This window comes from Dermacentor silvarum, chromosome 4 (assembly GCF_013339745.2).
Source record: "Dermacentor silvarum isolate Dsil-2018 chromosome 4, BIME_Dsil_1.4, whole genome shotgun sequence".
NCBI classification, from domain to species: Eukaryota; Metazoa; Arthropoda; class Arachnida; order Ixodida; family Ixodidae; genus Dermacentor; species Dermacentor silvarum.
In genome coordinates, this window is record NC_051157.2 from 194,813,828 (window position 1) to 194,958,006 (window position 144,179).

General features: G+C 48.4%; 1 protein-coding gene across 1 annotated transcript; it reads right to left on the reverse strand.

Annotated features, from left to right (window-relative positions):
- Positions 1 to 3,887: 3,887 nt before the first annotated feature.
- LOC125945101 (uncharacterized) lies at positions 3,888 to 98,216 on the reverse strand. The gene is made up of 6 exons (XM_049666678.1): positions 98,136 to 98,216; positions 80,124 to 80,172; positions 47,788 to 47,891; positions 37,237 to 37,316; positions 18,832 to 19,051; positions 3,888 to 4,160 (listed from the first exon to the last, which is right to left on the reverse strand). Exons 2-6 carry the CDS (start codon positions 80,134 to 80,136, stop codon positions 3,888 to 3,890), a joined length of 690 nt encoding a protein of 229 aa, XP_049522635.1. The 5' UTR covers positions 80,137 to 80,172; positions 98,136 to 98,216.
- Between the last annotated feature and the right edge of the window lie 45,963 nt (positions 98,217 to 144,179).

Here is a 144,179-nt window from a genome sequence, read left to right on the forward strand (position 1 = left end):
TTTTTTTTATTTACAAGCAGTAGACATAGTGATAAATGGTGTCAGTGGACGCTGGCGTAATCATGACAAAACCACCGTACCGATATGGGTCAACGACGATTATAATAAAGAAGCATTTCTGCAAACCCTCACGGTCCTTTCTCATGTTTCTTCAGTTCAAACACGTTAAATTTGGGGTAGTAGAATATTCTCTTCTTGTTGCGCTACTCAGCACGAGATCGCGGGATCGAATCCCGGCAGCGGCGGCACCATTTGGATGGTGTATAAATGCAAAAACGCCCGTGTGATTGCGTTGTAGTGCACGTTAAGGAACCCCAAGTGTCAAAATTAATCCGGAGCCCTCCACTACGGCGTGCCTCATAATCAGAACTGGTTTTGGCACGTAAAACTCCAGAAAGAAGAAGGAGAATATTCTCACAGTATTACTAAACAATTGCACCAGTAACTATATCATGGTGATGCGACCTGATTCAGCAATAGAGTTAGTCAAGAACAGAACAGCAGAACGATGTAGCAACTTTGGTGATTGTAGCCGAAAACAATGTCTTCTTGCACAACTTTGTGGGCATAACTCGAAAAGTGTGTGGTCTGTGATTGGAATCGTTCTCTATTTTTACACGACAGGCTACATTAACACGTCGCGGTGTCTTTTCGCACAATTTCCATTACTCCTCTGCGTGCGTCGTGGTAAAAGGATATGAGGACCTTTAGTATTTCTGGGATTTCGTGAAGGTATATGGGAATGCTTCAAATGATAAGATACGTGTGCTGCATATTGAGCATAGAACGTTTATGTTTCGAGGTACCGGTTTGCACAAAGGAAACAAGCTTGTGCAATAACTTGGACAGCCTTAGTTTGCACCGAAGATCAGGTACGCAACAATCCTGCTTTGGTATAATTCAAATATACTAAATCAAATAGCTTCAACGGTATTCCTTTGCAAAAATACTACGTCTGGGGCTGCAGCGAACTTTCATACTTCTATGACTTTTAATTGCACACGCTGGACACTATTTTTTGTGTGGTACGTTTCAAGCTGCATAAGAGTCGCACAAACACGCCTTTCCCATGACATAGCTGAAGAGGTAAACATATTTCTTAGTAATGTCTTCATAAGTATTCGCCTTAAGAAAAAAATGAACTTTCAAAACACGTTACCTGGGTTTATTCTTTAAAATACATTACCGTATACCTAAAGTGGAAAAGAAAGTTGGAAGCACGTTCGCATGTTCACAAAACCAGCCATATATTTTTTTAGGAAGACGTTGGTACAGTAGAAAGAAACGAAACAAGAGCCGAAACTAAATGACCTGCATTTCGGAATATGCCATCTGGCGGAAAAACACCAAACTAAGCAGCGACAAAGTGATAAACAAAAACGCGGCGAGGTGGCTGAGAACCTGCGAACTCACTATAGTGGTATCAGTGATCTTGATCTGTGGTCGCTCAGAGAGCTCCGCTATCGCTTCCACGCACTTCTGTAGAGAAAAACTAGGTTTACATAAGTACCAGAATAAATTCCGCGACCTTGTTATGAAAACTGCGATTTTAGAAAGACTTTTTTGCTATTTCAAGAGCTACTGCTACAACTAGCTGAGTCATTGAAGTTGATAAGTCCCCGGAAATACGTTAATCGGTGCAATAGGTTCATCGGAAATTCCTTTTTACGGGCCAAAAAAGCGTCCATAATTTGACCTTTTCAATAGACTCCCATACTACAGTGTTCTAGTACACTGTACCCATACTTCAAACTTCGTTCGCAAGTTGGAACAGGTTTGCTGCCCTAAGTAATATTACCACTTGCATGAGATGTCGGGCTAAGCGCCTAGAGCGTATTTTCACGGGAATATTTTGAAAGATGGCTTCTATGATTAGTTATTTGGAAAAGATGACGCTCTCCCATTGAAAACGCGTATGTTTGCAGAGGCGGCCGCTAGAGGCGCTGTTCGGCGATGTTCCAATTTCCTGGTAATGCGCCTGCGAGCTGCAAACGAGGCGAGCAGACAACACGCCAGAGGCGCTCCAGCTTCCCTTTGTGCCTAGTGCCGATCCGCTAGGGGAAGGTGCGGCGCTGCGATTTCTGGAGGAGGAGGATATTTGCGGAACCAGCACTTTAAGATGGCTAGGCCTAAGCCTCGCATGAGGGGACGCCGAGGGCTTGCCTCGCTGCCGCCTCACGGGCGTGCTGGGTCGCCCAGGTTTGGTCGTCGAGGGCGGAGCTCCGCAGAGCCTCACGCAACCTCGAAAAGAGGGTCGTGGTGTGAATGAGTGTGTACTGTGCTGGGCACTCCCACAGCATATGCGGAAGCGTAGCCGGGTGAGTGCCACAGTACCGGCAGTTGGGGCAGTGGCGCACCGACGGGGGGGATTCGGGGGTTGTAACCCCCCCCCCCTGAGGCAGGCTTAACCGCCCCTTTTGTTTAACCCTTTTTCTTTCCTTACGCATTTGAGTACTGCAGCTAAGATGTAAGACGCTCAATCGTCTGCACACTTGCAAAAAGCGCATTTCTTTGACAATTTCCCGTGAAGAAACCGAAATTAGTGCTGTTTAGATGGTATTGGCAAACTGTCAACCCCCCCCCCCCTGGCAGAAATCCTGGGTGCGCTACTGAGTTGGGGGTATTGTAAACTTCAGGGAATATAAGGTGGAGGCGGGCGGGTGAAGCGTACGTATTTGTTTGTAGCAGACGCAGGGTGGTTGCCTGCGCCCGGCTGAACTTGGGGTGAGGTGGGGGGAAGGTTCGGCGACTAAGGTAAATGCCTTAACGAGATCGTTATAAGTAGTCAAATTTCTGGAAAGGTCCATTCTTATCTTTGGGGCTACTAGCTGTACTGGGTTATAGCCACATGAATGTTCGTGAAGCACTCTGCAACTTTATGCGCGAGAAAAAAAAAAGAATTGGAAGCTAAAATTGTTCTTTTTACTTCTTATGCTCACATAACCTCTAGCGCAATATTTAGAAATTTACGGTATTTAGACATTTAGGCAGCATACGCCTTCTTTGACATTTGAAAGATACCTATTTAATTTCATGCATTTTCTGTAAAAATGATACTAACACATTTACCCTAAGGCGTTGCGCTGCTGAGCACGAGGTGGCGGGATTGAGTCCCGGCTGCGGTGGCCGCATTTCGATGGAGGTGAAATATAAGAACGCCCGTGTGCTTGCGTTGTAGTGCACGTTAAAGAACCCCTGGTGGTCGACATTAACTCGGAGCCCTCCACTACGGCGTGCGTCATAATCACAAGTGGTTTTGGCACGTAACCTCACGGCATGAACCTCACGATTCATGGCCGATGTCCCAGAGTGGGTTGCGCCATTTCACTGAGAAACAAGAACAAGATGCGGGCGCACGGAAATACGAAGTTCAGAGTGAGGACGCAGGATCTACGCTCTACATCAACATCTATTTTCCCCCCATCTGTTTACACAATAACAAACCAACGGCGCCGCCTTTAGAGGATCCAAACCATATTGTTTGCAGGCCTGCAAGTGTAATTTTGTGACAATATATGCACATACATATAGAGATTTCGCCTCATCTGGGTTTGACTGCCTATTGTTCCCTGTGCGAATGCGGTCTCGTCGCCAGAAACTGACCGCGTCTTCCACCTTCACCACAACGGTCAGCTGCCCCTGTGTCGCGTTGCTCACCACTGGATGTGATGCTGCCGCATACGAACGGATGCAAACACTGTCGACCTGACTGAAACACCTCCAGCTGGAGCAAAGCGGGACGCTGCACTCTCCTTGGACGTGATCAGAGCCCTGACAGCACAGGATCTGTAGGGGCTGGCCATGCATTACAACCAGGGCGAGGTCCCCGGCGACACGAATGTGATGGGGCAGATCGTCGACTTTCAATGTACTCTTCAGTTGGAACATCAGGGCACGAGTTCCACTCGTGAGCGTTCTCGCGCCCATGCCTCATCCTCAAGTCTTATCACGTGAGTGCAGTCTCGGAACCAGTTCGGCGGAGTTACACCTGGGATTCCTTCCAGCAGCAGCTTCTCGACTGAATCGATCTTGAAGTCAGTGTTCTTCGAAGCAACATAGCGTTTGACCTGGCTGCACACGAGCTCTAGTGGATTGAGCTCGCAGTGGTAAGGAGGCAAGCGCACACCCTCATGACCGGCAGCGATGGCAAGTGTATCAATCTAGTAAGCAAGAAACGTGTGCTTATGCTGCTTAACGAGCTGCAGCAGTTCGCTCTTCAGTTGGTCATCCGAAAAAGGGATACTTTTCGATTTCAACCAGCACTGGATGTCGGCTTTTCTTGATGATGAACTTGGCACCTTTTCAACTTGAGCACTGTGATACGACGCATTATCCATCACAATCACACTGCGTGGCTTGATGTTCGGTAGCAACTGTTCAACAAACCATTTTTGAAAAGGCGCAGCATCCATTTCTGTATGGTAATTACCAGCGCCCTTCTTGGCACGAAACACTAGGGCGGGTGCATCAACAAAGCCTTCCGCACTGCCAGCATGCAAAACAATTAGGCGTCCTCCTTTAACGCTGGGTGCACGGAGGCCTGTTGAGAGGCCTTGACGAAATGCGTCTTGCCGGGACATAACTTTGGTGTCTGTCCATACGGTCTCCTTAGTGTGGCCAGCGTTTAGCCAGGTCTCATCATTGTAATATATGGTCATGTAAAAGAAAAGAAATCAGTCGTATAGTTAAGAGCTTACCTTTACTGGCAACAGCCCATTAATAAACCAGCGGCCTTGATTCAAGGTTATGCCTCTGTTACAGCGCGAAGAATCCATTGATAAAACCCATGTGAATACATATAACGCTGATGAGCAGGCAAAACTTCCCCTGAGAAAGACTGAAGCGAATGTTTAGAAAACAAGTTTCAGGCTGCTCACAAAAGCTAATGAAACCACATCCCCAATTATGCGCACAGCATATTCGCTGAATAAAGTTAGCTCTTCTATTCATCAAGTCATTTAGATTCCTTGCTCCTACGCGGAAAAAAAGGCAGTAAATCTTCCCAAACAATGCGACGGGAAATTCTGCAATAGCGAAACGCTCAGTTACATCTTCGGCACAGATCATCATATCCTCGGGTGATACTATTTTCCACCGTACAAGTGCAAACATGAACTGCTACCTTATTTTACTGGGGAATTTCGCTGCGACTTAAGTTAGGATTATGTAAGGCTTTCGATCACTCCATCAATACTTCTTTTTGGGCGAGTTGGTACATCTTGAGACTTTGGGTAACAGCGCAAACAGACGACCACAAAAAGGGAGACACGGACACACAGGCGCTGACTAACAACTGGTTTTATTGTGAAGGATAGCACACCTTATATATGCCAGAGTGAAGCAAGGGAAAGGGGAAAACATAACAAGGGTAACATCGTGCCAACAACGCAAGCGCAAAAACGCCAACCAAGCGCAACAAGACGCAAACAATTGTTTTTCTTTCTAATCTGAACCCCCGATAGCCGCATCCAGAAGATAAAATTCAGCGTCAAAGAGAGCAAGGGAAGGGGTGCTGAAGCACTTGCTACCGAACTTCCTGATGTGGTAGGCTTCCAAACTGATGCGCGCTGTCTTGTCACTGCTCTTTCCTAGAATCGTCGTCTCCTTTAACCGGGCCACACAATCAGTGCACTTGCTAACGTGCGCAACTATATGTGCGTATTTGTCATCTCGTTTTTTCAGTTTTAGAGCGTGTTCCCCTAAACGGTCATTGACACAGCGACCAGTTTCGCCGACGTAAAACATCCCACAAGACATGGGAATGCAATACACCACTCCAGTGGAACATTTGACGAACGGCGGTTGGTGGTTCTTCTGGCATCCACGTTTACTGGTGTTGCAGATACGTGGGCACAACTTTCCCAGCTTGTTAGGGGCAGAAAAACATATTGGCACGCCGTGCCTACTTGCCACCTTCTTCAGATTGTGGGAGAGTTTATGGATGTAGGGGACCACCTCAGGTCTATGTGCCTTCCGGTGATCCTCCGCCGTTGTACTTCCCGTTCCACGCTTGAATTTTTGAAGGAGGGTTTCAGAAACAGCAGTCAAGACCGAGACGGGAAACCCTGCAGCCAAAAGACGGCTTACCTGATTGTTAAAGCTGAGCGTCATCTGATGTGGGCACGATTTCTGGAGAGCCGATTCCATACACATCACCGCTATTCCTCTCTTAATTGTCTTGGAATGTGCCGAGTCATAGGGCAGTAGCTCCTTCTTAGCCCGTGGGTAGTATCCCCAGCAAACGTGTCCATCACAGAACGTGATTTTAAGGTCTAAAAACTGTAAAATTGAAGAGTCCGGAAGTTCATGGGTGAAACGCAACCCACGTCCATGTTTGCTAAAAAAAGATAAAACTTCACCTACAGTAGAGGAGTAGGTGGAAGCAGGCTGCTTTTTTAAAAGCACTAAAAAATCGTCAACATACCTAAAAGTTTTTAAAACCAGCCCCCCATTAAACACCTGTTCTAGTGTGTCGTCCACCATGGCCAGAAAAATGTCACAAAGAATAGGGGCTACGCAAGACCCTATGCAGATGCCATCACGCTGCAAAAAAGGCTGATCGTCAAATACAATAAAAGTAGAATTCAAGTAAAACTGCAATAAAGACAGAAAATTATCAACGGACACGCCGGCGGTGTTCTGGAAGGATACTTCGCCGTTAGCTTCAATGCACTCTTTGACACACGCTAACAGTTGATTCTGCGGGACAGAATAAAACAAGTCCTGCACGTCAACAGAAAAACCAAAACCAACATGATCATTTCCCTCTAGAAACTGTGCTACTGCGGCTGAATTTTTGACCAGAAATGGGTCGTTCACAACAAGCGTCTTGAGTTTCTTTAACAAAAACTGGCTGACACACTTCTGCCACGATCCCTCTTCACTAACAATAGTCCTAAACGGAACTTCGGGCTTATGTGTCTTGGTTGTGAAAAAAACCCTCAAGCTGTTTCCCCTACTGTTGGAAATGTCCCTGGCAAGCCTGCCGAGATCTAACTGCTTACAAAACTGGACAAACTTCGTTTTAACGCGCACTTCACATTTCTTCACGGGGACAAAGTTATTAACCGCCGCCAACGCTTTTTCATTGTAAAGTCCCTTGGGTAAAACGGCGAACCCCCCCTCTTTATCAGCTTGCGTAAGCATCAGGTTGTTGCGCTTGAAAAAAGATACCACGTCGTTCAACAAAATACTATGCTGCGAGTCCGTGGTTTTAGGAGCAAACTTTCGCAGGCAGTCAACACCTTCAAGAAGGCAGCGGTCCCGATTATCATCTGTAGCCTTATCGGCCACTTTTCGATTCATAGCAATGAGATCATGCGCGGGAACACCAGGTTGAACGCCGAATTTAGGTCCTTTCTGCAGAAGACGCATAATCTTCTCTGGTATGTGGACGTCCCCCATGACACTGACATTGCTTCCATGTTGCGCTAATTTCTTGTCTTCGGTACACCGGAGCAAGTCATTCAAGATGCACTTCCACCTACACTCCGTGAGCTGTGCCGCTAGGCGCTTCAAAGATGCGAGCTTCTTAAGCGCGAGCCACTCAGGATGGTCCTTCAAACACAGAAGACGCAACCAGTCCTGAAAAAGTCGGACTTGACGCCAAAGTTCTGAGCGGCTTAATTTGCAAAGTCTTTTCACATGCCCCCACGATGGTTTTACGGGCCCGAAGAGGGCACTTACTTCATTAGGGACGAGTCCTTTCCGGATGCAAAAGGCGAAGCGTCTTGCCTGGCATGTTGCGTGGACGATGTGGCTCAGTAGAAGGTCGACGGTGGAAGAGGTAGGTGAAACACAGAAAGAAGGGCCCACTGTATAAGAAATGTACTTCATCAATACTTCTTTTTGGGCGAGTTGGTACATCTTGAGACTGTACCAACTCGCCCAAAAAGAAGTATTGATGAAGTACATTTCTTATACAGTGGGCCCTTCTTTCTGTGTTTCACCTACCTCTTCCACCGTCGACCTTCTACTGAGCCACATCGTCCACGCAACATGCCAGGCAAGACGCTTCGCCTTTTGCATCCGGAAAGGACTCGTCCCTAATGAAGTAAGTGCCCTCTTCGGGCCCGTAAAACCATCGTGGGGGCATGTGAAAAGACTTTGCAAATTAAGCCGCTCAGAACTTTGGCGTCAAGTCCGACTTTTTCAGGACTGGTTGCGTCTTCTGTGTTTGAAGGACCATCCTGAGTGGCTCGCGCTTAAGAAGCTCGCATCTTTGAAGCGCCTAGCGGCACAGCTCACGGAGTGCAGGTGGAAGTGCATCTTGAATGACTTGCTCCGGTGTACCGAAGACAAGAAATTAGCGCAACATGGAAGCAATGTCAGTGTCATGGGGGACGTCCACATACCAGAGAAGATTATGCGTCTTCTGCAGAAAGGACCTAAATTCGGCGTTCAACCTGGTGTTCCCGCGCATGATCTCATTGCTATGAATCGAAAAGTGGCCGATAAGGCTACAGATGATAATCGGGACCGCTGCCTTCTTGAAGGTGTTGACTGCCTGCGAAAGTTTGCTCCTACCCGCCGGGGTAGCTCAGTCAGCTAAGGCGTTGCGCTGCTGAGCTCGAGATCGCGGGATCGAATCCCGGCCGCGGCGGCCGCATTTCGATGGAGGCGAAATGCAAAAACGCCCGTGTGCTTGCGTTGTAGTGCACGTTAAAGAACCCCAGGTGGTCAAAATTAATCCGGAGCCCTCCACTACGGCGTGCCTCATAATCAGAACTGGTTTTGGCACGTAAAACCCCAGAAAGAAGAAGAAAGAAGAACGAAAGTTTGCTCCTAAAACCACGGACTCGCAGCATAGTATTTTGTTGAACGACGTGGTATCTTTTTTCAAGCGCAACATCCTGATGCTTACGCAAGCTGATAAAGAGGGGGGGTTCGCCGTTTTACCCAAGGGACTTTACAATGAAAAAGCGTTGGCGGCGGTTAATAAGAACTTTGTCCCCGTGAAGAAATGTGAAGTGCGCGTTAAAACGAAGTTTGTCCAGTTTTGTAAGCAGTTAGATCTCGGCAGGCTTGCCAGGGACATTTCCAACAGTAGGGGAAACAGCTTGAGGGTTTTTTTCACAACCAAGACACATAAGCCCGAAGTTCCGTTTAGGACTATTGTTAGTGAAGAGGGATCGTGGCTGAAGTGTGTAAGCCAGTTTTTGTTAAAGAAACTCAAGACGCTTGTTGTGAACGACCCATTTCTGGTCAAAAATTCAGCCGCAGTAGCACAGTTTCTAGAGGGAAATGATCATGTTGGTTTTGGTTTTTCTGTTGACGTGCAGGACTTGTTTTATTCTGTCCCGCAGAATCAACTGTTAGCGTGTGTCAAAGAGTGCATTGAAGCTAACGGCGACGTATCCTTCCAGAACACCGCCGGCGTGTCCGTTGATAATTTTCTGTCTTTATTGCAGTTTTACTTGAATTCTACTTTTATTGTATTTGACGATCAGCCTTTTTTGCAGCGTGATGGCATCTGCATAGGGTCTTGCGTAGCCCCTATTCTTTGTGACATTTTTCTGGCCATGGTGGACGACACACTAGAACAGGTGTTTAATGGGGGGCTGGTTTTAAAAACTTTTAGGTATGTTGACGATTTTTTAGTGCTTTTAAAAAAGCAGCCTGCTTCCACCTACTCCTCTACTGTAGGTGAAGTTTTATCTTTTTTTAGCAAACATGGACGTGGGTTGCGTTTCACCCATGAACTTCCGGACTCTTCAATTTTACAGTTTTTAGACCTTAAAATCACGTTCTGTGATGGACACGTTTGCTGGGGATACTACCCACGGGCTAAGAAGGAGCTACTGCCCTATGACTCGGCACATTCCAAGACAATTAAGAGAGGAATAGCGGTGATGTGTATGGAATCGGCTCTCCAGAAATCGTGCCCACATCAGATGACGCTCAGCTTTAACAATCAGGTAAGCCGTCTTTTGGCTGCAGGGTTTCCCGTCTCGGTCTTGACTGCTGTTTCTGAAACCCTCCTTCAAAAATTCAAGCGTGGAACGGGAAGTACAACGGCGGAGGATCACCGGAAGGCACATAGACCTGAGGTGGTCCCCTACATCCATAAACTCTCCCACAATCTGAAGAAGGTGGCAAGTAGGCACGGCGTGCCAATATGTTTTTCTGCCCCTAACAAGCTGGGAAAGTTGTGCCCACGTATCTGCAACACCAGTAAACGTGGATGCCAGAAGAACCACCAACCGCCGTTCGTCAAATGTTCCACTGGAGTGGTGTATTGCATTCCCATGTCTTGTGGGATGTTTTACGTCGGCGAAACTGGTCGCTGTGTCAATGACCGTTTAGGGGAACACGCTCTAAAACTGAAAAAACGAGATGACAAATACGCACATGTAGTTGCGCACGTTAGCAAGTGCACTGATTGTGTGGCCCGGTTAAAGGAGACGACGATTCTAGGAAAGAGTAGTGACAAGACAGCGCGCATCAGTTTGGAAGCTTACCACATCAGGAAGTTCGGTAGCAAGTGCTTCAGCACCCCTTCCCTTGCTCTCTTTGACGCTGAATTTTATCTTCTGGATGCGGCTATCGGGGGTTCAGATTAGAAAGAAAAATAATTGTTTGCGTCTTGTTGCGCTTGGTTGGCGTTTTTGCGCTTGCGTTGTTGGCACGATGTTACCCTTGTTATGTTTTCCCCTTTCCCTTGCTTCACTCTGGCATATATAAGGTGTGCTATCCTTCACAATAAAACCAGTTGTTAGTCAGCGCTTGTGTGTCCGTGTCTCCCTTTTTGTGGTCGTCTGTTTGCGCTGTTACCCAAAGTCTTTCGATCACTCGCGTAAACAGCACACGTTTGGCGATCACTGATGCAAAGCGTACCTCTCGTTTTCGCTCACCGTTAGGTACACACGCATGCTCACCATTCACGTCTACACGTTTACCGACAAGCACGCGCAACGAAAGTTTGCAGAAATTAAAAGAACGCAAGAACTTACCGCTGCTGCCTCCGCATTTCTCGGATTGTTCGGAGGTACCTTCGACGCCAAGCAACGATGTCGTCTCTTTCGAGCAATGCGGAATTCCTTTTTCTCTTTCGGAAGACGAACCCCAAGTCGTTCAGCATTCGTTGCATCGTGCGAGTGCTGATCGTCAGCATTACCATGTCAGGGTCGCTGATCACATCGTTGCGTAGCTTCTCCGGCGTAGGCAGTTCATTGCGCATGAAATAGCTGTGCACTTTGCGCCGCAATGCTGCCAACGCAAACGTGTCGTAACGCAGCAGCTTCCCAGCTTCGGTCGAGAAATTCAGTTTCTTACGCTTTGGAGAGGAGAGCTTCAGCTTGATTCGAGTTACCGTCCGCATACTCACTCCGGTGAGCTCGGCGACAGTCCGGCACACAGAATTCGTCGGCAGCCCGGGCTGACGGCGCCTTACTCCAGCGTAGACATTGCAAATAACCTGCTTGGTTTTTTTTGGAGACCCACTTCTTGTCACACTTAGAGTATAGCCACCTCGGAGAACTAAAAGGAGATTTTGCGGCCACACATGGTGCCGCCGGCACCGGAGACGCCATGTTTACTGCAAAAGCAACCAGCAGGCGGTGCGGAAAACGTGGTGCCGTCCAAGAAATAAAAAAGAAAAAAATTAAGGCGCACGATAACTTTTTTTCCTTGAACAGCTTCCTAGACTTGTTCTGTATTTATGATTAAGAAAGTTTTATTTATTCAGGCCAAGTAACTCTTAGAATCAGAAAATAAAATAGGTGCTATTTCCTCGCGCGCACGCATGCACGCGGTTCGGCTCTGTAGCTTCCACAGTGCTGTCAAGGAAAGCTGTCGTCGAGTATAGTATACCGATTCTTGCCCTGCTGGACGACCGTCTATAAACGTGCACCGACGAGTGGACTTCTGTAATTTCGTCTATCGTGTTACGGAGCCCTAGCTCCAGTAGTCGTTCCGTGCTTCTGGACTGGGGAAGTTCCAGCACACGTTTGAAGCCCGTTCTAATGAGCGCTTCTAATTTGGTCTAATTTGGTCTTCTTCGCCATGCTCCAATTGAGGTAGGGGCATATATAGGTAATCTGGCTTAGGAAAAATGCCTGGAAAGCTTCGAGAAGATTGTCCTCCTTTAGCCCGCTTCCTGGGTTGGAGATGCGGGTCATCATTCTGATGATGTTTCCAGCCTGACCAGAAAGCTTATTGAGAGCCGGAACGTTGCAATCCTTGGCGTCGATGACCAGACCTAGAAGTTTGACCGGGTCTACCCTCGGCATTGGCAGCCCGTTTCTCAGACTTGGGATTCGCATAGGTCAGCTAGCACAGGAAGCTAACGAATACGCACGAAAGTTAGGCGACAGCAATTGGCGTCAGTTTAGCGACTCGCTTCGTTGCACGTTGACTACAAAGAAAACATGGCACATTTTTCAAAGTATGAGTGACCTGGGAGGAACAAAAACAGCCACGAACCGCAGACTCAAGCTTCTGGAAAATGACCTTGAAGGCAGGGAAGCCGACATGTCTTTAAAAATTAAACAGATATATGTACGCTATATCTAGGTTGATCTCAGAAGCAGCAATTGAAGTGGGAGGTAAGACACCAAGGCAACCAGTTGGTGAGCTCTCCCAAGAAACAAAGGACCTAATAAAGAAACGGTAAAACATGAAAATGTTTAACTCAAGAGATCAGATAGAATTCGCTGAACTGTCAGAACTGATCAACAAGAAGAAAGTAAGGGATATTCGAAATTATAACGTGGGAAATATTCAGGAAGCCGTAAAATATGGACGCAGCATTAAATCAGTAAGAAGAAAGCTTGGCATAGGACAACGCAAGATGTATATGGTAATATCATCAGCGATTTCGATGACATAGTAAAAGCAGCGGAAGAATTCTATACTGACCTGTACAGTGCCCAAAACAGTCAAGCTATACTTTCATTCGAAATAGTGATGAACCGGACACAGGGATTTTTTATATAACTAGCGATGAAATTAGAATGACCTTGAAAGACATGGCTAGGGGAAAAGCTGCTGGAGAAGATGGAATAACAGTAGATTTAATGAAAGATGGAGGAGATATCATGCTTGAAAAGCTTGCGGTCCTTTTTACGCAATGCCTCACAACTTCAAGTGTACCAGAGAGCTGGAAGAACGCCAACATTATTCTAATCCATACAAAGGGAGACGTTAAAGAATTGAAGAATTATAGACATATTAGCTTGCTTTCGGTATTGTATAAAATATTCACCAGGATAATTTCCAAAAGAATCAGGGCAAAACTTCACTTCAGCCAACCAAGAGAACAGGCTGGCTTCAGGAAGGGATATTCTACGATGGATCATATCCATGTCATCAATTAGGTAATCGAGAAATCTGCAAAGTACAATCAACCTCTCTATATGGCTTTCATAGATTATGAAAATCCATTTGATTCAGTAGAGATACCAGCTGTCATAGAGGCATTGCGTAATCAAGGAGTACAAGAGGCATACGTGAATATCTTAGCAAACATCTACAAGGATTCCACAGCTACCTTGGTTCTCCAAAATAAAAGTAGAAAGTTACCTATCAAGAAAGGGGTCAGGCAAGGAGACACAATCTCTCCAATGCTATTCACTGCATGCTTAGAAGTATTCAAGCTCTTAGGCTGGGCAGGCTTAGTTGTGAGGATCGACGGCGAATATCTCAGCAACCTTCGGTTTGCGGATGACATTGTCCTATTCAGCAACAATGGAGACGAATTACAGCAAATGATTGAGGATCTTATTCGAGAAAGTGTAAGAATTGGGTGGAAGATGAATATGCAGAAGACAAAGATACTGGTCAATAGCCTGGCAAGGGAACAAGAATTCAAGATCGCCGGTCAGCCTCTAGAGTCTGTAAAGGAGTACGGTTATCTAGGTCAATTACTCACAGGGGACCCTGATCACGAAAAAGAAATTTACAGAAGAATAAAATTGGGTTGGAGTGCATACGGCAGGCATTGCCAAATCCTGACTGGGAGCTTACCACTGTCGTTAAATAGAAAAGTATACAATCATTGCATTCTACCGGTGCTAACATATGGGGCAGAAACATGGAGGTTAACAAAGAAGCTCGAGAACAAGGACCGTACAAAGAGCAATGGAACGAAAATTATTAGGACTAACGTTAAGAGACAGGAAGGTAGCGGTGTGGATCAGAGAACAAACGGGGATAGCCGATAATCTAGTTGACTTTAAGTGGAAGAAATGGAGCTGGGCAGGCCATGTAATGCGTAGGATGGATAACCGGTGGACCCTTAGGGTTACAGAATGGATACCAAGAGAAGGGAAGCGCAGTCGAGGTCGGCAGAAAACCAGATGGGGTGATGAAGTTGTTAAATTTGCAGGCGCAAGTTGGAATACGTTAGCGCAAGACAGGGGTAATTGGAGCTTCATGAAGTTCGAAACAGTAACTCTAGACGGAAGAAGGCTGTCCAAGAAGTGAAGTCGCACCAGCGCCGTTTTACTCTGAGCAAGGACATTTGCTGCCAGTCTTATAATTTATCTCCGCTATACAGACTTCAGCTCTTTAGGTGCATGGACTTTAGCGGTATATTTCTTGCTAACCTTTAACCCTACGCCGCGTGCTTCCGCACTGTACTCAAACTTCTGGCAAATAAAAAGTTTATAAACCTTTGTATCAGCAGATATTCAGAAGTTATCCGGCAGAAATATTTTCACAAAAGAAGGATTTTATTTTTATGAGAGAACCGAAATCAGGAAAAACTCGTTTATTGACACAAGGACTTCGTATCGGCACAAGCGGTGAGGCACACGAGAAGAAATCGAAGCATGTCATCTCTTTGTAAATATTGATGAATGTGTTGTCTTGTCGTTTGCCTTGTTGACCCCCAGACGGTTTTTATTATGCGTGTAAAGCCGGTGTTTCTATGCTTTTATTCGTCCTGTGCTTGTTCGCACATTGTGCTGAAGACGAACTTGCACATTTATTTATTCCACCATTCATAATATAAGACCACAACAGGTTCCTTTGTGCCATACTTCAGCTGATGTAGGCCTCTTCACAGAGGTGAAGGTCTAATTGTGCGGTATGGTGTCTCACACATTTACGCGTGCTTTGAAAAAGAGGCAGGTGAAATAATTTTCCAAATAAAAATTAGAGATACGTGCAACGCTGTTTTGGAACACAGTAGATATTTTATAGATCACATTTAACGCATTTATTGTTATGTCTGGTAAAATATGGTAAAAGGAAAGTACAATATGTGCAACGTCCTTCCATATATTTTCTACCTCTTGTGAAAGGCCGTTTCATTTAGGTAAATCATAAATGTGAGGAAAGGATCCTCTTACAGGTGGAACTGAAGTAAAACGAAAATAAGTATCCTAAGCAAGATGTAATTGGTGTAGAATTCTTTGTCCATACTATTGGCTCTCGTGATCACATACTAGTGGAAACATTATAAAGTCTCTACGGAGGTAACCGAAGCAACTATTAATTGCTTTGTAACGTAGCTAAGTTTTCACCGCGCCGGTGAATGGATGGATAAGGATATGCAAATGTTCCTAGCTCTTTATGTGTTTTTCATTGTTCTTTGCGCTTTAATTTCTAATTCTTCTTGTTGCATGGAGTTGACCGTGTCAATTTCTTCTCAAATTTAAGTTCTAGAGCTGCAAAGACCTGCAACAACATTTACGATTACACTAAAACCACATGACCCCACCAACTGATACTTCTCTAATATTGCTACTACCTAAAAAAGTGACGCACTGTGTAATTGCTCAACGAGAAGTTATAAATTTATGGAAACGACACGGGACACCATAATTGCTTTTATATTGCTGAAAAGAAATAGGGTTTTGTTATGCAGCAAGAGTAATTACGTGTTTAAGGAGCTGTTTATAGAGCAACTTTTTGCTTGTCGATTAAGTGGCCCTGGGATTTTCCATCGGGAAGGGCTTGTCAGTAATATGTTTCCTGCAAAACATGAAGATATTTTAGTACGTAAGCAATTTTAGTGCTACATACTGCGATTAGCGCCGCGTGCGCTTGGTTTTATAACCTTGAAGTGCAAATACAGCAGAAGGTGAGACGCACAATGCACACAAGAATTCCTTGCACATGGATGAAGCTGCTTTGCACCGAGTGAGAAAGAGGGCAGACGAGCACGATAAATGGCGGTCGAAAACAGTTAGAACAAGACAGTGGGGAAGAGGACGTCTATAAAGAGGCCCATGTGTTAGAGGTGCACTTAAAAGGCAGTTATTTTGACATAGCTTCAATGTCGGTTAATCCGCAGTGAGCCAGCATGAGTCGTAATTACCGACCTTGTTGCACGCGGCGTCATTACGTCCCACGAGACCAACCGTACTGTTTGCATTATTGTATCATTGGTGGGCTGCACAGGATGTTCCTTGACAGCTGTGCAATTGATCTTGAGGGTGCGATGCAGGGTACGATAAAGAAACTAAAGGTGCGCGAAACAGCCTTAGCAACACAGGCCGACTTTGAGGGCCATCGTACAAGCAAAACAAGCAGATAGTACTTGACCATCAGAGAACCATTTTTCATCCACCGACTAGGCGGCAAGAATGACGGGAGAGCACTTTTCCCCTGTATTACGTTTAAGTACTCTAAAGAGCAATAAGAAAAAGCGTAATTGACTGTTCGCATGCTCCTGCAGGGTAGAAAAACCGGTCACCTTGCTAACAATCATGCTACCGAACATAATCGATGATGAGCTGAACCCGGGACGTCCCTGTTCAACGCAAATGCTGTGACGAATACCGTCGATTTGTTCCACGTCCTATTAAGTCTAGTTAAGTGTCTCAGGATTCACGTCCCTACGTTCTACGAAAGCAGACGAAGTTCAGCTCGCAACGCCAATTGTTGGCCATTGCTTGATTCAGAAGCGCCAGCGACGCCGACTTCGAGTATGCAAAGTGGCGTGCAGATTTGGAGAGCAGCAGCGTAATGTTGTCCCTGACGCAGTGGCGCATCCTGAGGGAGTCCATACGTATCCAGACGCCGTGTACGTTCGGTGTTTGAATCCTTTTACGTGCGCTAAAATAATTTATGAAAATTTCCTGCGACCTTTTTATACCCTTACAGATTATATATGTCTTTATCGCTTTTCTTTTTTTAGTTCGGAGTCTCTACTTTCTTAATGCTGGAGGTATGCTTGTATAAAGAGATAAGCTTAGGCACATAAACAATATTTCCCAGCTTATTGAGATAGCTGACGGTGTTCTCTCGCTTCATGTATGATATTAATGTTTAGCATAACGTTAACTAGCGCGAAGAAGGCGAGAAGGATCGAAAACGAAAACAGGACGAGTTTTCAATTCTTGTCCTCGTCTTCTTCGCGCTGCTTCAAGTTATGCTCAACATGAACCAACTCGTTCAAATCAAGTTGTTGCTATAACAACGTTTAATGTTTGCGCAACGTGCGGTCACAGTTATGATATGATGCCGACTATGTTTTGTCAGATTCAACGTGACAAGTGTTATCATATTTAGGTTGTGTCGCAAGGCCTGCTCGCAATAAGAGCGTGTCCATGCATCTTAAATGTTGTAGCCACATACAAAGAAAAAGAACGGTAAATGCTGCAGACGAGGAGGCCAATGGCGACTCTTGAACGAAGTCATCGTGGTATTCGCCGAGCAATCCCAGATGCTCGAGGCTGTACGCTTAATTAGGCTACGAAACAATTCTGTCTTTTATTTTTTCAGCATTGCAGTACAGGCAGTGCTCAAGTTTATTGGTTTTACGTAGGCGTTAATGCTGCAAAATTATTTCTCTCCATGTTCTGGCCATGACAGATCAGTGCAAGGAAAATGGTTGGTATGGTTGGAAACTTCAAGCGAGCAGCGTTCTGGTAGCTATCGATATATCGTTAGAGCGCTTCTTAGAAAGATAAGTAAACCGACATTGCTCGTTTATATTTTGTTTAATGTTTGTACCCAGCGCCAAAAAACGGGAGAAGGCCTCAGTGAAAGAGGTTTTTGCTTCCATGCGCCTCCTCCATGCAACATGGTCTTCCGGATGTACGTAAATATTATCGAAATCTTAAAGCAGATTTTTGGTTACTTCAGCCTGTTTATTTAACTGCGTCAATAAGCATACACAGTAAAGGTAGCCATTTTCCAGGTAGGCCACATGATAGGCCATGTCAGCCATTGGCCAATAGTAGCCGCGTATGGTAATCTGCCATATTACGAAATAAAGCGCCGAGAAGAGTGAGGAGCAGGTTTCTGTTGAAAACAAAGCGTTTGAGAAAAAGGCGACTTCGGGCTCCGCTTGCGAGCTCCACGCTCCGCGCACGGCTGCAAAATTAGGCTCAGATGTTGACAGCAGCGTGCGCTATCGCCGGTTTGTTTTTTAATCAAGCCCAAGGGGTGGTTCAGGACACCTTCAAATATTGCGTGCAAATAGTAAATGCAATCCCAATGTACCTTCAAGTTATAGAAATTGTTGAGAAATATTGTGAATGTGGCGATAGTCACAGAATTGCAAACATAAATGCCCTTCACGCTGGCTAGCTTCGATTCTACAATGGTAAACTAGATCCTGAGGGATAAGATATCAATTACACTCGTCGAAATTACATAATGAAATAAGTTATTAGGTACTTATCATATATTTGTGACTATTCGCTGCTGCCAACTGTATGGCCAAGGAACTGACATTATTATCTCAAGAGCGCTGTTTATATATGTACGGAAATATATTCATCAAATTAAAAAGTAATATAAATAAAGTTATGATTATTGTCAATTACGTATTTGTAATAACAGGCCAAAAGCACTCAAGAAATTGAAGCGAATCAAGGTACTGCTTGGTTCTTGAAGTGACTCTCAATTGATATTGATAGTATTTTGGGTACTTACAATTTGCACGCGCCTGACGTTGAAATTTGCAGTGAATCGTGGGATGTAGTAATGGCCGTGCATCAAGAGTTCCGAAAACGGGGCTGAAACCGGATCTGTGCCGTAATCCGCGAGAAACACGTACATCGTGAGGCCTTTCCGGATGCCGATCCTTACGGTTACGCCTGACGTCTGTGGCTTGCCAAGGTCACGCACTGCCCCTGGAGCGTTGATTCCAATTCTGCGGGAAAAATGAATACAACGGTAGACATTGCTTGGACAGAAATTACTCTTCCGCGCAAATATCAACAATCAAGAATCGTTTCATTTATTAAACAATGCCTCGTAGGTAGTAGATTATGGAGTGAGAGCGTACTGATATCAAAGATTGCAGCGGTACCCGCACACGAAATTTATTATATTGTTACGAACGACCTCCTTGGATCGACGGGGAAGATGATGATGGCTGGGACGTTGCGCGTCTTAAGCCATATTGGCCTTCTCAGTAAATAGTCTCTGTTCACAAATCGTGTTTCGCTTTAATCTCTTTCACGCTCCGTCACACATTGGTGGAGGTGTGGCGTATTCTCGCCAGACGACGGAGCTCCGAAGCGGTTAGCGCTGCGGTGCGGCCACCATGCAGACCAGCCGGAATCTGATTCTGCGCCACGGACCACGATTGTGTTAGCGCGCCTTCGAGACTCTGGAACGTTCAACGGGACCGATGGCACCAACGTTGAGGAGTGGCTAACGCAATACGACCGGGCGAGCGATCACAGTCACTGGGATCTGACAGTTATGCTGGACAATGTGGTTTTTAGGAGCGAAGCTCCTTATAGCGGCACCCGTTCCGTCCCCGTCGTCGTAGTAGTAGTGTGTAACCAGTCCGAGAAAAATGAAAAAAAAATGTGGTTGATCCCTCTTATATAGGAATCGGTATAGAACACGAAAGTAAAACGTGTCTTCACAGAAGTAGTGTAATGTTTATTGCACATTGATATATAATGTCTATTGGTGTTTTGTGGCTAAAGCGCCCTTAGGCGTTGATGCACCCACGCTGACGCCTGGTGGCACGTCTCCTCCATCACGACTACCAACGTCGATGACCATGAGCAACCGTCGTGCATATGGAAGCTGCACTACGCTGCACACGCTAGCACAACGCGAAAGACGAAGCACGTAACTGACACACTAATACAACGCGCAAGACAAAGCACGTAACTGAATCGTCACCGAGTCAAATCAGCGCGTACAGCGCGTCGTAATTGCAGCCTCCGCGATCAACTTCAGAAACATTTTCAGAGCTAATTGCAGAGGCCACGCTCCGCTGTGCTGAGTACGGTGAACGCCACTACCAACGCCACCTAGGTGGCGTTGGTAGTGCTTCTTGATGCCAGCGTCCCTTCGAATGCTGGCATCGAGGCGTCGTAGTGATGAGACCACCGAAGCGTTCACTGTCGGTGCGCGTTAGTGTGATAATGCAGTACTTCTCTTTTCTGCTCGTAGGCGGCGGCACCGCCCCGAGCAAGAGCGCGGGTACACGGAGGAGTGTTAGATATATAAGGCGCGTCTGTGTAGCTCTCTGCAAATGCGTTTGTGGCGCAATGGGTTAAACGCTCGGCGATCTATCGTCGCGGACCGAGAGGTCGTGGGTTCGATTTCCAAATTTTGCATGTTTGTGGAACTTTTTCTTCTGGTTTCTTTCTTTGTATTATGTTCTATGACGTATTTCCGTGACGGAAATACGTCAGTGAAGTCTTGGTGGACCCCGGAATAAAACACTTTCGTGTTAAAAAAAAATGAGGGGTCCCTGGCGCGGAATCGAACCAGGGACCCCTCGCTTCCGAGCCCGCGGCGTTAGCCCACTACGCCACGAAGCGCACATAGGCACACGCACCACGATGGCAATAAATACCCAACATTAACGAAAGGCCGCGTTTCTAGCGCGTTTCTAACGCGTTTGTGCTAGCGCGTTACGGCCCGTGTAAGAAGCTGGTGTAAGACGCTGTGGCCTCTCCGCCTTACCTTCAACGCGTTTCGAACGCGCTGCCCAAGGCGGTGGCAAGTCAAGTTCAAGTCGAGGAGCGTTTATGAATACGGGGGGTATACTCTCTCAGCAGTCATGTGATGGCGTCGGCAAACGCGGTGCACGTTCCGGCATGTGTAAATGGCTGCGTAAGACGCTGTGGCCGCTCCCCCTTACTAGAGACTACTGCACGTTTCTAACGCGTTTGTGCTAGCGTCCGCTTAAGCGGGAGATCCGATGATTCCCTCCGGAGCTTCGCCCACTCATCATCATTCACCCCGTGGATATGCTGTGAATTTTTTTATCTCATTGGAGCGGCAAAGTTGTGGTATGACAATGACGAGGCCGAACTTGGGATCTGGGATACAGTTAAGCAAAAGCTCCGTCACCTGTTCGGTAGGGCACCTCCAGTCGTAATGTCACTGCGAAGAAACAGCTTTCAACAGGAGCCCAAACGTCCACGGACTCGTACCTGTCATACACACAGGATGTGCTGGCGCTGTGCCGTGAAGCTGACAGCGAAATGCCAGAGTCTGACAAGGTTGGCCACCTGTTGAAGCGGATAGCGGACGACGCATTCAGTCTGCTGATGTGAAGAAATTGTGCTACCGTTGATGCCGTGATCGAGGAGTGCGAGCGCTTCGACCAGGCCAACAGCCGCCGTATTGAACGGCCATTCGCCCGGCTTCCCAACACCGCCGCGACGTCCTCGTGTGAGGAGCAGCCGCCATCTCACCTTTCACAGCTTTCGACTGAATTGACGAGGATTGTTCGCCGCGAAATTGTGGTAATGGCTCCAGCTAGCCTCTTCATCAACTCTAACGCCAGCGACTCGAACACACCAGTGGTTTCACTCACGAATCTCGGAACTCACTCACTCGGAACTCACGAATCTCGGGGTTCACGTGCTGACCCCGGTCACAGACGTTCTGTTTGCAAAAAACGCCCCGGTGCTTAATACGCTCGTGACTGTAACCGGCAATCGCATCTCAGTTACAGTTTTAAACTTCAGCCCCTGCCCTCAACTAATTCCGGCAGCCATGTCGCTCACCGCCATCATTGCGACCGAAGACTGAAATTTGGGTGTTGGATCCCACCAGTACCTTCAGTGCATCCTTCATTGCACCACAACCAGTTCGCCGCGTGATGCCTTTGACGGAATGATCCCCACTGACCTTTCTCCTGCTCAAGCTAGCGACCTTCGCCGCCTTCTGGAGTCATATACCATGACATTTTTTACTTCGATGATCGTTCTCTGAGCCAAACGTCTGTTGTCCAGCATCGAATCGACCCAGGAGACGCGAGCCTTATCCGCCGCCGTCCCTACCGCGTCTCCCACGCGGAACGTCGTGTGATCCAAGGCGAAGTTGACAAAATGCTCACAAAAGGCGTCATCGAACCTTGTTCCAGCCCCTGGGCGTCCCATTGTGGTGCTAGTCAAAAAGAATGACGGCACCTGGCGCTTTCGCGCTGACCACCGCCACTTGAACAACATCACGCGGACGGATGAATACCCACTGCCCCGTTTTGATGACGCCTGGGGCTGCCTCTACGGAGCCACGTACTTTTCATCCATCGACCTGTGCTCCGAATACTGGCAGATTACCGTTGATGCCATAAACCGCGACAAGACTGTGTTCGTCATACCAGATATTTAGGTATTTGACAAGAAGCACAGAAGAAACAATAGTATCGCAGTGCATCAAACAAAATAATTAGTTTACCTTTCAACATTTGTACGTTGAGAAAGAAGAGGAAAAAGAAAAGAAATACAGTTGTATTATATATGTCACAAAAAGTCAACGCCTAAAGCCACCATAAAACTATGCATAACTAAAGATAAACAATAAATAGCCTTCATGAACAAAGAAACACAATATCCCGGCCACGGCGTCCGCATTTCGATGGGGGCGAAATACGAAAACACCAGTGTACTTTGATTTAGGTGCACGATAGAGAACCCCAGGTGGTCCAAATTTCCGGAGTCCCCCACTACGGCGTGCCTCATAATCAGATCGTGGTTTTGGGATGTAAAACCCCATAATCTAATCTATCATAAAAACACAAAATGCCTCGCAAGAAAACGTTCCCGTAAGAATGTCTCACTCAGGGTACATAGTGCATGCACATAAAAAAAGCTGTATAACATACGACGTTCCATTTGTAAGAAAACACTGACAGTGACTGTGACTTCGTATTTGAGACCCCAGTAGTGTGATTGCTAATACGAAAAAAGATGCTAGCGTGTAGGAGGCGTGGTTCTCTTGATCTGTGGAGTGGGTAAAGAAACACACAGATCCAATGCACATGTTGGAATCTATGTGAAGCGAAGAGAGAGAGAGAAACGGAGTGGGAAAGACAGGAAGAAAAACCCGAAAAGATTCTGGTTTGCTACCCTCCTCTGGGGGATGGGTAATGGGAAATTGTTGTACATTCTGCCATCTACTGAAAGCGGGGAGACATAGTTCCCCGTTACTGCGCGTGGTCGGTGATCTGGCAGCGCGTGCTCTTTTTCTGCTTGAGATAGAACACGTCTGGGAGACCATTAAACGTGTTCATATGTGGCTCCTCGTCTGGCCGTCTCGCTCTTTCCTCCTGACTAAAACATGGTGTCAGAAGAATAGGTTCTACCAACAGACATCGGCTCCTAGTCCTCATCCATGCGAAGGACGATGCCAGCAAGGAAACGCCGGTGAGCTGCTCGCTATACGCACATCTCGGTACTCAAGCAACGCGACCCCTTAGCGTTCGAGGCCATGGCGTCATTCGTAATTAAACCGCCGGACGCCTTCAACTGTTCGTCGCCGAACAAGTGGCCGAAGTGGAAACAAAGATTTTAACGTTTCCGAACCTCTTCAGTGTTGTACGTTAAGCCCAAAAAGCATCAAGTTGACGCGCTACTTTACATCATGGGCGAGCAAGCCGAGGAAATCTACGCCACTTTTGCTCTCTCTGAAGCGAAGTCCAAGAATTTCGACGCAGTCGTCGATCAGTTCGACAAATACTTTATCCCGAGACACATCGTAATCTTTGAACGAGCCAGATTCAAAACCAGAGTGCAACAAGACGGTGAGTCGGCCGAAGGTTTCGTTACTGCGCTTCACACAGTTTCGATAGACTGCGAGTTCAGCGCTCTTCGAGTAGAGTTCGTGCGCGACCACCTCGTAGTTGGGATAAAAGATAAGCAGCTATCTGCCAGGCTACAGCTTGACGCAGACCTCACTCTTCAAAAGGCTCTTGAGTCCGTCCGCTAGATCGAGAGCGCCCGTTAGCAACAAGCCGGAGCTCCACAGGAAGTGCAATGTGTGAACAAAGTTGCCGTCTGCTCCCCCATCCACGTGGTGTACTTCGAAATATGACAAAAGCGGAAGATATTCACGTTGGGCAAACAAGCAATCTTCATCCTGCGGTAAAAACAGCATGCAGAAGCCATGCCGTTGGTGTGGTCAAGAGCGTCACCCTCGTACTTTGTGCCAAGCACGCTCGGAAGGCTCCAGGAATTGCCGAAAAAAAGGTAATTACGCCTCCGTATGCATGTCGCGGCGCCTCGATTGCGTCGAAACGAAACAAATCAATTTAGAAGCCGGATTCCTTTGGTGTAGTCAAGACGTCGGATGCTGGAACGTGGGAGGTAACAGTCTTGGTTCAAGGTGAGCCATTACATTTCCAAATTGACACTGGCGCCTAGGAAACAGTCCTCGCAAAACAAGTATTCCAGATGCTCATGGAAAGACCTTTACTCTCAGCTCCTCCTCGCAAGCTGCATGGTCCAGACGGAAAACTTCTAGCCGCAGAGGTGGCACAACTCGAGCTCATATACCCTGACCTTACGACTTCTCAGGATGTCTACGTCTTAGATGAGGGCCGCACTCCGTTGCTAGGTAAGCCAGCGATCAAAGAACTTCGGATGTTGACATTTGTAAACGCCATTGCTGAGAAAGTGAAACCGAAAGAAGAATTTCGAGCGTTGTTCCAGGGATTAGGCAAGCTGCACAAGGAACACCGCGTGGTGACACTGCATACGAGTGTGGCGCGTATGCGCGTCGGAATAAACAGTCGACGAGCTGCGCTCTAGGTGACGAAAGGAAAGAACCCCTGGTTTTTGTGCTGGCCGATAATATACACTCTAAGGGACGTCACTTCGCGGGCTTGGCGTCCCATTGTGTAAAGTAGCGTGCGCACCTGGGCCTCTCCTGAACGTTCATTGAGAGCTGTGGCGAAGCGGTATTCATCGAAGTGGTCGATCCACGCCGGCCACTCTGACGTTTTGTCGAAGCCCAGCGGTGGTGGCTGCTGTAGCCCCGGGATTACCGTTGCGGGCTTGTTTGCCATTTTCTGGAAATGCTGCCGCCCACGGCCTCAGCGAGATAGTTGACCACCGCCCACTTCTGACACCATGTGGTTGCACTGCATACTAGTGCGACGCTTATGCGTGTCGGAATAAACAGTCGACGAGCTGCGCTCCAGGTGACGAAAGGAAAGAACCCCTGTTTATTGTGCTGTCCGATAATATACACTTTGAGGGACGTCACGTGGTAAAGTAGCTTGGCGCACGCAGTTGTCGCCTAGCTATCTGTCGTGACGTCACACGCCGAACACAGGCAGGCGATAACAGCACACACCGAATTTAGCTGCAAGCAGTAGCGAAGCATTTCGCGCTCAGCTCTCCGAGGCGAATCCCAATTCTTTTATACGAACGCACAAGCTTGGAACTACAAAGAATGCAGAAAATCGGCGTGATATCACCTGTTGATGAACTGACTGAGTGGTGTGCACCAATGGTAGTCGTTCCAAAGCCCTCCGGAGACGTGAGAATCTGCGTGAACTTCACAGAACTGAACCGCCACGTTCTCAGAGAATGGCATCCTATCCCTTCCGTGGAGCACACTCTCGGACTTCTTCATGGAGCTAAAGTGTTCTCCAACCTGGACGCTAACGTTGGGTTTTGGAAAATTCCAACTTGTGAAGGTTCTAAAAAGCTCACCACGTTGATCTCCCCTTTTCGACGCTTCTATGCAAACCGGTTACCGTTTGGCATGGCGTCTGCTCCTGAACACTTCCAGAAACAGATGTCATGCATATTACAAGGCGTCAGTAGGCTTGTCTGTCACATGGGCGACATCCTTATCTGGGGTTCGAATGAGCATGAACACAATGAGACACTCAGAAATGTGCTGCAGCTATTCGTCAAGGCTGGAGTGACCTTGAATGAAACCAAACGCTTGTTTAATGTCCAGCGCCCGACGTTCCTTGGACACTGGCTAGACCAAGACGGAATACGACCCGAAGAAAAGAAAGTTGAAGCCATTATGAAAATGGGAGCCCAAAAAAGAGGGCCGAGCTGCAGAGAATTCTCGGAATGGCAACATACCTCGCCAGATTCGTTGCCGATCTCTTTGAAGCCCTGCAACCACTTACTCTTTTGCTGTCGAAGAAGCAAGAGTTTGTTTGGGATGCTCCACAACAGCAGGCATTTACCAGATGGAAGTCGGTTCTCTCGTTTCGCCCTGTCCTTGGAGTTTACGATCCATCAGGAGAAACGATCGTCACTAAAGATGCATCGTCCTTCGGACTTGGTGCATTAATCCGGCAGAAGCAAACGAACGGCAAGTTTTCTGTCATCGCTTATGCTTCAAGAATAATCTCTGGGACCGAGAAGTGTTACGCTCAAATCGAGAAAGAGGCTCTTGCTTTAGACTGGGCATGTGACAAGTTCAGCGATTATCTTGTCGGCAAGCTGTTCAAGCTAGAGACGGTCCATAAGCTGTTAGTTCCCATCTTCACTTCGAAGAGCCTTGACGACCTGAAACCCAGATTACAGAGGCTAAAGATGAGAATGATGGGATACCAGTACGAGATTGCATACCTTCCAGGTGAAGACCTTCTAGCCACAGACACTCTTTCCAGAGCGCCTCTCCAAAAAATAGAAGAGGCAGAGCTCAAAGAAAATGTGGAAGCTTTCGTATGCTCTTTGAAATCCTCTTTTCCCATAAAGGAGCACTGCCTTCAATGGTTAAAGGCATCCCGACAACCAGACGCCGTTTCTGCATAACTTCGCAGGTGGAGCAAGTAAAAAGTGTGGCCCTCCAGGCGAGATTTTCCAAGGGACCTAAAACCCTTCTACGACCATCGACACCAGCTCACTCTGGAGAACAATTTACTCCTCTACGCTGCTCTAGTTCTCGTCCCTGCCTCTTGCCAAAACGAAGTCTTACATGAAGGACACTTCCGTATAACAAAGACACTTGCTCGAGCCAGAGATTGTGTCTGGTGGCCCACTATAGGAGCATCGGTCCAGATATTTATGTAATCATGTTCATGTGAAGAAATAAAGCACTTGCACTTGCAATGTCACGTCCCTGGTCAAACAATGTCAGCCATGCGTCGGAACAACAAGTAACAGGAAAATGCGACTAGAAAATTCCGAATTTGCAGAAAGACCCCGCAACACATGAAGCGAGCCCTGCGGTACATCCATGGTTACTATGGCAGACCAAAAGATTTGTCCACGTTGCCGTTATTTTGCAGGTATGATCTGCTTAAAGCGAATCAGGTCTACCCTTTTCGTCTGCAGCAATATATCAAAAATAGTAAATTACACATACAAAACTATCCTATGTCTAGTGACGCATACTATTTTCGTACACAAATCTACCAGGTTCCTAAAACACGTACTAACTATGGCAAACAAAAATTAAATTTTCAGGTAATTTCAACTCTTAATAAGGTGTCAACAAATGTTAATTTTGGTGTTTCATTGAGCGTATTTAAAAAACAAACCAAAAATATTTAATTGATTCTGACTTGTGTTTTGTATAGCGCCACTTTATTGATGTCTGCTTGTTATTTGCTTCTTTGTAATAACTGTATGTTCATGTGAGATTCTGTGTTTACATTGTTACATTTTAAGTTATGCGTTATATGATGTCAAACTGCACAGGGGAGCCGAGGCCTTCGTCAGGCCTTCCAGCCTTTAGCCCCGGCTTCCTCCTTTGTAAGAAGGAAAATAAACTTCACTTCACTTCACTTCACTTCACACATTGCAATGGACTTGTTTCACTTTAAGAGCCAGTGGTGGTTGACAGCAACATATTATTATTCAAGGTAGTCTGAACTGGCCCGGTTCGAGAAGCTTACGTCCGCAGCTGTAGTATACCACTGCAAGTCATTTTTTGCACGCCACGGGATTTCTGAGGAAGTAGTTTCCCACAACGGCCCGCAGTTTTCGTCGACTGAGTTTTCACTCTTCGCTCAGGACTACGCCTTCAAGCACGTTACCTCTAGCCCTCATAATCCTCAGAGCAATGGACTTGCTGAGGCTGCGGTAAAAATTATCAAGACTTCCATGACAAAGACGAAAGACCCTTACTTGACGCTGCTAGCTTAAGGTCAACTCCTATGAAAAATTGGTATAGCCCTGCAGAACTACTGATGGCTCTTCGGATAAGAACCAAGCTTCCTCTTAGTTCCACCAAGCTGAAACCCCAACTCCCGGACCAAGAGTGCCTTCGGAAGTTCGAAGAACAGTACCGGAAACGTCAAAGGAAAGACTTCGACAGACGTCACGGAGTCGGCGACCTGTCGGAGCTATTCTGTGGAGACGACGCCTGGTTGACCGACCTCAAGCGCAAAGCGACAGTACAAGCCCCAGCCGATGAGCCTCGGTCCTACTGGGTTAACACCGACACTGGCGCTGTACACAGGAACAGGACCCAGCTAGTTCGCTATTCCTTTGCTCTGTATCAGTGTCTGTATCAGTGACGGTGTAGCAGACGCCCATTCGTGTAGCCAAATACTTGCCACATGCATACTAGGAGTGGGAGGTGCGTGAAGCCGCCTGCTGTAGCGAACTTCGTTTGCTCGTTGGAGAGATGTTGTACATGCTGCCATCTAGTGAAAGCGGGGAGACATAGTTCCCGTGACTGCGCGTGGTCGGTGATCTGGCAGCGCGTGCTCTTTTTCTGCTTGAGATAGAACACGTCTGGGAGACCATTAAACGTGTGCGTATGTGACTCCTCGTCTGGCTGTCTCGCTCTTCCCTCCTGACTACAACAGAATTGAAAGGCGGGAAGAATAGGGGAAAGAAAAAGCAGTCACTAAAATTTAAAAATAAAAAGGTAGAGGAGGTTAGAAACGTCCTTGAGAACTATGCTTTGTCAGATAGCCCACTGGAACGCAAAAACTTCAAGAGTGCCTTGACCGACTTGTGTGGCAACTGTATAGGCGGCCGGTCGTCAATAGGCGCGAGCGTGGTCACGAGTGACTGCCTGTGTGTGCTGTATCGGGGACAATGACAAAGTACGCGTTCGATAGTTTCTTCGTCGCCGCAGTGGTCGTACCCAGCACTATCCTCCCATCCGATGCGGAAAGCAAACGAATTCGTAAATGCGACGCCAAGCCACAATCGGCAAAGTACCAACAACAGCATGATTTGGGCGAGTTGGTTCATACTCAAACGTAGGTACAGCGCAACAATTTTTGGAAGGAAACAAACAGACAAGAAAGATACCTCTTTCTCCAGGCAGGAAAGAGCGTTGCTTCTTGTCTCTTTGTTTTCTTCCAAAAATTGTTGCACTGCAAAAACGTTATTTGGGTCGGGATAGTCCAGGTGCAGATCAAAGTCGAAGACAGGGTTCCAGCCGATGCAGACGTGTGTGCTGCAGACTAGGCATGTTCCTTAAGGATTGTGTTGCATCGTTTGCAAGTACTCGAAGTTTCGCTGTTGCATCTGTTATTGACAGCAGGATTGGTCCCTGCACTCCGTCTTGATGAGCCGATCGAGCAGCTTCATTTGCATGTTCGTTGCCCATTACGCCACAGTGGCTAGGGAGCCACTGAAAGGTGACGTGGTGTCGTTGCTCGACGAGGCGATGAAGGAGCTCTCGGTTTTCTAGGACTCATTGTCCGTAGGGTCCACGGCGTAAGGCGCAAGGCAAGCAATGTAGAGCTGCCTTGGAGTCACAAATTATGCGAACTGCGCTACGAAGAGTTGCAATCTCCGCGGCTGTCGATGTCGTCTGGTGCGATGTCTTGAACTTCAAGGTGGAGACTTTCGCAGGAAAAAACACTGATCTTGCAGAACTGTCCACGGTGGTTGAACCATCTATGTATAGGTGGGTATGATTACTGTATTTTTTGTACAGCAAGATCAGCGAAAGTTGCTTGAGAGCTGGTGATGAGAGTTGTGCTTTCGTCCGAATTCCTGACACTGTCAGTCGAACTTGTGGCTGTGCCAAGCACCAAGGGGGAAACAAAACCCCCGCTGCAGTTGTGTAACCTGATGGAAGGTATAGACGATAAGGCACCATCGTCTCACAAAAAGAGGCCCGTGGTCGGTCTTCTGGCAGTGAGGCTAGATAGTGGGATGAGGCGCGAACAAGGCACCTGACGTGTGCTCTGAGCGCTTCTATAAGAATGTGGATGTTGGTTGGGTGATCATGCGCAATTGCAATAGTTTCTGATGTTGATGTACATTGTGGCAACCCTAGACAGACCCTGAGCGCCTGTACCTGATCACTTTCGATTGTAGGGATGTTAGTTCTGCAGGTATTGGTAAGCACTGCCAAGCTGTACCTCAGACTAGAGCACAGCACAAGCTCAGGCTTACCCAAAAGCCCGGGCCCGGCCCGTGCCGTGGGCCGGGTCGGGCTAGGACTTTTTTCACGGGCTCTGGCCAGGCTCGAGCACGGCATGTGCTTTCTGAACCGGGCCCGGGCAGGCTAGGACTTTCGGGTGGTGTGCATGTAACGTGCAGCGAGTTATCCTTGCGCGTCTCGATTCTGAAAAAACAGTTGCCTGGCTCAGCTGGAAGCTAGCAGTGCTACTCCTGGGCCGGTATTTTGTAGCGATGCCTTTCCGCTAATAATGCCTTTACGCGCTTATCGCGCTTTGTCAGTGGTTGTAGCCACGGTCCGCTCGCGTTGCCAACGGGATCAGCCGGCCGTGAGCGGTGGATGATAAGACAAGAGTAGAATAAGTCATAAGGCATCGCTACAAAATTGCGGCCCCCCCCCCCCCCCTGTGTACTTTCCTTTTTCTTCTTCCGTTGTATTTTGAGCTGTTTGAACAGAATGTAAAAGTCCCGAAAGACCGAAGTCGTCTCAAACCAAAGGATGCCATTGTATTCCTTACCTAAATCAAAATGCTTTCAGCGCGGTGTAAGCGCGTTCGCGACTTGCGGATTCTTCAAAGGCCAATTGGTAAAACGATGACTGGCAAAAGAAGATAATTTGTCACGCGGCTGAAATATGGTACTGCGTTCATCCATGATAGTTCGCATGTTCTCAACCAGCCGCCTAGCAGCAGCGCATTACGCTGCACTGCGGAGAAACATGATTGCACGCATGTTCTCAACCGCGGCCGCCTAGCAGCAGCGCATACGCTGCAGCACGGAGGAACATGATTGCACGCATGTTCTCAACCGCGGCCGCCTAGCAGCAGCGCATTACGCTGCACCATGGACGAACAAGAAGCTTTCTCCGTTTACTCCATACATGCGCTGCTGCGCTCACGACCAGTCGTGGCTACGCTTCGGCTACTCTAGTATTCGTATGCTAATACACTCTATAGAGTGTTCTAGAATACGGTTGAGTGGGACGAGCGGCTGAGACGGCGCATGCCTTGCAGTGAGGCGCCCGACGTTGAAAAATACTGAGCCGGCGCTGCGATAGAAGTAGATCGGACCGCATCAAGGTCGCGCCGTTGGAAACTGCTGGCGATACTGCTCGGCATGGCCATTCGTACTACTTCGCGCGCTGGTATTTGCGTTCAGACCACTCAAATGGTATTCATAGTTGCATATGACATGTATTTATGCCTTAAGAATAAATTCCTCACGTTCTCTTTTTTCTTTTAATTTTCAGATGCGAAGCAGCCATTGGCGGGGGCTTTGTCCGTCCCTCCCGCGGCGTCCCATACCCCCACACCGCATGCGCGTCCACTCGCCCTCTCTCTCTTCTCGTACGCTCCCCCTTTCTCTCTTCTAGGAATCCTTTACTGTAAGAAGCGGCGAGCGCGTCCCACACCCCTACAGCGCATGCGCATTCCCTCCCCCTCTCTCTCCTCTCCTACGCTCCCCCCTTTCCCTTCTCTAGGAATCCGGAGCGGCGCGCACGACAGGTGGTGCGACAGCTGCATACTCCGCTGGGGGCGCCACGGTAGTTCCGCGGAATGAAAATGACGGAGCGCGCGCGCCTCATTCTCCCTCCTGTGCAGTGCCGCGATGAGCGCTCGGGCCGCTGCCGCGAAACCATCTCTCGCTCAAGCTAACCATCTCTCCGCTGCTTCGCATCCACACATGGTTCCCTTTAGCGGGAGATGGAGTAATTTTTTTAAATGCCACTAGGTGATCTTTTTCGGTCACGGGCCGGACTAGGGCCGGGCTCGGGCCGGGCTGGGCTCGGGCCTAAGGTAAAGGGGTGGCGGGCCGGGCCGGGCGGGTAACGTAGATTATTTCCGGGCCCGGGGTGGGTCCGGGTCTCGCCATAAAGCTTTTGGTCGGGCTCGGGCGGGCAGCCCAACGTAATATCGGGCCCGGGCCGGGCCCGGGCTGCAAAAATCGACCCGTGCAGACCTATACCTCAGATACCCGAGAATTAGCGTCCTGTAGAATTGCATCCCAGGATTTCCTCGAAGCAACTTGAAAAAATGGCTGTCAGGTGCTTCTTTAGGTAGGTGACATGGGGACTCCAACAGAGGTCACGGTCGATGATTACCCCTAACAACCTGTGAGTCCTGACGCAAGAGCTATCTTGTCTATCGATGGATATATCGTATCAAGTCATTGGTTTCCGGCTGAACGCGACCAATGCATATTTTTCTGGGGAAATCTTGATGCCTTGTTCGCTAAGGTACGTCGTTATCAACGTCGCAGATTTTTTTACATTGCATTTCATTTATTATACCTCAAAGGCCCCAGTTGGGGTATTACATGAGGGATGGGTTTTAATTGCATTGAAAGAATGATTCCAGTGTTGTCCTGAATTGATGTGGATCGGAGTGGTGCACGGCAGTTGTAGGCAGATGGTTCCAGTCCCGTGCTGTCTTCACAAAAACTGAGTGAAGATGCGCGGTAGATTGCGCCGGGGGAGGATAAACCGCTCTGGGATGGTTTGTGCGGCTGGATAAGCGATGGACTGGTAAGATAGCTGGAACTTCGAAGGGAGCATTATAGAATTTGTGGTAAAGGCATAGCCTAGATATGTGACGTCGCAATTCAACGTTGGTGAGGTGACCACGAGCCGTAAGCTCGGAAATACTGGAATGGTAAGAGTACACAGGGTAAATAAAACGAGCTGCACGATTTTGTACTGATTCTAGAATATTAGATAGGTTAGATTGATGAGAGTCCCAAACAGAGCATGTGTATTCTAACTTAGGGCGAACAAATGTGAGGTAAGCTATTAGTTTCACTGATGGCGGAGCGAGTCTTAAGTTCCTACGAAGAAAACCCGAAGTGCGATTCGCGGAGTTAGCTATGTTAGCTACGTGGGTAGACCAGGAGAGATTGCTTGAAAATGTTACGCCAAGATATTTATAAGATTCAGTGGACGATTTGCGGAGTCGAAAGTGATATATTGTGCTAGATGGTAATGTGGCCTGCGGTGGAAAGATATTAGTGAAGTTTTCTTTATATTTAAGGACATTAACCATGAGCTGGAGCCTTGCACGCAGTTGAGGACGCATCACGCCATTCCCAGACGCATATGTCATCGGGTAAGATTGACAACTTCACCGTATTTGGCAGGCATTCTACGAGAGCAATGAGCACAGGATTGAAGAGTGTTGGGCTCAACACACCTACCTGCCGTACTCCATGGGGTGTATAGTGAAGCGAAGCTTACGTGAAGCTGTTAACGAAATGCTATAAATTTGCCTATCTCCTTTCACTATCTTTGACGTCAAACATCTGTCCTCGCGCGCCGGCGCAATATGCAATGTGACAAATCTGATAATGACTTGTATGTCCTAATTTTTTCTTGCGTATTTTAAACATATCGCCCGCTTCTTCGCCAATCCCCCATTGTGGGTATGTGGCATAGGATGGGAATTATGATCCTCATCAAGACGTGGCAGTCATCTCAAAGACCTGTACTCGTGTACTCTATGTCAAATCAAGAAGGGTGCCGACAGATGGAGTAGAATACTGTGGTATATAGGTTAAATAAACAAAGATAAAGTGCTCAAAAAGTGCTGGCCAACGTTTCGATAGTTGGACCCATCTTTGCCAAAGGCGGCCTTGTCATCCGCGGATGTAAAAGGTTATTAGGGCGACGGCACGTGCGGTCGTTGTGGGCGGCGGCTGACTGTAAAGAAACAGACTGAAAAGAAAATGAGCGCTGTCATTCCACATTTATAGGCATCCTTGCGGGAAGAACGGCGTTGGAAGACGAGGAGGAGTGAGCGGGGAATGGACGACGTGGCAGGATAAGAAAAAGGAAGAGGGACAGGGTGAGCGCGATGGGGGGTGGCTGATGTGGGAGCACATGATTTGAGTGAATTACATGAGTGGCCTATACACTGCAAGCATTTATATACTACAAAGGACTTTCCGTTCACTGCTTGAAAGGAAATATGCGGAGTCAATACCTCATACACAAGTTTAGGTGCCTACATCCGACGGGAATCAATTAGGCACGTGGCAGCTGAAAATCGATAAAAGCTTAATTTAACTCCTGAAATTTTCAGATCATTGAGAAAGGCTCAAAAACTAATTATGCTATCAGTTAACATTGTTTCTGAAGCTCACCTACTCTTATTAAAGAGAAAAAAAAGTGAGAACAAACGCGAGCCTGTTTCCCGTGTAAAACTGCCCCTACAACTTCCTTTGCCGCTTTCCGTTTTCTGCGTCTGCTCCGCCGTCCCTGTTCTTTCGCTCAGATTCCATCTCGTTATCTTAATACCTTCGGAACTTTTCCGGCGCACTGCTACTAGGCCACTCAGTTCATTATTTGAATTCATGGCTCTTCGGTTGCTGCTGCGCTGACCGGCTGACTGGGCAATTCTTCCGAAACTACAAATGCACGCCGCCGTACAACGCCTATGGTTTCTCCAGTTCCCTGAAGGCCTCCCATGCTCTCCCTCCCACAATATTCCCTCACCCCAATCTCTTCGTCCTGTCTCTCCACTTCTGCCGCCTTCCCCCTCCCCCGCGCTCTCGCGCTCCTCATCCGACCCTGTCCTTGCCGCTACGATGTCTAGAAAGGGAAAATCATTTTCTTTACAGTCTGTTCCTTCATAGCCAGCCGCTGCCGATAGCGACCGCACGTGACGTCACCCTACTGACCCTTTAAGACTAACCCGCGGAGAACGACAAGGCCGCATTCGAGTAAAGATAGCTCCTCCTATCGAAACATTGGCAAGCCTTTCTGAGTCACTTATTCCTGTTTATCTCATTTGTATAGCACAGTATACTCTATCTCAGTAGTTACTTGCAGCACAGGGGACACTATAGCACTTCTTAGCCAACAGAAAGGTCAAATACCAAGATGTCCGCATTTTGCCTACGCACACCTCGTATCTTCATCGGTGCTGCAAGTTACTGGTGCTATACAGGGTGTCCCAGCTATCACGCAGCACGATTTAAAAGAAGAGCAACGGCGTTACGCGAAGCAAACCTAGTGCGTATTGTTTCCAGTACAGTGGAGTAGCCGCCAGTAATTTTTTCGTTACTGATATTTAATTAGGTAACTGTAATTAATTATCTAACTTGAGAAGTACTGTCCTAATTATCAAAGTGTCAATGAGAAAGTTGTAGAGTAACACGAAAAACTCCCGATACAGCTTTCTGTTGCTCAATACCTGCTACATAAATGTGTTTTTCCGAGCGTGAAAGAAGCCTGGGAATACATGCAAAATGCTTCGAGCGGCCAGTCGCGCGGCAATTCTGCGTGTATTCGCGGGGAGGAAGTGAAACGGCAAAGGAAGTGGTAGGGGGCAGTTGTACATGGGAAACAGGCTCGCGTTTGTATTCCGAATAGTCGCTGCTCTTTAGTTTCTTGCAGCTCTCAAATAAATTCATCTTTTCGTTGTAGTAAAAAAAAACTAATGATCACTGGACGCACCTTGCCCACGCGCTCCTGTCCAAGTATCCGCTCCAGTGTGTTAACTTTGACACCTAGGCGTTCATGGAAGACAACCTGCAACACCTTCCTCCTAAGATCATCAGTTGTTTCCGCTAACAGTTTCGGGTATTATGAATACGAGAAGATTATTCGGAGGGCTCCAGTCCTCGAACTCGGTTATATTCTTCTGCTGTGAACAGATAGTGGCTCCCATTTCATGTACCAATGTGTCCAGTCGTTCTTCATTTTTGTGTATATTCGTTAAAGTGTTCTCGATTTCATGCATCTTTTTGACTTTTTCCAGTTGCTTGGAAAGAGAACTCTGATTTTGTTTACCTTGCCTGATATCTTCGATTAGTGTTTTCTGCCCTTTCATGAGTTAACTGAACGTTTCCTCGACAGTTTCAGGCCCAGGGTTTTGCTCAATATCCGCGGCAAGCATCAACAACAATGAAATGCACTCCAGCACTAAATCAGCATACACTGCGGGGCGCGGAAGAACAATGATGAACCTATGATCACTTCTAAAGCTTGCCATGATTACTAACTTGTGAAAACAGCATAAAAAGTTCCAGCGGCTTCATTCTGGGGCCCGCGTCGTGCCCAGTTATGTCGTTGTCGTCACGCTTTCATAGCGCAATTTTAACATGGGAGATAACTGCAGCCAGAAAAGGTCGCCACAACAAGTGATCATGTCGGGGCTTGTTTTTGTACCGTCCATAACCACCATCAGCCATCTTCCTAAAGGACCACAGGTGCGACTACAGTGCGCCACAGTCGCAAATAGCAGCGACGAAGACAAGTGTGTACGTTACAATAAGCGAGCAAATTTGCACACGTTGATCGCAAGCAAACGCCCACACAGCGGTTACCAAAGCACCAAAAGAAGTCCGCATCTACTAAACCCTACCACAAACCAACCACGCCGAGCACAGTCAGCAGTGCGAAGGGTTACGTGTTGGCCCGGCTTTTTGAGGGAGTTATTGAGAAGGGGGGGGGAGGGGCTGCAAGGGGAGTAGGCTTGCGAAGACTGACTGCGCGATGTAATGCCTAGGGCTTTTTTTCTTCCTGCGTGGACAAAAGGCTGCTGCCAATAGTGGCGTCACTTTCAGGCCGTCGTCAGCTGCCCTCCTATCACCTACAGTGCTGGGGCTGCGATAGTGTTCCAATCTCGTACTATGACAGCGGACATTATTTGTCAAAGCACAGTTTCTGAAAATAGCGGATTTTGATGCCGCGAAATGGGGATTGTGTCCATTATCTCAAGCCCTCCGATAAAGAACGTGATATTTCTGGTACCTGCTGAAAAGATGGAAAACATGATATTACAGAACTTACGCGTCTGACCCCGAGTAGATTCCTTCGTATACGGCGTAGGAGCCTACCTCCATTATAACCACACCGGCAATAATGGGATCCTGCGTGTTCGAGAAGAGTGGAAATTTATTTTTTGGATGCATCTCGTGATTATTTTTCAGGTAACAATAAGACACTGAAATAGCATATTTGTTTTTAAAGAAATATACAAAATTGTTTTAATTAACATATTCTGAAGAATCGATCTTCAAAAAATCACTCTTGTTGTTAGGAACCCTTCACCATTCTCTCTCCCTCTTGCAAGAACAAATCTAGCTGGAAAGATAAGGTAATATTGTGCTATTGAGGATATGCGGTACACAGGTGACTAAATTAACCCTGACCACCTACTTACGCTACGCAATCGTTTCCAGCAAGAAAAGATGCCATATAGCTTTTTGTCGTAGCTTTATTAAGCTATTTGCAGCATGTGATAACGGATTTGTGCTATCCGTAAGCTCCTCGAGGCGGCATTAGGTTTGAATGGCTGAGAGCAAGCCACGATAACATGCGTGTCGTAGAAGCATGTGCGCACAATGTTTGTCAAAGAAGTCGTAGTTTCGCCCGAAAGGCGAAGCATCGATTGCGATAGCAAATTAGACAAGCTAAACGAAGGAAGTATAGTAGATTTATCGGCCGCACAAAGTTGTAAATATTCGCTTACTAACTAAATAAACAAGCACAGTGTCACGCGCGCACAGGTAAACATGAACACATCTCGCTCGATGGCCGCGGAAACTCGTCAACACGCTGGAGTGAGAAAGCGCGGCGGCTGCAGTGAGCAAATTGACCTTCGCGCTGACTCTCGCTTCAACGCGAACAAAACGTCGAAAGCACAGAGCATACGAAGATACCTGCACTCGGCGCATGCACTTTCTACCCATCGCAGATCGCTTTGAAGATGAGCCCCCCACGGGCGCACACTTCGGCCACAGCGCAGATCACTTTCAAGATAGGCGCCCGCGCGGCAGCTCCGTAAGAAGCAGTCGTAAGGCAGAACGAACCCCCACTGTCTCCGTCGCCTCCTCCCCGTGCCTCGCGCACGAACGAAGACCGCGCGCGCTGCCGGCCGCCTTCCTCTCCCGCGTTCGCTAGATTAGGCTGCGGTTCCCGGCTCACCCTCGCAAGCTTTCACTCGCACACACAGCGCATGGCACGCGGCAACGGTTTTATCGCCGTTGGACTTTATACGGAACCTCACGGCGACGGCAAAACGCACTTGGAGTGTCCATATGATTGCTATCGAATAAGAAGGGCCGTTCACAAATGACAGTGCGGCGTGCAGAACATATCAAGTGTACGGGTTTTTTGTAACAGCTGACGGCGGCTCATGTAGCGTGTTGTCGTCACTAAATATGCGGAGCAAAACAGCGCAGCCCGGCTGGTGATACGATGACCATTTTTGAGGATCGCGCCCTCTAGCCGCGTGAGGTGCTCGGCACTCGTACTGATAGCGCCGTTGCTAGATTTGGTTGTAATGTGTGACAGCAGACATCACTATTCGCCATCACTTAGCTGCAGTTCGTCAGTGTCGCGAGGTTTTCGCTCTGGATGGGATTACATTACTACTGCGCTCTAAAACCTCGGGTATTTTAATTATCGCAGCAAGTAACTCGGTATCACTGTACTAAAAAGAGATATTCCTGGTGTGGAGTGCCGTCAAGACGAAGTAGAAGTGGCGCGAGTACCGGAGGAGAAGAAGGAGAAGAAGAAGAAGTTCAATAAAATGGAGGAACGGCTTTATCCGCCTCCGTTGAGTTCTTTACATTTTGGCGCAGTCGCAGAGGATTAAAACTAGTGCGCGTTGAGAAGACTCGCCGAACGGGAAGATGGACACCCCGGGTAGCTACCGTCCCAGTGACAAGAGCGACGCTGACTCGGGCAGGTCTTCTACATTGATCGAGCCGCTCATCGACGTCACCAGCAAGGCAAGCTCACGCGAGTGTCCCTTGACAGAGAGAGGTACGGCTGAATTTCGCAGTTTGATGCACCATGAGGAGAACTACTGTCAGACACCGTCCAATGAGTCACCTTCTGGACAGAATATCATATCCATTATGATTGACTTACTGCAAATGCAGTCAAAGCAGGTTGAGCAACAGTCACAGCTCTTAAACAAATTGAGCCAGGCGGCATTACACAGAGCCGTTCCAAAAGGTGATGCCATTAAGCCGGACCATTTTGATGGTATATCAACGGCTGCCACTACGTGGATTTGCTTTTATGAATATGCCTGCCAACAAAATCGATGGGATTCGGACGATGATAAGATAAGAAACCTCAGGCCATTTTTGTCGGGAATTGTGAAAAAGTGGTTCGACATGAGAATCTTAGACCACCTTAGTGACACGTGGAGTCAATGGAAACAGAGCTTCTTGACGTCGTTTGAAATTAACCGGTTAGAACGGTGGAACAATGCCATTTTGTTTAGACACAAAGTCGGAAGCCTTCAACAATACTTTTATAAAAAGCGAAGGCTACTCCTGCTCGCTGACGCAAACCTTCCTGAGACATCAATTGTGCCACTGATTATGCTAGGCATGAACAAAGACTGTCAGAAACAGCTGCTGGCCAGATCTCCTAAGACGGCCGAGGATCTCTTGCTCGCCCTGAATAACGTTGTTGTACACTCCCTTGCGAATGCCGACCGACATCTAACTACGCGGAAGAAAGCCGAAAATGTTGGTCAAGTGGACGCCAACAGCATAGTAACCAGAGAGCAGATGAGCGCAGAAGCGAAAGAGATATCACTTGGGAGTGAAAGGATGGAAAGCCAAGTACAGTGTAAGGACAGTGCATCTGTGTCATACAACGACAGAGCTGTTGTATATTTATTGAAGACTAACCTTCTTCATGCCGAAATGAAAATTAATGGCAGAGGCACGCATGTGCTAGTGGACACAGGAGCGTCTGTGAGTCTCATAAATGAGGTCCTGGCAGACAAAAGGGAAATCCGACCAGATAAAGCAGTGGAGGTGCAAAGTTACGACAGCGGCAGATGAATTCTGCATTACTGGACAACAGTGATTGTTAAATACCAGAATCGGACAATCGAGGTTAAGGCACTTGTAATGAATGACGTGAATTTTTCTTTCATACTGTCAAGGCCGGACATGAGGCACCTTAACTTAAATATATCTTGGAAAGATGAATTAACTATCGACTCAACTTTAGAAGAAAACTGATTGGCACAAGAAATGCAGCTTAGGACGGTGAGAAACGCAGACGAGATACTGACAACGTATCCTGAGCTCATCTGCGTTGGAGCATACCCTCCTGTGACTCCATCCCTCCTGGAAGTTCCATTCAAGCTGCGAGACACAAATGTAGTCCGCAAGAAGCCCTATCCGCTATCTCACGAGAAGAAAGCATGGCTCAAAAACGAACTGCAACAAATGCTATATGCTAACATCATCAGGCCCTCGACATCCCCGTTTGCATCACCTATAACAATTGTGCCTAAGGAGGACGGTACTTTCACGTTGTACACGCACTACCGATTGATAAAACGACAGACAGACTTGTTTCCATTTCCTATGCCACGGATCAATGACATAATTAATGAAACTGGAGGACGTTAGTGGTTTTCGCGAATCGATCTCTGCAAAGGTTATTGGCAAGTTCCTCTACAAGAAGAATACAAGAAGTTTACAGCTTTTGTTACACCGTTCGATGTGTAAGAATACAACAGGCTCCCATTTGGCTGGAAGAACTCGGGCGCCTGGTTTCAAAAAATTATGAACAATGTTCTATCTGCTTGTACCGAACAATTTTGTAACGTCTACGTGGACGACATAATTGTGTACTCTAAAACAGAGGACCAGCACTCAAAGCATTTATCACAGGTTTTGGAAGCACTGAGTAAAGCCAAGTTGAAGATTAATGTCAGAAAAAGCGAGTCCTTGAAGCGGTCTGTGGTATTTCTGGGCAGAGTGTTTGACGGCCACACGAAAAGCACCAAAGCAGAGTCTGTCGAGAGGATAAAGACGTTGCCTCGGCCGTACGATTTGCATTCATTGCGAGTTTTTCTAGGTTTGTTTGGACACTTTCGAGCCTTCATACCACACTACGCCACCATGACGAAGTGCTTGACATCTCTCACACAGAAAGGTGCACCGTTTGTTTGGAGTGAACATTGCGAACAAACATATCAAGCACTTGTCAACATCATATCTTCAGATCCGGTCTTGATACTTCCGGACTTCGAAAAACCTTTCAAGCTCTGCACGGACGCATCACTTTATGGAACTGGGGCTGTACTCTACCAACGGGATGACTCACAGCCACCAGCGCGCCAACTCAAGGCTGTGGGTTATTACTCATACACATTTACGAAAGCGCAAGAAAAGGAAGCACTTGCAGTGGTAATGGCTGTAAGGTATTTCCGAACCTGTCTTGAAGGTTGACAGTTCAAGCTGTTTGCGGACAACAAAGCACTTACCTATCTTCTCAATCACTCTCAACCGAAAGGCAGAATTGCAAGGTGGATCAACGAACTGCAGCAATTCACATTTGAAGTGACCCACAGACCAGGGGACAAGCTACCAGAAGCTGATGCATTATCGAGGCTGCATATTCCATCAGCAGCAAATACGGAAAAAGTCTGCGCCATCGGCATCTGGGAGGGTACAGAGGAAATTCGACCACAGGGCGAGAAGTTTTACGGGCCAGAAACATGCCGGCCAAGAATCTTGCGACTTTACCACGACAGCGCCGAATCGGGTGGGCATGACGGATTCGCAAAGACGTTCAGAAGGATAAACCAACGCTTTATCTGGGAAAGTATGAAAGAAGACGTACATGAATATGTCCGAACTTGCCACCTGTGTCAAATGGCTAAAACCAAATACAAACCTAGAGGAAACGAGATGGTCATTCCCAAGTATTCGAGCGTACCCTTTGAAGTTGTCCACCTCGACTTCGCTGAAGTCAAAAAGAAGGGGGAAGGCGTGCGGAGGACGCAGGCTTTCCTTGTCGTCATTGACGAATGTACAAGAATGGCAGCAGCTAAATGTGGAAAGGAGGATGCCAACTCTGTAATCGCCCTAATGGAACGCGTCATCTTCAAGACAACTACAGTATTGATGTCTGATAATGGACCTGCTTTCCGCAGCGAAAAGCTCAGAAGATGGGTCGAACAGAGAGGCATCACTCTAAGGTTTTCGACTCCGTACCATCCGGAAAGCAACGCACTCGCAGATAGGTTAATTCGCGACCTCAAGAAGTATTTGGATTTATACCCTACCTTCCCTGGTGGATGGAAATGTGCCTTGGAAGCTGCAGTGACTCACCATAATAACACCTACACGGAGGGGTTGGGCTGTAGTCCATACTTTTGTGCAAATGGAACAAGTCCTTGGCTTCCTGCAGATCATCAGTTAGGAATCGCCGGCCGCGTTATTCTTCTAGAGACCCCCAAGACAGCCGAACAGCAAATGAAATATAAATGTGGAATGAAGAGAAACTTCGACAATAGGCACTATCATAAGTTGCCTGTGGTTGAACCTGGAGGTTTTATACTCGTCAAGAAAGGACTGAGCGGCTCCAAGTGCCAATTTAGTGGTCCATACATGGTCACCAAAACAGCAAGCCAGCAAGCAATCCTCAAGTCAGTGTACTACGAGACACCGGCGAAGACGATCGAAGTTAGCTCCGTTGGGAACATCATCCCATACCATCCCAGGAGGGATGGAGTCAGAGGCCCCGGAGAATGTGGAGTGCCGTCAAGACGAAGTAGAAGTGGCGCGAGTACCGGAGGAGAAGAAGGAGAAGAAGAAGTTCAATAAAATGGAGGAATGGCTTTATCCGCCTCCGTTGAGTTCATTACACCTGGTAGCACTCCTAGCGTGCTAGTCCACGCAAGAGGTGCGAGAAATGAAATGACGCGTAGAGAACAGGACAGGCGCACAGAAACACAAAGCAGGTGCCGCACACAACGAATATAAATAAAATGCCCTGTTTAGAGCTCCATAGAAGAGTATAAATGAAAAAAGAATTAAGCTAGAACAATATTTCTGGTCTAAAGCATGTCAGCTCCTCTAAACTGACTATTTTTATTTTGACGTTATAAGCAATATTTGAAATTATGTTACAGTGCAGTAGTAGGTTTAAAAAGATTACGGCAAAACTCATCTCACGATTACTGCCGACGGTAATGCGAATAGCAATCGAGCGAAGAAGCGACAGACCACATATCTGAAGTCCCGTTTATTTAACACGTGCAGTGGTAATTATGAGGCTTTCGTTGACTCGGCTATATGCTCCATACTGCGACGTCGTCCCACTTTGCTATGGCACTCGCTTGCCAAGGCCACCCATGAGCATGGAGGCATGACGACTATGGCATGATGAAAATGGGATGACGTTATTGAAGTGATGACAGTGATAAAGCGATAGCGTGGCGGCGACGACATGACGACGACTGTGCGAAGAGATTGCGGGACGACGATTGGCACGACGGTAGTGGGATGGCCAAGCTGGAATGATGATGCAATCACCACGACGGCATCACGACCCCGGACACATACCTAGTGACCCAAGGTATTTGGAATATACTGGGCCGAAGTAGAAGGCGTGACTACGACAGCATGAGGATAGTCAGATGAAGAAGCTGGAATTACGACGATTTAATGACCGCGATGACGAGACTGCGGCTGTGTGACAACGAATGCAAAAAGATAGTATGATGACGATCGCGCGGCTTGACCAGTGTCGGATGACAAAAGTGGAATGGCGGCGATGCAACGAGCACGATGGCATCACGATCCCTAGCCCATACCAGTTAGGCTAAGCGATTAGAACAACTTGGGCAACTGGGTCGGGGCAGATGGCGTGACGTCGATGGCATGACGAGATTAAGATCGTCTTGCAGGAATGACGACAATGAAACGACCACGACGGCATCTCGACCAGGAGCACATACCTAGCGCCCTAAGCAGGTAGACAACTTGGACCCCTGGGTTGCCTTGAGAGTTTAGATAGTGTTACGGGGATGTTGGGAGTATAGGCTGGATGTATTTACAATATATACACAAGTAGAGTTAGTGCGGTCAAGATAGCTGACCAGCAACAACACGAAGCAGCCAGTGTATCTCGATCTTCTTCTTTTCTTTCCTCCTATCCTTCCGTAACAGGACCCCCGGGTGCTGAAGCGCCGTCTCGGCGCATGTCAGGCGAAGAACTGCGAGCGAAGTATGGCTTCAACCGCGAAACGTGCACGATGTAAACTGGCGTCGGACTTGAGGACGTATCAAACTATAACGGCGAGATCTCATAATTGACGTCGTTAACCTGACGTAGGACTTCATAAGGCCCTGTGTAGCGAGAGAGAAGCTTCTGGGAGAGACCTACACGACGACATGGTGACCAGAGGAGCACCCAAGCACCTGGGGCGAACTTAACGTCGCGATGGCGGCGATCGTACCGCTCTTTTTGTATATCCTGCGATGCCAATAGACGAGATCGGGCGACTTGACGCGCCATGTGAGCACGATCGATGACTTCACGAGCGTACTCAGTTGTAACACGTGGCACAGAAGGTAGGATGGTGTCAAATGGCAATGTGGGGTCGCGACCATACAAAAGATAAAAGGGTGAATATCCTGCGGTGTCATGTCTGGACGAGTTATACGCGAATGTCACGTAGGCCAGCGTGGCGTCCCAGTCACGGTGATCATTGGAGAAGTACATCGACATCATCTCTGTGAGTGTTCGGTTGAGACGTTCCGTAAGACCGTTCGTTTGTGGGTGGTAGGCGGTCGACAGCTTATGCTCTGTGGCACAAGAGCGGAGGAGGTCGTCAACAACTCGGGACAAGAACGAGCGGCCGCGGTCGGTTAGTAACTGTCGAGGTGCACCGTGGTGGAGGATGACGTCATGGAGGAGAAAATCTGCGACGTCAGTTGCGCAACTAGTCGGCAACGCCTTGGTTATCGCGTAGCGTGTCGCGTAATTGGTAGCGACGGCGATCCACTTATTCCCTCGAGTCGTCGTCGGAAAAGGGCCAAGCAGGTCAAGGCCTACGCGATAGAAAGGTTCAGAGGGAATTTCAATTGGATGGAGTCGTCCGACAGGTGGCAGGGGAGGTTTTTTCCGGCGCTGACACAGTTCGCAAGTTGCGACATAACGATGCACAGAGCGGTAGAGTCCCGGCTAGAAGAACCGGCGTCGTACGCGGTCGTATGTGCGCAAACTCCAAGGTGTCCCGCCGTTGGTGCATCGTGAAGTTGCTCGAGAACGACGGATCGTAGATGACGAAGAAGGACAAGGAGAAACTCAGGGCCCTCAGGGTTGATATTGCGGCGGTAGAGGATGCCGTAGTGCAGCACGAACATGCGGCACGGGCCGTCGGTGCTGCCAGATTGCACTCCGGCGATGATGGCCTGCAAGGACTCGACGCGATGTTGTTCCGCGCGCACGTCGCACATGTTAGTGAAAGCCAACACGCAGGTCTCCGGATCATGTGCAACAGGATCAGGAGGATCCACGAGATGACGAGAGGGGCAGTCAGCGTCCTTGTGCAGACGTCCAGATTTGTAGATGACAATAAAAGAAAATTCCTGCAGCCGCAAAGCCCAGCGACCAAGTCGTCCTGTCGGGTCCCGGAGGGAAGACAGCCAGCAGAGGGCATGATGGTCTGTAATGACCGAAAACGTGCGGCCGTACAAATATGGCCGGAACTTGGCGACAGCCCACACTAAAGCCAAGCACTCACGCTCGGTGATGGAGTAATTCCTCTCAGAAGGTGACAGCAGGCGTCTGGCGTAAGCTATCACGCACTCGGTAGCATTCTGCTGCTGGGCGAGAACAGCACCGATGCCGTGGCCGCTGGCGTCAGTGTGGACTTCGGTGGGTGCAGATGGATCAAAGTGGGCTAGTATGGGAGGGGTGGTCAGAAAACCGATGAGAGCGGCGAACGCGTGAGCCTGCTCCGGGCTCACGCGATCGGCTTTACGTGATCGGTCGTGATCGGCTTTACGACAAAGCGCCAGCACGTCCTGGATATACGAAACATAGGACCCTGTGGGGGTTTGGGCACGGGAGGCGAGTTCCTGCTTTGCGGCAATTTTACGGCCGGCTGGTTGGCCAAACAACTCTTTTAACTTCTCTTTGCACTGGTGCCAGCTGGTCAGCTCCTCTTTGTGGTTTTCGTGCCACACCTTTGCCGTGCCTCTTAGGTACAACAACACGTTAGCTAGCATAAGCGTAGGATCCCATCTGTTGACTCCACTCACGCGTTCGTACATAGCCAGCCACTCTTCTACGTCGGCGCCATCGGTCCCACAGAAAGTTCCGGGATCCTTGGCTTGTACAAACACAACCGATGGGGACGACGACGTAGCTGGCGACGGTGACATTGACGTTGAAGGCGACAACGACGTTGAACCCGCGTGCTCACCGTCAGTCATAGTGAGGACGGTGATGCGACGTTCACTGCGGAGCTCCGTTTCCAGCCTTGGTACCCCACACCTCTCACCAATATGTTACGCGGATGTTGGGAGTATAGGCTGGATGTATTTACAATATATACACAAGTAGAGTTAGTGCGGTCAAGATAGCTGACCAGCAACAACACGAAGCAGCCAGTGTCTCTCGACCTTCTTCTTCTTTTCTTACCTCCTATCCTTCCGTAACAATAGATAGACAGAGAGGTTCAAAACGGCTGAAGTAGGCAAATAATGCTATTCGCGTTAAAAGCTTTCAAGTTTGCAAGACAAAGACTGTGCCAGCAGTCATGACTTGCTTTGCACCGCGAAAATGTAAAAAGTAATGAGTCAAAGGATTAAGCCGCGCAAAGAAATGGGCTGGTTGCCAACAAATATTTTAGAGCGTGTTTTTTCAAAGCACGTTTTTAATAATTCACTCAGTTGATTCAAACAAACAATAACCGCAAGTCAAATTAGTAATTTTCAATTATTGAAGCTTATTGCCTGGTATGTTGTGTAAAGAAGGAACATAAAAGCTTCACTGAAAAATGCTGCTTCACAATGAAGTTTGCGGTACTTGCATTTCGAGAACTGTCAAAAATTGTGTGTTCAGAAAGGTGGCGGAAACGCCGTACAATAGAATGTTAGTCGGAAATTTAGAAATTGCCCCTAAACTTTGAACGAAACAAGGTATAAACGCATTTATTACGGGAACAATCTTTTCACTTTCCGCTAGAGCATAACATGCTTAAAATGCTTAAAAAGCGATTTTGACTTTAAATCTTTTTTAAAGACTATGACCTGTAATAAGGTCTCGGCTGGCGTAGTGTTTCGGCTTTAAGGTAATTTAATTTAGCGCAACTGTGGCATTGAGGACACGTTAATAAGCGTTCAGCAATAATTCATCATACTGCATGGCGAAGTCAGGGGACAAACGGAACCACTTTCTTGCGTCCGCTCGCTTCCTCTGGGTCCTTCATTGCACTTGAACGCTTTTCAACAAGATCTTAGATTGTCGTGCACTCTCCTCGAGCGGCTCCAATGCATTTGGTTTTGATTAAGGAGTATCATCACGCACTTTGTACGATGCCACTGAAAAGCTACTCACGAGTCCCGTATGAGTTGGAAACTCTGCTGGAGGATAATCGCCAAAGTGAACAGACAGGAACACATGATTTCCATTCTGGGAGAAGGTCTCGGTGAATTTGAATTCTGGAAATAAGTAGAGGTCTGTATTTACCGAGGAGAAATAACGGCACTTCTACAAATATCTGCTTATTGCCTGGTAAGTATAACACTCACAAACGCACCTCGACTCGACCCTCCCCTCGAAATACTCCTTGAGGGCGGCTTTTCATTTCACAAATCGCCCTCCACTCGAAACGCGCCTTGAGTGAAGAAAATCTCGAGTGTTTTACTCGAGAATCTCAAGGTAGCCTCGCAGCTACCTTGAATCACTGCTTGAGTGCCGTTCGTGCGCAAACATGGCTGCGCTGTGATCTGTCACTCGCCTCGTCGGCTTTTCGGGTGGACGCCAGTTGAATGTGCAGCTTTTCTTTTGTTAACGATGCTGCACATTTTCAAGGGCATCGTTTTACGGACCGGTGCAATCTTCTGGAGTGCTTCGGCAACGGAGTAATTCTAGTGCAGCAACGAGACAGATCGGCCGTCCTGTCAAGAAGACTGCCAGCTAGTGCAGTGACCACCTGTCGTCTTATTCCGTGCATGAGCCAGTTGATGACCTGCTGTCACAGCTGTCCCCGATTCGTCGTCGGCGCGAAGTCGATCGACGGGGTAGACAAGCTGGTTGGTCGTTCCGTACTCAAGCGAACACAGTGAAGAGAGTCAGAGTCGGGAGTAAACAAAAAAACAAGATATTTATCGGCTGATAAATATACACAAATTAATAAAATAAAATACACTGGACAAACTAACACAACTGAACTTAATATAACACAATTATGAAGACAATTAAATACGAGCAATTAACAGTAGATATAAAAATGAAACAGTGCGAGGATCACATACACAAGAATACACTTAACAGTATTTCACTAAAGCAAAGTTCAAAAGAAATCAAAGTTCAAAAGAAAACAAATTGTGTCATACGCATGGCCGGGCAGCAGCAGCAAGTCCATAAACCGTGGAATTCGGTGCACAAAGCTTTCCCGAAGAATGCTGGCGGTCCGATCTTGTCGAGGTGGATGCGAATTGCTGGGCTGGGTTTCCCGGGAGTCTAGATTGGACGTCTTCTCTCAAGCAGGTTGAGCTAACTTGAGGCGAACTACCGTGAGCTTCCTTGCAGACGCTGGTTTGACGTCTCGTACGTCAACTAGTGCCTCGGAGTTCCGACGTGGCCAGGCGGCCCAGGCGATACTGGACGGCACTAGCCCCCTAACGGCTTCTCAGCAGCGCATAGGTTCAGCTTCTAGACTAATCAGCAGGGCCCAAAACCTGCGCTTAAATAGCCTCTCCTTTCCCTAGTTCCCTATGTTGGGAAACTGCCGCTATGTAGAGTTCTCCGAATTCAGGGCTCTTTGCTCCCAACAATCTTGGCCGCGTCCCTTTCACCATGGACGAAGAACCGCAGATTCTCCTCTCTCCCAATGTCAAGGGCCAAGGTGGAACCCGGCATACCACGCAGACGTACACGCACACTTCTGGGTCCGTAATCGGCGTGTCGCGTCTGGAATCGAGATGGCAGCCCGAGCGGCCACGACGCTTTTGACGCCCGTAATTTTGGCGTGTCGATGTCGAATAAATTATACGCTGCACTATCAGGAGCCCACGTTTTTGACGCTCGTAATTCGGCGTGTCGTTAATCAGCGTCCAAACCATTCGAAAATATGCCGCTCCGTGACACAGCCCCCCACTTTCAGAATATTATCACATAATATTCACTTACACGAGCGGCATTTTCGAAAACAAGAAAAAGAAGGCCGTGCTATGTATACATAACATTATACATCAATTAACATCGTGTACTGTACGAAAAAACAAATTAACAGAGCACTACACGTCCAGGCACACAACACAAAAATTCTCCAGCTTCACTGCCGAATGACCCTATATTCTGCTCAAATAATCGGCCCCCACGTTCTCGCGAACACTTCCATAAAGTGAACTGATACAGCGTATCTCCTCCCAAAAATAAGTCTACCCGCTAAAAAAGAATGACATACCAAGAAAACAGAGTTTCAAAAATTAATGCGCGCGCAAACCAGCTCTATCAGATTATCGGAGAGTTTCTAAAACAATTTACACAAAGCTGCAATTAAAGAAACCAGCAAGCTGTTTCTACAAAACCTGTATCAATTCATTAAGCCGTACTCCAGGCGGGCGCGGTTTGACAGCTCGTCTGGTCAGCGAGGGAATACAAAGCGTACAGCAGTCATTCTCCTCGCTGCCCACCCCCGACACTTCACAAACAGGCAGCATGCCTTTTAGGCATCGCGTTGCGTTTTCACTGACGCTCTCCGGGGCCATGTCCAGCACACCTCTCAACGAACTGAACGAGGGGGAACATGCTTGCCCCCTTGCTTTTGTCCGCCCCCGCGCCGAACGGCCCTTTTCTCTCTTCCTCACCGGGCGGTTCGGACGCGCTCTTACTGGAGACATTGCAATCTGCAAACGCAGCTTTCGAAATTCTTCACTGCGCTCCCCGCAGGGTTTGGCGCCCTTTGTTTTACTCGGCTGCGTTGCCTTCTCTGCCGCATTACCGACTTAACGACACCGCTTCTTTCTCCTAGCACGCTTGCTGGTGCTGATTTTCGAGCCTTCAGCTCGCATCTCTTGATGACCGGCGCGCATATCGTCGGTCACACTTGCCACTTCAATCACGCAGTCTGGATGATTAGCGGGTGAATCACCCTTCTCAAGGCCACCTTCACTGGCGGAGAGCTCCAAACACCTCGGTGCAATGCAGCTATTTTCTTTTGCGCACCGTAGCTCGCCTACCTGGGCGCTGTCCCCAACTGCACTGTCCTGCCCACATGGTGCTTCAGCGCACTTTTCTGATCCATTTGAGCTCGACACTGGTGCTCTTACCCAACAAGTTCGTGTCACTTCGGCCTACTTCTGTAAGAGCAACATTCGCGACGTACTCCCGGGATAACTGCGTCAAATCGTCTACAGCCATACTAGCTGCTTCTGTAGCATTCACTTGGCACAGTATCAGGTCGCGCTCAATCAGGTCCCCATCAACGGGTCCCTCAACAGCTACGCCCCGGTCTGCGGATTTGGCATCACCTTTGTTAGGCTCGCAAAAATTAGCCTCTCTTCCTACTATCGGCAGAACCGTGCGTGCGACTCCTTCGCACTTTTCGTGCGCGACTACTACGGGCGCCTGCCATTTCTGCTGCTCCTCCTGTACTTCTAGGGGCTCGTTGCTAGCCCTGCTCTCGTTGCCACTTTGAATAAGCAGAATCCTTAATTTTAGCAACAGTATCTCGCGCTCTCCAGCTTCCTTCGCCGCCACTCGCTCTTTCTCTTTTTTCTCTCGGGCCTGCCCTTGCCGTTGCGTAATCCATGCCCTCAACTCGGCGCCCTCTAGGCCCAACTGTTTGCCTTGTTCTATCCACTTTTCCAACTCCATTTCCTCCAAAATGCGGCTACACCACCAAAAACCATGCGCTCACAATTCGCATGCACGTGCGTTCGACACTGCACAAAAATGTGTCGGTAGTACTAATCGATCAATCTCCACGATTATCGTTCTCTGTTCACCGTGCTGCCGCGTACGGAACGCCCTGTTCGCGGACGCCAGTTTATGTCACAGCTGTTCCCGATTCATCGTCGGCGCGAAGTCGATCGACGGGGTAGACAAGCTGGTTGGTCGTTCCGTACTCAAGCGAACACAGTGAAGAGAGTCAGAGTCGGGAGTAAACAAAAAAACAAGATATTTCTCGGCTGATAAATATACACAAATTAATAAAATAAAATACAATGGACAAACTAACACAACTGAACTTAATATAACACAATTATGAAGACAATTAAATACGAGCAAATAACAGTAGATATAAAAATGAAACAGTGCGAGGATCAAATACACAAGAATACACTTAACAGTATTTCACTAAAGCAAAGTTCAAAAGAAATCAAAGTTCAAAAGAAAACAAATTGTGTCATACGCATGGCCGGGCAGCAGCAGCAAGTCCATAAACCGTGGAAGTCGGTGCACAAAGCTTTCCCGAAGAATGCTGGCGGTCCTATCTTGTCGAGGTGGATGCGAATTGCTGGGCTGGATTTCCCGGGAGTCTAGATTGGACGTCTTCTCTCAAGCAGGTTGAGCTAACTTGAGGCGAACTACCGTGAGCTTCGTTGCAGACGCTGGTTTGACGTCTCGTACGTCAACTAGTGCCTCGGAGTTCCGACGTGGCCAGGCGGCCCAGGCGATACTGGACGGCACTAGCCCCCCAACGGCTTCTCAGCAGCGCATAGGTTCAGCTTCTAGACTAATCAGCAGGGCCCAAAACCTGCGCTTAAATAGCCTCTCCTTTCCCTAGTTCCCTATGTAGGGAAACTGCCGCTATGTAGAGTTCTCCGAATTCAGGGCTCTTTGCTCCCAACAATCTTGGCCGCGTCCCTTTCACCATGGACGAAGAACCGCAGATTCTCCTCTCTCCCAATGTCAAGGGCCAAGGTGGAACCCGGCATACCACGCAGACGTACACGCACACTTCTGGGTCCGTAATCGGCGTGTCGCGTCTGGAATCGAGATGGCAGCCCGAGCGGCCACGACGCTTTTGACGCCCGTAATTTGGCGTGTCGATGTCGAATAAATTATACGCTGCACAGTCAGGAGCCCACGTTTTTGACGCTCGTAATTAGGCGTGTCGTTAATCAGCGTCCAAACCCTTCGAAAATATGCCACTCCGTGACACCTGCATACGTGTATTCTTTTGTGCGAGTGCTCCAAAACTACTATCGGTGTCAGTGCATTGACGTGTTTCACGCGGGTGATCATACAAGCAGCATCAGATCATACAAAGCAGCATCAACTCCAGCATCCGCGCAGTTACCCTGTACCCATCGCTGACAAGGTGGCGCTTCACTTTTTGACAATAACTTTCTTTTTTTGCGTGTGAACGCCCGTGATGCGGTCCGCAATGTTTACGCTGTGGTTGACTATTTCTCAATGCAGATTGAGGCATAGCCCCGTTAGCATCGACTAAACTTGTGATATATTTGTATGCGGCCAATTCATCATATGAATAATGGTCCCCGGTTGAGCATTAGCTGCAATAATGGCGCCTAGCATCGCCGCCTTTCGTCGGTCGACCTTGAAAGTCTCATCACCCCTCTGGTTGCGCAGAACATGCCGAAGACCCATGGGCCACCATCTTTAACACCGCCGTAATTCTGGCGGCTCAGCGGAAAGTTGTCGCCCGACATTAGGCGGCCTCGATTGCTCGCCGCGAAGAAGGCACTCGTCAATTTGCCCCATCTCCCCAGGGACACCGAGTGGAGGTTGCGCCAGCAGCTCGTCCCTCGCGAACTTACGGGAGTAGTTCCTCTAGACGGCGATGGCGTGCTCCGATAGAGGAAACAAGTCGCCGGTCATCTCCTTCAACAGCCATATGTCTACGCTTTGGCTCAGGCAGTACGTGAGCCAAATCATTTGCCGCCTCGAGAGGTGGTCGTTCGGACGGCCGAGGCGGTTCGTGTCGGCGAAGTAACTTCCTTCGCCTCTCTGTCCGTGCAGTGCAGCGGTACCGGGTAACTGCGAAACTGATTTCGGCAGCTGTTGCACCGGAAGGCAGCCCCGCGTCCATTCTGAGCCTTCCAATATAATGTGACCGCTTCGCCTGCGCAGGTGGGTTGGTCCGGGTTGAATCCCAGGTGCTCGCACGTGCCCCAGTACTCTGATGACGACGCCGGACTTGGCCTGGGGCTGGGGCGCGGTGGACGAGCAGTGCTTGAAACAGGAGAAAGCTGAAGCGATCGGACAAACTTTTCCTCCGCAGCCTAGTCGTACCACTCTGCGCTCGGAAAGTACAATTTGCCCGCCACGTTGTCTGCGCAGACGACTGTCTTCGCCTAACACGTCACACAGCCAGCGCACTGACGTTTTGGAAAGGCAAAAATGACGCGAAACTCTACGTCGGTGATGTAGGTGAACGGGTCCAGACGGTCATATTGACGCTTACTACCGCTGGATGTGACGACACAGGCTGCTGCTGCCGCCGCCATGTTCACGAGTTCAACTCGAGGGGGGTTTCTCTGGGTACGAGTTTGGCACGAGTTCGCCTGTCAATCAAAACCATAGGTCACGCTCCGCGCGAGGCATGTAAGTCTTGTGCGCGCCCACCACGGTTGGGCCATGCCCAACTTATTTTTCGGCAACAGCGACGTCGTGCGGAACTGGGAGGCGTTAACAATCTTGACCGGCGAAATAAAACACGCACAACGCACTGTCGTCGGTGATGTACTGAGCACCGCTATCAAAAAAAAAAAAAAACGTCGACTTTCGCGGGCTTATGCATATATCTTCTTGGGCTGTGATGGCCCCATAACACGGTTCATTGCCTGCATTGTGGCGATGTAGCACACAGGAAATAATTATCGGCAGGTCACTGTAGCTGCTTGGAAGGCGTCGATGCGTCGCGGTGGACGACGATCCTGTGCAGTGCGTAGTGTTCTCTAACGACAACGTATCGCAGCTGTAATTTGAGATGGCTGCTCTGTCATGAGTGATGTATCGGACCTGCAGTGTCGCAAACACGGTCAGCGCGAACGCACCCAGTGCGATGGCATTTCTTCATCACAAGCACGACGCACTAAACAATTGCAACACCTTCCTGCGTTCGAAGTCTAATTTTCTAACTGCACACAAGAGCCCTCACCCGCCAAAATTCGATAACTGCGTTGTCGTTGCGATATCCATCTGCGATCGCTGTTCGCTCAGCAGCAGAGGCAATCGGCAAGGACATCGGAGTGAACAACACACTCAAATTCGGCGTACATGCACACGGAGGCACCTTCACTGGGCAAGCGGTGACAAGCGATGCATCGCTTCACAATGCATCGCGGAGACTTCGCGCACGCAGATAAACTGGTGCATTTTGACTGTGCTGCGTCACTACGGACCCTACAATACCGCACAGCAATTTTGCAGCGACAGCCGTTGCACCCGTCTCTATGGCTATACAGTGTCGTTTCAGTTTGTAAAAGCGGTCTCATTAAGAGCCGCGTCCGTGAAAGCACCTTCGGTGAACAGCCATACCGCAGCGCTGCGTTGCCATTCCCCTAATAGACAGGGAATGGACACATCATTGTCATGACTGACTTTATGCGTCATTATCGCATCGAGTTTATCGAGAATAGCACTGTAGCGCGCCTGGCGACTGCTCCCCGTGTGAATTCCATCGTGCGTGCGACCCTCTAGAATGTATCCGCATGTAAGCTTTCGCCACTCGCGGCAAAAAAGTGCAAAATTTAATAATTCACTCGATGTCCGTTTGTCATCACAAATTTATAGCGTTCAAAACGAAAAACCGATACTTTAAGAAATAAAATGTTTGTTATTTTATTTACTGTATTTCAATGTATTCGATTGTGGGAAAGTGTAGGTGCAAGAATGCACCCCATGTGCACTGTTCGCATTCGACGGACGATAGAAAGACAATGCTCGAAAGAGGAGGCACGCCCTTGACGCGCCCGAGAAAGGCGTGGCAAGCGGCTCACGGCAAGTGTACAGCTAGACAGCGGGACAGTGACGGTATTGCCAAATTGCGATAAAATACGTTGATAACAATACGCGGCGCTGGCACGTTTTGTTGCGCAGTCCTGTGTGCTTGAAGCGCGGAAGCACTGTGCAGCGCAGGGTGCGCTCATGTTGTCATACGCGGCTTTATCTCGACATTTCTTTTTGCCTGCTGTTATTGCACGTTCCTTGCTATCTCCGTTCACTGAATGCCATCGAGGAAACTCGGGTAAAACTCGGGCGAACGAGAAACTCGGCGCATCCTGAATAGCACCCCAGGTTACGTGTTAAACTGTTGTACTCAATCTCATAATCACATGGGAATCTGTTCATCAGACTATCTGAAGTAGAGCACTGCACGGGCCGGTTTTTCAGGTCCGGGCCTGCATGGCCCGAGCCCGAAAGTATCATGCGTTGGCCGGCCGAGTTCTGTTCGGCCAATTAGCCATTTTGCCTATGCGAAGCTAGCTCGAGTTCTCGGTTATTGTGAAGATACCGTCACTTGATCAACGGCCACGGGGCGGTCTTCAAGCTGCATCAAAGCAGGTTTTTGCCCTGCGTCGCTTTTTGCTGGCTACTTGATAATTTGACTGTGAGAGAAATAAACATTTTCTTACGAGCCGAACACGCACAGCTTATTATGTGAATATTTGGTATGAAGATAAATCATACAATAGACAATTAGGAAAATAGGGAGGGATCAGGCTGGCAACAACCACCGGGAGTGGCAAAACACCTGCTTACATGTAGGGATGAAGTTGTAGAAAAGCACATCGGTTGATCACCATGCTCGTGCTCTAAAGTGTGCGGAAACATACTATAGCGAAGGCACAGATGAACAGTCCCGTACACGCCGAGGCCAGCCATTTCATCTGACTTTTGAATCTCATATAGTCATTCGAGTGTACCTACAGTGATGGAACTCGCGCCAATAATTTTGTCGCGAATGTAAATTTAAATACGATGGTTACTGGCTTGCAGGAATATCATAATACACGGCCACTAGAAGCTTTTTTTCATTGAACAGAAATTGTTGACCCGCAAGGCTAACACTCATCATATTATATTTTCAAACGGATCATGCCATTTTTATTGCTTTATTCGTCTTCATTATAATGATGTCAGTTTTTCAATCGACAATTTAGGCATCCTTGTTTCGAAATATATGCAAATTTGGAATCTGTCTACTTGTGTTTCAGTACAGAGCGTGTACAACGTAGGCAACGTAGGTTTTTTTCTCTGTCAGATTAAAACGTGACCTGCTTGTTTATTCACGTAAATTCGCAGAAAACGCACCAGTGCTACAAAAAACATATGCAAAGCTGCGAACACGAGGGTTGAGCCACTTAACGAGTGGAAATATCATTCAAAATAACAATTTACTGAGACAATACAATGTTCTGCATTTCTGTTTTGTTTTTCACATCCTTCTCACCGATGTTGAGACATTTTGCAGCATCCGCATAGACTTAAAGTATTGATCTAAGAACAATGGACAGTTGAAAGTCTCAATTTAATTGGTTGGGTTAATTGTGAAATAAAGTGCGGCAGAACGTTTAACTCGCTTGAAAATATAACGAAGGAAAATAATGGAAACCAGTAGTGAGTTGCCCTATGCCTTAACGCACAAAAAGTTGTAAATGAACATTTCAGAGTTCATTTGACACAATTTTATCTAAGTACTGTAAGAACTTATTTAATTTTTCTTTTCCATTAAAATGATCACGCCGGAAACGAACATATTTTTGTGCAGCAACAAAATATTGCAGCCTAATCTGCCTCTAGGCTCGTCTTCCGCTCTAGAAAAATGTAACAAGTTGTACCGAAACTCATCGCATTGACACCCGTTAAAGGGGTTGAGACATCAAATTGCTGGCTTGCGCGTTGTTTGTTTCAAACGTTTCTTATTGCTCCAGAAAGCAAGATACACGCTGGAAGGTTCATATATTCTCGGCAAATAATTTAATATCGCATTAGGGTGATTCCACGAGAGATCAACACGGGTCCAAAAATTCATATTTTAGATTTCATTCAATATTTTATATTTTGTGGGCATATCACTCGGTAGTACGAAAGTGAACTTTCATTCTTTGAGAACTGGATACTTTAGGAGAAAAAAATATCGAAATTCTTCAAGTTGCAGGCGCCATTTACATGCACCGGGCATTCTCGCAAATTCACAACAATGGCAAATACAAACTATTACGGCTACAAAGAACGCATTTTCTTGTGTAAAACGTATACGTAAATAAGAGTCAGCAAGCGTTGTTTGACGCTTCTGTGCATAACGGAAGTGTTCTAGAAAAATTTCTTAATTTGCTACACTTTTCGAAATTTGCTATATTTACGAATTTTTATCTACTAAACTAATGAATGTAGTCTTTTGAAATTTGGTAGGCTATGAGACTTTAACCTGTTTAACGATTGTGCTAAATATTGTTGCTGTAGCACAGATTTGCATTTTTACAGTTTGCCTCAAATGTGAAGTTTTGACGAAAATGAACACTATTTAAAAATCAAAATAAAAAAAACCATCGTTAATTTTTCTCAAAATTTCGTAAACAGCTGTCCACAGACACTGGAAAAAGAACATTAAAAACATCTTGCATTATTTTGTTTTTAATGACATTATATGTGGTAGAAATGAGAGCTTCGCCGGGATGCAGCAAGGTGCTAAGAAATGGGGACATCGGGGTAAAAAGAACGTCCATTAGCCCCTGACTTGCCTAAACTTGGTCAGGATTGTGACACAAGGGTAATTTTACCCTTATGCTCAATACTTATGCATAAAATACCGTTTAGTACAATACTCATTCTCTTGAATGTGAGTAAAGATACGTCAACAAAGCAACCTTTACGTGGCTCGTTTTATTTAACAAGTGTGCGTAGCTTGCAGCGCAGATAATTGCAGATTGAACGGTGAACTCCCTGTGCATGTACACAAGTAACAAAATTTACGGCAGGTAAAATTCTCTAAAAATTTCGTACTCGCCATGGCTCCGTCGGAAACGTCATTATACAGTATAACCTAAGATACGGTGATGGGAGGGGGGGGGGATGGTGTTGGTTAGGGCTTATTTAGCTGGCAGATAGTGCCAGCGGTTGCTCTCTTCTACCGCCTCTTTAAAAAGGGGGTTGAACAGGTGGAAAGAGGCGTGACACATCCTCTCTCCGAAACTTATGTGTTTTGGGAAACATTACCTGTTCCGCACACTCTTAAGGATAATGGTCTACTGTGCGAAGCCTCAAGCAGAGCGTTTCTGTTTTTGTAGCGTTAGCTACACTGGCCTAGCCAAGCCCGTTTCGCGTGCACATCAAGAGCCGTGCTGCGCATGCGCAAGGATCAGTGATGTCACACGGCTTGCGTACCGGAGCCACCAGAGCCGGCACATCTCGCGCACTCCGCCGCCGCCGGTCTGCGCATTCCAGAGGAGTGACGTCGTAGCCGTGGTAGACGCACTGGCGCCGGCGCTCGCTCGCTGTGCAGTCGCCGTCTGACACTGCGCTGGAGCCGCTGCGCTTCTGAATGGCGTTTGCCAGTGTGGTATAGCCATGGAGAAGGAGAGCGCAAATGCTGCTCAACAGCGCAGAAGAACGGAGAAGCTTGACTCATCGGATCCCGAAGTAGTTGCCTGGAAATTAGCGGTTGAGCGTAGGGACAACCAGGAAAGCTAAGAATAATCAGCTGAACCTTTGCTAACGCTACGTATATCCTGGCATAGCCGAGCTAAGCCACTGCAACTTTTTATTGAAGTGTTGGCAGGCACAGATGAATTGTTCCGCGTTAACAGGGAGGGGAGGCGGGGGGGGGGGGGGGGTGTTTGCGGAACTAGTTCTTACTCTATGAAACAGCGTATAGCTTCTGCGTGACGGATTCCTTGAACCACTCCAGGATGGTGAGGTGATATTCAAAGTGCTAAAACCACTCCTGGATGGTGAGGTGATATTCAAAGTGCTGAGAAGTCTTTATATAAGGGGTGATTCATTGGCACTCTTAATTCAATCTGCTGCATCATTCCCTGCAAGTCCAACATGTGGCGGTATCCACTGAAACTTGAGAATGCAATGCCTATTGCTGAGCTCCTTAGCTAACATCAATGACTGTCGGCCGAACTTGCTGCCATACAATGCACGGGATAATTGTTGGAGCACCGCTGGCAAATCCGAAAGGATGATAGCGTGCTTAGTTTACGAAGCGCTGCAGTAATGGCGGCTCCTTCCACATTTTAAATAAGACCAACTGATCCAGAGGGCCAGATTACGCAGATCTAATGAAGTGAATCTAATAAAGCTTGCACTTAAGAGGAAGCTTTCGCTCGGGCCCAACTCCGATGCCGCCTATTCAAATACATGGGAAACGCAGAAACGATTTCCTGAGATAACCACTGGGCCGATTTTACTGAAATTTGTTGCACATGAGAGAGAAAGGTAAATTCTAGTGACTGTCGGACGTGAAATGTAGATTTATGGCCTGCATTATTTAACTGTAATTTTCAAGAATTGGTAAGTTTGAAAAAAATAGAAGCACGAAGTTTACAAATTCGTAGCTCTGCACCTATATAAAAGATATCGCAGATCTGTGAACGGCATCTATTAGAGCATTCAAAAAAGAGAAATTTGATATGCCAATTTATTTCTTACGTGAATTCGTTACATAGTTTACAAGGATTTTTCACAAGTTCTACACACAAAATAGTAGTCTATTTTAAAGCCATCTAGAATATAGCAATGTTGTACACTAAAGATTTTCTATTCGGTGCAGTTTACAAGATTGTGATATCATGTTTCATTGCTGAGTTAGAGTTGTAAATTTGATAGTTTCGTTTTCTCAAGCTCTGCTATTTTGTCAATTTTATTAAACAGTTGACGACTTAAATAAAAAAATCGCAACCAACAGCCACTAGAGTTTCACTTTTCTTTTAACTGCAACAAACGTCATCAAATGTGGTGCATTGGTTGCAGAGAAAAACGAATTCTCGTTTTACATGTATTTAGATAGGAGCACCCAAGCTAAAGCTTCCTCTTAAGGCGGCGGCCACACCGCCAGCAACTTTCAACGTATTTCGCTTTACCACCTGTTTGCCACCGCCTCCCACGGACCCACTCCCCATTCTACTACACTCTACCAACTCGTTCAGACAATTTTCAGAAGAGCATCATCTGAAAGCACTAACAAAATATGGGCGCGAATATGGGCGCGAATTGTGCTACACGCAGTAGCGCAATTCAGAAGGACGTCAGCACGCGAGACAGAAGGACGTCAACACGCGACGTAGATGGCGTGGTATGGTGGTAGATGGCGTGGACGGCCCTCTAACTGGTCGATGAGAGGTCGACTTTCAGCTTCGTCACACTGCCATCTGACCATATCCGAGGTAGTAAGGACACCCAGGAAGCCGTCGTCGTCCTCTAACTGTCGACTGACAGATTCGGCGGCAGCACACGACAACGTGTCGGCGTCTTCGTGCTTGCGGCCAGAGTTATAAACTATAGTGACGTCAAATTCCTGTAGCGGCAAGCTCCACCGTGCCAGTCGTCCTAAAGGATCCCGTATGTTCGCCAACCAACATAGGGCATGGTGGTCTGTCACCACTTTGATGAGACGGCCGTAGAGATAAGGGCAAAACTTCGTGATCGCCCAGACGACCGCGACACACTTTTTCTATTGTACATTGTACGGCACGGGACAGCGAGCGGCTAGCATAAGCAATTACTCTTTCAATGCCGTCTTGACGTTGGACGAGTACTGCGCCAAGGCCGATGTTACTGGCGTCAGTATGCACTTCGGTGTCAGCCTCTTCGTCTAAATGTGCCAGGACGGGTGCTGACTGCATGCGTCGGCGTAGTTCAGCGAAGGCCGCCTGTTGCTCATTCGTCCAGGCAAATGGCGTGTCATGCTTGGTAAGGCGAGTCAGAGGTTCCGCAATCATCGAGAAGTTGTCGATGAAGCGGCGATAATGCACACACAAGCCCAGGAAGCGTCGGACGGCCTTCTTGTCGGCAGGAGGAAGAAAAGCTGCTACAGCGGCAAGTTTGCCGGGATCGGGTCGAACTCCTTTGGCGCTGACGACGTGTCCGAGAAACTTCAGCTCTTCATAACCAAAGTGGCACTTTTCTGGTTTAAGCGTGAGATAAGCGGATTGGAGCGCTTCTAGCACATGCCGCAGGCGATGAAGATGTTGCTAAAATGTTTCAGAAAAGACAACTACGTCGTCAAGATACACAAGGCAAGTCTGCCACTTCAATCCAGCGAGGGCAGTATCCATCGTTCGCTGGAAAGTTGCTGGGGCTGAACACTAACCGAAAGGGAGCACTCGAAATTGGTAAAGGCCGTCGGGAGTCACAGAGGCAGTTTTCTCGCGGTCTCGTTCGTCTACCCGGATCTGCCAATATCCACTTTTCAAATCGAGTGACGAAAAGTAATGGGCACGCCGCAGTCTATCTAACGAGTCGTCGATATGTGGGAGTGGGTTCACGTCCTGTTTAGTTACGTTGTTGAGCTTCCGGTAGTCGACGCAAAAGCGTAGCGTTCCGTCATTCGTTTTGACAAGAACGACCGGAGGCGACCATGAGCTGTTGGAAGGTTCGATCACGCCGTCTTCAAGCATCTCTTGTACTTGCGTACAAATCGCTTCGCGTTCCTTTGCCAACACGCGGTAGGCCTGCTAGCGTATCGGGCGTGCGTCGTCGCATGTGATGATCCTGTGCCTTGTAACTGAAGTCTGGCGTACCTTAGACGAGCTTGCGAAGCATGCCCTGAATTCAACCAAGAGCTCGTGCAGTGCTGCCTGTTTGTCTTGAGATAACTCTGAATTAATGTGGATGTTGCCCAGTGACTTGTCAGCCATCCTCACACTTTATTGTGTCACACTTTATTGTGTCACACTTCATTGTCAGCCATCCTCACAACTTTATTCGACAATAGGTGTCGTTCAAGGGGGGAGGTAGTCTGTCAGGCCGTGCCTGACAGCCACCTCCCCGGCTCTGTCCACGGCCGGAGCTGATCCTCCAGGCTTGTCCCGGCGAGGATATTATTCCATGCCCGGGATGAGAGAGTGGCCATGAGAGAGTGGGGGGGAGGGTCCTTCCGACAGTCCCAGATAATGTGGTTGAGAGTGGCGATCTCTCCACATAGCTTACAGTGGGGGTCGATTAGCTCCGGGTATATGTAGGAGATGATCTGGGGGCAAGGAAACGAATGCGTCTGTAGGCGACGCCAGGTGATTTCTTGACACTTGGTGAATTTAGGGTGAGGTGGTGGTCTCGATCATCTCGAGATTCCATAGTAGGTGGTGATGTCACTGTAGGAGGTCAAAGGTTCCCTATTTGAGTCCTCCGGGTCGGAGGCCTGTCCCGCTGCTCAGTGGACGAATCCTCGAGCATGTTGGTGGGCAGCCTCGTTCCCCGGATTCCCCGAATGGGCCCGGGACCCATACAATTTCGATGGGGCAAGTGAAAACCTCTGCGTCATCATCGTCCTCCCCGCTTCCATACTCATGGGGAAATTGAGAACGAGAAGAAAGAAGGGGGTGAAGTAATCGTAGCGTTGTAGGAGCTACGATGCCGGCCTTGGAGTCGCTCAGAATTGTGGCGAAGCCTGCCGTTGCTGCAAGTGCGATGGCGACCTCTTCCGCTTCAATTGCGTTGGGGGCTCTCAGCAAGCATGCTGTGCGTAGACGTGACTCGCAGTCCCGTTTGTTGGGAAGAGATACCACGCTGATGGCGAAGTTGTTATTGGTTGGGTATTTGGCGGCATCTACGTAAGCCGCTTCAGGGTTAGACCCCTGAGTTTCGTGGAGAGTCCTTGCTCTCGCTTTTCTTCTTCCATGTGGTGGCCGGCCAACATGTTCTTTGGCATTGGCTTGATGAGGAATTTCCTCCTAATTTCTGGCGGAATCATGGCAGGGTCATTGCGCGTTGGAGAAACCCTGTGGCCAATGCGGTCCAGGATGCAACGAGCCGTCCTGCTTCCTTGAAGCCGGTATATTTGCGCAGTCCTTTGCGCTTCTAGGAGTTCCTCCAGGGTGTTGCGTAGGCCCAAACTGAGGAGGCGTTCTGTTGAGGTATTAAGTCCCAGGGCGGTCTTATAAGCCTTGCGTATCACGTGGTCTAGGCGATCGCGTTCGGTTTGTCGGAGTTGTAGGTATGGCAAAGCGTACGTGAAACGCGGCACGACAAAGGCCTGAATGATCTGGAGTAATTCCTTCTCCTTCATGCCCTGCCTGCGTGCGCTTACCCTGTGTATCAAGCCAGCTGTCTGATTTACCGATATGGCAAGGCGGTGTAGTGTGATATTGTTGTAGTGGTTTTTCTGCACGATGAGGCCAAGTATCCTAATGTGCTCCACTTGGGGTATTGGCGTGGCATTAACCAGTACGTTGATAATGGGTAGTGGAGATTTTATTCTTCGTAGGTCGGGAGGTCGGAGGATCATCAATTCAGACTTGCTTTGTGAACATTTGAGGCCTGCGGCACCCACATGATGGACGACTACGTCCGCGGCCCTCTGGAGAGTCTCCTCGATCTGCCCGTCTGACCCGGTGGTCGTCCATAGCGTGATGTCGTCCGCATAAAGTGTGTGGCGCAGGGCGGGGATTGCGTCCAGCTTGGGGGGTAGTGACCTCATTGCGAGGTTGAAGAGAAATGGTGAGAGAACGGCTCCCTGAGGGGTGCCACGGTCGCCGAGTTTGATCAGCTGGGAAGTGAGGCAGCCCACCTATAGCTCAACCGTTCTGTAGGAGAGATAGGTACTAATATAATTGTATGTGCGCTCTCCAGGTTGTAGCGCGGCTAGACTGCTGAAAATGGTGGAGTGCTTCACGTTGTCGAAGGCTTTGTGAAGGTCGAGTCCCAATAGAGCTTTGGTGTTTTCGCCACTGTCTGGTTTGATGAGGTCATGGTGCAACTGGATGAGGGCATCCTGGGTAGACAGATGTGCACGGAAACCCAGCATCGTGGAGGGAAGAAAGTTGTGCTCTTCTGCGTAATTTTGTAGGCGACAGAGCACAACGTGCTCCATCAGCTTACCCAGGCATGAGGTAAGGGAGATGGGTCGGAGGTTGCCGAGCTCGAGTTTCTTGCCCGGTTTCGGAATGAAGGAGACCCTGGCGTGCTTCCACTCTGCAGGTATTTGGCCGGATCTCCAGCATTTATTCATGTATTTGGTGATAGCCCCCACTGATTTCGAGTCGAGGTTGCGGAGCATTTCGTTGGTCACTCGATCTAGACCTGGTGCCGTTGTTGTGCGCAGCCTATGGAGTGCCGCGCAAACCTCGGTCTCTGAAAAATCAGCATCGAGTTGGGGGTTAGGGTTTCCCCGGTATTCTGGTAGCGCCGTTCTGGTGTTACTACCGCCATTTAAATTGGCTTGGGTATTGATATAGATATTGGCCAGTTCGTCAAGCAACTCCTCGTCCGAGCCCGGATATTGGTGAATGATGAGTTCAAGACCTTTTCGGGTCTCGGATTTGGTGCTGTTAGAATCGAGGAGATGGCGTAATAGATGCCACATTTTTTGGCGCCCATTTGACCATTCAGACTGCTACATGTTTGTTCCCACTGCTGACGTTCAAGCGTGGTGCCATGAGTTTCAATGTCGCGTTCTAACTTCGCGATTCGTCGTCGGAGTTTCTTATTGTGCCGTTGCCGCTTCCACCTTCGCATGAGGCCTTCTCGTGCCTCCCACATGTGTAGGAGACGAGAATCTGTGGACGCTAGATTCTCCACACTCATTTCCTGCGTTACGGTTGTGACGTCGCTCTTTAGGATCTTAATCCATTCTCCGAGGCCAAGAATTGTGTCGGGGGCTGTTTCCCCCCGATACTGGCGGAAGTGATCCCATTTGGTTATGCGTGCCGCCGTGCGGGTTCGTTTGTTAGGTGAGGTGAACACTATTGTGACTAGGATGTTATGGTCACTGCCTACCGTTAATCCAATATTTTCCCACTTGGCTCCCGTCACATTTCTGCCCAGGGTAAGATTAGGGGATGTGTCCTTACATACGCTGTTCCCGACCCTTGTCGGAGGTTGCTGTGGATCGTTGAGCATAGTAAACCTTGTATCTTGAATCATTCCCCATAGTCTGGTCCCTTTAGTGTCCGACTTGGGGTAACCCTAATCGGGATGTTTGGCATTAAAATCCGCGGTCACGAGTAGTTGAGCGTCTTTGGCTATGCAAGATGCTTTCTTTTATGTGGGAAAGAAGTCGGCTCCCCTGTCTCTGGGTGAGCTCTAAATGTTAAGGATGAAGAGAGCCATGTCCCGTCGTTTCTTGGGCAGGATTTCAACGAGAGTGTGCTGAATGCTGGCACATTCAATTTCATGCTGCACAGCTGTCAGTTTACGATGCACCAAGACGGCCGTGCAGGGGGGTCTCCCAGCTGGTTATATTCTTTGTAGTCAGGGAGCTTTACGTTGCAATTTGTCTCTTGTAGCGCTATGATATCAGGAAAATGTTTGGGTTGGTTGTTACCCACGTGTTGAATAAGTAGCTGCAGATGACCTTTCTTTTTTTTGGAAGCCTCTGCAGTTCCACTGCCACACCATAAGTTTGGTATGTGCAGTATCCATGGTTATTTCACTTGTATGGGCTGGGAGCCCGGCTGAGCCGAGGCGGTCCGGCTAGGTTGAGTGTCTGGCATTCTGGCCAGCAGAGTTTCTTGTAAACCATTAATTTGGGCGACTATCTTGGATTCCAGCCTTTTTTCAAGGGAGTTAATAGCCTCTTGCACCGTCTCGTGTACCGCGGTGGTTATGTCGGCTTCTGCATGTAGTGACGCTGTGGTAGAGGCGGCTTTGCGTTTACCGGCCGCTTTCTGCGCCGACCCTGACTCGCTATTGCTGGTCGAGGGAGTGGTGCAGGTTTCAGTTTGCATCGGGGTAGGGAGGGTGCATTGAAAGAGGGGGATGTGGGGGACATATCCTTATTAAATTTTGTTTCTAGTGTTTTGAATATAGCCTGTTAATTGCGCTATCTGGGACTGCAAGGAGGTGATATTGCTCTTAAGTAGGGCATTCTCTTTGGCCAGCTCCCTCACCTGGGGGTCGGTTGATGCGACGGTTCCGTCGGTTTGGTAAAGCCCGGGGGCCCCTGGTCCGAGGCCACTCTCTCGGGCTGCTGTTGGCTGCTGGATGACTGCGGCTGTGTCGTAGTGGCTGGCCTCCCGGTGGAACGAGATCTTCGACGTCAGGCCGAGCGGGATCTCGAACATCTCTCGGAATAAGATCGCGAGCTTCTCCGCGAGTCCCGGGATCTTGATCTGGATCTGCTGGCGTGTCCTTGGTGTCGGTCCCCTCCTCCATCTCCCATATTTGGCAGTGGCGGAAAGGAGATTGACCGGTCCTTTGAGATCGAGCGGTTACCACAACCACTCTGTTGAGAACCGGTGTTGGTAGAGGTGGGAGTAGAGGTGGTGATGGAGTTGGCCCATGTCAATGAAACCCGGGCTTGTCCTGCGGTGTGCTTACTGGTTGCGTTGTTTGCAGAGCGGTTCTTGCGCTTCTTAACGAAACGATATTTGCAGTTAGATCTGTACGTGGAGTGCTGTCCGTTGCAAATTATGCAATGGGGAGTGCAGGTGGGTGTCGATCCTTCGAGTGGTGGGGAATGGTCACCTCCGCAGCGTTGGCAGCGGTCTTGTCGTGGTTTGGGGCAGACATCAGTCCGGTGGCCTGTTGAACGGCAGTTGAAGCAGGCCTCTACCTCGTTGTGAAAGGGTAGAAGGCGAAGTTGGACCCCGTGATAGCATATCCATCGAGGTAGTTTAGTGTCGATGAGGGTGACCAAAATATGGGGCGTTTTTCCCATGCGTCGACCGTTCACGACGGATAGCGTGGGATTGCTTGCCTGGAGATCTTCCAGGATGGCTTGGTCCGTGAAGTCGTCAAAGGCATGGTACAGTATGCCCCGCAGAGCATCATTCGGAGGCGGGGCGTAGATATGGACGGCGAAGGTTTTGCCGGAGACTGTGAGAGAAGTGATCCGCAGATAGGCTTGTGCACGAGCCGACTCCGCTACGCTGAGCGTGAAGGTGTTGTTGGTTGGGTGAATACGCACCATGTCACGCGACGCAGGTGGGAGATCTTGTAGGTTCGCTGCATGTAATAGTGCGGTGTAAAGATGCCAAGGTTGAAACTTGGTGAGGTCCACGGGGGCTTTTGGACGACCCACAATGTGAATCGTATCGGCTGGAAGGCGCGGGAGTGGAACATGAAGCCGTAGGGAAGGAGGCGAAGCCTTTGTTTGCTTCGGTGGCCGTGTCGACGAAGGTGAGGAAGCCGACGCGTCGTTTGGCGTTGCTACGGCGGCAGCGGCGAGACGCAACGCTGCGAGGCGTTTCTCTTGGGCGCGAAGGCCTGCTATAAGTGATTGCCATGTACTTAACAGAAAAATTTATGGGGCGTAATGGAATAAAATGAGCGTCTGCAGCTCCAACAGTATCCCCTATTAATATTATTAAACCCTTGTCTTCAATGAGCCTACTGGATAATTATTAGGATAGGAACTTTTCCTTGTGTGTGTTGAGGGCTTTACTAAATGCGTTAGGAGCAAGTTTGAATTTTTTTGAGGCTACAGCACCAAGTAGTTCACAAGAAAGTTTCTCACTACTAAGCGACAATGGGAAAGAAGCATTGTTGCTAATATTCAGTAAAAGTGACGCACGCTGTTTGCTGCGGTATGCATGAGGACACAGTTCCCTTTCTTTTTGCTTTTTAGTTTCGCAAGTTTGAATTTGACTGTAGCACGCTGATGCCTACAAGATGAAGAGAAGACACAATAAAGCTTGCTCAGAGTCAGTTACTTTAGCGAGCCCTGCTCAGATTCTGATCGAGATGTATGAAGCTATGTATGGACTAAATTTACTATCACATATTTCTACTACTAGCACTAAACTTAGTACTAAGTTAAAGAAACAGAAAGATACTAAAGAACTCTTCCCCGATACCCAACAACAAACAGCGTGCTTGTGTGTGTGTCACTGATGCAGAATGTAACTAACACTTTAATTGTGTTGCCTCAAAAATGAACTTTTTTGAGAACTACCCAATGCTCCGTCCCCAAAAGAGGTACAAAAAAGCAACCTCCTCCCACAGTGGCTAGTAAGGCTGCAGCTAAGCCCCTAACGCATACAATGAAAATCATGCAAGTTATCAATTGGCTAGATTGCCATGCAGCGCATAATACAGGATGCCATTGACCCATGGACGAAAGCCGTATCCCCTGCCGCGATGAGTGCTGCAGGTGCTGCAAATGACATTGCAAGCAATTATAACAATGCTGACACTGCCATCCTAGACACGCTGTTCTGCGTAAGTAGCTGAAGGGCCTCCTGCAACAACTTGGCATCCAAACAATGCCATCACTGTGGAAGACAAATTGGAGTCAGATCTATCACCAAACTTGCCAAACGGGTGAATATGGTCTCAAAACAAGCACTGGTCTTGCAGTTTTGAGGCAAACCAATGAATGCACACAGGTTGAGAAGCAGCAGAAAGTTCGAAAAACTGAATTGCTAAACTTGATTCAGGGTATCAAGGCAAGAATATGCCACCGACACTCAAGGCAGGCAGATGGATTTGTTTTGTGCCCATGTGAACGAGTGAGCCTGATGCACAAGATCGCATTAAATGCTCTACCAATTCTGTTGCCTCAGATGCTGCTGGACACAGTGCCGTGGCAAATAAAGACCTGAAGTGCCTTCAGAAAACCAACTTACTTGGTTGGTTTTGCTTTCTCGTTTTTTGATCTGCTATGCACTCCTTCCGAGTCATCATTATAGATGCAGCATCTGCTTTTTAAGTCTTGTTTTTTAGTTTATTATTTGCTGGGCCAGCGCACATATGCTTCAACCTACCTTCACATATTTTTAGAGGCAAGCGTCATGCTGTGCGATAATCTGGATTGTCTCTTATCACCTCTGGTATACTAGGCCGTACCAATCTGTCATGGCACATGGCTATGATGTGGTTGTGTTAGGGGGTCCTGGTGACTCCAATGTTTGGTTGCTTTATCATTAATGTGATGCCCCATGATGGTCTTGTTCAGTACTTATAAATATCACATTTCTTCAGTAAACTGCAGTTGAAAGTAAGCGCCAAACCCGTGTTTACGCAAACCGATCTTTGCTCTATCATTTTCCAGTGATTATGCTCTCAGTAACGTGCTTAAATAGATTCTCATTTTCTACGGAAATTGTTCATGTGTGTCACAATGGCTCATAGAGAGATTCAGCTATACCTTTGCAATCCTCCACCCTTGAAACCCCTATTCATTGGCTTACAGTAATAGTCCGAAAATCAATTTCGATCCTTTACAGACACTTTCGCCCATATTTTCACTGCACATGCTTTCGCTCTTCCCTTATATACTCACAATTTTCTAGTTGCCCCATGATCTTCGCAGCACTCTACAAGTGAAACAACTTATTTCATGCTCAGTAATTCCATTTCAGTAAGTTCTGTACTAGACATTAGCTAATTCTTTTATTCCTTAAAAATTTAATTTCTCTTTCATAGCAATTACTGCTGCTGCTATTAGAAAATAGCAAACCTAATTTTTATAATGCCTTCAATGAATCAACATATTTATCATTTAGCCTGCATATCACGCATGCAGCTCTTCTGCAATGTTTCACCTTAATCCAAAATTTAGCTATCTCGATCTAGATGCAGATGCTTGCTATGCATTGCCCTTCTTGTGATTACTTTTATATGTGCACCTATGATTCATCGCAGTGTTCTTAGAGTATCACGGATGAACATCAGTTCTTCCTATTTATGGAGGTGGTGTTATGCAGGCAGTGTCTGACAAATTGAACATATTTCCTAAAGTTCGGAAAGCAGACACAATTCTATATGAAGGAAGAATAGAACCTAATCACCTCTCTTTCTCATACAATCACCCAATGAATATATAAACAAAAGAAAAAGAAAATTTTCTTTTAGTTATATATAACCTAAGAGTAACTCACTACTCATTAGTTTGCTGAGCTATCCACAACTGTAACTGTTGCAGCATGTCAGAAATGCTACAGTGGGTTGCACATTATGTTTATCATCAGTAAGTGAGCATTTTCAGGCATCAAGCTCAGCATATCAAAGATATGATGCTGGCCTTTGGGAGGTTAAAATGTCCACAGGTTTGGCCATCAATTCCATCCCGTATGATATCGGCCACATGACAACACAAAGGCATCCAAATGAGCTAACATGTTCACATCTTCAATGCCTAAAATATCATCAGCAACTTTCCATTTGTTGTTGCTTATATGAAGACCAAATTTACATGTCCCTTGCATGTCCTTATGGCAAGAATATCATGATCACAAGTATTAATTTCTATAATTATGAATTCAACTCACTCTAAAACATATTCTAATAAACGTAGCACTGACATATATACATACCTGGCCAAAATATACGCAGAGCCTAACTACAGTGTTGGCCAATTAAACGAGGAAATATAACTTATTTCACTTCTTAAAATATAGTCTGTGGTACTTTACCCAAATATGACTCGAAGGAAACTGCACAAATCTGAGTGGCGATGTGAGCTTGTTGGTTGTTCAAGTTGAAATGAGCGAGTTGTAGCGCGAACAGGGAACAAAGATATGAGAAGGCACAATGAAGTGCTACGTGTGTGTATTCTTTGTGCCTTCTCGTGTATTTTTTCCTATGCGCGCTACAATTCGCTCGTTGCACAAATCTGTTACCAAGCTTCTTATCGTCATTTATTTCACCTTTAAGGGCCTCTGTCAGGGCATTACGTTAGGGGCGGCATATTCATGCAGTCTCTAGCATTCACTCAAACCATTACCAAATGTTCACACCCTAAATGTATAATTGCTTTTAATGATGAACAAGTCGGCAATTCTATAGTGGGCGAGCATCGACAATACATATCCTGAACTCTGCAGTGACTGATCCGCTACAAATTGTCTTTGAGGTTCTTAAGCTAAGTGCTTTTGTACTTTTATGTTTAATAATGCACTACGTGAGACCATGAGTATACTTTATATGGCTTTGTTTTCAAATTTAAGTAACTTCAGGGTGATGAACACACACACACTTATGGAAACATGGAAATGAGAACCAGTGGGGGTTTGAATTTACCATGTTTTTTTCGATTTCCTGTGCATAGCCAGGAGGTGCTCCAGCAATGACACTCCCCTGTCTGCACCGCCCCATGGAGGCCAGCTGCCACTGAGATAACCACGGATTATTATTATTACCAGATATTAGCTAGCAGCATCACATATGCAAGCCGACTTGTGTAGAACAGCGCAAGACAGTTGAAGTGACATGTACATTAGGCGAATATTCATTTCAGACACATGTAACTGCAGTCATCCGTGTTGCTGACTGCATGTTTCTTTGCAGAGTAATGCAAATAGGCGTGCAGCTTACATGATATATGAAGCTCAAGTGCACTGTGTAGGTTATCAAGTTAGGTGTTGTTGTCTAGAGGTCTTTGTGATCACTACACGTGATGCGATATGCACTGAAATGTGATGGTAAAGAACCGAGTGCTCCCAGTCATTCCATGAACTCATACGATTACTGCAGCTACGTGATAGCAGAAGGCTGTATGCACTAGTTCAAAGAGCTACCTAAAACAGGGTGCATGCCATAATTGATTACATGAATCAGTGGAAAATGTCACTTGGTGGCTGCCACTAGACATGGGAATGGTTAAGTAGCACTGCAAAGTGCTACTCACTGCTGGTTCCTAATTCCTTACATAACATTCACTACGTCAGACCAATGCCACTAAGTCCTGACCTGACTCCCATGCAGATAAAGGTTACGCATTGCTGAAGTTGTGCTTGCAGGATGTGAAAAAAAGCTGTCCAAAAGAGAATTTAGCACATGGACAAGAATGTCAAAACGAAATCTAACGTCACTAAAGTTGTGGTATAGTGGCGTCATGTCACAGACCATTTCAATAGAACCATGAAAATTTCTGTTAAATTGAAAGCTTGCCTATATTGTTGTGTTGTACCCATGTATTAGTGCTATGACAAATGAAGGCTCTAAGTTGACATATGAAGCGACAAACTTAAAATGTTCACGTGCATACATGCTAAAAGGCAGTTTCCCTGTTTCATTGCATTTTCCAAACTCTTCGAGAGCTGTTGTATACTCTACGAGTACAAAGCATGGCTCGATAATACAATAAACAGCACAGTATGTGCTGCCGTGCTAACAAATTGGTAAAAGAAAAACAAGGAATGCTTCTGCTGTCATGATTTTACCATTAAGTGGGCTCAAATACTACACGAACACATGTATCGAAAAAAAATTGGTTTCAACAAATGCAAGCAACGTGTGGAGTCAGCCCTATTATAACAGTTACCAACTCATGAGAGCAGAAAAGCAGGTGAGAGCACACTGGCTCAGGCGGAGCCATTTGCCTTTCCTATAAATAAATCCTCACACTCATACTGATAAAGCTCATGCTGATACTCCCTTCAGTCACGGTGTACACATTTGTGCGTGCAACTTATTTTTGCCATTTCTGTGCAGCTGTGTCAAGGAAATGACCACAAACGCTAATTTTAGGGTAAATTAAACATTATGGTTACCTCAAGTACCTTCATTTCACTTCTCAGGGAAATGTATCGCTACCGAAGAGAGCTTTGGAGAAGGCACTACAGTGTTTGACGGGAGGTGTGATGTGGGACATTTCTGTAACAATTGCAAAATAATTTTCTTCTTTCTAGTAAAGCTTGCAACCAATAATTAACTTGTGCAGATAACTTACACTAGTGATTCAGTAATTTTTTATGAAGAAACCTATCATTACGGCGTGCACAACAATTAGATACTTAATCACTCTGTAATTATGGTGACTCAACATAATATGCAGTCATACTACCACCTTGACTTGCTCTTAATGGAGTCTGCAGCACCTTGGCATATATTTATGTAAATTTCATACATTTATCGACAGTCGATCATACTTCGTCACTGAAGAGGTTAAGTGTAATCGGGCAATTTTTTCATGCCAGTGTGATAATCGGGAATGCAGAACTTCAACGAGTTCCACTGAACGCAGTGTAAAGAAGGTAAGAGCAAATCACAACATTAAAAAACGCAATGACATGCCACAAAATATTTGCTGCAAAACCAGAAAAATGTTGGCTGGTATCAAAGTGGAGCCAATGCACACAAACATGCTTGATAATAATCTACTGGTAAGAGTTCGTGCAATTTCTTAGTCCCGATGATAGATTGATGATGATAAATAATAACTTAGCCTATAAACACATCCATGTAAATCTCGAACAACTTGAGATATCCATGAATCTAGCTTCCTGGATCTTGTGTTTTACTCATCTATACCAGATGTATACGCCAGATAAAAGAAAAACCTGCATGCATGCCGGCATCTCTATGATACGAGCACTTGGCAGTTAAATAATAAATCACACAGCTATAATTTCAGTCAATACAGAAAACAAATCAAGGTGAATACGGGTTCTTCAATAAGTTGTCCCAGACTGACCAAGGTGTTGTGTACTAACGATAAGCATTGGTGCACACGCTTCTTGGACAGCCCTGGGCAGTCCGGGGTGGTCAATCGAAAAGCCTAGTATACATATTGAAAATCAGTCTGCACTCCAGTGAGCTATACATCCCGAGAGAAAAAGATCTCCATTTGTGTTCTCCCTATTGACTGCTCCAACTTTCTCGGCAGCTAAATCTTCGTACACCTTGCTGGTTTGGCACATCCCATTTGCTTAGCTCACTGAGGAAAGACACTGGGCCTCTTCGATTATGCATTCCCGGACTGTCCGCAAACCGTCCGCGGCTTCCGGTCTGACTAGCCCTGACAGAAGAGCGCGTCACAGTCACGTAATCCAGCTGTCGGGGACTGTCCGAGATTTCGGTCGAAGCACCGCGACCGGAAGTCCCTCTCCTGGCTGCCGTCGTCTGCTCTTTGCTACTCGTAGATAGCCCCTACCCAGCGTTTTTATTAGCGTGGCCTCCGCAATGGTGCAGTCTGAGAGGCGTACTTCGCCGACACAACCATGAAGCTAGCACAGCGTAATCGTAGCCTGGGCGCGTAGAACGTTTTCGCAAAGCGCAGTTTATTACGTCGCGCTAGCCAGCTCATTGCCTGAGAAGTTTAAGTGGAATTCCCACACGGACGTAAGCGAAATCGTGGTGGTGGTGAAATGTATTTTTTGGCCCTAAAATTGCTGTGGAGAGACTCCGAAATGATGGTCGTGCCACGTTACTGTTCATGCACAAAGCACCCGCCTACATCCTCAAAGCTCGCGAGACCGTCTGCTAATTAGAGACCCGACGCGTGAGAGAGCGCGTGTACACCGTCTACTAATCCTGCACGTCGAAAATCAAACGCTCGAACTTGGGAGCAGAAAGGATCAACATATGAGTCAACAGCAATCCGCGAAGTTCCAATTGTATACCACCCCAGCTACCGGCGTGAAATAGCCACATGCAATATATGATTGCTTGCACGTACGCTAGTACCACTTACCTGAAAAGCAAAATTTACCTGCTTACTTCGTGAAACACATAAGAAAAACAAAAGCAACCATGTGCGCCTGATCGCTGTGCTTCTTTCTTTACAAAAAACACGAAGACTAAAGCTACAGCAATTAGATGGCTCGTAAAAAACTTGCATGATGGCACACAAAGCACCGATGTAACAGAAGCGATAACTCAATGCACAGTAGTTGCCGTCTGGAGCGCGCAAAGTACGCAGAAGCACACGGAATCTTTCACAACATGGCGTCAAACACCACGCGCGCTGCCGTCGTCTGCTAGCTACTTGCGCTTGTCCGAGCAAACATCTGCTGACAGCTCCAACAGTCCGCGGGCAGTCCGGAACTTCCGGTCCGTGAAAAAACGAACGCGCTTCTGACAACACTCGGACTAGTGGGCGAAGCTTCGGAAGCTGTCCGAGCAAAATCGAATGCAGCACAGCAGTCCCAAGCAGTCCGGGACTGTCAGGGACTGATAATCGAAGAGGCCCACTGCATTAGAACGTTTTCCTTGTCGTTTGAACTTTGCCCTAGATCAGTTCATTGCTGCACATCTATGCAGCCATCACATGAAAACAATTTAACACTTTATCAGTGACAATCTCTCTCATTTTTGGAATGTTGTAGTAATCTTACAGTTGAATGCAAGCAACGGCGTAAAAGTTCCTTCACTGCTAAGAATGACTGTTGGCAAATTTTACGCATAGCAGTTATATCCACTAGAGAAGAAAAAAAAAACATAATGCAAACAACCGCAGCTATGCTGTGTAAACATTTGTATAGCCTTTCATATGAAAGTGCCGCACAGTTGAGGCCACCTAAAAATACTGACAAGGAAGCTGTCCTGGACAGCTCTCTAGCTAGCGGCATCAGCAACAGCAGCACCAATAGTAATAACGAAAGTTGATAATTAATAATTGCATTTAGTAATGTCACCAGGGTGATTTCGAGGTCCGCCAGCATGACAAAGCCCACTAATATAAACGAAGTTGGTTAAAATTCGGCTACACGAATCGCCTAGCAGCCAGCCAGGTACACTCCGTCTCTGCAAAGACTATTACAAGGTGCCGCGCACACCACAGTGAAATAAATTGAAATGATATAACTACATCTAGCTCCAAAATTACAACGCTGAATTCAAACACATAAAATACAAGATATTTCATAGAGTGTAGCATAGCATGACTCGAAACAAGGACGATCGATCGAATAACGCAGACCTTCAATCAAATTAATATGACAGTCAGCCTATGTGCTAGTAGATCATTCGTACTTGTAATTGGGTTGACAGGGTCCGATGTACATACGCCCCGAACTCCAAGGCAAACATAGCAGTAATAGGGACTGTAGACGAAACTGAAGGAGCGGATTCGCCCGCTTGTGTTTTAAGCCCAAACCGCATTCACGCGATCTTGTGCGCGACGGCGACGAGCGACGAAACGGGCCGTGGCGCGAACAGATCGCTTGGACTTTTCGCTCAATCGCTCGCTTCTAGAAATCTAGAATACGTCGCTCGTCGCCCGGAAGTGCTATGAGCGACTAGCCAATAGCGCGAAGCCGGAATTGGATATACATCAGTCAAGTACTACCGATTGTCGCACGGAACGAGCAAACGACTAGATTTTGATATGTGCAAGGATAATAACGTAGTGCAAGACCTTTAGAAATATTTATGCTGCTCTTTACACTAAAACACATCAACTCAAATTAATAAAACAAGCGTCACGCCAGTTTCCGCGAGTATTTGTTGTCCTCATAAAGGCAACACCGGGGAGACGGCGCTCAAAGTCGTCGCTCGTCTCGTCGCTTGCATGCGGTACGACTTGTAGGCGACGAGCGAACGTGACAGCCATCTCCATCGCGTCGCTTGTCGCTGTCGCGCGCAAGATTGCGTGAATGCGGTTTATACTTTACGCGGTATCGCAACACGCACTGCTTCAAAATTATGCAAATAGCACATAACAAGAAGGGCGGGGGGAATTGTACGTACCTTTGTAAACGTTGCGACTGCAAGTGACAATCGCCAGGCACGCATTCTCTACGGAAAAGGTCTTCTCGGGCGCCGCCGTGTACGTACGTGGCCGCTCCATCAGCAGTGACGCGGTTTGTGCAGTTTCACGATGAGCACTGGCATATAATCATCATTGCACTGCGACAACGCGCAACCACGGTAATCAAAAGTTGAACCGTGCGCGCGACACATACAAACAAAGCGATCGCCGAGGGCCGCGCTGGTGAAGGCGCCCGCTGCTTCCCTTTACTTACAGTCGCGTTAAACTGCGTTGATGAGGACTCGTTCCGATTGCGTTCACGAATAACACACATACCGCGGAGAACATTGCGTTAACACGGATGCACGAACGAAAATTACACACGAAAACAGGCCTATGAATATGCTTCGGTATCTGACAGCTGCCGGCCATGTGCTGCCGGCGCAGCAAGCTTACCAGTGTTGCCAAGCGATACATTGCATTGGCCATTCCACGTTTGGTTTCGGTTTGGATTTCACTGAATGTGTCAAAACTTTAGCTTGGTGGTAGTTTTTGGCAGTATTTCATTTAATGGGACTTGAATAAAGTATCTAGATTGACTGATGAAGCAAACTTTTTTGTTTGTGCTTGTGCAGTAGCTGATATAACGAATAGAAATTCGTGCAGCAGGTTTCCTAACTCATGTGTTAATATTCCCAGGCTGCTTTACATAGACCGGTATATATGATTGCAAAAGTATATGTTCATGTTCTCTCTCAAAAAGTAGACATATTAATCGGGTGTGGTTGTGAGCCAACGTGCAAAACAATGAGTTGATTGTGTGTGTTTCTGCGATAAAATTCAATTCAACTCGTTAATACCTGCTCGGTGCAAGCACATTCATTTCGATCGAGATGCTTTGCCAATAGCTGCAGCGCAATTAAAGCATCGCATTTGTTACGTGCAGTAGCTACATCTCGTAAATAAGGCCATGCTGTCCGTCAGGCGCGGTGCTAATAACCCATACTAGACGGAAGTAGCGCACCCAGGATCTCTGCCAGGGGGGGGGGGGGGGGTTACATTTTTGTGTGTGTGGGGGGGGGAAGCAAACACTTTACATAATATGTAATTACCTCGCTTTAGCCAGAGGAGTCCAACAGCAACTCAAATGCCTAATAACTATAATATACTAAAATAATTATAATAAAAATTATAATAATTATAATTATAATATATAAGGATGATGCCAATGTTTATTTCTTCAGCGTTTTACTCAATGTAATTTAAGAGTGAATAAGTAAATAGAAGACAGTAGATGATAGAGTGTTTTTGTTAATCAGGAAAATTCGACCTCAAGCCATCTCCTGAATGGTAATGCCAATGTGCACAGAGCGCTGAAGGTGCATGTTGGACTGGTGGGGCTGGACGCGTGAGTGGAGGGGGGGGGGGGGTTACAACTACAATTTAGGTATACCTTTAAATCCTTATATGGCAATATAAGGCGCTTACTTGCAACCATATATGGCAGTAGAACGCATATTTGTACCCTTATATGACGTTATAAAGCCTTACTTGCAGTCATATATGGTAGTATTAGGCCATATCTGGACCATTATATGGCAGTATAAGGCCATATCTGGACCCTTATATGGCAGTATAAGGCCATAACTGGACCCTTATATGGCAGTATAAGGCCATATCTGGACCCTTATATGGCAGTATAAGGCCATATCTGGACCCTTATATGGCAGTATAAGGCCATAACTGGACCCTTATATGGCAGTATAAGGCCTTATCTGGACTCTTATATGGCAGTATAAGTCCTTACATGGATCCTTATCTGGCAGTATAAGGCCTTATTTGGGCACTTATATGTCCAAATATGGCCATATACAAAACATATAAGGGCCATATCTGACATTTTCGTAAGGGCAATTGCCGCTCTACCGAAGTGGTCTACGTTTCTCGTATGAAGCCCTTCACGCGGCGTTCCCCGTACCTTTAGGCAGCGGCCAGGACGGCCGCTTTCGCGCGAGGGAAATTAGTGTGGGCATTTATTGTGCACTTATTTATCATCTGTACGATATAATCATCATGCGTGTGCCCCTCATCTTCATCGCGTATGTGGGTGCATCATCAGCGTGGACTATGCCGAAGGCTGTTCATGCCGGTTGTGGACGCCGCCCTTCTTCGCCATGTCGTCTCTCGGGCTCAATAAAGGTCCGCCCTTACTGTGACATCACAATATCTTGAACGTGGACATTGTCTTTCTTGTCAAGTTTGGTTGACACGCCTTTTTTCTTTTACCCTAGGAGACTAGCAACCCTGTTTCGACGATTAATTAAAATACCACCATTCGCCGTCTTGCTGAGTGCCATTGTGCTTTCGAGTGCACATGGCGGTATGCGTCTGCACAAAATGTGCCAGACGTGTGATATTGTGACGACGCATAGAAACTCCAAGGATAGCAACTTTATGCGCAGAATTTTGTCCACTGCAAAAAAATACACTCAACGCTTGCAACACAGGGTGCGCACATCCTATTTAGTCGTCGCAGAATTAATGACACTGTTTGAGACAGTAGGTAAAATTTATCTTGCGTTATCCTGTGTTCCATACGAGCCCGTGATGCTGGCGTAGATTAAGAAACAAATCATAGTACCACAATCATAGGCCAAACAAATCATAGTAACACAATCTCGGCGCTGCATATTTATAGGAACAAAATGCACGTGGCGATATCGCAATTCTTGTGAGAACATAAAAGCAATGTCTGTTTGCTCTAAACCCGGGGCAAGAGTGCTAACAGGAAAACTTATTTGCAGCAGTGTTTCAACTACTTGATTTAGTGCTACGTCCACAGTGCTGCGAACTTCCTTGGAAAAAGTGCAATCAAAATTCTTTCTTAAAGCAGATACACTAACCACTGGACATGGTTCAAGAGGCAAGAGGTTCTTCATGGTATCTGCTTCGCATCCTCCCAATTTTCCGTACTATTATCTGGTTCCGTTTAAAGAGAACATACTTTAATAAGACGCCGTTTTTATTTAATGGCTCGTTTCGTCAAACAGCATTAATAATGCTAATGGTGTAGACGCAGTAGCTGCGCAGGAAGAATAACACACTTGTATGGTATATCTATACTATGGCGCAAAAATGTCCTCCAGAATGCGAAAGTTTAGACGTAGAGGCCTTGGAATAGCACAAAAAAAATTTAAGAACATTCATAACATCGAAATCTTAGCGGTTCACTCACCACTAATGTCCATTGGCCGAGTATAGAGATTATCGCTGTGTTCTATACCCTGTAAGAGAATACGTGCAAAAATATATCAGCTTCCATTTGCTTTTGGGGCATGGATAACACAATGGGACATTGTAAAAGCGACTGAAGTTAAGGAAGTCTGTGGCGATTCTTGCTATTCCGAAAGGGCAGGTATGCTAACGCGGAACGGAGAAGAAATTGGCTGGACAGCCTAAGCGCCAGCGTTCGTGTTGTCTCCTTCGTTCCTTCATGTGTCGTGTTCGCACGCCTGCCTTTCGGTAATATCACAAGTCTAAAACTAGATACGTTCACGTTTGAAATATGAGTGGAACCATCACGACAAAAAACGCGCAGAAAGTGCCGTTTTTGATACCGATATTGAAAAAAACGCCTGCTGTTACCGTTCGCCGGAAGTGACACATGACGTAGAGCACGTGGCTCTACGGCTTGATATCCGCGATAAGGCGGCGGCCGCAGCTGCTCGCTGCAGGCTCAAAAATATCGTGGCGTAGGGATGCAATATCCCGTAAGTTTTGAGCGGGAGGGAAAAAATTGCTGTGGTTTAGCCTTGGTTAACCCTGGTTGATAGCAGAAGTTTCACTGCCCTAGCTAGGCCCATAGCCGAGCTGTGGCCGAGGTGTGTTTTCGCAATGATATACAGACATGTTTGCAATGAATACAGTGTTTATTCATCATTTTTATGTCTATGAAGACACTGCGGTAATCAGTAAAGTATTGAGACTTGGTTGCAACTCGCAGCCGGGCCGAACTCTACTCGGGCAACGGCGGCATTGTCTGCTTTCAGGGCTCTGTAAAGGCCTAAATATAGTCCGACGTAGCGTGAACGCGCGCACACGTTATGTGACGTTGGCGAGAACAACAGCGGCTATAGTTCGACCGATGGTTCGATGTACTGGTGCCGCCAACGTAACCGAACACGCGGCCCATGCGCTCCGACGCGCCCGGCGTCTGATGACGCTCGCCCGCGTGCCGATGGACTATAAACGCGCCTTAATGCTCCTTTGACCTCTAGCTCTCAAGGTGAAAATTGTTGAGTCGCCGACGGCTGCCTGAGGTAGCGCAATGAAGCTTTCGCTTCTAAAGACGTTTTAAGTGCGGAACACTATAGGGGCCCGGGCTGTCGGCGTCTACCGCGTGATGACGCTTAAGAACAAGTGCTCAGAACAGGATCAGAACAAGTGCAGAATTCATCAAACCGGTTCAAAATAAACTAACACGATGCAGAATAACTTGAAAGACAGGAATAATCAAGCATTAAGAGCATTTTTTAACAGAAATTCGTGAAAATCACTTGTAACTCTCCTCAGCAAGGAATTTGGCTCCATGTGCGTGACGGTTTCCCACCAGTTGTGCCTTAGCACAGGTGTCAAAACGGATGATGGATTGCTAAACAAAGGAGAAACACAGGAGAAAACAAGATAAACACAAGGGGAAACACCGGCGAATCACTGCACCGCACTTCCCCAGCTTTCCCATTGAGTGGAACTGCATTACCGCCGAGTTTGCCATTGCATTACTCCAGAAGCGGCGCATCACTGCGTCGCACTTTCTCAGCCTTCAGGTTAGTGGAGCGGCATTAGCGCTGGATTTGAATTTAAGAGAGACTTAAATCGGCTGCATTCAATGCATCAGGGCAACCTACTCCGGACGATTTTTTTTATCGCACCGACCAGAGACCGCGTCGTTACCAGCCTGCATTTGACGCCCAAGAGCCCAACAATGAGGATCGTGCCGCTTGGAACAGTCCGTCTTCGTCATTCCGACGTCACCAGTCCCGTTCGCCACCAGCTCGTCGACCATCGTCCTTATCGCCGGAAGCTCGTCGCACACCGTCACCGATGCAGCCCCGACGCCCGTCTCCGGAAAACTAAGCGATGCAGCTCCCGGAGGTGACGACTGGACCGCAAAATCTTCTGATCACTTTGCCGACCACAACAGAACTTGGGGGACGTTGTAGTCGATGGCGTCAGTGTTCCAGCACTCATTGACACTGGCGTGCACATATCCGTGATGAGCGCCCAATTGCGCCGACGTTTGAAGAAAGTCCTTAGACCCACTGCTTCACGCAGGGTGCAGGGTCCTCGTCGCCGACGGAGGGACGCCGACTGTGCTTGATATGTGCTCTGCTCGCAATGGCATCGCGGGGCACCTAACCGCTGTGTTGTTTGCCGTTTTTGAACAATGCCCCAACGACGTTATACTCGGCCTACACTTTTTTCCCACGTTTTCTCAGTAAATTTTAGAAATTTAGAGAAAAATATTGATACGGAACAGCTGCCACAGTGTGGCTGCACTGGGGAGAAGGAAGACGACGTAGTCCCGCTTGATATAGCGGCGCCATTTTGGCCACCGTTAGCTTCCCTGTAAATAAATTGTAAATAGTCTTGGGCATGAGTTACACGTAACATGATTTGGTGGAGGTGCGGGGAACACGTAACAATATGAAAAAAAATAGCTTATATGTACTATTCTAGCTATAACAATAATTATCCTTAGATAAATCTCATCATGAAGCAGTGAACGCGATGGTAATGGAACGCAAACTGAATTTTGTATCTTCAACGAAAAATTGTTAATGTGATAACTGGGAAAAAGTTCTCATTTACAGAATTATTCTTGCCGGACACACATTCAAATTTGATTGTAGGTAGACAAGTTATCGAACATGCTTACTTGTGAGCCGGTTCTGAAGCTTATTATTAACATTACTATACTAAAACATGTTTCGTTTTCAGTTTGCAGCAGGCTAGAATTACAGATGTTAGCGCTTCTTTAATGGGAAGGCATTCTCACTAGGTTGACGGATCTGCGTGCTTGTACGAGTCCGAGACGCCAGTCCTACTCCAAAACCCAGAAGGCGTTGAGAAGGCTCCGATACGTTTGAAAGCTACGCTACGTGATTTCGTGCCGGTACCCGCCGTGGTGGCTTAGCGACTATGGCGTTGCACTGGTAAGCACGATGTCGTGGTATCTAATCCTGGCCGTGGCGGCCGCATTAGGGTGGGGGCGAAATGCAAGACCGTCCGGGCCCCATACATTGGGTGCAAGGTAAAGAGCCTCAAGTTCAGATCCTCAGTGGCAGTTCCCCACTACGGCGGGCCTCATAAATATATAGAGAGAGTGAGAGAATAAACTTTATGCAAAAGAGCACGCGAGTGTACGTAGCTCCTCTGCTCTGCTTTGGGTGGTCCCCTCAGTCCAGCAGCTTTAGGTGCCCTTCTCGCTCGGTTGACCAGGATGAGCTCCTGCTTTCTGCGGTTTTACGTGCCAAAACCAATTCTGACTATGAGGCACGCCGTAGTGGAGGGCTCCTGATAATATGACCACCTGTTGTTCTTTAACGTGCACTACAACGGAAGCACACGGGAGTTTTAGCATTTCGCCTTCATCGAAATGCAGCCGCCGCGGCCGGGATTCGATTCCGCGATCTTGTGCTCAGTAGCGCAACGCCTTAGCTGACTGAGCAACCGCGGCGGGTTACCAGGATGAGCTGGTCAGTCGAGTCGGAGCTGGAGAGAGCTCCCTCCCATTGCCGTGTCCGTGTGGTGGGGTGTGTTTTCGGTGTGAGCTGTGGTGTGCTTGCGCAAGCCCTTACCATTTGGTATGGCGTTGCGCATTGGCCGCAGTGTGGGCATTTACAGGGATACAGCGCAGGGTGCATGGCGTCGTAGAGACTCAAATGTGGATATGCGTTTGTTTGGAGTCTGCGCCATATTACGGCTTTCTCTCGCGTCAGAGCCTTATTAGGCGGCGGTAGTGTTCTTCGTGAAATGCGATAGTGTTGTAGGATGTGCGTGTAGGTTAATGGTATGGGCTCGGGGTGGAACTGCTAGGCGTGGCCCTCTCGCGGCTCCCGGTGTGCATGCGCTCGGGCGTAGCAGTGTGTCTGCTGATTTACGCGTAACGACTCATGCCTTGGAATCCGCACGATTTGTATGTATGCCTCATAAACATATCGTGGTACTTGCGCGTAAAACCCCAGATTTAAATCGTTTTGTCATCGCGTCTATAATTGTATGCTGCACAGCAGAGAAGGGAAAGTGCAATTGTATGTGTGAAAAATAATGCTTCGTTTTTCCATGTTCTCAGTTCTGAAAAAAAAAGAAAGAAAAAACGGTTCCATCCCCCCAATTTCTAGGCTTCTGCCCGCCCCTTACATGTCTACGCAGGTGGTGTGCTGGCACTTACGTCATAGCGACCACGAAAAGGTGCACGCGTACTCTGCTTAGTTGCTGTTTACAGTCGGCTCAAAATGAAAGCTATGCAATTACGAGCCCCGCGGCTTTCCCAAGATTGATTCAATGGTTTATATTACTCACCTATCACAAATTTAACCAAACTGAAATTTCCTTGCAGTTGGTCTTTAACCTACTCGCTCGCCATCGCTTATTACAAAGAAGCGGTTAAGAGGCGTTCCGCAAAGGTTTTCGTGTAAATACGAATTACAAATAATGTTATTCAATTCTTCCTTTTTTTCTGCCTCTTATCCACAACTCCTAGACATAACCGTAGGGGGGGGGGGGGTTACACGTAGTTATGTGAACGAACTGTAGCATTACATACTTATTACATAACAAAAGCAATACAAAATTCCAACGTAAATGAAAAACTAGGAAAGTACGTAGGAGCTTTGGTGAAACAAAATTGGTATCATGCAAGAATGCAAGGCCGTTCTTGATGCGAAAACAGCAGTCTCTGGACTTATTGACGAAGAGAATCAACCGCACACAAATCCAGGGAGAAAGAAAATTTCAAGAGCCGTTGCGAAAGCTTCAGTATCAATTATGCCAACAACTGTAGCAGGCAGTCAATTCTACTCAGAAATGATCTAGGGGGACAAAAGCGCTTTTGAGAGAGAGATAGAATAAACATTTTTATTACGTAAATGAAGCTTTGGAGAGGCATCCTCATTCCTGAATGCCTTTAGCTCGGGCCGCGTTGGGAACATTTGGCCTTCATTTACATTCCCTCGGTTTGAGCCCATGATCCGTCTGTCTGGATAAATACTGCGACTGAGAAACGTACTTACTGCCCTCTTTTACAGTTTGTGCATAAAATATATTATGAAAAAGCTTTATTTGTAAAATTTGTCTTATTTTGTTTCTAGAAGTACCAATCTTGCACTTTCCATGTTTTCATGGTTTTAAAGATGGCCCTACCACGTGGCTCATCATTCTCAACTCGGTTGCTCTCAAACACTCCTGGGCAGAGACTACCAAAAAATCTTTTGCCGAAGGACGTCTTCGAGTATCCGCCCAAGCATGGCATCGATTCCAAGGCAGCGATTGCAGCACATGGCCAACTTGGAGCGCGGCCCTGGCGGCCGCGTTTCCACCGCTTCCGAATGCTTATGACGCGCGTTTCATGACGATGCGGTCACGCCGACAAGTTTCAACCGAAGACATAGCAACCTACATTTACGACAAGTTGTCCCTGTTACAAGCATGCGACATACCTTGGTCCACCGTGGCAGCCAGGCAGTACGTCATCGATGGGCTACACGACTCGGCGCACGCGGCCGTCTTGTCCCTGCACACACACCAGGCCGACATCGCCACTTTTGTACGCCAGGCGGTGGAGTTGCAGGACACTTCTAGTCGCCACTGGTCGGCTGCAACCTGCCCGCAGGAGCCGGCTACACCAAGACGCGGATGCTTTGCGTGTGGGCGCTCCGGCCATGGATATAAGTACTGCCCCGAAGCGCAACATCAATCCATGCAATTTCAAACACGCCCGCTCCCAGCACTAGCTCAAGGTCTGCGTCGACGGCATCGGACAACTTACGGCGCTTATCGATACTGGAGCGCAGCGTACGGCGTTGCTTCGACGCCACGCCCCTGAAACTCTCCAACGTTGGACTGAGGCGCCCCTACGGGGCCTCGGGGGTAACATACTGCCGGTCGGTGCACTGAACCTCCACCTCCAAACCAAAGCTGGCATCAAAGTCTTGAACGCAGTGCCCGTCTTCGAGGACCTGCCTGCAGACATGGTTTTAGGGGCCGACTGTCTTCTTTCAGGAGAAGTGCGGCTCCCTGTGGAAGGAAGTAACGTCAGCCTTTGTTCCGTGGCTTCGACTACACTTCCTGCTCAAGGTTCCCAGGGTGAGCTGACTGTGCTACTTACACTCTACGCTATACTCGAAAGGCACGAGTCGCACTTTGCTGATACTACTGCTCAGCTATCCGGAACTAGCGTGCTAGAGCACCATATTCCAACCGACAATCATCCGCCTGTGTCTATACCGCTGCGAAGATATGCCGAGCGAGAGCGTACTGTAATTGACAAACAGGTACAAGAAATGCTAGCCACTAACGTTATCAGGCCGTCTTCCAGTCCGTGGGCTACCACTGTTGCCCTAGTCTGTAAAAAGGACGAGAATCTCCGATTCTGCATCGACTACCGAGAGTTGAACACACACACTATACCAGACGTATACCCACTACCACGCATTGACGATGCCATTGACGCCATACGGAATGCCAGGTTTTTTCGTCTCTAGATTTGAAAGCAGGATATTGGCAGATCAACGTGGCCGAAGAATATAAGTTTAAGATGGCCTTCCGGACACAATCTGGCTTGTACGAATTTAACCGGATGCCTTTCGGACTGCGAACAGCCCCAAGTACTTTCCAGCGCGCCATGAACACCATGTTGGGTGCACTGATAAACCACGCATGCGTTGTGTACCTCGATGACATTCTAGTTATCGGTGAAACCGAAAAAAGTCACAGGCCTGCGCGGCACACGCAGCACAATCACAGCGTAAGCTGGTTGAGCGGCGCAAGAGCAGCTCCAATTTCGGCGCCACGCACAACAGGGTCTTCGCAGCAAAATTTCTTCGCCTTAATTTTCACGAGAACGATCTGAACTGTCCGCCCGGCGTCGACGGCGAGCTGCGGCTTGTAATGCTCTCTGCACCGCAGTCTGCTGAGCCCGATGATGCCTGGTTGTAGCCGCGCACATAGCTCTACAATTCGCTTCTTCAGCAGCGGTTCGTACCTTGCGAGGAGACATCATAACGTGTACCGAAGAGGTACCCAGAATACGTGGTGCAGATCTTACATCGGGATAGTGTTGGTTGCGCGCCTCCTCTGAATCCACGAAGCAAGAATTATCATCCGTGTATGAATCGCATCTCGTCGTCTGTGCCTGTGCGCGCGGCGGTTGCAGGCACTTTAACTAGATGGCGCCACCATACTGACGGAGGCTCGGGTCATCTGCGCCTGCGCGCTGCACGTTTAAAGAGAATATTTCTGCTGCATGATCGCAAGCGCTTGCGTGGCTCAGTGGTAAAGTATCCGACTCCCACGCAGCGGGCCAGGGTGCTATCCCGGCGGAGAGCGGGTACTTTATTTCGCATTTCCGGCGATAGCGGTTACGGCTAAACGCCGGCGGCGGCACCATCGCGAACGGAAACGGCTATTGGAATGAGTCCATAACAGCTCACGCAGTAAAAACTTCTGCGAAACCTCGACGAAATACTGCAGAGGTTGCATAACGCCGGTTTTCGACTTAACCGTGACAAATGTCAGTTCGGATTGACTGCAATATCTTATCTAAGCTATAAGATATCACGTAACGGTGTACAACCCCTACCCGAACGTATAGATGCCGTAGCCAAATATTCCGCACCAACCTGTATTGAACAGCTCCAAGTAGTCCTCGGAATGGCATCGTACTTGTGCAAGTTTGTCCCGAACTTTGCTTCAACTGCTGCTCCCCTCACAGATTTGCTAAAGAAAGGAGCTCACTTTCAATGGGGACCTTCGCAAGATAAAGCCTTCCGAACCCACAAACACCAGCTGACACATTCTCCGGTGCTGTGCCACTTTAATGAGGATTGGGTGACAGAAGTACATACTGATGCGAGTCAGATTGGCATAGGGGCAGTTCCGCTTCAGGGTGACACAGATGGGCGTACACACGTTGTCGCTTATGCAAGTCGTAAACTCTCAGACGCGGAAGGTCATTAGCACTCGAACGAACTCTAGTGTTTCGCTGTAGTTTGGAGCGTGGATAAGAAGTTCCGTCATTATTTGTTTGACCGACAATTCAAAGTGGTAACGGATAATTACGCGATTGCATGGATGTTTCAAAAGCAGTACCTGAAACACAGGTATGCCCGATGAATTGTTCAGCTACAGGACTGCACATACGACGTGCGCCACCGTGCTGGAGCACAAAATCAGCTTGCCGACGCTTTATCACGAAACCCAATCGAGGAGCCCAATCCAGGAACCTAGAAAGTTGGATCATGTTTTCTCAACAAGACCTCACAAAGGTCCAACACACCGACAAAGGTCTGGTATCCCTTATAGACTCTATTGCAGATACGGGCGCAACGCCAAGTTTGTTTTACGAGATGGTACGTTGTATCGTCGCCATTGGGCCAATAAGAGAGACGAACGCCACCTTCTGGTTATTCCTGGTCCCTTACGATCAAGTATTTTGCGAGCCATCCACGACAACCACGAAGGAGGCCCTGTCGGCTATCGAGCAACCTTACGCAAGGCAAAAGAACGATTTTGGTGGCCGAGAATGGACAAGAATGTACGTTCGTACGTCACCAGCTGTGAGGTATGCCAAAAAGAACGGCGTCCCGTAGGTCAACATGGATTGCTTATACCCATTACGCCTCCTGAGATGGTTCTCCGCACGCTGGAGATAGACCACATCGAGCCTCTTCTAGTGTCGGCAGCGGGTAATCGCTTTATTATAGTGGTGGTGGCGGTGGAAGTGATGCAGGACCGCTTCGAATGGAGACACGGTCTTCCAAAAAAAGTTGATATCCGACCGGTCAACCACCTTCCGTAGTCGCGAGCTACGCACTTACCTACAACAAGCTGGAGTTGCGCATCACTTTGCGTCTGCCCACCATCCCCAAGCGTGTGCCCACCATCCCCAAGCGAATGGTCTGACGGAAAGGTCAAACAAGACTTTGCAAGTCGACTCGCACCGTATTTCAAGAATCACAAACGAGGTGAAGCGGATTGGGAAGACCATCTCCAGGCGGCTGCATACGCAAAGAACACGGCTTTACAGAGCTCTACAGGAACTTCCCCATACGAGATTGCGTACGGCCAACTACCAAAACTGAGTGCTACATTGGGCTTGGACAGGCCTATAAAAGTTGGACGTTCCGTGGCGCGACAGACACAGTCACAATATCCGAACCGAGGCGCGCAGGAGGATTCAACATGCGCAACATGCACAAAAATGGTATTACGACCGACGCCACCGTCCGGCACCACAATACAAAATAGGCGATGAGGTGTGGGTACAACGAGGTGCACCGTCTTCTTCAAACAAACTGCGCACAAAGTGCGAAGGACCTCTAATTATTACTGAGCGCCTGGGCGAGAACACTTGGTGAGTACGGTCCATGGCTTTTGACTCGCGCATCGACAAAAGAAAGCGAAATAACTTTGCTGTGCATGTGTCACGCATAAAGAAGTGCACCCTTCGACAGGAAACGTGACAACATGTGCTTTTCTTACAGGAGCAAGGCAGTCGCAGCGTGGCCGATTGTAATGAAGAGTGGGTCCGTGGCTCGGAGGCGGGATGGAAGAAGTGAAGGACGAAGCAGAATAGAACAGTTTGCCCAAGGAATCGGACACTTCACTTCATTTGCTTTTTTACTAAACTTATGAATAAGCCCTCTCAAAGTTTCTGTTGACATTGAGTTGACCATCGCTTCGCGTTAAATGTTTGCCTTTACCCCCCTCTTGTATTTTGTTAGACGCACATTTCAAACAACCTATTGTGGCCAATCCCCCCGGAGGGTACAAACCATGTTTTGAGGCAACCACAACAACTGGTGTTGTGTCTGTTCTTGTATGTTACAATTTATGTGTAGATATATCACATGGGTAGGTTTCGGAAACCTGGTCGGGCCCCAGCCCCCCCCCCCCCGTCAGGATAATGAAAACTTCCCGCCTATGGTTAGATGAGTTGAGAATTGAGCTGAGCTCCGAATTTTGTCCTTTACCTTTTATGTTTATCAACAATGACAACGTTTCCTAGAAGGTTTTATTTATACTCTTTAGTACGGTAGTTTTTGTGAGCGGCTTTTTGTGAACGCCTGTGAAGAGTATTTTTCTACACGCCTAACGTTTTAGCGCAGTTTGAATAAAGTCCTTCCGCTGAGTTCATGATTTCAGTTACTCTCAGCATTTAATATCAGGCCAATGCTGCACTAAATGTATTTATCTTGTACGTCTGGATCATCCTAGATAAGAGCACGGAAATTGTATGGAGCTGTTACAAAGAATGCGTGCCGTGAAAATTATTTCAGAGTTGCCTGGTGCATTTTGCCGCTGCCTAATAATGTAAATCACACCATTTCACCATACTGACGATTCAGGCGTATGTCGCTACAATTTTGTGTAATTGTTGCTGATGATGGGGGCAAATTAAATTAAAACTGCCGTTGATGGACAACAGTGCTAGAATTGTGGTGCAGGCCCAACTTACGGGCCCTCAGTCCATATTTTCTTCCTGCCATGTACAGTCAACCACAAAAGTTTGCGGACCACGCGAGCGCGTGCCAGACTGCCTATCCGCGCCACCTAGCGGTACGCCACCTAGCAGCGACAGGGGCGCTCTCCCGGATATGAGCCCTCTTGGTACTCGCCTGCCTGTTAATTTTTTATTCCCGTGCATGACATTGTTAGTTCGTTGTGTTGACGCAGAGCGCTGTCTGCGATAAGACCGCCACATATCTGGCTTGATAGCAGTATCGGAGCAATCACTGCAACCTTTGTCGACTGGTGTGCCAGTGGGTAGATAAGTTTCACGAAGCGCTGCGACGATTTTTTTACGCGACGTTTACTGGCGCACTTTGGTTCGCAGCATCTTGGTCCAATGAGTGTTGCTGCTTCTGCGTCTTGAGAGAAAGGGTAGGGAGGTGTTTCACTGTCATCAAAAATAAAGAAAAAGCGGATGCATAGAAAATTTTCTTTCACACATAGGCGCATCTTCGCATCAGTCGCTGAAAACGTAGTAGACTTGCTTCAGGCCACGTGGTGATTGCCTATTTGGAAAGATGCCGCTGCGTGTTCCACTTGACGAAAGAAGGCACATTGTGCGTTTATTTATAGAGGGAATACCTCAGCGCGAAATCTGCCGCCGAACCAACAGGAGCCGGACTGCCGTGAATAGGATTATTCAAGCTTTCCGCGACGATGGCAGATTCACAGATATGGAGCGCAGTGGGCGTCCAAGGGCCACGACTGAGGAAGAGGACCGCCTGATTACGGCCGCCATCGTGGCTGATCCTTTTCAAAGTGCAGAGGATATCCGAGAAGCGCTCTCGCTCACGGTATCGTCTGAGACTGTAAGAAGAAGGCTGAGTGAGCTTGGCCTGCAGTCTTTCGTAGCAGCACAGAAGCTCTGCCTCTCAGACAGCCAGCTACAAGAACGACTCATGTTCGCTACAGCAATGAAAGATTGGACAACAGAGAAATGGGGCGATGTCATCTTTAGCGACGAGTCAACTTTTTCCACGCGCTGGGACCAACGGAAGCGGGTTTGGCGTCCACTAAACTGCAGGTGTGTTTACAGTGTATTGGCAGTTAATTCACGAAGCTAATTCTGCATCACAACATGTTTCACGTAAAATGAGCTTTTGGACATTACGAGATTTTTCTGTAGTGGTATTATGTTGAAAACATTAACGATTGTTTCATAGTACTACTTACTCTGAAGCTAATTAAAAGCTGCCAGTGGGTCTTTCAGTACTATCTAATGATGTTTGCACGTTTTCTATTGCAACTCTATAACAGCATTATAAGGCAAGAGGAATCACAACATTTTTAGACGCGCCGCTGGAACCCAATTGTATGCTATTTCTTGCAGATATCTGCCTAATTACACACAGAGTGTTCTATCCAGTGGACGGTGTTCCGTGAGCGTGTGGGGAGCAATCAGCAAAGATGGCCTTGGTCCCCTTGTGCGTCTGGAAGGGCCCTTCACTGCGTCACGGTACTGCGACGTCATCACTAGACACCTCGTTCCGTATGCGCTGGACGGTCCCTTCAGCGACGGCTGCTATTTTTTTCAACACGACCGCAGCCCGATCCATAAAGCACGTATCGTCCAGTCATTGCTAGAAGAACATGCTGTTTGCCAGCTTGAGTGGCCTCCATGTGGCGCCGACTTGAATCCCATAGAAAATGTCTGGGGCATGTTGAAGAAACGGCTGTCCACACGAGCCAACCGCGGCCGCACGGCCGATACGCTGTGGCAAGCGATCGCACAAGAATGGGAAAGCCTGCGCGGTCGACCGGAGATTACTGAATCTTTGTACGAGTCGATGCCCACACGCATCAATAAGGTGCTAGAAAACGGCGGACATCTCACTTCCTACTAGATCATTGAGAGACCTATGTTTCATGACACTTCTGTAAATGTCTTGTGAATAAATTCATCCCCTTCAGACACGAATTATGATGCACTGTCTGCAAATGCGTCAAATGCGCATGGCATCATTTGAAGACGCTCACTATTACATTCCAAGAAAGAAGACGAAGCAATGTGCTGTTTTGTGCGAGTTTCAGTAAAAAAAATTAATTAGCGTATAACTCATTATCTAATTATTCTGAAATCCGTCAGCTTCAATGCTTGCATAAAAAGAATCAACTATTAGGCCCGAAACGCACGCACACTTGCTTTTTCGGTTGTATTCGTGTCGACCGGAGAAAAAAAATACTCTTGACGTTGGTATTGGAACGCGGCACGTCGAACGATTGTCTAACATGGTAGTGTCTCCTGCAAAGTGATCATCTGCAGCAATACGCAGGACAATGAAGTTAACTGACCGCTAGTTGTCCCATCAGGAAGCGGACACGAATGTGCACACTGAGTTTTAGGTCATTTGAAAAAACACGTGGCGTGGGACGCGCCTCCGAAGTTCGAGTCCCCAAACGAGGACGCCGTGTCGCAAAGGGTTATAAAAAGAGTCATCGCACCCGATTATTTCTTATTTTTTCTAAATGTAACCACTATAGCAGCGCGGTGGTTCGGGCTTTGCGCAGCAAAACCTGGGCGCAGGCGATCAAATCCCGGCCGCTACTGTCACTTAGCGATGGGGGAGGAACGGAAAAACTCTGCCTACTGACTAAGCATCTGTGTCCCAATGCTGCCTCACCGCTCACTCACGCACTCACGAAAAAAAAAAACAGCGTGGCTACGCGAAAATAGGACTGATAACAGCCGAAGAATACGCTGTCTGATTACTTGTACTGATATTCTGCTCTCAAAATATAAGCAAGTAGCCCTGGCTAACAAAGAGCGCGTCACGTTGAAAGAGATAGGTAGAAAATATTTGCGCACAGTGCGAAAATAGACAGGCCATAGATTTAAGGAGGGATGCGTCTTCAACGTAGCGCTGCTGTCGATCGCTGGTGACGTAGCGGAAGTGTCGCGAAGAGGCTCTTGGCCACGCGCTCGCGTGGTCCGCAAACTTTTGTGGTTGACTGTACATCACCCAATCCCGGCAATCCTCTAATCAAGCAAAGGAGATAAATGATAACACCAATCGACAATATTGTCACGTAGTATTGACGCTGAAGAAAACAGTCGTAAATCTGTGTACAACAAAACTGGTTGTTTATTGGGCGAACCTGTGCCCACAAAGGCAAGCTACACTCAAAGCACAACGATAGCGGCGAACACAGTTGGCGATCGTCGAAAATCTGATCAGCGGCGAAACGCGTCGGCTCATATACCTGAGTCATCGATTGTTCCAGATTAATACCTGATGCCCGCGGGTCTTCCAGAAAGTTCTAGACAATTCGCGTTGGTCATACAATCAGATAACATAAGCGTCGGTGAAAACAGGCAACGGAAAGAAGCATCGATAACGTTCTAGAAACTTCCTATACAGGCGCGTCCTGCGCCGAGCGATAACGTTTAACATTTGTTAGCCGGTAGAAAGCGGCCGCCGGTGAAAGATAAACATGTATACGTGTCAATACCCTCCCCTTAAAAAGCATCGTCCCGATGCTACGGACACGAAAGCGAAAACAAAACCACGCGTAATAAACAAAAAAAAAACAATAACAAAATAACGAAGTACCTAACGTCGTCAGCGGGCGTAGAAAGGCTTAAGACGCACCACATGGATGACTTAAGGTCGTGCCCGGCGCCGCTGTGATTGCGAAATGCCGTCTGGCACGACCTCATAGTCCAGTGCGCCAATACGTCGGATTATCTTATATGGTCCGAAATAGCGACGCAACAGTTTCTCGCTAAGTCCTCGTCGGCGTATCGGAGTCCAGACCCAAACACGGTCGCCAGGCTGGTACTCGACGTAGCGTCGTCGAAGATTGTACTGTCGGCTGTCGGTCCTCTGCTGGTTCTTGATGCGCAGGCGGGCGAGCTGTCGACCTTCTTCGGCACGCTGCAAATAAGTGGCAACGTCGAGATTTCCTTCGTCAGCGACGTCCGGTAGCATGGCGTCAAGCGTCGTTGCCGGGTTCCTTCCGTAGACCAGGTTGAACGGCGCCATGTGCGTCGTTTCTTGCACGGCCGTGTTGTATGCGAAGGTCACGTACGGAAGGATGGCATCCCACGTCTTGTGTTCGACGTCGACGTACATTGCCAGCATGTCGGCGATGGTCTTATTTAGGCGCTCGGTGAGGCCATTCGTCTGCGGGTGGTAGGCGGTGGTGCGGCGATGGCTTGTCTGGCTCTATCGCAGGATGGCTTGAGTTAGTTCTGCCGTAAAGGCCGTGCCTCTGTCAGTGATGAGGACTTCTGGGGCACCGTGACGCAGGAGGATGTTCTCAACGAAGAATCGGGCTACCTCGGCGGCACTGCCTTTGGGCAAGGCTTTTGTTTCGGCGTAGCGGGTGAGGTAGTCCGTAGCGACGACGATCCATTTATTCCCGGACGTCGACGTCGGAAAAGGCCCCAGTAAGTCCATCCCGATCTGCTGGAACGGTCGGCGAGGTGGCTCGATCGGCTGTAGAAGTCCGGCTGGCCTTGTCGGCGGTGTTTTGCGTCGCTGACAGTCTCGGCATGTTCTTACGTAAGGGGCGACGTCGGCAGAGAGGTGAGGCCAGTAGTATTTTTTTTCTTGTATCCTCGCGAGCGTGCGGGAAACACCGAGGTGTCCAGCCATTGGGTCGTGATGGAGAGCTTGCAGAACCTCTGGACGCAACGCTGATGGTACCACGAGGAGGTAGTTGGCTCGGAGAGGCGAGAAGTTCTTCTTTAGGAGAATGTCGTTTTGCAAGAAAAACGACGCCAATCCTCGCCTGAACACCTTGGGCACAATGACGGTCTTGCCTTCCAGGTAGTCTACAAGGCTCCTTAGTTCCGGGTCGGCTCGCTGTTGTTCGGCGAATTCGTCGGCACTGATAGGTCCCAAGAAAGTGTCATCATCCTGGTCGTCCTGTGGCGGCGGTTCGACGGGGGCGCGAGACAAGCAGTCGGCGTCAGAGTGCTTTCGCCCGGACTTGTAAACGACGGTGATGTCGAATGCTTGAAGTCTCAGACTCCATCGTGCGAGGCGACCTGAAGGATCCTTCAAGTTAGCTAGCCAACACAAGGCGTGGTGGTCGCTCACAACTTTAAAGGGCCTGCCATAGAGGTAGGGGCGAAACTTTGATGTGGCCCAGATGATGGTGAGGCACTCCTTTTCTGTTGTGGAATAATTTGCTTCCGCCTTCGATAGCGACCGGCTAGCGCAACTTACAACCCTTTCTAGTCCGTCAGACCTCTGCACAAGCACGGCGCCGAGTCCTACGCTGCTTGCGTCGGTGTGGACTTCGGTATCGGCATTTTCGTCGAAATGCGCAAGTATTGGCGGCGATTGCAGGCGTCGCTTCAGTTCTTCAAATGCTTCGACTTGCGGCGTCTCCCACTTGAACTCGACGTCGGCCTTCGTGAGATACGTCAGTGGCTCAGCGATCCGTGAAAAATTCTTGACGAAGCGCCTGTAATAGGCGCACAGTCCAAGGAATCTACGCACTGCCTTCTTGTCAGCGGGCGGAGGAAAGTTGGAGATGGCCGCAGTTTTCTGAGGGTCGGGGCGCACTCCAGACTTGTTGATGACGTGGCCCAAAAACAAGAGCTCCTCATATGCGAAGCGGCACTTTTCTGGCTTCAACGTGAGTCCGGAGGTCTTGATTGCTTGAAGAACTGTTTCAAGGCGCCGCAGGTGTTCTTCGAAGCTTGAGGCAAACACAACGACGTCGTCCAAATAGACGAGGCAAGTCTGCCACTTCAAGCCTGCCAGTACTGTATCCATGACACGTTGGAAAGTGGCAGGCGCCGAGCAAAGACCAAACGGCATGACCTTGAACTCGAACAGTCCGTCTGGTCTTATAAAGGCAGTCTTCTCCCGGTCCCTCTCGTCGACTTCGATTTGCCAGTAGCCGGTTTTGAGGTCCATCGACGAAAAATACTTTGCGTTGTAGAGTCGATCCAAGGTGTCGTCAATCCGTGGGAGGGGGTATACGTCCTTCTTCGTGATTTTGTTGAGGCGACGATAATCGACGCAGAAACGTAGGGTTCCATCCTTCTTCTTCACTAGCACAACGGGGGACGCCCACGGACTCTTGGACGGCTGGATGATGTCGCGTAGCATTTCTTCGACTTGTTGCCTTATGGCCTCGCGTTCGCGCGCCGAAACTCGGTACGGGCTCTGACGGAGTGGCCGGACATTTTCGTCGGTTATGATGCGGTGCTTGGCGACAGGGGTTTGTCGAACCTTTGACGACGAGAAGCAGTCCCCGTATTGCAGGAGCAGAGCCTTTAGTTGTTCTTTCTTAGGCCTGGGAAGGTTCTGATTGACGTCGAAAGTTGGTGCAGGTACTATAGTCGTCGTTGTCGTCCTCTCCTTTCGTACGACACTCGTGAAGGTTCTCACGAAGTTTTCACGAAAAAGGTCCCACGTAACCAGGGTGGTCTCTCTGTTCTCAAACCAGGTCCGAGCAGCGTCATCCAACGAAAAATAGACATGGCGCAGCTTGTCGTCGTCGCTCCATTTGTTGAACGTCGCGGTCCGCTCGTATGTCTCCAGCCAGGTTTCAGGGTCTTCAGCCGATGATCCACGGAAGGTCGGTGGCTCCCGAGGTTGTTGCAGCAGGATGGGGGACGCTGGGGCTGCCATTGGGGTCTTTGACTTGGCCTTGATCGCTGTGGTGTTCTCGGGAAGAAGTCCGTACTCCGGGAGAAGTCCTTGCTGCCTACGGCTAGCTAGCTGGTCCTTGGTGACGTTGGCGTTGTCCTCCGGTTTCGGGCTTGGATCGCGGCTTTGCGGGGGCGTTCGCTGCATGAACGCACTAGCACCTGCACCAGATGTCACGTACTAGTGACGCTGAAGAAAACAGTCGTAAATCTGTGTACAACGAAACTGGTTGTTTATTGGGCGAACCTGTGCCCACAAAAGCAAGCTACACTCAAAGCACAACGATAGCGGCGAACACAGTCGGCGATCGTCGAAAATCTGATCAGCGGCGAAACGCGTCGTCTTATATACCTGAGTCATCGAATGTTCCAGATTAATACCTGATGCCCGCGGGTCCTCCAGAAAGTTCTAGACAATTCGCGTTGGTCATACAATCAGATAACATAAGCGTCGGTGAAAACAGGCAACGGAAAGAAGCATCGATAACGTTCTAGAGACTTCCTATACAGGCGCGTCCTGCGCCGAGCGATAACGTTTAACATTTGTTAGCCGGTAGAAAGCGGCCGCCGGTGAAAGATAAACATGTATACGTGTCAATATTATACGCCATTTAGATGGTGCAATTTGTAGAAAGGCTACGGTAAGCTACAAATTTACGCCTTTGACCTCGGGTGTCATTTTGCTCTTTAGCATAGTTGCCAGCCTACTTTCGTTGGCATGTTTCCCAAACACAGGTGTGCCCGAAATATCGTTAAGGAGAACACAATTTGTATGCCCCGTGTTTTACGAGCCCGTATAAGGCTTACACAATTTCAAAACTGAGACATTCCGAATTACAAACCTACCTTAACGGCGTTTTTGTCTATGTTGGCGTAGTAACCTGCTCGAAATCTGAAGAGAAACTGATAGCCGTATTCATATTTGTAGCTTCCACTTGCATATGTGTAGGAGCTTGAATTGTCAGCCTTTGCGACAACGACTGCCTTTTTATCAGAGCCAAATTTCATTGCAACAAATCCGCTGTATTTACCGGTAAGTCCAAATTCGCATCTGAAAAGAAAAATGCAATCATATAAATGTTCAACAGAATTGACCACAAAGTAATTGTGCTCACAATTTTATTCCTCGAGTACCTAATTTCCCACGAGCCCCTTATGGAAACATTGCCGTAAAAACTTCAGAATAACAACTCTCCATGTACCGCGTTTCTCACAATGACTTTTTCAGCATACATAAGCACTGACATAGTGACTTCACTATTACAGCGAAGCTTTATATGGATATTTTCCAGCAGATCGATGTCCGTAGACCAAAAATTCCGAAGATAGTCCAATACTGGGCCACCCCACGGTGGAGGTGAAGCAGGCTTCAAGCACTCCGCGAACATGCAAAGATAAGTTCAATATCTTGGGTCCAAATACAACCCCTATCACATATTGAGCTGGTAAAAACAGATACTGCACTTTGACCCATGTCGGTCATGTCTAGGTTCGCACCATACACGTGTACGCCAGCCCGCGTATTCAAACTAGTGCCTACGAATCTGAGTGAATTCTGTCTCGTGACTTCATGCTCTACGTAGGCACTTTTCCTCAGTTCTGCTCTGACTGTGACATGGGTAGGCCGCGTATTGTACGGTCTGAAGAAGAACAGCGTGCCTAACAACAATGTCGGTGTGAACAGAATGGGTGCGGCGGCTGAAGGGAGACTACCGACGATGAGCGCGCCACGGACGCCAAGCTTACGTAAGCGTGCGTCCCGCCAGGACCGCGAGGTGTAAAGATATGCGAACCGTCCATGTGGCCCTGAACCCGCGAATTTGTAAAGTTTCATCCGGGCAACGGTCGAACACCACATACACAGCTTTGCTGATCATCCACCTTCACAGAGTGGAATGACACAGAAATTTTATTATTTACACATTCCTGCTTCAGCGCCTAATTATACGCTGTAATAGACGAGACTTGTATTCCCTGAAATGTCATGACTACTTACATTTGGTGACGAGAGCAGCATGTGAGCACAAGAAAAGCAATGAAACACGTTTTGAACAGCTCAAAATAAATTTCGTGACCGCTCAGGCGATCTAATAAATCTGACTAAAAATCATATCAAATGTATGTCACATCACAAAGATGTTAAGGGTGGAGACAAAAAGTATCTAGAATGACTTGAATAAACTCGCTATAGAAGCTTGGCATTTCTTGTTGCACTTATAAAAACAGAAACTGGAAGAAATAACTTGGCGGCAATAACACAGAAAAAATAAAGAGTGGCACAAGGACAGCATATTATTACAATCATTCAAGAAAGGCACTGATCAGTAAATCATCTATGCAATTTTTGCTCATACCTAAAATATACATCACACACTATAATTTGCGGAGGTTTACATGCACGTGCTCTTTATTATTAAATGAACTATTTAACAAACTTTGCAAATTGTATGATATATCTGATTGCCGTAAGTGGTTCTAACTCTTGGAGTATAAAAAATATAGTTACCACTGTGTTGTAACCAAACCTGGCATGCCTTAAATTTGCAAGATTTCTGAGGAATGAACTAGAATGTTGCGTATTTGAAGGGTAGCGACTCATTAGAATATCTGTTATACATTTCCGAGATCGGAGCCGCATTGTGTTCCTTAAAAAATGTGGCTGTCGTAGGGAACGCTACCATTGTTACGTATGGCGCGTTTTGGAATAATGAATGCTCTTAATATGTGCTCGAACATATACGGGTCCCCCACATCAAGACACAGTAGTTAATAACAGAATTCAGAATTGTACTATTATTTTGAATGGAGAGCGGCATTACGTAGGCTAACTTTCCCTAAGTTTCTGCTATTTTAGAAATTCGACTTCAAATAAGCGAGATCTTGTTCCAGGACACATGATGTTCAAAGTATACGCCATGTGTTTTCACTGGAGAAAGCGTTCGAATGTTTGAGGAACCAATTTTGATGAGAAGGCGAAACTCATGCAGGTGTTATTCTTAGGTCTGAAGGGCACTGTTTTTTTTTCTTTTCAAAGTAAATAAAAATGAGATAGTTGGCTGTTTGTATAAAGAATTTAAGCTCACTGTAACTCACTGCTGCAAATTTATCACGTCTGTTCTAAAAAATTCACAGGCCTGCGCGGCACACGCAGCACAGTAGCTCCAATTTCGGCACCACGCACAACGCAGCACAGTCACAGCGGCAAAGTGTCTTTGCCTCGATTTTCACGAGAACAATCTGAACTGTCCGCCCGGCGTCGGCGGCGAGCTGCGCCTTGTAATGCTCTCTGCACAGCAGTCTGGTGAGCCCGATGATGCCTGGTTGTAGCCGCGCACGTAGCTGTACGATTCGCTTCTTCAGCAGCGGTTTGTACCTTGCGAGGAGACGTCATAACGTGTACCGAAGAGGTAACCAGGTTACGTGGCGCAGATCTAACATCGGGATAGTGTTGATTGCGCGCCTCGTATGAATCCACGGAGCAAGAAACCTTTAAGGCCGTTTCACATGCTGCAACTGGAGCAAAAAAAATCGGTGCGGTCGCACGCGTCGCACTGCGATTTTTTGAGGGCTCATTCACATGACTGTGATTTCAACAATGCGACTGGTGCGACTCCCAAGGTTGCTTACTGCCAGGTATTGTCGCACACGCCGCATATTTCCTTTAATGTAATTAAAAAGACGGACGCGCTATAATATAATTGACTTCTCTTTATTAGGACCAAATATACGTGCGTTTTGTAATTTAAAAACGCTTCAAAGTTTAATTTGTTTTGGAGTGCGCAACAACGGTTTATGAGGTTCAATATGAGGAGAAATGGCGGATGTAAAGAGCTGTTCGCAGCTGGTCGTTCGGTGCTGTGTGCTGTCTCGTGTGTGTTTTATGCCTGTGTCGTTCTTCCTGCGGTACAACAAATTGCAAGAGGATCTATCAACAAGGCCATATAGCTGTTGTCATCGCATATGTAGTATTCGGAATTCGGCTGCAGCGAAGTCGTCATGTCAACGCAGAGAGCCTCGCGCTTAGCGTCAGTTTCTTAAGAAAGGACGTGTGTATATTGCTCGTGATTGCGCATAAGCCGCTCCTACTGCTAGAAATAATCTTGCACCAAACTTAGCAGCAAGTAATAACCCAAATGCTCACGTCTGCCCCTGAAGGAAGGCACAAATGATCTGTGTGTAATTGTTGAACGTGCAATGGAATTTGTGTTGTGAACGTTAATCTTAGCGCCAGCCTGGTTCGTCCGTCGCGGCGCGTGTGCTGTAATTATTCGTACAAGTGCTCTCTGAATATTTCGAAAGGCGCTAAAGCCGACACCACTTTTTTTAGGAGCTGCAGTCACTTGTGTACGTTGTAGTATCATGTCATTCTGACAAACATGGGCATCGTCTATTATCTCGTCCTGTATCTCGCGCTGTGAATCTGTATCAAGAAGCTTAAGTTAATATGCTGCAGTACGTAGCGCAGCCGCGTAGCCCCAAGGCTAACATTAAAATACCTTGTTAGGAGTACGCTTGTTTGTTTAATAAAAATCGAACAATAAAATTTTGTATTCATATTGGCAAGTGTAAAGTAAGAAGCTATCGAAACTATCCGCTAATAGCATACGTGTGCTTCTACCTGCTTGAGCACGTTATCTTAAAAGTGCGGCTGAAAACCACATATAACCAAAAACATATGCAACTGGAGCAGGCACTATGGTTCCTTCCCTGGAAATGAAAGCCAGCATCCCCGTCTGTTAAGCTAGTCGTGTACTTAACCTAAATTAGACCAATCTTAGAGCATGCTAATTGGATCCATCTTAAACTATATTATTTGACCAAGATAATAAAGTGCAAGGCAAGCGTCAAAGCACAATCTAATCTGGTATTCCCGAACTGATTGTATTAGCAAAACTTTATGCCTCCCTGCATTGCCTGCGTTAACCCAATACTAAAAACAGGGAAGATGATTCCCTTTCTTGCTGTTGAAAAGCTGCTGGAATCTCAATAACAGACTACTTATGTTGTGAGGGAAAGTGAGGGGCACTGACAATATCTCAAAGCTTTTGTATGGGCTTTCACCTTGAACAAGAATGGAATAAAAATATTTACCTTTGCAAGCCTCAGAATCCAAACATTCTCAAAATTTTGAGGAGCCACATTAAATTTTTGAGATATAAACAATAAAAAGTTTGCCTAAGTACAACTACACACTTGAGTGGTTGAGTGGCCAGCTGTGAATGCAAAAGCGTCCATAGCTGCTACCTCAAGGTAACTGCTAGAATCCACGCGTGTTTCTCCTATAGCCCATGTACCTGGCAAGGGGAACGGTTATATGTAGTCCCATTGCAGCATTGGCCTGTGCCTTTATTTCATGATTCCGTTTGTTTATGTATTTAGCATTTGTGTGCATCTTATGTGCATGTGTTTGTATCATGTTCTGTTTGTTATACTTCCAGTGATGTAAGCATCTTTTTTAATCTATTGCACCACAGTCATTTATTCCACTTTGTGTTGAAATGTACAGAATGTGGCCACCCAGTAATGGCCAAGACAGCCAGCAGGATTGGCAAAAAATATGATGCAGATCCAATGCACTTGCTTGAATCGGCATGAGGCGAAGCTTTCACGCAACGGTCAGTTAAACTCCAGAAAACTAACTGCAGTGTGTACAGTTTTCCTTATTTCATCCGATGCAACACGTACTCATATGCAATGTTTGCTTATTGACCGCACAGGTCACATAATGTAATGTATACATAGATCGGTGAACTCACTCAAACGTCAGCTCACTAAGACTTCGAACTAACTATGAGTCGGAGTTCGTGTGAGCCTGGCTGAGTAGAATTTTGCCAAATATGAGTAAGAGCAAGCTCGGTTGAGTAAACTTTTAGTGAATTTTGTCACGTGGTAGTCAGGGCAAGCTCATCTGAGTATAATTTTGATATGAGTCAAAGCAAGCTCGGCTAAGTAGCTTTTGGTGAATATGACTCAGTGCAAGCTCGCCTGAGTAGAATTTTGATGAATATAAGTAAGAGCAAGCTCATCTGAGTATAATTTTGGTGAATATGAGTCACAGCAACCTCGGCTAAGTAGATGTTTGGTGAATATAACTCAGTGCAAGCTCGCCTGAGTAGAATTTTGATGAATATAGGTCAGTGCAAGCTCGCCTGAGTAGAATTTTGATGAATATGAGTGAGAGCAAGCTCGGATAAGGAGAAATTTGGAGAACATGACTCTGAGCAAGCTCGGCTGAGTAATGATGGGATATGGTTATACGAGTTTATACAGCAATACATGTAATGGCAGACTCATTAGCAACGTTGCCTCCATCTTGATAGGCAAGACCTGTGACTCGTGATGAGTCTGCACACTTTATGAGCTGTGGACATGCAAGAACCACCCACACTTGAAAAGATGCTATCATTCACAGGAAGGAATGCAACCGGCTGACTTCAATGCACAATATTCATCTGCTTTTGTTTAATGTGTTATCTACTGCTTATTAAAGCAAGGTGTTTGCCGGCTTTTCGTAATATTGCATGTGTTTTACAGGAAGGAGAGACAGAGAAGCGAGAAAAGGCAAGGATGTTTATGGCGAAGTAGTTTCTTAGAATACTGCGATATGTTACAACCAGCATAAACAAAAGTAATTCGATGCACTGAAGTAAGCGAAATATGCAATTACCTTTTAATGTGAGGGTTAATACAGATGCAGTAAGGATACAAAGTCTACAACGCATTGAAGGTTTATTGGTTTTTGTGCAGGAGAAAAATTATACATCAGATAAATGAGAAAAAAAACTGTCTAAATATTGCTTTTGAAAACAAATTGACAATACTGTTTATTTCCAGTCAAAGCGTTAAATATGCTATTGTAGAACATTCATAATGATATTGTTACGCGAAGAACAAGTCAGTAAGACGGGCAACTATTTACAGGTTGTATTTACAACAGCGGTTGCAGCGCTGACCGGTTAGGTTCACAGCGCGAGCCCAGCTCGTTCTTCCTCTTCTTTTCTCGAGTGATGCAGCCCGCGCGCCTCGGTCAAACAATCAAATACCACACGCGTGTAGCATAATCTCCCGGCGGCAGAAGCGACGTCCCGGAGCGTCTAAATGTCATCACTGGGAGGGTGATACTGCTTACAGTCGTGTAACGTGGACGATATCGCTGAACTGGGAAGCAGATGGGGCGTCAGGGGCGATCTCGTATGTGACGGGAGTCACGGCACAAAGCACTCGGTAGGGGCCTGTGTAACGCGACAGCAGTTTTTCTGACAGGCCGACCTGACGCGACGGAGACCATAGAAGCACCAAAGAACCAGGCGGGAAGTACACGTCTCGGTGTCGCTGGTCGTACAAACGCCTTTGACTCTCTTGGGAGTTAAGAAGGCGGTCACGGGCAATTTTCCTTGCGTGAGCAGCGCGGGCGACGGCATCAAGTGCATATTCATTGGTGGGTGCCGCGTGAACAGGGAGAGTTGTGTCGAGGGGCAGTGCTGGTTCTCGGCCGAACAGGAGGAAAAATGGGGAATAGCCGGCTGTGTCGTGGCACGAGGAATTATAGGCAAAGGTGACAAACGGCAGAGTGAGGTGCCAGTCTGTGTGGTCTGAAGAGACATACTTCGCGAGCATGTCTATGAGAGTGCGATTAAGACGCTCCGTGAGGCCATTGGTTTGCTGATGGTATGACGTGGATAGCTTGTGCCTTGTGGCACAGGACTGCAGGATGTCCGCCATAACTTTTGACAGGAATGTCCGGCCACGGTCTGTGAGAAGTTGTCGCGGAGCTCCATGTAATAAAATCACGTCGCGTAAAAGAAAATCGGCAACATCTGTGGCGCAGCTTGTAGGGAGCGCTCGGGTGATGGCGTAGCGCGTGGCGTAATCTGTGGCCACAGCGATCCACCTGTTCCCAGAGGTAGAAAGAGGAAAGGGACCAAGTAAATCTAAACCAACCCGAAAGAATGGCTCCGCGGGAATATCGATTGGTTGTAGGTACCCAGGGGTGCTATTTTGTAGCAATTCTATTACCTTCGCCGATGACTTTTGACGTCATCACCCAGCTGCCATTGGTCGAAAATGGCCGGGCCGCGCCCATGTTGTCTGTCAATCACGCGACGTCAGGAGCCCGCGGAAACCTGCTACGTCAAAATGACGTTGACGTACTCATTATGCGCAGCAAAAGTCATAGTTTTTTAGCACCGCCGGAGGTAGGGTCGTTTCAGAACGCATTAAAAATGGCTGTCCCCTGCGGTGGCTTTTCGCCGTCGCCGACGCGGACACGGAGAGCCACACGACGCGTTTGAAATGCCGGATGACCATTTTCGACGGCATTTTCCTCTCTCGAAGGAAACGGTGCGGTTGTTGCGCGAGAAACTGGCGAGGGAACTAGAAGCGCAGCGAGCGACGGGACTGTGTCGGTGGAGCGGAAGGTGTTGTGCGCGCTGCGCTTCTTTGCCACCGGGAGCAAGCGTCCGTAGGGAGCGAGGAGACTATCCGGCGGGTGTCGCAGTCGACCGGGAGCGAGTGCGTGCGACGCGTGGCCGAGGCTGTCGTAAACGCAGGGGTCCGCAACAAGTCTGACCATTTTCCGAAGACGTCCGCAGAAAAGGCAGCCGTGAAGGAGGGTTTCCTTCGGCGCGGCGCTTTTCCCGGCGTGATCGGATGCACGGACGGTGGCCTATCGCACCCAAGGGTGAGCGCAATACTGCGTTCATGTCTCGGATGTGCTTCTACGCCGAAAACTGCATGTTCGTAAGTATGCGTCATGTTCTCTAGTGCTGCTCATTCTTTTGACAGTTGTGTTGCACTTGTCAACGCGGACTTTATCCGTTCACATTTTCCGCAGATCTGCGACGCAGACATGAGGATCCTGACCGTGTATCCCATGCGACCGGGGTCAGATCACGACTCATTTGTCTGGCGGACGAGATGGCTGCGCCGGCGGTTCCAGGCGGGGCGCATAGCGAACCCCGGTGTATACCTCATCGGTAAGACAAAGCATTTTTTGTCGCAATCACACTTCATTAGCGAATAGAACGCCATGTCCGCCTCAACACAAACTTATAACTAAATAACATGCACACGAGTAAGTGCCTGCTTAAGTAGAAAAAATCAAACCAATTAGTGCTAGCACTGACAATTTTAAAAGTGTTACGTTACAAGCATGCTACCAAGTACCTGCCAGGAGCACAAGAAAGCAACACATATTAGCGCTACTACTTTATCATTGGTAGCACCAGTAAGTGTTGATTTCTTCATCTTCAGGGGGGAACCGAGTAGTACGCTTGTAATTTGGTTAACAGTTTGTGTCGGGGTGGACATGCCCAACTCGTGCTCTTACTTGGGACTCACGACAGTGTGAGGTCTGCTACGTCAGAACCCTACCTTTGTTGAATGATGCTGTAACTTTCTTCAGTTGTCAACTTGCCTCTCGTCAGAGCAGTACTCAGTGCACCATTTCTATTTTCATACAGGTGACAGCGGCTACCCCTTGGATCCGTGGCTCCTGACCCCGGTTCCCGGCCATCCTCCTATGCAAACAGCCGAGGGGGAGTACAACACAGCACATGCCACCTTGCGTTCCGTAGTGGAGAGGTGTAATGGGCTCTTGATGAGCCGTTTCCGCTGTCTGCAGCGGTACCGCACCCTCCTGTACGAGCCAGAACGTGCGGCCAACATTGTCGCTGCATGTGCTGTGTTGCACACACAACCTTCGGCTGGCTGAGGGCGACAAAGACGACGATGATGAAAGTGATGACGACAGCAGCACCAGCAGTAGTAGCGAGCTCGATAACAACGGCGACCCCATACCACATGGTGTGCCCCGAAACAGCGGGTCTCGATTGAATTATCTGAGAGGACGGGCTGTCCGAGACAGTGTAATCGGCATGTTCGACACAACCCTTGCGCAGCACATGCATTACTTAAGGAGTGTGTGGCTGCATTTGCAACGCCAACAGCATTGTGAGCATCGCTAGGTACATACACGCTGTTGTAGTATCAGCAAGATGTGGTGGTCGAACAGATACAAAATAATTGCATTGTGCATTTAATGCTGTGAAATTGCTGACAAAACATTTTCCATAATTCAGTTGTAGTTGATGTCTACGTAATGCAAAGCATTAACGATTTGTAGAGAAATGTAAAAGTTGTGTAGTGGAGAGTTATGTAGACCTTACATTTATAATAAGTAAAACAGACTATATAGTGGTAACAAATAAGATTGAAAGCAAACTAAAATTAAGTGGCTTCTAAAAGTGTGTTTGACATTTGCTTGCTGCTGCTGTCGTCATGTAGATGCCCTGTGTGCCATGGATGTAGCGTGCAGTTTTGTTTTGTAGCCTTTTTTTCTTACTGGTATCCCTGACAGTTCTCCGCTCCCCTTATGTAATGAAGGACATAAGCGTTCGTCTCCACGCTTTCTACTCGGGCAGTGAAGCTCACAAAAGCCAAAATGCACATCACACCTTCTACTTCATCGAATGTGCTGTTACACGCACACCTAGGTCCTGCACCCTTTTTTCTGGCAACAACCGCAAAATTTCCTGAAAAGGCTGTCAACTGGTCATCCAACATGTCAAGCGGTGTGGCTGCCGTGAAGTGTGTTCACGTAAATTTCAGCCAAGTGCCCTCACTTGTAAATAGTAGAGTCAATAACTCAAATGTTACACAGTAATATTTTTATAGTGCAAGCTAACACTGCAAATGTAGCAGTGACATGTAAATAAAAACATTAAACAAAACTGCAACTTTCTTTATTCTTCAACCTACAGCCCTTTTTTAAAGTAAAACATGTTTATGCACACATCACATGCAATAGCAATTACATTAAATAACCGTGATAATCATCCGGCTGCAGTAGTAGAGACATGCAGCATATATCACATCACCTTGTATAAATATCACATCCCCTTGCACTTGCATCTAAAATATCACAAGTGACGGCACGCATTGTTTCATAAAACTACTGTGCAAACCATAGTTACACAGAAATAGCACCCAGTGTAAACTGTACCTGAAAAGAATGTACAGGTGCATAAATTATCACGCACCAACAGAACCATATTTATCACAGCCAGATGTCTAAGCACATCACCACATGTGAAAGGAACATGCTGTCGTGGAGTTACAAAAAAAGACAATGTCATACTTTGATAGTCACAAATATACAAATGAAATGAAGGATTATAGGCAAGGGATTCTCATCCCATTTTTGTGTGTGTGTTCATAGGTTGCTTTCAATGTTATATTAAGGTCCGAATTCTCCCGCCACTCAAGAAGTGATCGCCACCATTTGGTGAGACAGGATGAAATTGTGGCGTGGCCTCATGCGCACATTGACATGACAGCAATCAGGCGCCTGGAAATTTAAATGCCACAGTCAGAATGCTCGCACCACCAGGCTTACTGGCACTTGTGCAGGTGAGCCTGATGGCATGGACAAGCCTATTGCTGCAGTATCAATTCAAGCATGAAATCATGCTGCCTGCTATGCTATTTGTGGTTGCATTAAAGGGTGACATAAGCAATTGTTTGTTGCAAACCAGCAATAGTCTTACTTCATATCATCATTACTACATCAGTGAATTTTTTTAAGCGATTAAAAATGTGATGAAAAATTCCTTGCCTATGCTTCTTTACATTTAATGAGGGGCCTGAAATGGGTGAGGGGCTTGGCTTGCACCATGAGCAAGTGCAGCCAGAAACAGCTGCAGGAGGTGTTGATTCGTCCCCTGAGACCGCCGCTCCTCCTCGAGGCACTCCTGCTGTATGTCCCACAGGCTGCGCACTTCCGCTGTCAGCTGCCGCAGGCCAGCCATCTGTGCCTTATGGTGCTGTTTGCAAGAAAATAAATTAAAATTTACTTACAGAAGCTCAGCAACAAGGCCTTGGTATGTTGTATTGGTCTGCATTCGCAGGCTTTGGAGTTACTGCAATAATGCTATTGTCGCTCTATATTGAGACACCTAAAATATATTTGTGGCCCATAAAAATGCATTACATGGCTACTTGAACTTGACTTTTTTTCTTTTAGCCACATAAGTGCCTAGACATTGCCAGTTATATCCTGCAAATGTGTACAAGAAATGATCATCACAGTACTACATGTAAATTTGTAAATGTACATCACAGCACTACGGTTGTTTACGGATCGATACAATTAATACAGAGGTCAGCACATGCTGGCCCAGTGACTGCGCCAGCGGCTTGCCTTTACCGCTGTTCATTTAGAAGGGCTCTACCTCTTCCCCCAGCTCGTTTTTTCGAGCAGCACTCATACTTGGCGAGAACTTAGTAGAAGCAGGTATGGATACTGCTCGATAAAGTGAAACAGAATAGCGGCCTGTTCCTGCGACACGCGTGGGCGTTTCGCCGACATTTTGAAGCCTTTCTAAAAACGAGAATTTCAGCCCGACCGCAACACAGTAAGGCAAACATTTTGTCTAAACTTATCGCCTGCATAAAACACTCACTTCGATTTGATTACTCTGCTTTACCTTTTTACACCATTAATGTAAAAGAACTTAACGTCGCTACTCACATTTACCGTTCTAGCAGCTTCTTTCTCGGAGCGCAACCGTCAGTGCAGGGGCGCCTGACCGAGGAAGGGTTGCCGTCGCTGCGATCACTTTGACGAAGCTATTGTTCTGTCGGGGCGGTGTCTTGACAGTTCTCGATACACTATGTTCTGCACTGCTATGAATAATTCTTGTTGGCTCTTCCTAAAAGAAAGAAAGGATCACACGTCATTCAATACATGCAGCGAAAACCACACAATGCAAGCACTACACGAGAATATTTACTCACCTCTTTCTTCTATCTCACGTTTCCCGGGAGCCACGTCTGAATTTCTTCTCAGACGAAAGTACACAGTCGTGGGCCGAAATCACTTGTGGAACATTAGGACTAGCGTAAACGCACGGTGATGCGACAGTCAGCTGCTCGGCTCCAACAGAGACCGCCATTTTGCATGCGCTCAACAACATGGATTGGATGTACATTCGACATATATGTGGCTACGGCTTCAAAAATAGGAGCACTTGCGTTCGATTTTCTTTATGCAACGGCCGCTTTCACGTTGCAAGGTTGCGAAACAAATTTTCTTTACAAAGGATGGACGTGCGCTATTATTAAATGTCTTCTCACAAAACAAATTTGCTATACAGGCGCCGGAAAAAGAGAAGAGACCACGAAAGACACATCCGCCCTAAAGTCCCTAGATATATTTTTTTTGCTTTCTAAAGAAAAGAGCAGAAAATCTAGGGAGTTTAATCCGCCCAACGGAGGGAGCTGTTGATTGGACTATTCAAAAAACGTCGTGCTACGTTTACACCATTTGCAGAAGCGGTGACGTCGCGCGAAAAGGAATTGTGACTTTGAAAGTCATTTGTACAAAATAGCACCCCTGCAGGTAGCGTCGATGGTGTCTTGCGTCGCTGGCATTTATCACACGCAGCTACGTATCATCGAACGGAGCGAGCAAGGCCAGGCCAAAAGAAGCGTCGGCGGATCCGGTCGTAGGTACGTGACACACCGAGGTGACCGGCAGTGGGGAGGTCGTGAAGTTCGTGGAGAACAGCCGAGCGAAGGTGTTTAGGGATCACAAGGAGTAATGCTGGGCCGTCGGGGTGAACGTTGTGGCGGTAGAGTACGCCATCTTGAAGTGTGAATAAGCGAAGGGAACTGTCGGCAAGTGGAGATTCCAGGCGGTCAATGATGACACGCAAGGACGGGTCACGGCGCTGCTCGTCGGCGACATGGACCAGTGGAAAAACAGAGAGAACGCAGGCGTCGGTGTCAGGCTCAGACGTAGAGGTCGGGTCTTCGACTGGGTAGCGACAGAGGCAATCTCCGTCCTGGTGTTGGCGTCCCGACTTGTACGTCACTGTGTAGGGATATTCTTGTAGTCGGAGAGCCCAACGACCGAGCCTGCCAGTAGGATCCTTGAGCGACGAAAGCCAACACAGCGCATGATGGTCTGTGATAACTGAGAAGGGCTTGCCATATAAATATGGGCGGAACTTTGAAACAGCCCAGACGAGAGCAAGACATTCGCGCTCGGTAATCGAATAGTTGCGCTCTGCAGTTGTCAGGAGTCGGCTAGCGTAGGCTATAACGCGGTAGTGTCCGTGTTGGCGTTGCGCTAAGACGCCGCCGATCCCATAACCACTGGCATCGGTTCGGACCTCTGTTGGTGCGGACGGGTCAAAGTGGGCCAAGATCAGGTGGATTAGTCAGAATCGTGATAAGGCGTGAAAATGCGGCAGCCTGAGGGGAACCCCACGTAAAAGGCACGTCTTTCTTCATAAGTTCTGTGAGTGGTTGAGCGATTGCTGCGAAATCTTTCACGAACCGTCTGAAATAAGAACAGAGCTCCACAAAACTCCTGGACGTCTTTGACAGTCTGAGGTACAGGGAAAGCCGTTACTGCTCGAACCTTCTCCGGGTCGGGTTGTACTCCGGAAGCATCGACGAGATGGCCGAGCACTGTAATCTGTCGGCGCCCGAAGTGGCACTTCGATGAGTTTAATTGGAGCCCAGCCTTGCGGAAGACGTCAAGGATGGCTGCAACGCGCTCAAGGTGCGTCTCAAATGTAGGAGAAAACACAAGGACGTCGTCGAGGTAACAAAGGCAAGTTGACCATTTGAAACCTTGAAGCAGAGAGTCCATCATCCGTTCGAACGTGGCGGGGGCATTGCATAAACCGAACGGCATAACCTTAAATTGGTAGAGGCCATCTGGAGTGGCGAAAGCGGTCTTTTCTTGATCTTGCTCATCGACGGAAATCTGCCAAAAACCAGATCGAAGGTCAATGGACGAAAAGTATTTGGCACCGTGAAGACAATCAAGAGCGTCGTCAATTCGTGGTAAAGGGTAAACGTCCTTCTTAGTGATTCGGTTTAGGTGGCGGTAATCAACGCAGAAACGCCACGTGCCATCTTTCTTTTTGACGAGCACGACCGGCGACGCCCAAGGACTCGACGAGGGCTCAACAATGCCTTTGGCGAGCATCTTGTTTACTTCCGGCTGAATAACTTGCCGCTCTGCCGTGGACACACGATACGGTCGGCGGTGAATGGGAACAGCATCACCAGTGTTTATCCGATGCTGAACAAGGGACGTCTGACCAAGTGGGCGATTTTCATTGTCAAATATGTCGCGGTAGGACAACAAAAGGCGATATAGGGCGGCTGCTTGATCAGGGGCGAGGTCCGGAGCGACCATGTTACGTAATGGGCCGTCGAGGTTCAAGGCACCCTGTGGGTAATCAGGAGGATCTGGAGACGCGTCGGCTGCAAAAGCAGTGACGTGGTCGTCTGTCACAGACCGGAGCGTGGCCACCACTATGCCTTCAGGTAACACTTGCTTCGTCAAGCCAAAATTGATGACGGGGAGACACATCCGATTAGCGGCAAGGGTAACGACGGAGTGTGGCACAGAGACGTCGCGCGCCAGGAGGACGTCACGAATAGGTGCAACGACATAGTCGCCATCAGGCACGGTTGCCGTTGAGGCCAGTTCGACGAAGGTTAGGGCTTTTGGAGGTAACCGAACAAACGCTGTAGTGCAGAGGGTGTTCGGTTGTTCGGGGCGAATGTCGGAAACAAGCGGAAGCTCGAGGCACAGCGTACCGGTGGAACAGTCGATGAGGGCAGAATGCGTCGTCAGAAAGTCGAGCCCGAAGATGAGGTCGTGAGGGCAACTGGTCAGCACGGTGAACAGGACTGGAACGTGGCGGCCAGCAATTCCTACGCGCGCAGTGCACCTACCACTGACGGCAACAGTGGCGCCATTGGCGACGCGTACGGCCCGAGTGATGGCAGGCGTAAGAACTTTTTTGAGGCGACGACAAAGATTAGCGCTCATTATGGACACTTGGGCTCCAGTATCAACCAATGCCTTGAATGGAACACCATCCACGTCTACGTCAATTAGGTTCGCGTTCGTAAGGAGCGTCAGCGGAGGATTTGTACAGGACGGACGGGATGCAGCACTACCTCCAAGAGCTGCATGGCGTAGTTTTCCGCCTGGCGGTTTGGCGAGGAAAAGCGGCGAGGTTGGGGTGACGGGGAGCGACGGCGATCGCCCGGAGGAGCGGCTGTCAGGGGCATCAGAAGTAGAGTACGGACGGCGAGGTGAGTAACGGCGAGCGTCGGCGTATGGGCGAGGAGCAGGGAATGAGCTCCAGTACGGCGGCATCCAGGTGCTGCGGCAGTGGCGGGATACGTGACCAACTCGGTGGCAGCGGAAGTAGATCGGTTTGTCGTCGGGGGTACGCCATTCAGCAGGATTGCGTGGTCGGGGAGCGAAATACTGGTCCTTGAAGGATGTGGCCATGGGAATGGATGCCGAATCAGGTCGGGAGACAGAGCAGGCGGTAGGGATGCCAAGGTTTGCAATTTCTTGCCGCACAACTGCTTGTATAACGGAAATAGTAGGGGCCACTGGGTCAAAGGTACCGTTGAAGGGTCGTGGATGAAGGGGGGCCGGACTCGCCGCTTCAATCTCACGGCGAACGATACGAGTGACGTTCTCTTGAAACGGTCGTGTGGCAGGAAGAGCGGAGCAAGGGGACGTGGCAGGGGTGTTTGGGAGCCGGGAAAACTGTGGGACGACGCGGCGGCTTTTAACTACCTCGAAGCGGCGGCATTCTTTGACGATGGCGTCGACAGTAGAGACGTCGTTATAGACGAGCAAATTGAAGGCGTCGTCCGCGATGCCTTTTAGGATATGGCCCACCTTGTCAACCTCGGTCATGTGCTCGTCGACTTTCCGGCAAAGCGCGAGCACTTCCTGTATGTAGGCGACATACGATTCTGTCGACGACTGGACACGGGTAGCAAGCTCCTTTCGCGCAGCCTGTTGGCGACCTGACGGGTTGCCAAAGAGGTCGCGAAGCCTCTCTTTGAAAGTGTCCCAGCTGGATATCTCAACCTCATGGGTGCGAAAGCAGACAAGCGGTGTCCCGTCCAGATAATATATCACATTGGCAAGCATGATGGTAGGGTCCCAGTGGTGGCTTCGGCTAACACGCTCATACATGCTGAGCCAGTCGTCGACGTCAACGCCATTTTGGGCGGAGAATGTCCCAAAATCACGGATACTAGGAACCGTAACGTACGCTGTGGTAGGCGCCGCAGGTGTAGGTGGCGACGGGGTGTTTCCATCGGAAGCCATGGCTGAGAAGACGACGGTGCGGCCGCTTCGGAGCTCCGTGGCGAGGACGGGGAACGTTCCACCTCCACCACGATGTTACGCAAAGAACGAGTCAGTAAGACGGGCAACTATTTACAGGTTGTATTTACAACAGCGGTTGCAGCGCTGACCGGTTAGGTTCACAGCGCGAGCCCAGCTCGTTCTTCCTCTTCTTTTCTCGAGTGATGGAGCCCGCGCGCCTCGGTCAAACAATCAAATACCACACGCGTGTAGCAATATATTGTTTGCATGTTCGCTTTGCGAGCTTGATTTCACAGAACCGTGAAATGAGATAACTCATTGGGGAAAATGCGCATGAAAGCCCAAACCAACCGACTGCAACTAAATGGTCGCGCGTATAGCGTGACCAATTGACCGTAGCATTTGTCCGTTGTTGCATATTGTTTAAAATGTTCCCTCCGTAAAAGCATGCCACGCTACAACTGTGGCGTTTTCGTATGTCGCGAGTAGCTTCTACAACCAGAAAATTGGGACGACATCCTTCCTGTGAGGGTCACCTCGTAGTATTTACCAACTCGCAGCGCGTGTGAATAACGGAAAATCACGCAAAAGTACATATTATCAGCACCCGAAGCCAACCTAAATAAAAGCGTCGCGTGATTAGCAACGTATCGTGTCAACAAGCGCATAGAAATCAGAGAACCGAATGTGACCTACGAGTTTTTAGGGGCGAAGCTCCCCTTAGGGTGTGGGTCTGTCCCTCCTCTGTAGTATGTAGTAGTAGTCGTCGTCGTAGTAGGTAGCCACGTCTACTTTTATGAAAAAAAAATTCCGAAAGTTCTGTCCGTAGCGCGGAATCGAACCAGGGAGCCCTCGGTTCCGAACGCGCAGCGCTACGCTAACCACTACGCCACGAAGCGCACATGGACACACGCACCACGATGACAATAAATACCCAACATTAACGAAAGACTGCGCGTTTCTAACGCGTTTGTGCTAGCGCGTGACGGCCCGTGTAAGAAGCTGGTGTAAGACGCTATGGCCTCTCCGCCTTACCCCCGTATTCATAAACGCTGATGGCGTCGGCAAACGCGGTGCTCGTTCCGGCATGTGTAAACGGCTGCGTAAGACGCTGTGGCCTCTCCCCCTTACTAGAGAGTACTGCACGTTTCTAACGCGTTTGTGCTAGCGTCTCCTTAAGCGGGAGATGGTGCAATTATAATGAAGGGCGCTGTTATAAAATAGGAATGACGTCACATATGGCGCGTGTCATTGGTGGAAGTCAATCGTTCGATTTAGTGCGGCGAGACTGGGCGAATTACACGGAAGATTCACGGTTTACCGATGATTCCCTCCGGAGCTTCGCCCACTCATCATCATTCACCCCGTGGATATGCGGTGTTTTTTTTTCTGCGCAGTTCGCGTGTCGGTGCTGATGTTACGTACCGATTGCGCAATCCAAGGCTCCACTCATAGTTGGACTGTTCGAGGTTTGTTGAGCCAACATTTATAGACTAAAAAGTATATATTAATGTTGCGTTGAGCGACCGCCGGCATTTTACAAAACAGACCGCAAAATACTTCTGGGCGCAATTCCGACGCAATATCGTAGCGATCGCACTTACCAACCGGTTGGTCGCAGCCGAAAATCGCAGAATCGGCCCTGGGACTGCACTTCCGGTGTGATGAAAATCGCACCATGTGAAACGGCCTTTAGGAGTGCAAACTCCGCCAGTTGCGGCGACCCGAAAATGTGACAAGCCCGCGGAGCCACTATCATTGTGGCGGCACCTGGCGGCTGAGCTAGAAATTATTGCCGTCTTGGTTGCCAAGTCAATGCCTCCTTTACTAGATGCGCGCCGCGTCGCTCGCTTTCCCCCATTGCGGCGCCGGTTCCCTTAGTTCTGCATGAATTCCGTGAGGCGGCGCTCGTTGCCTTTTCAACTTCCGGTGGCGGCCGCAGCGTCCGCTGAACGCTTCCGCCGGCGCGTCGATAGCGTTGATATGGGGGGCGTCTGCTAGCGAATGTTCTCACAGGCGCTTTTTCTATACTTACTCGTTCGTTAGTCAGTTTCGTGATCGCAACTGTTTGCCCGCGTGTGGTATCATTATGCAGCAGGGTGCTGGTAGATTCATTTTATTCGTCTTATCGGCGTTGCGTCAAGACGTTTTTCACTATGCGACGAATGGGTTTTTAAAGAACACTAACTGGTGACTTAACGTACGCTTTTCAGTGACACGCACGGCAACATGTACGTATACAATCGACACACGCATGTTAAAATAAACTGGGCCTTACGGTTTAGCTTGTGATGTCGGTGCCTCCGCCAACGCACCAGCCGTCAGGAGATGGTCAAGTTTCTACAGTCCATCGCTTGTTGCCTCTGCTTGCTTGCCGTGCTTGAACGAAAAAGCGCCTAATTCCAGTTTGCTTTGCAGACAAGTGCTGCTTGGTCGACCGAGTTCATTGATCGCACAGAACACAACTGTGTTGATGTAGTCAACTTATGCGTAGTTCATGCTGCCAGCAGTTAGAAGAATTGCTGTATTTTGCGTTCACCGACACTCGCGAAAGAGAACGCGTCAAACCATGCGCAGCATTTGCGTGTGGCAGCGTGTCTCTAGGAAGTCGCACGTAGTCCCTCATGCGTGTTGAGGTTGTGATGCTTTCTGTCGGGTCACGCGAGCTCATAGCAATTAGGCACAGGTCGATTTCAAAGAGAACGCGTTGCATGCATGACGCAAGCTGAAGTTTTTGATCCCAGCCCTAAAGAAGGAAGTTTGGCGATAAGGATGGCCAGGCTTGAAGCACTTATCTTCTACGTGGTCATTGAGCACGAGCACCCCGTCACGCTAAAGAAGAAAACATCGATGACCGTCAGTGTGTCGTAGTCAGTAAAACTGCTTAAATGTCCTGCCCGAGAATTATCGCTGCAGTGGTAAAACGCGCAGACATTTTAGTCTTCATTTTAAGAAGTTTTCGGGAAATTGGTTTGCACTCCAGCAGCTTGACAGTGGCATGTCTGTTGTGCCAATTGCATAGTTGCTGAAAAGTGGCTTGATAAACTTGGCAGTTATAAGATGCAAAAGCCTCCTGCTGTGATCGGTGTCGGTGTTGCCGCATCGCAGAAGTGGTGCTCCTATAAGGAGTTCGACACTCCTTTCCACACAAACCTTTAGTGGTTGTGAGAATGATTTCCTGTGCGGAAGCACGCTGTCGACGAATTTCCTGAAGCATGTCAGAAGTTTCACAAGTTCTTGGCTTGGATACGTGAGCCCCCCGCGATCTTGGTGTGCGATGAGGCCAAGGAGGGGAGTGTTCGCTTTAGTACCTTGCAGCAGAGCAATGCATTCAGCACAGGGGATGTTTTCGCTTGCTGCTGTTACAATGAATCCCCCGACCATCGCCCCGCTGGCGACATCTGGATTTGACGGCAATGGCACGTCTGAGAGGCACTGTTCTTTTAGCCTACCTACCGCCGCGCCTAAAACCTTTTCAGCAGTACTTGTGGTCTTTGTGGGAGTGTGATGAACTGATAGAAGCTGTGCTGATGAGAACGATGTCGAGCTTCTCACGTTGCTTTGGGCGGAGGAGGCGACGATGCCGGTCGATTCCACAAACTGCGCTTTTCACATCCAGAGCATCGTTGCAGCCGCATCTACGCCGCAGAAATCCAAACATGGCCTCTATGGGGTCACTTGAGAATCTGCGCGTAAGCACAAATTTCAATTTCTTGTCAGAAAGAAGAAACCGAATACATTCCACGTTGACGTTGTTGTGAAGACAAACGCATGGTGCGTTTCCTTACTGAGGAAGTTTTCCGCGCGGCTTTTAGTTTTCAAGTTCTCAATGTAAGAAACAAACTCGCCCTCAAGCCAATCCAGCCCTGGGTCATTAATTTCAGAAAACTGACGAGCATCTGCGTCATTGCGATGGCTGTGCTGCTGAAGATTGCTCACGTCCATGCATGTGAACCACTTGTGGAAGACTTCCATGAACTCGACAGTCGGCCCCACAGATGCAAATTCGGAATCGCAGCTGTGACCTGCCTGATCCCTGAGGTAATTTAGTGCTGCGGTTTCTGCAGGAGAAAATAGCTGCACGGCCGTCTTCACATTCATTTTTTTCGATATTCGAAGGGAAAACGTGCTCCCTTGTGAGAAGTCTGATTGGCCGCACTGTTGACTGCCTTTGCATCTTGTAGAGCATTTTGATATACTTCGATGATATTTCTTTGTTTTCACCAAATTCCTTGGCCAGGAATTGAGACCTGATGTTCTTTATAACATGGCTTTGATCGAAGGCGAAAAATGTATGCATTGATGTATCTGCCGGATGCGGTGCCCGTGTTTTTGCTTCTCCTCCGCTCAGAATTTCCATAGCGGTTACGTTGATATTGTGGTTGTCGCTTACAACTCTGATAACCTAAAAACCAATGCTGGCTGTTTTGAGGACGACGTGGCGAATGACCTCGCCGAGCTGGTCCCCAGTGCAACCTTTGGTGAAGAAATAACCGAAAGGTATCATATCTTTCGTGCAGGCCACAAATAAAAAAAAACACTGCAGTAAATTCGCCAGATGTTCACCTTCAGCTGCAGGAGCGAGGTGCTCGAGGTCAGGACCTAGTGTTATGATCGGCTTGGAACTGCACCTGTCAAATGTGGGAAGCAAGCCCCAGCGCTTTTCCCGTGACGAGATAATCCCCTTCAGCCCCGAGAGAGCTCTCACCTCTACGGAGCAGACGAAAACGGCGAGCTACCAAGAAGGAGGACTCGAGGGCGAGGAGGTCGTCAACTTGACCACCGGAGAGAGGACTTCCCCGAAGGAAATGCCGGCCACCACGAGGGGATTTAAGGCCGTCCTGGCCCCCGTGTTAATCAGAACCGCTCGAGACTCGGATAGAATCAAAACCATGTACCATTGAAGTGAATACAATCTTTTCTATTTTTCATCATCACGATGCCCGCCTTCATCACCGTCTCCTGATTCCTGCGGTGACGACCCACCTCACCCGGTCGAGATTATATCAGCTGGTTGGCAGCAATGGGATACTCCACCCTTCGTCCTGGCTTCAGCAGAATGGTGAGCGCTTGACTTTCTTTGAGAATTTGCCAGGTTTTAGCTTGTGTGTTTTCTAAAACGGTGAATTAGTTTCTGTACGTGCAGGCTCCTGTGGAAAGCTTCCTCACGTCACAGTAGAGTAAGAAAGTCCTCGTTCGGGATTGACCATGGATTTGGGCAAACGGAAAAAGCCAGAGTTGTTATTACTTTGTGAAGAGCTTGGAATTGAGGTCGGGAAAAGTCAGAGAAAGCCGCAGCTTATTGAGGCGATTGAGAAGTGCGGGGCTCTTGAGGACGAAATTTCAGAAGCATGGGAAGAGATAGAGAAACGAGCTGAGAAAGCTGAGCAATACGCTGCAGAGGAAAGGCAAAGAGCTGAGAAAGCTGAACAAAGGGAAGCTGCAGAGAGAAAGGAACGAGAGGAACAGAGAGCTCATGAACTAAAGCTAAAAGAACTAGACGTGCAGCGGGATCTGGCCAGGCAATCAGCAAATAACCACTCAATAGATGAAAGGCATTCAGGTGAAGCACGAGTGAAAATAAGGGATCTCATGCCGTCGTACAAGGTTAACGATGACATGGGATTGTTTCTCGTGACTTTTGAACGAACCTGCGAGAGAAACGGGTTGGCACTAGAGAGTTGGCCGCAACAGATTCTGACCGTTCTTCCTGGCGAAGCAACCGAAATAATTGCAAGGCTACCGAAGGACGAGTCAGAGGACTATCAGAAAGTAAAAGCGGCGCTGCTAAGAAAATATCGGCTCTCAGCGGAGGCTTTCCGTCGCCGTTTTCGGGAGGCAGTTAGGACACCGGGCGAGTCTTTTCAAGATTTCACTTACAAACTGAAAGCCAATTTGAGTGGCTAAAAGGGGAAGATGCGTTCGGTTGTCACGACAAGGTTGTTGAGCTAATCTGCATGGAGCAGTTCTATGGGTCCTTGAGCGAAGAGATGCGCCTGTGGATTCAAGATAGGTCGGGCGAGAAGGGCTTAGAACGTGCTGCAGTGCTAGCAGATGAATTCGCCGCACGTCGCGAATCCGAGAAAACGCGCGTCAGGCCGTTGACTAAATTCGGCAAAGAGGAAAACAGGCGCCCCTTTCACAAAGAGAAAGCTGGAAGTGAAACCAAAGACATGCCGACAGATAATTTAGGCCAGAATAACAGCGCAGCGAAAGGCGAAAGAAAAACAAAAAGGCATTCGAGGCTAGAAAACCGGTCGTCTGTTTCCGTTGCCAGGAGCCTGGACACCTTGCGATCGGCTGTCGGAAGCCTAGGATTGTTTTTTCTTTCGTAAATGACGACGGCAACTTGGAGCTCTTAGAACCCTACATTCGCGACCTCGCAGTGAACGGAACGCCATGTAGGGTACTTAGGGACTCGGCTGCGACAATGGACATCGTCCACCCTGCGTATGTGCAACCTGAGGATTTTACCGGGGAACATGCGTGGATCCGGCAGGTAGTTGAGGAGGATAGTGTTTGCTTGCCCATAGCCAGCGTAAAGATCGAGGGGCCGTTCGGACTATTGATGACTGAAGCCGCGGTATCGCAGAATCTGTCCAAACAATGCCCCTACTTATTTTCAAATCGCTCGGAAATGCTGCTAAAGAAAATGGGTCTGAGTTTTGGCGACTATACGGCCCAAGCTCTCCCGCGTCCCCAGGCTCATGAGATCGCGGCGGAGATAAGGCAAGGCAATGAAGAAAGGAAAAGGCCTCATGACATAGGCACTCAGGAAGCGCAGCACATAACTAATGAAAGCGGGGGAAAAGGTGCTAGCGAGGAGGCATTCGGCTCAGTGGGCATACCGCAGCAGAGGCTGGTAGAGGAATTAGAAACTAATTTGGAGCTGTCACATTCGGAGGGCTATTTAGACCATCTGAAGGTTGTTAAAGAAGGAATCGCGGCAGAAGAGAGCAATTACGTCGCGAAGGTAGAAGCAGTGGCTATTCCGGAGCACGTTCCTTGCGGAGACAAGGCTTCTTTTAGCAGCCCTAAAAAGGTCAAGGAGGCGCTGAAAAACTCCCTTGTACCTCCGCATTTGAGCGGGGTTCCGGAATCGTCCAAAGGAGAGGAGACTGATATGGCGGCCAAACAGGGCAGGACCCGGACGATCGAGGATTGCACAGGCACATTCGGTGACCGCCTGGCGAGGCAAAAATTTTTCAGACAGCGCAAACGAGCGAAGTATTTAGCACAGCGCAAATTCGAGACAGACACACCGCAGCCCGTAAGCGAAGGGAACAGGCCACCACGCAGAACTTCAAAGGGCTCGTTATGGTGGTTGAGAAAACGGAGACGTCGCAAAAAGGCGGCTGACAACAGAACAGGGCGCGTCTCCGCGAGTAGGAATGCGGCTGAAAGGTGCAACCTGGATGAGGTACGCGCGCAAGCACAGGGCCAGTCAAACAGTCAATGAGGGGGAATGCGCCGCGAGAGGGAGAGCAAAGGAAGAATGGCGATTCTCCTCGCGTTTACGGCCTCCCTCCCTGAGACGCAAAGGAAAGCTGCGGCCACACGAATTGACAGGTGACGGGAGGGGGCAGTGTGTGTCTGGCACCCTTTATTGCCCAGGGCGAGGCCCAATGACTTTCAGGCTGCGACCTAGTCGAGTGCGCATTAGGAGGTAGTAATTGTCGAATTGGGTGCCTCCATAAGGTTCCCGTTTGTAAATTTGTAAATAGAGCGCGTTGCATTTTTTTTTCATTTGTTAGTTATTAAGACCTCATTTCTTTTAATTTCAAAGGTTCCGCGTTAATCTCGGTGATTCGTTGTGATGATTGTTATGCGCGCCAGTTACGCGAATAAAACTGCGAAGCAGGTTTTGCGACGGTGGTGGCTCGTGAACGCGCTGTTTTTGTAGATAGGCATTGACATTGGAGGTTTGTAGAAACAAACCATTTTGGGTAATTCAATGCTTACAGGGTAGGTGCGTTTATCGGCTACCATTGCAGATAGAGTATGGCTTTTGGTTTTCTGGATTTAAATGCCACTTTATGAATCAGCTTAATTAGGAGTTCAAGCGGTCATCAGAGCGCAGTACATTTTGCCTTAGAAGCGCTGGTACTGGCAGATAATATTGACCCAACGAGTAACTAACTCACTGCGCAGCATTTATCCGTCTGATCATTTTCAATGCACTCTCAGTCTCTCAATAAATGTGGCTTTCCCGGGCAGGAGAAACAAAAACGTTAGGTATTAGGTTAATTGAAAAATGCACTTAAGTCTGGTTTTTTCCTTTTGTTAATTTTCGGGAAGCTCGAACGAGGGCTGCAGGTTTATTTCTGATAAGGTTTTGCGTGAAGAATGTGTGAACCTGGCAGTTCTCATGGTTAGTTGGGGGCTCTCTGTTTGTTGTGCCTTGGGCTTGGCGTGGTCTATTTCCAGAGGGTGTCACCTGGCCTGCCTTGGAACGAACGGCGAAACAAAGCAGAGGCACGGGGTCTACGGTCTCTTCGAGGTGCTTGGATGCTGCAACCCCTTCGAGACCTCCTGTGGCGGTGGACGGGCTGTTATGATCGGCTTGGAACTGCACCTGTCAAATGTGGGAATCAAGCTCGAGCGCCTTTCCCATGACGAGATAATCCTCTTTCATCCCCGAGAGAGCGTCTGACCTCTACGGAGCAGACGAAAACAGCGAGCTACCAAGAAGGAAGATCCGAGGGAGAGGAGGTCGCCAACTTGACCGCCCGACAGAGGTCTGACACTTCCACAAGTTCCCCGAAGGAGTCATAGGCAGGTTATGCCTGGAATCTGTATCTCGCCAATGTGGGAAGCAAGCCCCAGCGCTTTTCCCGTGACGAGATAATCCCCTTCAGCTCCGAGAGAGCTCTCACCTCTACGGAGCAGACGAAAACGGCGAGCTACCAAGAAGGAGGACCCGAGGGCGAGGAGGTCGTCAACTTGACCACCGGAGAGAGGACTTCCCCGAAGGAAATGCCGGCCACCACGAGGGGATTTAAGGCCGTCCTGGCCCCCGTGTTAATCAGAACCGCTCGAGACTCGGATAGAGTCAAAACCATGTACCAATGAAGTGAATACAATCTTTTCTATTTTTCATCATCACGATGCCCGCTTTCGTCGTCGTCTCCCGATTCCTGCGGTGACGACCCACCTCACCCGGTCGAGATTATATCACTAGGTAGACATCACCAACGAACGCGGCCCTTTGTTTGTGGTTGAGCAGCTTTTGTTTAATTCTCATCTCGTCAACAACAAGGCTACATACTTTTGACTATGGTGTGTCCAGACCTTTAAGCTGTACTTCCAGGCGGGAGCGAACCAACTCGCTGAAACCGAATTCACCGGACGTAGTACCAAAGTATTTTTGTAGCGTTGTTCTACAAGGTAGCTTGAGAAGCTCTTCGCACCTCAAGTATTCGTATGGTCTTGTCCAGAGGTGTCGTATTGCTATTTCCGACCAGCGTGGTGTTTTCCTTTTATAATTTTTTACTTGGTCCAAAAGCAGCACTGCTGTTGCCGTCCCCTCCTCGGTGTCAGCCACAACTTCTAAAAATGCAGAGACGTAGCACTCTTCTTCCAGTTTTCGAAGTTCTTCTTTGTATGCGTCTACAGTTCTGCACAGTTTATCATTTCCTGCTCGCAGCGCACGTTCTTTTCGCCGCCATCGTTTTCTTTCTAGAAACATGCTTGACGTGTTCGAGTTCCATTTTGTTTGCGTCTTAAACGACGCCTGCCGCCTGCAAGACGGCAACAGATGCCATGGTAATCTGAGAGGCCGCCGCACGTGATCTAGGTTGCAGACGTGCGCCACAAGCGGCACTCGTTGTCTTTTTGCGGAGAAGAGAAAAGGGAGAGGGCAAATAACCGGGTTTATTGGACCACGCGGCAGGCATCTTTAGTAAAGGAGGCATTGGCCAAGTCAACCGGTCCCGTGTGTTGCTCCTGTTTGGCCGCGCGCGTTGCTCCCGTTCGGCAGCGCGCCTCACAAGTTCTACTGAAGGCACTCACGCGTCCCACCTGCGTCCCATCTTAGGCTAGCAAATTCCGAACAAGTGTACACCGCACGTATCAGCGCTGTTAGTATTATGGCCCTCGAACAGACACCGACAAGAACAGTTGCTGTTTGACTTAAAGGCCCACAAAAACCACGTTACGGCGTGCACGCTGAAGCGAACGCCGAACGCCCGTGTCGTCTGCTTGGCGTCTGCTTTGAGCGGGAGACACGGGTGCCGCCGAAGAGAACGCGCCCGAGTAGCCCGCCGGGGCGGGGTTCTACATTTTTATTGCGATAGCAATTATATGGACACTTCAACCGGATTTCTGCCGTCGGCGTCGCCGTCGCCGTCGGCGTCGCCGTGAGGTTCTGTATAGATAAAATCTTCGCCGCGCGCCGTATGCCACAGAGGCAGCGTGCGGGGACGCGCGCTATCACGGCGAGCGAACGCACTCAATCTCCCACGCGCAAGCAAGGAAGCGGAAAGCCAGCGCCGGCACTTCACTGCGAACAACCGCGCTCGTCGCTCGTCCGCACAGTCTCTTATCTCTCCCACGCGCAAACAAGGAAGCGGGAAGCCAGCGCCGGAAGGAGCGGGGGGGGGGGGGGGGGGGGGGGCGCACTTCTACGCTGCCAACAACCGCGCTCGTCGTTCGTTCGACCGCACCGTCTCTTATCTCCACACGGCTCTGACCCTTATGCGCATTCGCCGCTCAGTTTCCGTTGAAGCGATAGACCGCACGTACCTTCGCCCGCTCCTGCGGCGTATATATCCGCTCGCTGCCAGCGTTTTGACGGTCGTTGTCTGCAGTCATTCAGTGTGATCTATTCATGTTTGTTTGTGCGCGCTCACACCACGCTTCTTCAATCAGTTAGTAATAGTCGGGCCACATTTTCCAACGCACGCTACACATGCAATGCTGCCCGGGTCGGCAGTGCAGCGCTACAGGTGTGTCCCTTCGCACGCGCTGCCCACGGGAAGCGCTTCTCATCAACACCACCGTTTCACACGCGCCTTCTCGTGGTCATCGAGTCTCTCTTCATGTCGGTCTACTTACGCCGCATCACACCTGCTTACTTAATCAGCTCATGTTTACTACAATTCATATTGCTACCAAAGCCGCTCACCTTACTTCGTATGACATTGCTGTGTTGCTATCGCATTCATCGCTTCGCCCTTAGGGCGAAACTGTGACATTTTTTTTTCGCTGCTGCTTGCCACTGCATGCGCCCACGTCGTCGCATACTAATGTGACGTTATCTGGTCGTACGCGAGCGCCCGCGCTGACGTGAGTTTCTTCTCGTAAATAATCTTCCTCCGTGTCTGAATCGCATCTCGTCATCTGCGCCCGTGCGCGCGGCGGTTGCAGGCTACTAGACAGCGCCACCATACTGGCGGAGGCTCGGGTTGTCTGTGCCTGCGCGCCGCATGTTTAAAGGGAATATTTCTGCTGCGTGATAGCAAGCGTTTGCGTGGCTCACTGATGGGGTAGCTCTGGCGTACCGGAACTGCTCAACACGGCTTATTATTAATAAGACACTGGGGCCACCATTCAAATAGAGCGTTCCGTTCGCCAGGGATGTCCACTGAGCCCGCTTTTGTTTGCCATCTAGAAAGCTTTTGTTTGGCAATCATTCAGAACAGTAGCACAAGGAGCTTCAAACTCATGGAAGCTGAAGTGAAACTCTTAGCATATGCAGTCGATGTAGCGGTGTGCTGTACATCGAAAGAAAGTATTACAGAAGGAACCACCATTGTTAAACATTTTGTTAACACAACAGGGAGCACTGCAAATTGGAGTAAGTGTCTGGGTTTTTGGCATGGTGAATGGCATTCAACACCGGAAACGTTCGCCAACATTAGATGGATTAAATCGCCAGCTAAATACTTGGGCGTACCACTCGAAAATTACCGTCGTACTGAGGACTACTGGCTCGAAGAAGTTAGCGAAGCAAGGAAAAAACAACAAATTGGAAAGACACTCATCTGTCAATGTTTGCGAAAGCCACTGTATGCAACTTGTTTTTAATAAGCGAGATATGGTACGTCATGCAAGTTTTATACTGTTCTCGTATAAATGTGCAAAAACTTTCAGAGTTTTTGCTGTGTTCATTTGGGCATCAGAATGAGAGAGATGTAGCCGTATGAACTTGTTTAAGCGAGTCAAAGACGGGGGCCTAGGCCTGTCACATCTTTTCGTTAAACAGCTAGTGAACAGGCTTACATTCTTTCGAGACGTGTGTGACCCCTTTCTGCGCACAATGTGTCAGTTGCGACTGAGCAAGCATTTGCCGGCTTATGTGGTAATCAATTTAAGTATGCCTGGTGCTCTTCGAGGGTACCTAAGGGAAGTAGTTGACAGTGTCCGTTTTCTGTCCGTACGTATTTCTAATGATTACCTTCTTTCGGTGTCACGGAAGAAATTATACAGGGATACACTTGACATGATCATACCGGTTCCTATGTACAGAGCCATAAACAGTGGAGGACAGGGACATGACATATTAAAGCGTGTTAAAAAATGCAGGTGCAGCCAGGTACGAAATCCTTTTTCTTTAAGTTACATACCGGGACTTTGCCAGTAGGGGCCTTTTTACAAGAAAAGGGTTTTTATTTACCTTGGGGAGCAAACTGCCTTATATATAAACAACTGGAAACAATCGATGACGTTTTTTTGCATTGTTGGGAAGGGGTTTATTTTTGGGACGTTCTTCAAAGAACACTACAGAAAGAATTGCCCTTAAATCCATTAGGTATTAGATTTTTAACTGTAGAAAAGAAGGACGGACCGCATTTGGACATCATTATGCTAACGGGTCTCCACTGTTTATGGCGGGCTCGAATGGCAGGTTTTTTTTTTGTGTGTGTGTGAGCCTGTGGGACTACTTTTCCGGGAGGGTGTTTCCAAATTCATCGATGTAATTAAAGATCAGGAATGCCCCCTCGATTCGCTGACGAGGATTGAGCCCCTCGTAACTTTAAAAGAATTTTAAACCTGACATGACAGTGCCAGCCAAAATATGGCTGACCGCACAACATGGATGCATGTATGTTTGAAAGTATGTGTATATGTATAATTATGTATTGTTTTCTTTCGCAAAAATTGTTGCAATTGGTGAACACAATGCCAAAGTTCCGGCAATAAAGAAACAAAAAAGCTTGCGTGGCTCAGTGGTAAAGTACCCGACTCCCACGCAGCGGGCGTGGGTTCGATCCCGGCGGAGAGCGGGTGCTTTTTTTCGCATTTCCGGCGATAGCGGTTTTGGCCAAACGCCGGCGGCGGCACCATCGCGAACCGAAACGGCTATTGGAATGAGCCCATAACCGCTTATGCTGTAAAAATACAGTAGTACAGTCGAAGCCGGATATATCTAACCAAAGTGAACTTCTTTGTGCAATTTGAGGTATTCTGGCACCTGTAGGTGGACAAGAGAATGTGCTGTCAGTTGAGCCGTGTGGATCGTGTGTGCAGTCAATTGAGCCACGTCGAGCTTCCAATTTTCGTGGCGTCGTCGTGTGGGTTGAGTGCCTATTCGCGAGTTCACTTTCCGCAAGCGATGGCCGCTGCAAGTGTGAAGAGTCAACTTGGACTTAGCAATGAAACTGAATGTGCTCCAGCAAACTTTTCAGGTATGTAAAGTGAGTATGCTGTTTTTTTCCCAGTTGCGTGCAGTAACTTAGCGGCCCTCGGACGAACCAATAGGTAAGCTGCCGTTAGCCTCTGGGCCTATTATTTTCTATTTCGAATTACCTATATATCGAACTTTTTTGTGATCCCCTTTATATTCGATATGTGTGGGTTCACCAGTACCATATAAATGTAGTCGCTAAGTAATAATTAGCTAGCACTAATGAATTAGTAAAATATAGTAATTGGGTAGTATCAATGACAAATGTGGCGTTGTGATCAATGCTGGCCAGACTGGGAACCCTCACGAGGGCCTTGCTCAACTCATCTTCTCTCGCCCTGACGTGGTGAGGTGAGGGCCGCCTTCGCGGAGATTGTTGAGGGCGAGGAAGGGTGCAGTGGGGATGTGAGGTTAAATGAGGAAAAGGCGATTCAAATTCTTGAAGTACAGAAAAGTCCTGCAGATCGTGTGCCTGGTGGGTTTAAAGTCTAAAGTTTTGAAGTAGGCCGGCAGGAAATCTCTGTACCGTAGACGTACGTCGAAGCCCGCTTTTAACTGACTACATTCATAAATGGCTGTCGATGTCAGGTGTAGCTGAACTTATTGATAGCTGTAGTCCCTGAAAGCGGCAACGAGAACAGGAAGAGTGACAATGACTTTGTCCCGTCACTCGGAGGAGGGACAAACTTTTATTAAAGCCAGCAGTTTAGTTCGTTGGGCTTGGGCCTCCCACGTGGGGACGTCGAGGTCTTACCTCTTCGCCGCCTCGCAGGCTTGCTGGGTAGCCCAGAGTTGGTTGTCGAGGTGGGAGCTGGGCAGGGCGGTGTGCCATCTCGACGAGAAGGTCACAGTAATAATTGTCGGATATTGGTGTTTACACTCCCATAGCATGTGGGGAAGCGATGCTGCCTGAGTCTAACAGATCTTGCAAGTGTTACTAGGGTAGGTGTCTGGGTAGATCCTGTGGTAACGTGTTAGTGAGGGGTACGTGTTTGTCTTTAACAGGCGAAGGGTGGCTGCCTATGCTCTGTTTAGCTTTTTATGAGGGATGAGGACGATTATTCTTTCGAGAAAGATTGATTTCTTAAGGTCGTTGTAGCTGCTGAGGCGATCGCGTTCCGCGGGTGCAACTGCGCGGTCTCCGGCACGGTTGAGAAGGCCTCGTGCTACGGAGTGAGCGACCTCGTTGTGGTTGGCGAGGTGCGGATGTACGTCGCCGGCGTGCGCTGGGAACCAGACGAGAGTAATTTGGTTTTCAGGCGAGTGAGGGGATTGGTGTAGGATGCCTAGTGATTGTTGTGAAATACGACCTTTGATGTAATTGCTGATTGCCGTGCGGGAATCGCTCATGATGGTGTGGCAGTCCGGATCGAGGGTGGCCAGGGCGATGGCCACTTCTTCGGCCGTCCAGGCGTTTTGGGTTACGATTTTTGAGTGAGCCATTACGCATGTTTGAGCGAGCCGCCTACTGTGGTAGCTGCCGCGAAGGGGTGCCCGTCTTGATTGATATTCAGCTGCGTCGATGAAGGTGACGCCCTTGGTGTCGCCATAGGCTTTAATGAGGGAGGCAGCCGTTGCTTCCGACATTCTTTAATGTAGTCCGGGTGCATGTTTTTGGGGATAGGGTCGACGTGTAGGCAAGTCTGTACGTCGCGTGTAATTGGGTATTTTGACATAAGACCCATCTTGAAATGCAGCGCAGCGGGACGGCACAACAGAAAGGAAGACGAACACAGGCGCTACTAACAACTGATTTATTGAAGCCAGACCCACAGTTATATATGTCCACAAGCTCCGCAGGCGCATCGTTACAACGTATATGGAAACCATCAAAAAAGAGGAAGTGATTACACCAGGCGCGAAAGGAATTTCATTTCTGCATTGTATAGTGTAATCGATGTATCGCTTACACACTCTTGACCTGCTTTCCTGATAAAGAAAGCCTCTAACGTTTCACGAGCGGTTTTCTACTTGCTTTAACCTAGGATTTTTACGCTATGGAATTTTACGCTATAGCGCCTGTGTTCGTCTTCCTTTCTGTTGTGCCGTCCCGTTGCGCTGCATTTCAAGATGGGTCTTATGTCAAAATACCAACTAGCCCAACATTCAACTCTTTTAAAATTGGGTATTTGTCTCCATGTTAACGGTGGTAGGTGATGCCGAGTTCAGTTAGAATGTGCCGGCCCGTTTCTGTAAGGGTGAGACGCTCCAGATGAGACCGACCCTGTGCTTCGATTAATTCGTCGAGGGTGTTATGGAGTCCTAATTGGAGTAGAAGTTCCATGCTAGTGTTGTTTGGCAATCCTAAGGCTAGCTTATAGGCGCCACGTATAATGATGTCCAATTTAGTCTTTTCTGCTTTGTGCCAATTAAGGAAGGCGGTGACGTACGTTATGTGACAGATGACGAATGAGTGAACAAGTCGGATGAGGCTTTCTTAGTTTATGCCCTGTCGCCAGTTGGTCACCCGTTTCAGCTGCCGCGACGTATTGGCGGTCTGTCGGATGATCTTGGATATAGCCGTTGAGTTGGCGCCGTTGGCTTCGATGGTCATGCCGAGGACCCTGGATGGTGGAGACCACGGGTATGGTTCCACCATCCCATCCATCTCATGTGGAGTTGGATTTCCTCGTAGTGGCGTTTGTGCGTAGATCCAAGTGGTGGGCGTCCACGGAGCGTGGGGCGGTATAAGAGGAGCTCTGACTTGTCGGGGGAACATCGGAGTCACGTGCCTTGGAGATAATTTTTGACGGCATCGATGGCGTCATGCAGAGTGGTTTCAATTTGCCCGTCACTGCCCGTTGTGATTCAGATGGTAATGTCTTCGGCATAGATGGTGTGCTCTATGCCGTCGAGCTTCTGTAGTTCCTGTGCTAAACAGATCATGACCAAATTGAACAGCATTGGGGAAATGACAGAGCCTTGTGGGGTTCCCGTGCATCCGAGAGTGAATTTCTCCCATTGAATATCTCTATTGAATAGAGGAACGCCCGTCGGTTGGATAGAAAGTCTGGTACGTAGTTGTAGGCGCGCTCGCCGAGGTTGAGCAGGGAGATGCGTTCGAGGATGGTAGAGTCCGCGACGTTATCGAATGCGCGCTCGAGAACGAGGCCCAAGATCGCCTTCGTGTGTCGGGATTTGTCATCGAGGATTTGATGCTTGAGTTTGAGCATGGCGTCCTGCGTTGAGTGATGCGCTCTAAAGCCAATGATTGAGTAGGGGTATGCGGACGTGTCTTCGAGGTGAGAGTTTATGTCGGTAAGGAGTGCATGCTTCATAACCTTACCGACACACGAGGTTAACGAGATGGGCGGAGATGGCCTTGCCACGTTACGGAATAACAATTACTTTGGCCGTTTTCCATGATGGGGGAATGGACCCTTGGCGCCAGCAGTCGTTAATGTACTCGGTGAGCTGTTCCACGGAAGGGCCGTCTAGGTTTCCGAGAGTTTTGTCGGTGACGCCGTCCGGGCGTGGGGCTGAACGGCTGTTCAACTTGCGCAGAGCAGCGTGTACCTCGGGCACGCTGAAGTCCTCATCGAGGGCGGAGTTCGAGGACCCCGCGTACGGTCCGTGAGGCTTTGCGGGCCCGGAGGGGATGTACTTTCGGCATAAGGTATTGGTGACGTGGTCTTGGCCGTGCGCCTTGGTTTCTGTGAATAGAAGTTTGGTGAGACGATCCTGCTGTTGTGAACGGGTGCTGTTATTGTCAAGAAGGTGTTTAAGAATTTTCCACGAGCGGGAGTGGTGGAGTTGCACGTCTAGAGAATTCCAAAGCTCCGCCCATTGCTGTTGATTAAGGACTCGGCAGTGTTCTTCGATATTCATGTTCAGTAGTGCAACCTTTTTCCTCAGTCATTTGTTGAGTCGTTGACCCTTCCACCGGGAGAGGACGGACGTTTTGGCTTCAGTGAGGTGGGAAAGCCGACTGTCCATGCATTCAGTCGGGGCGTCGCTTTTGGTAGTGCGAGTAGCCAATTGGGTATCTGATTGAAGGTCGCGCGACCAAGATTCTATACCGGTGATCAGTGTGTCTGTCGTTTCTGCTGTGCGATGTTTGCGGAAGGCGTCCCATTCCACCCATGCGAACTCCCTCGTTCTCGTCGACAGAGCTGTGAGGTGCGGGAGAGTAATTTCAATGATCGCATGATCGCTGCCGAGGTCGTATTGAGTATTGCGCCATTGAGCGTTCACTACATTTATGGTGAACATGAGGTCGGGCGTCGTGTGTGTCGCGCAGTGGAGGTGCCGAGGCGCGTAGGGAACGTCGGGTCTGTGATGAGAGTCAAGCCAATATAGTGGGAGTCTTGCCAAAGGTTACAGCCCGCAGCGGAGCAGTTTCCTTGATGTTTCCTTTAGTTCATATGCTAAAAGACGCAATCAGTGCCCGAAAATTGTCAAACTCATATTTTTCTCCATTTAATGAGAGCAAGAAAAGGTAAAATCGAAGGTCTTTACTACAAATACTCCGAGAAATATTTCTTTTCACTGATCATGCAGCACCCATAAGCGCACTCCTTTATTTGTAGTAAAGACCCTCGATTTTAGCATTTCTTGCTCTAATTAAATGAACAAAAATGTGAGTTTGACAATTTTCGGGCACTGATTGCGTCTTTTGGCAAATGAACTAAAGGAAACATCAAGATGAAGAAAAAACATGTTGATAATATAGCTAGAGCTCGCCTGCAGTACAACCAAAACTTGTTTACATTTAAGCACGCGCATGTCAACCGCAATCTAGCAATTTTCTTTACAGTAAACCTTCAGCGTAGGTGTATTAACTCAACCTCGAGAACGTCGAGCTGTTGCATTGATTCTCAAGAATACGCACAGCAGAATGGTTGAATAGATTAACACGAAGTTGCTTAGTATATATTATATGAATTCCGACGAATTTTTTCTTTTCATATCCCCGTAATCAGCCTGAAACATTCGGCATGACAAACACCGATAACGATTTATTACAAACATGACAGCACTCAGCACATACATAAATGTTCTATCTATATTTCGCCATCCATAGGCATGCATTGTAAAAAATAAGTCAGCATCATGGTGTTAACAAACGTACTTACTTTTGGAAAAGTATTCGATTCCTCTGTTCTGTGCATTATTGTAGGCCTGCTTAACTACTAGCGAAGTGTAGTTATTATCACTAAAGTTTTTTGTTTTACTTTACCCACTACCGATATGCAACCGCTGTGGCATAAATGGAAGACGTGACCTCATGCTTGACAAAAGCAGCATTAGTTTGTGTGCCACCACGGCGGGCATGCACTCAGGAAAATTTGTTTGTGATAACATCTTCGCATCTTCAGTCGCCCTTTGTATTTCTGCAGATTTAACTTCGCCGGCGGATGATTTACCGTCACGAAACCAAGATTAATATGTTACGCGTTGTATTCTCGTGAGTGTGAGTGCGAGTGATCCCGGCTGAGTAAAATTTCATATGTCTGAGTACGAGTGAGCCGTGTGTAAGTTTCTTAAGTCTGAGTCCTGAGCTATAAATATACTGTTTGTGTTTGTGAGTGGGCTCTGTTAATTTGGGCGTTCTGAACGAAAAGGCAAAATTAGATAAATTCATGGCGGGGACGGCAACATAATACTGCATGTATCACACCTGTGCGTAAAAAATATGCGTGGCTCTGCTATCGCAAATACCAGAGGCCAGCGGAGCGGGGGAAATCCTAGCAAAGTGGTGGAAAAGCACACAACGTTTGCTGGGCTTCCACCATCTCCTTTGGTCTCTGATGTTTGCGATAGCAGAGCCACGCATAATAATTTTGACATGCCAGAGCAGATTAAGAATGCTAAGATTAGCAATCTCTCGCTTCAGTCTTTCAGATGCGACGAGTGGCCTTTTCTCTGGTCGAAATCTGGCGAGCCGCCGCAAGAGGCATCGGCTGCAGTCACGGACACCGGGCGCGATTGGCGCGAACGCGGCAAACGTGGTCGGCGTCGGCAGCAGCTGTACGCGTCCCACTAACACCTGCCTCATTCCTCTTCTCCACCTCGGATCCGTTATGATGGGCGATTCTATTTTATTGCAATAGCAATTCTATGGACACTCCAAGCTCAATTCCTACCGTCGCCGTCGTCGCCTTTATCGTCATCGTCGCGGTAAGGTTCCTCATAACGTCCAATGGCGATAAAATTGTCGCCGCGCGCCGTATGCTGTATGTGCGAGAGAAAGCGCGCGAGGGACGCGCGCTTTCACGGTGAGCGAACGCAAGGCGTAGAGCAAACGAGACGTCTCCCGTCGTGCGAAAAGCCGTGGGGGGATGGGAGGGAGGGAGGGCAGGTGACGTTTAGCTGCGGCACTAAATGCATATCTTGCTACCGGGCGCAAGGGGAACTGGCGACTCCATCTCCCACGCGAAGGGAGGGAAGCGGAAAGGCAGCGCGGGATGGAGGGGGTGCAGTTTCTACTCTGCCAGCAACTCCGTACTTGTACTTTGCGCGGCTGCGGGCGGTCGCGTGCACCGTATCTTGAAAGCGATCTGCACACGGCTCTTACCTCTGTATGCGCTGTGCTTTCGCCGCTCAGTTTCCGTTGAAGCGGCCGCGATCAGTTGTCACGATGCTGGGGCAGCCCAAGCGGGAAACCCATGCTGAAACGAAGGCTTTGGCGACTGTTTGCACCGTGATGTCCGGAATAGGCACGGCTTCGGGCTAACGGGTGAAGCGGTCAGTCATTGTTAGAATGTGCCGGCAGTCATGAGAGTGAGGAAGTGGTCCAACCAAATCAAGATGTGCATGGTCAAAGCGGCAGCCAGGTGGCAAGAAGCACTGCGTGGGAGTCTTCGTATGGCGGGTCACTTTGGCGGTCTGGCATACGAGGCACGAGCGGGCCCACTGGCGAACATCGGTGTTAATGCTTGGCCAGGCATACCGCTGTGTAACGAGGCGCTGCGTGGCTCGGATGCTGGGATGCCAGATGTCATGAAGTGATAGGAGCACCGCACAACGGAAGGCAGCCGGAATGAACGGGCGAGGTGCAGCCGCTGACATGTCGCACCAGAGTGAGCCATGCACAAACGGGTAAGGAACGAGTTGTGGACGGAGGGAATGGGGATGGTCACGCAGCACTTGCAACTCAGGGTCTTCCATCTGCGCACGAGCTAGACCTTCCCAATCCACAGTCGATGTAGAAGTGCCGTGGGAGGTGATGCATGAAAGTGCATCAGCTGCCTCGTTGACGGTGCCTTTGATGTGCTTGATATCTGTTGTGAACTACGTTATATATTGGCCAGTTGACGAAGTTTGCGTGCGACGTACTTGGAAGAGTTCGTACGGAAGACATACACCAGAGGCTTATGATCCGTTCGAACATAAAATGGCTGGCCCTCCAAGAAGTGTCGGAAGTGCTGGATGGTGGTGTATATGGCGAGCAGCTTGCGGCCAAAAACGCTGTAGCGAGTCTCAGCAGGTTGGAACTTCCGAGAGAAGAAGCCCAGTGGGTCCCAATCGGCGTCGATTTTCTGCTGGAGAACAGCGCCGATGGCCACACTGGAAGCATCCACCATGATGCGAGTTGGCACGTTAGTCCTCGGGTGGATGAGAATTACCGCATCGGTGACGGCTTGTTTAGCAGCCCGGAAAGCAGCTTCAGCATCGGGAGACCAGGAAATCGCGGATGAGGAGCTCTTAGTCGTCCGAAGACGGTCAGTTAGTGGGTGTAGAAGTTCAGCACAGTGCGGAATAAAACATCTGGAAAAATTCACTAGGCCGAGGAACTCACGCAGCTGGCGTATGGTAGTGGGTGCTGGAAAGTCTGTCACGGCCTGGACGTGAGAGGGCAACGGACGAATTCCCAGGGCCGAGATGTGGTGGCCCAGGAACTCGAGCTCGGAAGACCCAAATACGCCTTTCTGAGGGTTGACAACCAGGCCAAATTGTTGAAGGCGATGAAAGCGTTCCCGGAGGTGACGCTCATGATCTTGTGGATTGGGACTCGCGACGAGGATGTCGTCGATGTAGGCAAACACAGCCGGGAGTCCGCGCGTTATCTCTGCGATGAATCGTTCGAATTTGAGCTTCATTGCGTAGCCCAAAGGGCATGCGCACATACTCAAACAGGCCGAAGGGTGTAGTGATGGCTATCTTCGGGATATCGGCAGGCTCAACGGGGATTTGGTGATAGGCCTTGACAAGGTCCACTTTACTAAAGATTTTGCATCCTTCCAAGTGGCCTGTGAAATCTTGGATGTGTGGAAGGGGATAGCTATCGTGGACCGTGGGAGCATTGAGTGCCCGGTAGTCGCTGCACAGACGCCAGTCACCCGGTTCTTTCTTGGCCACCAGATGAAGTGGGGAGGCCCAGCTTCTGGATGAAGGGCAAATACCACCTAGCTGAAGCATGTGCACGAATTCCCGTTTAGAAATGGCCAGACGCTCACCGAGGAGGCGGCGCAGACGGGCTGCGACGGGTGGACCACGGGTGACAATGTGGTGGGTTGCTCTTTGCTTGGGTGGCTGATTCAAATTGCAGGGCTTCGTCACCTCAGGTAGGTCTTCGAGGATTCGAGCGTACGGTCATGGTGGGATCAGTCCGGGACCAGTCCCCGCTCACGCAGTCCAGGACTGCGTGAGGGGGGACTGGTCCCGGACTGATCCCGGAAACGGCGAGCTGGCCAATGCGGGACTCTAAGCGGGCCATGATTCAGGACTCTGGCGTTGAAGAGAGGGCGGCGACTGAAGAAGTCGGGTCGTGCACTCGGTCAGCGAGCTGGGCGAGGCGGTCGAGGGTCAAGTCCTCTGTAGCGGCCAAGACAAGGCGGGTGGGCTGTGGTAAGTGTTGCAAGAAGAGCTCCCTTAACAGCGCGCCGTTCTAGTCGAAGTTGCTTGTGCCCAGGAGCTGTCGCATGCTGTTGAGCAGCTGGGAAGGGCGGCGATCTCCAAGGTCCTCGGAGGTGAGCAGTTGCCAGAGGCGCGCACTCGCAGACGCCGTGGGTGCGTTCTAAAATACCCTGCTTCAGTTGCTGGTGTGGGGCATCGCTCAAAGGTGCAGCGATAACGTCTGCAACTTCTTGAACCACCTCAGGAGACAGGTTGCAAAGTAAGTGGCGAAACCTCGAAGTCGCCGAGGTGATGTGGTGCAGATCGAAGATGGCTTCGACCTGGGCGAACCAATCCTGTGGGTTCTTGCGCCAGAACGTGGGCAGGCGGAGCTGTAAAGCTGCGACGTCCCGTGGGCGCGAGGTAGCGTCAGGCGGAAGGTTACCTGAGGGTGGGAGGTTGCTGGGGTCGGTCATCTCTTAGGCCAGAGTCACCACTGTCGGGAACCGAGGGGTCGCAGCGGAGCGCCAGAACAAAAGAACCCGCTCAGCAGGCTTTTAGAACGGACTAGCGCGTGCCGTGCTGGCGCCGCTAGCACGCGTCGCCCAACTTCATTTTAGTCGTCATTCGCAGCCGGCCCCCAGGCGCCGGCCTAGTGCGCCGACCTTAGCGTCCCCGCTTAGCAGCGTCGGTGGGCGCTATAATACCTCCATGGCCCAGCGCGGGTGTGATTCAAGACGCACGAGGCTGACATTACAAGCTGGGACTCTTTCAAAGAGAAGATCCGCGACCTTTTCGGTGACAGCACTTGTCGGCAGCTTGCTGCGCGGAATGAACTTGCGATTCATGAACAGAGATGCTCCGAGTCATACGTCTGTTACATTGAGGACGTTATCGCTCTTTGCCGCCGGGTTGACGAGCACATGCCTGAGTCCGAGATGGTTTCTCATGTGCTGAAAGGTATCGGTGACGATGCTTTTAGCGTGCTCGTGTATGCCAGCGTTGATACCGTCTATACAATCATCAAAGAGTACCGGCGGTTTGAACAAGCCAAGAGCCGCCGCATAACCCAGAGATTCACCCGACTGCCCTATGCGGCTGCAACTTCATCGTGTGATGCCGTTCGCAGCCGCCCACCTATGACCACGTTAAGCGCATTGTTCGTCGCGAGATTCAAGCTGCCTGTCCTGCACCTATTCAACCCCCGTGTTTACAACCCACGCCAGTGACCCACCGCCGCCATCGGTGTCCCTCATTCAAGCTGTAGTCAGGCAGGAGTTTGCCAGTCTCGGCCTTCCATGAGCATGCCCACTGACTCGTCCTGACGCTCGGCCTTATTCCTCTGAACCCGATCGACGATCCGACATCTCCCCTTTGCCCTTCCGCAAAGGAGAAGGGGAAGAGAAAGAAGGGAGAGAGAGAGAGAGGGCGAGGGTGTGGAGACGTGCACGGACAGTACTGCAGAGTCAAAGACGCTCGTACAAACCAGACGCTCTCAGAAAGCACAAAAGTGCCTTCACTGCCTTCTGAGCCGATGATCGGTGGGGACGGTGTTGTAGTATAATCTGTTCACTCAGAGGACGATCATCTAGTTTCCTGAATACGTTAGTTGTAGATTGTCTTTCTGCTTCAAATTGATGACAACGGAACAATAAGTGGTCAATGTTCTCCTCGCATCCGCAGACATCACATGCAGGACGGTCAGCCATTCCAATTAGTGTTGAATAAGCTTTCTGAAAAGCCACTCTCAACCACAACCGATACAGAAGAGACGACTCGCGTCGGTGCAGTCCGGTCGGAGGTCCGAGTTGTAGCGAAAGGTTTAGTGTGCGCAGTCTGATGCGCCTTGTTTTTGCAGTATTCCACTCAGCTAACGAGAGTGTGCGTGCTAAAATGCGAAGTTGTCTCGCATCGTCGGTCCTTGAGAGAGGAATGGAGACGCGGCGGTGTTCTTGGTGTGACGTGCGAGCTGCCTAATCTGCGCCGTAATTTCCAATGATGCCTCAATGGCCTAGTATCCACTGAAAAGAGATCTCATGACATTTTGCCCTCATGTGATGGATAAGTTCCACAATTTCCCACGGCAGCTTATCGTGAGTTCTATGTCGGAGAAACGACTGTACACATTGTAAGGCCGGCGTAACCAAGCACGATCTTTATTTAGATAAAGTTGTTTCTCTGTCTCTCTCTGTAAGGCCGGCCTTGAATCGCAGAAGCCGGCCCATCTTCCAAGACTCTCTGTATTTATCAACATGAAGTGCACCGCGGAGAGCCGTGAGCTCTGCACCTGCAGACGTACAGTGATATGGTAAGTGTTGAACCGTTGAGTTATTCCCATTGTTGGGATAACTACAGCGCCACCGGAACTGGTTGGCGTAGTTGAACCGTCGGTATATAGGTGTGTGAAGTCGCTGTATTTCTTATACAAGGGGAGTAAACAAAGTTGCTTTAGTGCAGATGGCGGTAAGTCCGACTTATTCTGAAGTCCTGGGATTGTGAGGTTCCCTTGAGTATGGCTCACACACCATGGAGAAATCGAAGGTCTTGCCGCAGGTGCGTACCCTGACGTAGACAGGCACGGTGCGCGAAGACAGTTGCACGGTGTGTCGTGGGGGGCCTTTCTACAGGGAGGCTTGCGAGGTGGTGGGTAGTTGTGCACACGCATTGTTTCAATGGCAATATGCGCTCTAATAGCGTAATCTTGAGCGACTGCAATAACTTCTGTCGACACGCTCCGCGGTAGACCAAGGCATATCTTGTGGGCTTGGTTTGGATGCCTGGGATTATATTCAGGTTAGTTCTGCAGGTGTTGGAGATGACCGATAGGCGGTACCGCAGAAATCCAATAAAGAGGATTGCAGCATAGATTGTACAGACACTCGCCAGGTCTTTCTTGCTAGGAACTTAAACATATGGCAAGTTCCCGTCAGACTTTTTTTCACATAATTCACGCGAGGGGTCCAGAAGAGATTTCTGTCAATAACCACCCCCAAAAATCTCCGACTTGCGCTGTACGAGATCAGCTGTCCGTTTATAGATATCACATATGGAGCAATTGGTTTCCTGGTAAATGCTACCACTGCGCACTTATCACATGATATTTGAAGTCCTTGTTCTAGAAGGTAGCATGATTGTAAAGTGCCTGCCTTCTGAAGCCGCGCGCGAAGCTGAAGTCTTGTCACACCCGACGTCCAAATGCAAATTTCGTTGGCATAGATGGAGAGAGAACGCCCGAAGATCCGCCCATCTGCTTCTCCTGTCATCAAGCCCGGCACATTGCTCGTTGTTGCCGTCGCCGTTGGACCTACGCAGCTTTCCAGACGTTCCCTACCTCCATGCACCCTACTCCTTCTAGACGTTCACCGCCTACCAATAGGGTGCAGGCGTTCATACCTGCTATACCTAACTGGTGGTGCGGAGTTCTCCACATTCTTTTTCCTTAATTTCAATCATCATCATCACCATCATCATCATTATCATCCGCCCATATTTATGTCCACTGCAGGACGAAGGCCTCTCCCTGTGATCTCCAATTACCCCTGTCTTGCGCTAGCTGATTCCAACTTAAGTGCGCCTGCAAATTTTCTAACTTCAGCAGCCCACCTACTTTTCTGCCGTCCTCGACTGCGCTTCCCTTCTCTTGGTATCCATTCTGTAACTCTAATGGTCCACCGGTTACCCATCCTAGGCATTACATGGCCTGCCCAGCTGCATTTTTTCCGCCTAATGTCAACTAGAATATCGGTTATCACCGATTGTTCTCTGATCCCCACCGCTCTCTTCCTGTCTCTTAATGTTAAGCCTAACATTTTTCGTTCCATCGCTCTTTGTGCGGTCCTTAACTTGTTCTCGAGCTTCTTTGTTAACCTATAAGTTTCTGCCTCATGTGTTAGCACCGGTGGAAGGCAATGATTGTACACTTTTCTTTTCAACGACAGTGGTAAACTCCCAGTCAGGATTTGGCAATGCCTGCCGTATGGACTCCAACCCAATTTTATTCTTCTGTAAATTTCTTTCTCAAGAACAGAGTCTCCTGTGAGTAATTGACCTAGATAAACGTACTCCTTTACACACTCCAGAGGCTGACTGGCGATCCTGAATACTTGTTCCCTTGCCAGGCTGTTGAACATTATCTTTGTCTTCTGCATATTAAACTTCAACCCCACTCTCACACTTTCTCGGTTAAGGTCCTCAATCGTTTGCTGCAATTCCTCCCCAATAATTTTCATGTTTGGGAACAAAAAGCAAGGACGTTCAGCCGCTACTTCCCCTACTTACTACTCGTCATCCTCCCACGAACCTCTTTCCTCTGACGCCACTGCTCCTCTTCGCCGCTGCTCCCGCTGCCCGTCGCCGCAACGCCACCAATCCCGCTCTCCGCAGCCTCGCCTCTTTTCCTCGTCGTCCTTCTCTGGACGCTGGCCGCTGGAAAACTAGATAGTGCAGCTTATGGAGGTCAAGCTGCAATGCCATCGGCCCCTGCAAATCCTCTACTCACGCTCCCCATTCGCCATAGCCTCCTAGAAGTAAAAGTCGACAATGTTCCTGTGACCACCCTTATCGACACTGGAGCGGACTTTTCTATTATGAGCGCCCCTTTTCGCAGCCACCTGTAAACGATTATGACGCCGTCTACGATACAGACAATACGTGTTTCCGATGGTGGTGCTGTTCAAGTGATAGGAATGTGCAACACCCGTGTCAACATTGCCGGTCGTCTCACAGTTGTTCTTATTGCCGTCCTTGCTCGCTGCCCCCATGACCTTATTCTTCGCCTTGACTTTCTTTCGGCAGACGGGGCCTTAATTGATTGTTCTTCTGATACACTCTGCCTCGATCTTGCTCTTTTATCAGATGCCTGTGAAACGCCCATCAGCCGCTTCAGCCCCACCGCTTTTGTTCGCCAACCGCCTCGAGCCGTCACGCACGTGTGTTTTTCATCGACCTCTCCCGTTCCTGACGGCGACTATATCGTCACTCCGATTACTGACGTACGCCTGACGAGCAATGTTATGCTGTCACATATCATCGCCACATTAGCTAATAACTGTGTGTTCCTCTCGCTACTAAACTTTGGTCTGACCCCCAAGGTGTTGCCTCACAAGATGTGGCTTGCCCAACTCACCGCTATAACAGAACATGACGTCAAGGTTGTCACCAGAACTGCTCCTGAACGAGCTGAAGTTTCCCATTCACAAAGTTCTGACGACACCATTTTTCGAAACATGATTGGATCAGACCTTTCGCGTGACCATGCAGGCCGGCGCTCTCTGCGGGGTTTTGGCCTCATTCGGCAACATTTTCGACATCCGTGATTGACCCTTGGCCAGACTAAGATTGTCACCCACCGAATCAAGACTGGTGTCTCTTTGCCCATTCTCCGTCGACCGTACCATGTGTCCGCATCAGAGCACGCGCGTAAAACACAGAGAGGATAGGCAGGGAGGTTAACCATAAGCAAGTTTCCGGTTTGCTACATTACCCTGAGGTGGGAGATATAGTGGTTGGAAAGAGTACAAAGAGAGAGAGAGAAGCGGAAAAAAAAGAAAAAAGGTAACACAAAAGGCCTTCCAATCACAGACGTTCACACAGGCCGGTAGATTTCAAAAAGTGCAGTAGCGCTTGCACAGCCTCCCGATGCGATGTTAAGTCGCGTCGATGTTGCAAAATTCTTACTTCTGATAGAGGCTGATCGTCCAACTGGTTCAGTGTGACGGAAAGCGATTGTTTCTGCACACTGTGTTGTGGGCACTGACAAAGAACATGCGAATCGCTTCCGCGGCCAAACAATCACCACACGCTGCGCTGTCGGCCATCCCTATGCGGAACGCGTAGACATTGGGCGTCGCATTAGTTGTAGACATTGGGCGTCGCGCAAACGCGACGCCCAACCATAGCCGACACAGAAGGGCAGCGTTTCGTCGGGGAAGTCTTGGTGGAAGTCGAAGGCTTAAGGTTGGGTCCAAGTTGGGTTGGGTTCAACCGGGTGTGCATAAAATGTGGTTTATTCCACTGTGATGAAGTGCATTGGCATGCAAGTAGGTGGAGCATCCTTGCAGCCTCTGTCCTAGGCAGCGGGATCGATAGGCCGTTATCTTCTTCATGAGCTGAATTAGCAGCTTCATCGGCGCGTTTATTGCCAATGATTCCACCGTGACTTGGTAGCCACTGAAAGATGATTTCATGTCTTTTCTCTGTCAGGTGGTGTATGGCCTCTGTGATTTCGAAAACCAACTGTTCATGTGCACTGCGCCGTAAAGCTGACAGTAAACTCTGCAGTGTCGTCTTCGAGTCGCTGAAAACGGACGATTTGTGCGTTGGTTCGTCGTTAATAAAGTGTAGTGCGAATCGAAGCGCTGCAAGTTCTGCTGCCGTCGACGTTGTCAAGTCAGATGTTTTCATCTTGATAGTAGATGCTTTTTCTGGAATGACGACAGCTCCGGTGGAGCAGTTCTGCAGGACGGAGCCGTCGGTGTATACGTGGGTGTAATTCCGGTACTTCTCATATAATAGGAGTCCGGTAAGCTGCTTAAGAACCGGCAATGACATATCTACTTTTTTCCGGACGCCCACTACTGTCAGTTTGATCGACGACACAATCAAGAGCACAGTGCCATACAATGCGCGTACTCTAATGCGCGTACTCAATGCGCGTACTTCGAAATTAACTGAATTTATTATAGAATTAGAGCGACATCGAGCAATCCGGCGACGTGTCGAACGTAGATACCGACGCACGAAGTCAATGGATGATCTGCGGACGTCTAGACGCATACAAAAGAAGATATACAGCGCCATTTAGATAAGCTCTAAACGCTGGACTGCTTCCTGTGGATCGCTAGACCCTCGCAAGGCCTTATCGCACTTAAGGAGGACGGTGCGAAGGCTCAGGACACCACACGTACAGTGGTCTTCATTTAAGGTTCTGGCCCTCTTCCACCAACGACCGGATATTGATGTCGCAGAGGACTTCTGTGCCAGATAATCCGGTCAACTCACAGCTTCCAACAGCTTATCACGTTCCATCAGAGCGCGAAGGGATTCAAAAAGAAGTGGCCGAAATGCTTGCGAAGGACATCATTGAACCATCATCTAGTCCTTGGGCCTCGTATCAGTAACGAAGAAAGACGGCTCCTGGCATTTCTGCATTGACTATCGGCACCTCAACAAAATCAGCAAGAAGGACGTGTACCCTCTTCTACGTATTGAAGACGCCCTCGACTGCCTCCATGGTGCCACCTTCTTTTCATCGCAGGACCTTCGATCTGGCTACTGGCAAATCGCTGTAGACGACCTGGATCGCGAGAAGACCACCTCC

Coding starts and splice junctions, on each gene's coding strand:
- LOC125945101 (XM_049666678.1), bottom strand. Junction 37,317..47,787: donor TTCCAACTCATACGGGACTC/GTGAGTAGCTTT, acceptor TCGAACACGCAG/GATCCCATTATTGCCGGTGT. Junction 19,052..37,236: donor ATCTACTCGGGGTCAGACGC/GTAAGTTCTGTA, acceptor TTTTTCCCGCAG/AATTGGAATCAACGCTCCAG.